At 40.4% G+C, this 144,179-nt stretch overlaps 2 protein-coding genes across 5 annotated transcripts; one reads left to right on the top strand and one right to left on the bottom strand.

Annotated features, from left to right (window-relative positions):
* Positions 1-34,451: 34,451 nt before the first annotated feature.
* CCDC170 (coiled-coil domain containing 170) lies at positions 34,452-129,341 on the bottom strand. Of its 4 annotated transcripts, none has more exons than XM_061428326.1 (11): positions 129,168-129,341; positions 99,951-100,079; positions 97,232-97,488; positions 93,337-93,478; positions 88,017-88,202; positions 69,767-70,084; positions 59,184-59,384; positions 53,031-53,204; positions 49,937-50,179; positions 39,374-39,610; positions 34,452-37,235 (listed from the first exon to the last, which is right to left on the bottom strand). In XM_061428326.1, exons 1-11 carry the CDS (start codon positions 129,240-129,242, stop codon positions 37,035-37,037), a joined length of 2,163 nt encoding a protein of 720 aa, XP_061284310.1. In that variant the 5' UTR covers positions 129,243-129,341; the 3' UTR covers positions 34,452-37,034. The 4 variants fall into 4 exon arrangements, with proteins under 4 accessions (XP_061284310.1, XP_061284311.1, XP_061284314.1 ...); XM_061428327.1 differs by having other exon boundaries at positions 53,031-53,183; XM_061428330.1 differs by lacking the exon at positions 129,168-129,341 and adding an exon at positions 97,977-98,684 and having other exon boundaries at positions 99,951-100,040.
* LOC133254376 (putative transmembrane protein INAFM2) lies at positions 129,241-131,022 on the top strand. Its single transcript, XM_061428650.1, has 3 exons — positions 129,241-129,246; positions 129,279-129,560; positions 130,575-131,022. The coding sequence occupies exons 1-3, from the start codon at positions 129,241-129,243 to the stop codon at positions 130,662-130,664; spliced, it is 378 nt and encodes a 125-aa protein (XP_061284634.1). The 3' UTR covers positions 130,665-131,022.
* The last annotated feature ends 13,157 nt before the right edge of the window (positions 131,023-144,179 follow it).

Here is a 144,179-nt window from a genome sequence, read left to right as displayed (position 1 = left end):
ACTAAATGTATTGAGGGAAAGTGCTGACATTTAGACTGTAGTCCAGAAATCTCACTTAGACGCAGCGGAAGAATAGGTCTCAAAATAAAAGTGTTGAGTAGAATATTATAAATGAGATTTTGAAGTACCCAACCCACTGGGAGGTCTACAGGCCCAAGTTCATTTCTAAACCAACTCCTTCCTGCAATAGAGACACAGTCTCAGACACCATGGATCCCAGGTGCTGTACAAAGCATGCCGCATGTAACTGAATAATCACCAAATAATCATCAAAAAGGAAACTGAGGCTCAAACAGGTGAGAAAATGTCTCCAAAAGCATGCAGCCAAAAATCCACCTTACCAGTGGAGTAGCCCAAACCATCTGTTAAGCAGTGAGCGTCATGACCCTCAGGTAGTTTTAGAGACTTACCCACCATTACATTGGGTTCAGGGCCAAGCCATTCCTAGACCCAGGTCTCCTGAGTCACGCTTGAGGCATGCTTTCCTTTATAGAATAAACAATGACTTAATTTACTAGCTGCACAAAAATTTAACAAGAATTTTCCAGAGAAGCATGGAACAACACTCCACATATTTTTTCTTATAAACAAACCCCTTCATCTTCCAAATAACACACTAAAAACTTTTAAAACTCTTCTTTGCAACTGATGTTGAACAGAAACTGAGACGCGGTGGACTTGGGACTCCTTTGGACCCTGGGGTTGAGAGCTGCCTCACAGAAGAGGAAGCAGAACCTCCAAACACTTCCTCGTGGCCCGTGCCCTCTGGTTGGTGCCACTTGCTCACTTGTGGTCTTCTCTGCTCTTCAAGTCACCACCCACGGATTTGCTGACACAAAAGTCAGGGATGAGGAGATGGAGAGAATTGGTAGCAGCAGTCCTGGGCAATATGGCACAGATGTCAAGCTCAGCCCAAGACCCAGACAGACTTGGGTTCAGATCCTGCTTCTTTCATTTCCCAACCATTGATGGAGGACAGTTTATTAACCTCTGTTTCCTTGTCTTTCACCATGGTGCTTATCCCCAAGGTTGATATGAAAAGGAGATGAAAATCAGTTCTCAAAACATATTAGCCATTATTATTTCCTAGAGCCAGAAGTAAAACTGTGTTGTTGCCCATAAACTGTATGCTGGCAGCTAAAGAAATGGAGTTTTTCACTGTGACTGAATTCCTACCGGATACATTCTAATGAGACTTCCTACTTTTAACTCAAATTTATATTTTGAAGCATTTTACATGCGTTTTTCATTTAATCCTCAAAATAATCCCATAAATGAGGTTTGGAAGATGAGGAAATACACACTTAAAAGGGCAAAGAGTTTGACCAGAGTCATGTCCTAACAGTGACAGCTGTGTCTTCAGAACGTAGGTCTGTTCATCTCAAAGTTTAGCTACTGATCTATACTGACCAACCATTATACTGAACTTGCCACGGAATCATAAAAAATGTGGGAAATGAAGTCATGGGATAACCAGGTTGAGAGTATAAGAATGACACATATTTATACTAATCATCCTTAGCTATGCAATGGTCACTGAAGTTGCCAGAGCAAGTCATAAAGTCCTTTGAAGAAATTATAGGGAATTATATACATTTTTGGAGAAGGCAATGGCGACCCACTCCAGTACTCTTGCCTGGAAAATCCCATGGATGGAGGAACCTGGTAGGCTGCAGTCCATGGGGTCGCTAAGAGTCGGACACGACTGAGCGACTTCACTTTCATTTTTCACTTTCATGCATTGGAGAAGGAAATGGCAACCCACTCCAGTGTTCTTGCCTGGAGAATCCCAGGGACGGAGGAGCCTGGTGGGCTGCCGTCTATGGGGTCACACAGAGTCGGACACAACTGAAGTGACTTAGCAGCAGCATATACATTTTATATACATTTTTCACATTATATACATTCATTGCACCTAGACTTGATGCTTTTGAACTGTGGTGTTGGAGAAGACTCTTGAGAGTCCGTTGGACTGCAAGGAGATCCAACCAGTCCATTCTAAAGGAGATCAGTCCTGAGTGTTCATTGGAGGGACTGATGTTGAAGCTGAAACTCCAATACTTTGGCCACCTCATGCGGAGAGCTGACTCATTTGAAAAGACCCTGATGCTGGGAAAGATTGAGGGCAGGAGGAGAAGGGGACGACATAGGATGAGATGATTGGATGGCATCACCGACACAATGGACATGGGTTTGGGTGAACTCCAAGAGTTGGTGATGGACAGAGAGGCCTGGCGTGCTGTGGTTCATGGGGTCACAAAGAGTCCAACACGACTAAGCAACTGAACTGAACTGAACTAGTTAAATATACAAAACTGATGTTCCATTCTGATTTCTTTGAAAGTATTGAACTCCAAAGTGCTGAACTTATGAGTATGCAGACACATCTATTATAAAATGGACATATTGCACATAGATACATGCTAGTAATTCTCTTATTCTTTTCACCATCATAAATAAAGATGCCTTTCCCACAAACAACTGTCAGTATAAATGTGTTATTTTTCAAGACAAACTATGCTGAATAGTTTCTTATGTTTCCATACCTGTTACCACCTTAATTTGGCTTTAATGATCAGCCAAAATCTTCTATAAATTTTAGGGGTAAACATTATAAATTGACATGTATATCACACATGTTCTTTTTCTGTTCTTTGTTTTTTAGCTTAGTTGAGATTCACACTGTTAACTGTTACTTTGAAGAGAAAGCTCTTGGTGAGGTTGGAGTGTTGGCAAGGAAGACTCTGGCCTTGATGACTTACCCCTATCAAGGGTCCAATCCCTAGACTTTGCCAACAACCAGGGCATGGAGCTTTTTTTCAGAGGCTGGCTCACAGAGTCCTATAGCTCAGCCTGGATACCACCAGTTTATTCCTTAGTCATAAGATCTCGATGGTAAAAAGGGCTGGGACACTCACATCACTGGCCAAACCATTTTATGAATGGAAGTTTGCAGGATAAACAAAGGAACCAGAAAAGGAGAGAGTTGCTGGCTGATTCTATAGAGGAAAGACTTCCCCCTGGGGCTGAATGAGTCTGGGGTTCCAGTCACCCCCTCTGCCAGTCAGTGCTTTGCCATTGCCTTCACGTCTTGGAACAGACTCCTGGGGCTTTCTTTTGGGAGCCAGATGGGCTGTTTTCAGGAAACCTTTTCTAGTAGACTTATGCGCATATGTACTCTGGCATTTAAAACCTGGATTTAGACCCAGGCTGGGCTGCTTTCCTAGCTCTGCAGTCTTAGACATAAATTCTCTAAGCCTGAGTTTCCTTATCTGTAAAGTGAGAATGATATTCCTTTCTCTCAGGATTATGTAGGGATTAAATGAGATAAGGTTTTCCCTAGTGGCTCAGACAGTAAAGCGTCTGTCTGCAATCCAGGAGACTCGGGTTCGATCCCTGAGTTGGGAAGATCCCCTGGAGAAGGAAATGGCAGCCCACTCCAGTATTCTTGCCTGGAAAATCCCATGGACCCAGAGACTGGTAGGCTACAGTCCATGGGGTCACAAAGAGTCGGACATGACTGAGCGACTTCACTTCACTTCACTAAATGAGATAATAACTTTAATGCACTAAGAACAGTGCCTACCACATAGGAGGTGCTTATTATATGACATCAATCACCATTTTAAATAAAAATGTTATAAGCACATATTATTTATAAACACATATTTAATATTGGCATCTGAATTTTGCATGGAAGGAAAAACAGTGCGAGGTTGCTGACACATTGAAATTAGTGGTCTTTAGTGCTTTGTGCATGCTGGGAATCAACTATTTTTATTAGATAAGCAGTGTCAATAAGCATGATTTTAATAAAATTAGCAAGTAACAGCACTAACTGTGTTTGTATCTAAAGATTATGAAATCTTTGTTAAATTCAGAGTTCAAAAATTTAGTGGCTTATTGTTACCAAAAGGGAAATGTGGGGGTGGGGATAAATTAAGAATTGGGGAATAACATACACTTACAACTATAAAATAGTGTACACTATTATTTTATGTACACTGTACTTTATATATATTATATATAAAACAGATAACCATTAGGGACCTACAGTACAGCACAGGGACCTATACTCAATACTTTGTAATAACCGGTATGGGAAAAGAATCTGAATAGATTTATATAGCTGAATCACTTTGCTATATACCTGAAACTAACAAAGTATCATAAATCAATTAAACTTCAATTTAAAATTAATTAATTCCTAAAAAAATTGTAGAAGGGTAAAAGGATTTCATAATCAATAAGTGCTTATGTGGGTCATTTCATCTCCATGGAAGGAAATGTTTAGAGAAACCAAAAAGGTCAAACTAACCTGAAGCACAATTTTGTTGACAAGAGTTTAAGTTACCTTTAGCATATTTCATTACACTGTAATCAGAACCATCAACAAATATTTACCAAAGTGCCTACCACACTCAAGCCACTGTAGCGTGGGTTGCATTCATGGCTAACTGATATGAAAAATTACTAAGAAGTGTACAATAAGGTACCTTTCTTGGATGATTAAAATCTAATTGAGCAGACAGAAGGTAGCATAAACATAAATCTATAAAAAAACAAGTGACAAAAACTAGCCTACAAAATTTTCCACTTTTTTGGGAATGTGGCCAGATTACTCTAATACTGAAAAATATTTTAAAACACAAAGCTTATGATAAGGGAAGACAGTAAAGAATTCTCTAATTATCAGAAAATGTTGGTCAATAACCTTAAAAAGAAAGATTTAGATCAAATGATATGAAAATGTCAATATTCAACCATTTTTTAACATGCATAACCACAAATTATTTATGGTTTAATTTCAGTGAGCCATTCTTTAAACTCATATATATATATATATATATATATATTGGCCAGTGTGTAACCCATAAATTTTACCCACTCTAAACTCCTGCTTATTTCTTCTGGGGCTTTTTCATATTCAAAGTAAATTTGGGGAGAAAAAAATTACATGATATTTAAACTCAGGGGTTGGAAGAACTAGCATAAAAAGTTGATTAGTGGTGCAGTTGAAGTTTCACTCAATACATTTCATAAAGGGAAAAGTGCTAATGTGCTTGGTAGAGTCTCTCCAGTAACTCCAGTTATTGACACAGTACAATGCAGTGAAATTAACTAACAATCAGATTTCAGAATAATTTTCCCCAATGAAAGACTTGCTTTGCTTAGAAGATTGTGCAGATTACAAACACTTGTGGGCTACACTTTCTACCCAAAATATTTAACTTCACAATAGATTGTAAATAATTTCAATGTAATATAATGGAGAAAATTTTATTTTTAAAGTTTTATGTCTTCAGAGGCTGTCCAGTTTAACTAAAGTCCCTTTTGTCATGATACAGTGGATCCCAAAATTTTAAATGCATCTATATTTTGCCATGTATTTTCAAAATAAGTTTTAATTCCTACACAACATTAAACTTACTTATAACCATACATTTAAAATCCAAGTTTTTAAGAAGATGTGATAACCTGATCTGAATAGACAAAGAAAGATTTAAAAAAAACAATCAAAATGTGCTCCCTGTAAATAAGAGATAGACCAACGTAGTTGAAGAGTTACTTTATCATTTGCTGATAAACTAAAAACTCTCCTAATGTGAAAGGTTGTCATCGTAATTTAGGAGCTCTGAAAATCTAATAACCTTGCATTTTCAAGCACTTGAAGACACCAAACACACAGCCCACATCCATGTCTTGGCATCACTTTACAAGAACCAAATTCTTTCTGTCTTGTATGATTGTAACCCATAATGTGAGGTCTTGATCCGATTATACCTTTTCCTAGTATATTAGATTATTGAAGATTATTATTTCATCAAGTAGAAAAATTAAAACTTAACCATTTTTGAGAGCTAGAGAATATAATTCCCAATCAAATGAATTGGTATCAGATTCTGAAGACATTTGAAGCTAGACATTCATTTATCTTACCGATCAGAAATTTAGATCTACCAAAATAAAATCTATTAACCAAAATTTTTTTGGACAAAGCTCACAAAAAGGTTGTTTAGGCATTGATAGTATGTCTGGCTGAGTCACTTCTGCTTTCAGATAAATTTGTTTACTGAAAGAAAACTCAAAACAACTGTCTCAAAAGCCTTCAGTAATTTTTCCAAAATCTGGCAAATATTTGCAGTAAAGGGAATACTGACTGTCACTGGTGTTCATGATCAATACATCACTGCTGCTGCTGCTGCTAAGTCGCTTCAGTCGTGTCCGACTCTGTGCGACCCCATAGACGGCAGCCCACCAGGCTCCCCCGTCCCTGGGATTCTCCAGGCAAGAACACTGGAGTGGGTTGCCATTTCCTTCTCCAATGCATGAAAGTGAAAAGTGAAAGTGAAGTCGCTCAGTCGTGTCCGACTCTTAGCGACCCCATGGACTGCAGCCTACCAGGCTCCTCCATCTATGGGATTTTCCAGGCAAGAGTACTGGAGTGGGGTGCCAATACATCACTAGTTACTGAAAAAGTGCTATAGCAAATAACCAGCTTGCATTCCGAGCCTTAGCTAAAAACTAAAACCAAAAACAAATGCATTTAGAAAAGAGATCCTGTAAAGGATTGAGCTGGCCTAAATGTTTGTTCAAGTTTTTCCATAATGTGACAGGAAATCCAAATGAACTTTTTGGCAAAACCAATACTAATTATAATAAACCCTGGGTTAATATTCATAACATATAAAGAGCTCTTTAAAACTCTACTCAAATCTCCATAACGGCCTATGTGGGAAAAGAACCTAAAAAAGCAAGGATATGTGTACATGTATAACAGATTCACTTTGCTATACACCTGAAACTAACACAACATTGTAAATCAACTGTACTCCAATAAAAATTCATTTTCTAAAATCTATTTTTTAAATGAAACATGTGAACAGGAAAACTAACTAAAGATTTACAAAAGACAAAATACTAAAGGCCAATAAATATAATTTTTTAAGCTCTACCTCATCAGTAATCAAAGACTTACAAATTTTTAAAACCCTTTGCTACCAGCTTTGAAATACTATTTATAGTCCTGATGATGCAGGAAATAGGCCCTATGGGACAGAGCTGGGGGCAGAATAAATTGTTACAATCTTCCTCAACAACAATTTAAGTTCAAAATCTCAAAGCAATCAAGAAAGAGAAAACCTTTCTGATTGTCTCATCTACAATTCAGAAAAAATAATTGAAAAAATATCCCACTCATGAAAACAAACAAACAAAAATCTTTATATTTTCCCTGGTGGCTCAGACAATAAAGAATCTGCCTTCAGTGCAGGAGACTGGGATTCAATCCCTGGGTGGAAAAGATCCTCTGGAGTAGGGAATGGCTACTCAATCCGGGATTCTTCCCTGGAGAATAAAAGATCTTAAAGTATCCATTATGTTATAGAGTCAGAAACTTTATATTGCAAATGTAATCTTATTTCCAAAATCAGTCTCTGCATTGAGGTCTTCTGGAAGAATAAACACCTAAGAGTAGCCTAGATATATCTCAAAGAAGAAAGGAGAAAAGTTAACCTGCACATGTTACTAAGTATTATTTTAAAACTCATATTGATTTAGTATGAAACAGTTCATTAATACACCAAATTACAAGTCTCAAACAGTACTGCTGTGTCAGGCTCTGTCATGCAATGGGTAGCCCACTGGACTTCTTTTTTTTTTTTTAATCACTTTTTTTTTTTTTTTAATTTATTTATTTTAATTGGAGGCTAATTACTTTATAATATTATAGTGGTTTTGCCATACATTGACAGCAAAAGAGAAAAAGATGTATAGAACAGTCTTTTGGACCCACTGGACTTCTAAAACAGCACTTGTATGAGATGAACTGTGTCTCTCCGCCCCCACAAAATTCTTATCTACCCAGTACTTCAGAATGTGATTGTATTTGGAGATCACGTCTTTAAATAAGCAATTAAATTAAAATGACATCATTAGGGTGGGCCCTAATCCAAGATGACTGGTACTCTTATAAGAAAAGGAAATTTAGACACACATACACACACACACAAAACAATGCCAAGACACAGGGAGGCCAAGGAGAAAGACCTCAAGCAGAAACAAACCCTGCTGACAACTTGTTCTTGGTCTACTAGCCTCCAGAATTGTGAGAAAATAAATTTCTGTGGCCTGTTGATGGCATTTGTTATAGCAGCCCCAGCAAACTGAAATACAAAAATGAAGGATATTTAATAATTTAGTACATGATGAAAATGGCCTTTCAACTCAGTGAGGAAAGAAGAGAATATAGGCAAAACATTTTCAGACATAAATTGTAGCAGTATTTTCTTGGGCCAGCCTTCCAAGACAACATAAATAAAATCAAATGGGACCTAATCAACTCAGTGAGGAAAGGATCAGTTCAACAAATTATTTTGGAATAATATTGGCTTCCCTTTGGCTCAGTTCGTAAAGAATATGCCTGCAAGGCGGGAGACCTGGGTTCAATCATGGGTTGGGAAGATCCCCTAGAGAAAGGAAAGGCTACCCTCTCCAATAATCTGGCCTGGAGAATTCCACGGACTGTTTAGTCCATCAGGTCGCAAAGAGTCGGACACAACTGAGCTACTTTCACTTTCACTTTTCACATACTGGGAGAAAATGAATTATTTTGAGTTCATAATTTGTAGCTGTATTGTAAAGCATAAACTAAAACACCTTGGTTGGTCTTCATTTTCAATGGAAAAGCATTTTTATAGTACTAGAAGAAAAATAAATATAACCTTGAGGGAAGGGAGAGTTTTCTAAGCAGTAAAATATCATTTAATGTATCATCTTATATGTCTCATTTACCAAACTTTAATTCATGTGTAGTTCTGTTTATTAAATTCTATATAACAAAAAATACAAAAAGCAAAACTAAATGTAAAGCCACAAGTGAAGGAAAATATTTACTACATATACAGCAGACAAAGAATTTTTTAATGTAAAGAGTTCTTATTAATGAATGAGAAACAAATATCACAGTCAAAAAATAGCCATGGATTGACAAAAGAAGAAATAAAAATGGCCACAGGACATGAAATAGATTCAATTTCACAGCAGTAATGGAAATATAAATGAATGAATGAGATACAGTTTGTACTCATCAAACTAGCAAAGAGTTTCTTAAAATAATAACGATGAGAATCTTTTCTTTCATATTTAGCACTTTTTTTTTAAAAAAGATATTGTTCCCTACCAAAAGTTCAATATACAGTCACGAAATTTTCTGCAAAAAAATTAAACTTTGTTTTTTGACATTTAAGCCCTTGAGACGTCTGGAGTTGGCTTTTGTATGTGGTATGACACACAGGGCTTCCCTGGTGGCTCAGACTGTAAAGAATCTGCCTGCAGTGCAGGAGACTCAAGTTCGATCCCTAGGTTGGGATGATCCCCTGAAGAAGGGAATGGCTACCCAGTCCAGTATTCTTGCCTGGAGAAGTCCATGGACAGGGGAGCCTGGTGGGCTACAGTCCATGGAGTTGCCAAGAGTCAGACATAGACTGAGCCACTTTCACTTTCATGACACTGGAATTCAATTTTCAGTTTTATCTTTTCCTATTATATTTAACCATTTTTACCCAGTAGAGTAATCCATCCTTGCCCCAATAATCCAGCATACCACCTCTGTTATATGGCAAACTTCAGTTCATGGGCTGTCAAGCATATTAATATTTTGTTTATCAATTTGCTTATTTCTATGTCTTTTTTAATGATAGGTTCAGAATAAATCCTAATATCTAATAGGGCAAGACTCTCTTTTTATTTTTCTTCTTTAAAATGTTCTAGTTATTCTTAGCTCTTTACTTTTTCACAAAAATTTATCCATTAATTTATCACATATCATGAAAAACCTTGTTGGGACTTTTATTGGACTTTCATTGAAATTATAGATCAATTTGAGAATTGACATTCTCAAAATAGTATCTTCTCATGGATGAATATGATAGGAACCTTCTTAGTCTTTTTAATATCTCAATGAAGTTTTATGACTTTTTCTTTCTCAAAGAACTTTTAACATTTTATACTGTTCTCAGATTCTTGATATTCTCTAATGTCAGAGTCTTTATTTCCTGTCAAATTTGCTAGTACATTGAAATGATAGTAACTTTTGTATATTCAGCCATATTATGGTCTCTCCTACTGTTGTAGTAATTTTCCGAAGGTTCTTTTTTGCTACGTAAATAAGATATAATTTGAAAATGATAGACTTCTTTCTTTCTTTGCAAACCTTATGCTTAAATCTATAGTTCTCACATGTTTTGCTTCATATATTTTGAGGTGGTTAATTGGGTGTATATGTGTTTAGAATTTACTACATCTTCCTGGTGAGTTGAAAGTTATTTCTTTTCTCTATTATTAATAAAGATTTTTGTCAAAAAATGAGTTTTGTCTGATGTTAATGTAGCTCTACCCGCTTTCCTTTGGTTAATATTTGTTCATTTCCTCCATCCTCTTATTTTCTGGTTTTGGGTGTATTTATGCTCCAGCTATAGTCATATGAAAAACATAGGCCTGGCATATTTATAATCTGAAAGTTCCTTTGAGCTGGTAAATTCAATCCGTTTGTAGTTATCGTAATTAGTGATATATTTATATACCTTTCTATCATCTTATTTTACTCTTTCAATTTGATTCTGTTTTCTCTTTCTTTTTTTAACCCTTTCTTATTTTTTTCTTCTTCCAACAAGTTAAGAATTGAGCATAATCTGATATCCCTTATCTTTCCCTACGTCTTCATCAGTTCCCTTTATGTTGATCTAGCATTTTAAGCCTGGGAAATCATGAGTAAAGTTTCCCATTTTGTATTCTTTGCTACTGATTATATCTTTAAGTTAACAAACTTTACTGAGATGCTTGATCATCTTTATTTCACACATCTCTTGTGTGCATGTGACAGTGAAGAGTCTGGTACCAGAAATTACAGTCATTTCCTGCCCCACCAAACACCTCCTCGTGTCAGCGTTTCATCCTCAGCTACCTATGGGCAGGCAGCACTAAGATGAGGCAGCCTTAAATTACAGCCCACCACCTCCTCTTTCCCTCAACCTCCTGCTCTCCCAGGACGCTTCCTCACTGCCCGGACTTTGCTTCTGATACACACGGCAGCAGTCTGAGCCACAGCCGTGGGGGCAGACACTGAATGCTCCAGGCTAAAGCAGAACTCCGAAATCTCATCTGCTATTTAATCATCCCACAGACACACCTGGCTGCAGTCACCACCCCTAACACACACACACACACACACACACACACACACCAGTTCAAAGCAATCTTCTTGGTTCTTTTTCTAAATCTTAATATTTTCCTTCTATAATTTGTCCAGATGCAGAACCAGTAATCTCTACTAGTTCAGCATTGTATAAGAACTCAAATCTCAGGAAATTTTATGTACAGAAACGTCCATCACAGGGACTTCTGTGGTGGTCCAGCGGCTAAGACTCTGCACTCCCAGTGCACAGGGTCCGAGCTCAATCCCCGGTCAGGGAACTTGATTCCACATCCACAAGTAAGAGTCACATGACACAGTTAAAAATCCTGCATGGTACAACTAAGACTGACCATTGCACATGCCACAACGAAGACCCAGTGCAGATGAATAAATATTAAAAAAAAAGAAAGACTTGTCCATCACAGGATCTTTATAACACTGAAAGCTTTTTTAGCCCATAGTAAATTTTTAAATAAATAGATTCAATGTATCTATAACATAGAACACAATGTAGCCATTAAATTGTATTGTAGAAAAAACATCAAATGGTGTGGGAAAGCAGCTTTAATAGTTGATAAAATTTTTAAAACCAGTTTACAAAACTAGCCTGCAATATGATTTGAATTCTGTCTCTCTCTTTGTCTCTCTGTCTGTTGTCTCTCTCCATGTGTATATATATATACATGTATATATATATATAAACATATATGTATGTATACACACATAAAATATATACACACATATGTATACAAACACATGTTCATATACAAATAGGAATAGCAGGATGCATGTAAATATTGACAAAACCAGAATAAGTCTGCAGCTCATTTGATAGTATTTTACCAGTGTCAATTTCCTTATTTTAATAATGGTTATATGAGATGTTATCATTGAGGGAAGCTAGGCAATGGCACCCCACTCCAGTACTCTTGCCTGGAAAATCCCATGGATGGAGGAGCCTGGTGGGCTGAAGTCGGGCAGCCCACCTAAGAGTCGGGCACGACGGAGTGACTTCACTTTCACTTTTCACTTTCATGCATTGGAGAAGGAAATGGCAACCCGCTCGAGTATGCTCGCCTGGAGAATCCCAGGGACAGAGGAGCCTAGTGGGTTGCCGTCTCTGGGGTCGCACAGAGTCGGACACGACTGAAGCGACTTAGCAGCAGCAGCAGCAGGTGAAGTTTACATGGGATTCTGTATTGTGTTTGTAACTTCTTATGAGTCTAAACTTATTTTAAAGTACACATTGCAACAGAATTTTGGGGGCGGGAAGGGTGGTAATCCTGCTTAGCAGCCATTTCTCCTTTCTGAGATCACTTCATTTCCCTTTGGAGAATAAAAGTGTAAATATTCCCCCACCGTGCACAGTCTTGATGGAGTTCTAATCTAGGAGACTTGAATTTCCAAGCCAAATTCATCCACAAGATCCATCACAGATGACTCCAGCAAGAAAATTCCTCTCATAGCCAAGGCCTAGGGACACCACCCAAGCTGGTCTCATCAGACCCTCTCTCGAGGGACTTTTCTTCTGACCAGAGTGACTCAAGAAAGGAAGATGGTTGGAGACTCTTCATTCCCAAGTGCCCAAATAACTCTTGTCCTGGTCCAGTGATTTTACTCTATGATCTACCTGGCACCGAACCAATACAATCCTTTTGTGTTTGAGTTTACTGAAGCCAATAAACAAAGAACTATAACTCAATAAATGCTGTCTCCTCCATGTCCATTTTAAACAAACTCAAGTGAATGTGTCCTCTGTGAACTCACTCCAAATTAGGGGCTAGTGTTCACAGATTCTTGTTTCTTTGAATAATAGCTCTAATTAAAATCTTTCCCAACTCTGCCAAAATTTTATAGGTTTTCCGTATCTCTGTCTCTGGTCTCCAGACTGATACTTTCACAGCGCATTTTGTCTACCAGATCAATTTTTCGGCCAGACAGTCTTAAGATAGTTGGTTTCACCTCCGGGAAATTCTCTGTCAAAACTAAAAGACTTGTGCTCGCAATTCTCTGGAACATTATTTAGACAAAGGACATCAAGAAATTGATTGTATGTAAGACTATACACTTTGGAATCAAGCTGAGCTGACTGGAAGCTTGTCTCCATTGTGTGCTGGTGGTTCAGAGCTTGGGCGACTTAGCTGACCTCTTTGAATTTCCGTTTTCTCCTTCAAAAATGAAAGATTATATCACTGCCTTGTGGATCATTTGGAGAATTAAGTAACAGTTTCTGTACTGCACCTGGAATTGTGTCAGGCACGAAGCGAGAGAGTCATTAAGCCTTCGGCTGTGCATCAAACAACGCAAGGAAGAATAAAACGAAAAAGAGGGTGAAGAAGAGAAAAATAAAAGGAGGAATGAAGGGGGGAACATTGTGCTCCTTCCTCTACCGTAAAGACAACAGAATGGAGACGGCATTATGTTTTTGTGTAACTTTATATACTTCATCTCCTTGTATCCTCACAGCAGATTGACGAAATCGACAAAGCGCGTATTCTTTTCCCTGCTGTGATGAGTGGAGACTGAGGCATTGTGCTTGAGGTAGGGGAAGGTGCCAGGCCCAACAACTACAATTCTGACCCAGGCCCTGTGACTTCCTCTTCCTGATCCACTTTTTCTTATAACATTTATAGATGCCACCTGGAGAAAGCAATGGCACCCCACTCCAGTACTCTTGCCTGGAAAATCCCATGGATGGAGGAGCCTGGTGGGCTGTAGTCCACGGGGTCGCTGAGAGTCAGACATGACTGAGCGACTTCACTTTCACTTTTCACTTTAATGCACTGGAGAAGGAAATGGCAACCCACTCTAGTATTCTTGCATGGAGAATCCCAGGGACGGGGGAGCCTGGTGGGCTGCCATCTATGGGGTCGCACAGAGTCGGACACGACTGAAGCGACTTGGCAGCAGCAGCAGCATAGATGCCACCAACAATTGCCTGGTTCAGAATCGTCTCCCTCCCATGCCAAAAATCAAGACTGTCACTGGGGTTCTATCCTGAACAATCATTTAGGCTAGGTGTGCAAAGGAAAAGTACTATATGTGCAGAAAAGTAACAGATATGAGAATTGTCCCCTAAATCAAGTCACAAAATCAGGACAGCTATCTGCAAAATGGTTCAGACTATGTCACCTAATGGACTGCAGTGGTTCTCAACTGGCACTTGACCATGGGACAGTGTCAGGCCAGGACAAAATAACGTAAGTATTTTATGACGTCTCATTATGAGCTGCAACAGCTTTCAAATCAACACAGACATTTGACTATGAGACGGTATCATGACAGGACAAAATCTGACTTACTCTTTCTCTCTGTTAGAGAAAACACGATCTTGTTAAAAAAAAAAAAAAAACCTCTCACCATATTTTGTATTTTATGATTCTGACAATATCCTATATAGGGTAGAGAAAGCAAATAATTCTATCAAATGTATCACTGCAATAAGCTATAACAATGAATGGAAACACATTCTACCATAGACTAACAGCTGGCTCTCATCACAATTTCAATAATAGAATTAAGAGTCCATAGTGAACTTATCAAAATGTTTAATCTGTAAGTGAAGGTTTTAATACAAATCAAGGTAGACTCCTAAAATGTTTGGTGAGGAAACTTTAGAAATGATTACCTCAACCGCTGTCCCCTTTATCCATTTTTAGGTCATGAATCTGAAGGTCAGGGAGATGAACAGGATTTCCAAGCCAATGAAGACACAGCAAATAGGATGGTAGAAAGCTTTCAAGATTTGGAATATGAATTTTGTCTCTACATTATGCCGTTTCTATCACCTTTCTTGTATCATTTAGTAATCTATACAATTAATGGGAACCTACTCTATAGTACAGGGAGCTCTTTTCGATGCTCTGGTGACATAAATGGGGAGAAAATCCAAAAAAGAGGGAATATATGTATACGTATAACTGGTTCACTTTGCTGTGCGGTGGACACTAACACAATATTGCAAAGCAACTATATGCCAATAAGTTATTTTAAAAATAAATGAAAATACAAATATAAAAATTGTCTATATATAAGCTATAATAATTCATATTTTGGTATTTGGGGAAAAAATAGTCCAACTATTTCCTCATAGTAAAATGGTGTAGTTATAAAAAAAATATGTGTAGCTGATTCACTTTGCTGTACAGCAGAAAGCAACACAACATTGTAAAGCAACTATACTCCAATTTTTTAAAAAATTACCAAAACAGACTCCAGGGAATGAAACCATTCAGAGTAAAACTTTTACAAGTACAGTTGTGGAACAAAGTGAGCACATAATCACCTAGGGCTAATAACACACTGACAATAAGTAGCACTTACTGGTACCAGATATGCTTCTAAATTCTCTACATGCATTAACTCTTTCATTTGTCACAGCATTGCACGGCAGGTACGATTATGAACTCCATTATACAAACATGGAGTTTGAACTCCATTGTACAAATATTATGAAGTCCATTATACAAAAATTAGGCTTCCCTGGTGGCTCAGATGGTGAAGAATCTGCCTGCAATGCAGGAGACCGGGATTCAATCCCTGGGTTGGGAAGTTTCCCTAAGAGGGAAAAGGCAACTCACTCCAACATTTTTGCCTGAAGAATCCCATGGACAGAGGAGCCTGGCAGGCTATAGTCTATGAGGTCGCACAGAGTCAGATGCAACTGAGCAACTAACACTATACAAATAAGAAGCTGGGGCAGAACAGTTTCTTTTCTCTTGTTCACAATTCTCATCAATGGTGGAGGACTTGGACACATACATTCTAACTCCAGAATCTATGCTCTTAGCCACTCTAATTTTTCTTTAATACATGAATCTGGCTGGCAACAGGATACCTTGACTCAGTAAATGATTTTATTTATGGATGGCTTTTAAAAAGAAAAGAATGAACAAATCTGGCTAGATTGATAAGATGTCATCATAACTGGCTATTGCTCTTCCTTATCTACAGAACAATCATGATTTAGACAAATAATTGATATCACCTTGCGTTCTATACAGTTATTTTAATTCTATTTATTTGTACTAAGGGCTTTTTAAAAATTTCATGTAGCTTATGCAAAATAAAACATCAATTTTTAAAATACGGAATTTAAAATGTGATACAGAAATTTTGAAAAGTAAGGGCAAACTAGGTAAAAATGGGTAGTAAGAAAAGTGAAATCTACAAAATATGTCTGATCTTCTAAAAACTATGAATTATCAATATTGGTACAAGAGTAAATGAACTTAACTATACCAGTAACCATAGAGTAAATTAGAAAGTTAGTCAAAGTCTTTCTCCTAAGAAAAGCACTGGGTCTGAATATCTTTACAGGAAAATTTTAGAATCCGCTCAAGAAACAGATCTATATAAAAGTCACCTCATAGACCAGGAGTCAGGAAACCACAGCATAGGTCGCCCTGTCACCTGCTTTTGCAAATAAAGTTGTACTGGAACACATGCCTGTCATTCGCATATAGGCTATATGCTCACATGATCATTCGGAAGAAATACTTGAAATATATACAGTAACACAAGTATAATGTGTTTCATTGCAATGCTGTTTACAATTGTGAACAATTGAGAATATCCAACAGCATGATTAAATAAATTATGAAATATCCATGTTATGAAATACCACACAAGATATCATGAGAGGGAAGATAAATCTATACGTATTGAAAGATCTTTAGACATCCTAATAAGTGATAAAAGCAAGATCTAGAATACTGCATACCATGTAATACCATTTATGTTTAAAACTCCCAATAGCTTTTCTCTCTCCCATTATATCTCCATATACACACATACAGACACACACAGACACACGCACACATACATCTATTTATAAACTGATTATCAACTGATTGTATTTGAATTCAGTTCAGTTCAGTTGCTCAGTCGTATCCAACTCTTTGCAACCCCGTGAACTGCAGCACCCCAGGCCTCCCTGTCCATCACCAACTCTTGGAGTTTACCCAAACTCATGTCCATGAGTCAGTGATGCCATCCAACCATCTCATCCTCTGTCATCCCCTTCTCCTCCTGACCTCAATTTTTCCCAGCATCAGGGTCTTTTCAGATGAGTCAGCTCTTTGTATCAGGTGGTCAAAGTATCGGAGTTACAGCTTCAACATCAGTCCTTCCAATGAACACCCAGGACTTATCTCCTTTAGAATGGACTGGTTGGATCTCCTTGCAGTCCAAGGGACTCTCAAGAGTCTTCTCGAACACCACAGTTCAAAAGCATCAATTCTTCAGCACTCAGCTTTCTTTATAGTCCAACTCTCACATCCATACATGACCACTGGAAAAACCATAACCTTGACTAAACTGACCTTTGTTGACAAAGTCGTCTCTGCTTTTTAATATGCTGTCTAGGTTGGTCATAACTTTCCTTCCAAGGAGTAAGCGTCTTTTAATTTCATGGCTGCAGTCACCATCTGTGGTGATTTTGGAGCCCCCCAAAATAAAGTCAGCCACTGTTTCCATTGTTTCCCCATCTATTTGCCATGAAGTGACAGGACCGGATGCCATAATCTTAGTTTTCTGAATGTTGAGCTGTAAGTGAACTTTTTCACTCTCCTTTTTCACTTTCATCAAGAGGCTCTTTAGTTCCTCTTCACTTTCTGCCGTAAGGGTGGTGTCATCTGAGGTCATTGATATTTCTCCCAGCAATCTTGATTCCAGCTTGTGCTTCATCCAGCCCAGCATTTCTCATGATGTACTCTGCATATAAGTTAAATAAATAAACAGGGTGACAATATACAGCTTTGACATACTCCTTTTCCTATTTGGAACCAGTCTGTTGTTCCATGTCCAGTTCTAACTGTTGCTTCCTGACCTGCATACAGGTTTCTCAAGAGGCAGGTCAGGTGGTCTGGTATTCCCATCTCTTGAAGAATTTTCCACAGTTTGTGGTGATCCACACAGTCAAAGGCTTTGGCATAGTCAATAAACCAGAAATAGGTATTTCCTGGAACTCTCTTGCTTTTTCGATAATTCAGCAGATGTTGGCAATTTGATCTCTGGTTCCTCTGCCTTCTTCTTATTTGGATGGAAGAATGCAATTAGGAGTGGTGAAAGAAATTTTAGCTTTACCTGGTTTTTTATTAATACCCATGAAAATAATCTATTCATATATTTTTTCATGGAAAATGTATATTTTTAAAAATCCAAATCATAGCAACAGTTCTTTTTTTCCCCCTCCTTATGGCCCACAGAGGAATACCTGAGGCTCCCTAAACATTGCATATATTGGCATGTGTTACATAGGTAGGATCTAGAAACTCCTCCAAAGGTTAAGGTTACAAAGAAATGACATTATCTGGGGGTTTTGTTTCTGCTAATTCCACAGAAAAGCATCGCATGATTATCAGAGAAGAGTCCATGAAACACTGCTTCCAGTAAACTTTCTAACAGATAAGACAGAACTCATTCATGATAGGTGGATAGCTTGATCAATGATGATAGATAGACAAGAAGAAATAAACATACATATGTTCAATAATTGCCTAGATGTATCAAAATATACATCACACTACTGTTTGCTGTTTGCAGTCAATGTGACTAAGCATCAAGGAGAAAAATCTGCTGTGTTTTCTGAGAAGGTTTTACAAAGGAACTGACAGATTACAAAGAGCTCTAAGAACCATCTTCCTTTGAACCTGGGGACTACTTCTGTCCTCAAGACTCAGAACTAGATAAAACATTTTGTGAAGACCAAGCCTGGAACCAAAGACCCTCACCCAGGCCAAGAGCCTGTTCTTTTTCCACTTAGCCTCACTTTTGTAGGAACTGTTTACCAAAGATGGGATAGTTTATTTATCCACCCACCCACAGTTATCCATCTGCTCCTAATATCTCTCCAGTGAAACCTTTTAATACTACATGAGCTAGACATCAATTCCTAAGAGCAGCCAGAGCTCATGTTTTCGCTTTCCCTTCAAGAACAACAGTAACTCTCCTCATTAAGTTCTTGTCACCCTTAGAGCCCTCTTCCATGTTAGCCCTTGGAGTAAACCATGGAGCAGGATTTAGTAATCATGTAAGCAACTATGTTTTCTTAGTGCTTGGGGTTTTATGGTTGTTGATAGCAAACCAAGAGACCACCGGTTGTTATTAATCAATCTGAATCCTAGGACTGGGGACCTTGTGGAGGGTCTGTAAGGACTAGCAGATTGCTACAGGCTGGCCATCTAGACGTGAAGTCAGTCCTGAATCTTATCTTTACCCACTCGTGACCTGTCTACAGTCTGAATGTGACTGTAAGGTTCCATAAATGTAAGTGTCCTTGGCCTAGACCAACCACAATATAGAGAAAGGATATCAACAGAGAGACACTGTAGCCCAGAGAAGCCTGTGCTAAAGCAAGGCTCACTCTTGCCTCCTAGCACCACCTCCTTAATCTAGCGGTGCTTCTGGATTCCAAGGGTTCCCTGTCTCTACCAGCAGGACTTGGCATTCCTCCCTTTGCTGTTCAAACACAATCTTATTTGTGCATCACGTAGTTTATTTAACATAAGCATGACTAACATCTCCTGAGTCCCATTGCTATGCCAGGCACTTTCCAGACATGTTCTTATTTAATCTTCACAACCACCCCATGAGACAGGCATTACATTTTGTCCCATTTTACTCAGGATAATAGCAATACATTGTCCAAGATCACACAGCTTTAAAGTGGTGAATCAGCATTCAGCTCCGATCTTTCTGATTTCATATCCCAAGCTCTCAACCACTGTGTAATAAGATTTCCAATGTCTTAGTGCCACAAGATGGTCATCAAATGACATTTAAGATTGTTTCTGACAAATCCAATTACATGGAAACCTTAGAATATTAAGTCTGTTTACATTCATTCAAATATTCATTCATCAAAGAAACATTTACTTAAGCTCTGCTATGTCTCATTTCAGCTGCAATAAAGATTCACATATCAGGAAGATACTATCCCAGCAGCTCATAGTCAAGCAGAAGAGACAGACACATAAATAATTACAGTACGGTAGACAGAAGTGACAGAGTGGAAAGACACTGGCAGTTCCCTCTTCTCTACAAACATTTCCTATTTCTCAGCCTTAATTAGATCTCCTATTCTTTCATAATTTTCATAACTACATTGTTGCACAAAGATTTTTACTATAATACCTCCTGCACATAAAATTATCAGACTCATTAAAGAACTAACAATCTACTAATCTTTCGCCCAAAATTTGATCATGATAGCTAATGTATTTTTATTTGTTCTTAAATTTTGTAATTTGATAATACAATGCTAAGATTAACTTAAATCTCCCAAAGATTATTTACCTTAAAAATTGTTATGAAAAAAATTTGTAAAAAACATACCTGATTAAGCACTATTACCCAAAACATACAAAGAACTCTTAAAAATCAACAGTAAGAAAACAAACAGCCCAATTTAAAAAAGAGCAAAAGATCTGAAGAGACACTTACCAAAGAAGATATACAGATGGCCAACAAACATGTGAAAAGATGCACCTCATTATTTGTCATTAAGAGACTGTATTTAAAACCACAATGAGATACCACTATACCCCAGTAGAATGGCCAAAATCTGGACCACCACCAACAACAAATGCTGACAAGGGTTTGGAGCAACAGGAGATCTCATGTATTGCTGGTGGGAATGCAAAACAATAAAGCTTCTTTGGAAGACAGGCAGTTTCCTACAAAATTAAGCAACATTCTCTTACCATGTGGTCTAACAATCATGCTCCTTGGTATTTACCCACGTGAGCTGAAAATGTATGTCCACACAAAAACCTATACACAGATGTTTGTAGCCTAACTTGCCAAAACTTGGAAGCAACCAAAATGTCCTACAAGTAGGCGAACCAATCAATAAATTTTGGTGCATCCAGATAATAGGATATTGTTCAGAACTAAAAAAGAAATGAGTTGTCAAGCCACCAAAAGACATGTAGGAAACTTAAACGCAGACAACTAAGTGAAAGAATCCAATCTGAAAAGACTACATACTGTGTGATTCCAACTATATGACATTCTGGAGAGAGCAAAACTATGGAGACAGTAACAAGATCAGTGATTTTCAGAGGTAGGAGGTTTGCATAGGCAGAGCACGGAGGATTTTTAGGTCACTGAAATTACTGTGTATCATACTATGCTGATGGATACGTGTCATTATGCATTTGTCAAAACCCACAGAATGTACAACACCAGGAGTTGTAAAGCTCACGGGGCTTTGGGTGATGCAGGCTCATCAGTTATAACAAATGGACCTCTCTGATAGAAAATGTTGACAGTGGTGAGGCGAGGCATGTAGAAAGCAGAGGTTCTGTGGGAAATCTCTGTACCTTTCCCTTAGTTTTGCTATGAACCTAAAGCAGCTCTTAAAAATAATTTTCTTTTAATGTCCATTCAAAATTAATTCTGTTTTATCTATTCCATCCTAGTCGTGGATTAAATGTATTTTCCCCTGAAGATGTATCATCCTCTTCAATGTCCAAACCACTCAATTCATTTCATCTAAATGAAAAGAATAAAAAGAGGTCCAGGAAGGGAAGCTGAGTCACTGAAACACAGCAGCGTCTGTGTGTACATTTCGGTTGGCCCACGTAGAAAGAATAAGTCGCATGTCACGTCTATTCGGCAGCCACGGTACAAACAGGCTCCCATCCCTTCAAATACAGTAACATTCAATATTATTTAGTCAGCTTCTTAGAGCTCTCTAAAATAACCCAAGTCCTCACTCCACTCTCCTTACTAACCACATGTTTTGGAAAAACACCATTAGGGTGCAACTGGCACTGACATTTTCCAAATAAAACATGCATTTCTGAAAATATAAATTGTCTTATTTTTCTGTTGTAAACACTGGTTTTGTTGGCAAATGGAAATGTGACTAGCAGTTATTGTGGTGAAGCAGTTGGAGTGCCTGTGGAGTTTTTTCATATTTCCACAGGCCCAAGGCCACAGTGATAGCTTTCCCATCAGGCCCATGTCCTGGCAACTCCCTGGGCAACTCCTGATGGACTTCTCGGCAACAGGACATAGGAGGTGCTGCTCTGAGTTCTTTCCCCACAGCTGTTCACTTGTCACTGGGATTATAGTATTCACGCTGCATTCTTATCACCATAGGTTTCATGAAAGGTAAGGCCTCACAGTTTTATGCAGTCGTGACAGAGGATAAGCCAATCATCTATTTCTCCATCACAGATCAACCCCCAAAAGATCAGTGGCCGGGCTTCCCTGGTGGCTCAGCGGTAAAGAATCCACCTGCCAACGCAGGAGACACGGGTTCTATCCCTGATCCAGGAAGATCCCACGTGCCTCGGCACAACTGAGCCCGTGCCACAACTATTGGGGGTGTGCTCTAGAGCCCAGGGGCTGCAACTACTGAACCCACGTGCTTAAGAGCCCAAGCTTTGCCACAAGAGCAGCCACCATCACGAGAAGCCCAGGCATCGCAACTAGAGGGTAGCCCCCACTTCCCTCAACTAGATAAAGGCCCACGCAGCAATGAAGACCTGGCACAGCCAAAAATAAAATCAATTAATTAAGCTATTTTTAAAACATTCAGTAACCTAAAACAATACTGATTTATTAATCCCCGGATTCTGTGGGTTCTGTTCACCACTGGGGTCCCCTGGGTAGTTGCACTCAGCTGAAAATGGACTCAGGGTTGGGCTCACTCAGAACACTGGGATGGCTGGGCCTCTCTCCCCACAGGTTCTGAGGATATATCTCCAAGAAGACTAGCAGGGTCTGGTCTTTCTGGCATGGCAACTAGGTTTCAAGACGGTGGGTCCCAATATGCCAGTGTGTATCAAACACACACACACACAAAAAATCTGGTTATATTACCCCTGCTGACGTCCCAGCTGTCCAAAGCAAGTCACATAACCAATACCACACTCATCGTGGAGCGTGAATATTGTGGCATCGGTATCAGGAGGCATGATTCATGGGTGGCCATCCATGTAACATCACCCAGAGGGAGGGAAAAAAACAGTCTTTGATGATAGTGATTTAATCTAGGAACAAAAGTATTAAATATGAAAACATGATAACTGGGCATAGTAAGGGTTTAATATTAACAATAATTTAATTAATATAACTAATAAATATACAGACAATTATGCTATACCAGGCATTGGACTAAACAGTTTGCATTGTTATTTAACTAGATTTTCATAGCAACTGCAGAACATTTGGTGCCATTGTGATTCCTCATTTTACAGAGGAGAGAACTGATGCCTGAGTATGGAGGCAAACAGTCAAAGGTAGAGTTCAGTTGAAAGTCCAGTGAGTACAACTCCAAGGTCCATGCTATTACTCCCCAAGTTACCAGACTTCTGAACCAATGGTCCAGAGGTCCCCATGACTACCATGTAGTATGTAGCATGTTTTTTTTTAACATCTAAGTATTTAAATTTTATGCAAGGCTAGGCAGATTATACTTAATAAAACTGAGTTTTTGTTATAATTTAGGAAGTAAACATGGATCTAATTCCATAGGATTTTCTATCTTAATGTGTGAGAAAGGAGTCTTTGGGGATTTCTTTCACTGTTCTCCCAAAATGTACTCAGAGTAGCCCTTAGCTCTTACAATTCAAATACAGTGAAAGGGAAAAAGGAGAAGGCAATGACAGAGGACAAGATGGTTGGATGGCATCACTGACTCTATGGATATGAATCTGAGCAAACTCCAGGAGATGGTGATGGACAGGGAAGCCTGGCATGCTGCAGTCCACAGGGTTGCAAAGAGTTGCACACAACTTAGCAACTGAACAGCAACAATGGGGCATAACTGTCAGAGTAGCCTGTCTTTCAAAACTAACGTTTAACATTCAGTTGAAGTCAGTGGTCCCAACTCCCTAACCGGTGAGTCCACGTCAGCTCCTGTCCACACAAAGATTGCTGCTGAGCATATCCCTTCTTCCTTGTCCGCTCCTCTAGGCTAATCCACCTAGAGGATTCTCTGGCTAATCCACCTTCAAGACGCTCCCACTCTCACTCTCTTTTAGGTCAGGGCACAACCGGCCAGGTCCCCACCTTCAGGACTGGCAAGAGGTTTCTCCATGGAGAAGTGCAAGAGGGATAGCACTGCTTAGAACACCCAGCGCCCAGCAGGGTCACTTGACCCTAGTCCCTTGAGGTGCTTTAGACCGTTTCTTCAGCTTTAAAGTGAAGCTAGTAACAGTGTCTGCCTCGGAGAGTTTAGGGGAAGATTAAATTAGATAAAGCTTACACAGCACTCTCTGATACATAAACAAATGGTTACCACTGGTGTTGAGATTAAGCGCTTTTCACAGGGAACTCTGCCCAATGTTATGTGGTAGCCTGGATGGGAGGGGCGTCTGGGGGAGAATGGGTACATATATGAGTATGGCTGAGTCCCTTTGCTGTCCACCTGAAACTATCACAACATTCACTGTTAGTCAGCTATCAGTTCAATTATTCAATCATGTCCTACTGTTTGCGACCCCATGGGCTACAGCATGCCAGGCTTCCCTGTCCATCACCAATTCACGGACCTTGCTCAAACTCATGACCGTTGAGCCAGTGATGCCATCCAACCATCTCATCCTCTGTCATCCCCTTCTCCTCTTGCCTTCAATCACTCATAGCATCAGGGTTTTTTCCAATGAGTCCATTCTTCACATCAAGTATTGGAGTTTCAGCTTCAACTTCAGTCCTTCCAATGAATATTTGGGACCGATTTCCTTTAGGATGGACTGCTTTTATCTTCTTGCAGTCCAAGGGACTCTCGAGAGTCTTCTCCAACACCACAGTTCCAAAGCATCAGTTCTTCAGTGCTCAACTTTCTTTATGGTCCAACTCTCACATCCATACATGACTACTGGACAAACCATAGCTTTGACTAGACAGACCTTTGTCAGCAAAGTAATGTCTCTGCATTTTAATATGCTGTCTAGGTTTGCCATATTTTTTCTTCCAAGGAGCAAGCACCTTTTAATTTCATGGCTACAGTCACCATCTACAGTGGTTTTGGAAGCCAAAAAAAAAAATAAAATCTGTCACTGTTTCCATTGTTTCCCAATTTATTTGCCATGAAGTGAGGGGACCGGATACCATGATCTTGTTTTTTGAATGTTGAGTTTTAAGCCAGCTTTTTCACTCTTCTCTTTCACTTTCATCAAAAGGCTCTTTAGTTCTTCTTTGCTTTCTGCCATAAGGAGTGTGTCATTTGCATACCTGAGGTTATTAATATTTCTCCCAGCAATCTTGATTCCAGCTTGTGCTTCATCCAGCCTAGGATTTCACATGATGTACTCTGCATATAAGTTAAATAAGTAGGGTGACAATATACAGCCTTGACATAATCCTTTACCAATTTGGAACCAGTATGTTGTTCCATGTCCAGTTCTAACTTTTTGACCTGCATACAGATTTCTCAAGGAGGCAGGTAAGGTGGTCTGGTATTCCCATCTCTTGAAGAATTTCCACAGTTTGTTGCAATCCACACAGTCAAAGGCTTTAGTGTAGTCAGTGCAGCAGAAGTAGATATTTTTCTGGAACTCTCTTGCTTTTTCTATGATTCAGTGGATGTTGGCAGTTTGATTTCTGGTTCCTCTGCCTTTTCTAAATCAAGCTTGAACATCTGGAAGTTCTTGGTTCATGTACTGTTGAAGCCTCACTTGGAGAGTTTTGAGCATTACGTTGCTAGCGTGTGAGATGAGTGCAATTGTGCAGTAGTTTGAGCATTCTTTGGCATTGCCTTTCTTTGGGATTGGAATGAAAACTGGCCTTTTCCAGTCCTGTGGCCACTGCTGAGTCTTCCAATTTGCTGGCATATTGAGTGCAATACTTTCACAACATCATCTTTTAGGATTTGAAATAGTTCAACTGGAATTCCATCACCTCCACTAGCTTTGTTCCTGGTGATGCTTCCTAAGGCCCACTTGACTTCATATTTGAGGATGTCTGATTCTAGGTCAGTGATCACACCATCATGATTATCTGGGTCGTGAAGATCTTTTTGTACAGTTCTGTGTATTCTTCCACCTCTTCTTAATATCTTCTGCATCTGTTAGGTCCATACAATTTCTGTCCTTTATTGAGTCCATCTTTGCATGAAATGTTCCCTTGGTATCTCTAATTTTCTTGAAGAGATCTCCAGTCTTTCCCATTCTATTGTTTTCCTCTATTTCTTTGCACTGATCACTGAAGAAGGCTTTCTTATCTCTCCTTGTTATTTTTTGGAACTCTGGATTCAGATGGGTATATCTTTCCTTTTCTCCCTTGCTTTTCACTTCTCTTCTTGTCACAGCTATTTGTAAGGACTCTTCAAACAGCCATTTTTCTTTTTTTGCATTTCTTTTTCTTGGGGATGGTCTTGATACTGATTTCCTATACTATGTCACAAACTTCCATACATAGTTTTTCAGGCACTCTATCAGATCTAATCCCTATATTAATCAGCTATACTCCAATATAAAATAAAAAATTTAATAACAAAAATAATTTTTAATAAAAAAAGTTTTTTTAAAAGATTAAGTGTTCTTCAGAACTTCTTTACAACTTATCATGTATTCTGATGAGAGCACCCAAGAGGCTTTATCACCTCTGTGGAGGACCTCCTCAGAAGTAACAGCATTGGCTTACTTATTAGAAATAATCAAAGAAAAATTTAAATAAGACACTTAGCTGGGGGGGGGGAATAGCAATGTGATTCTTGAAAGCATGTGAATCACATGTCCCAAAGCCATGTATTATATATCCTGTTGGTTTATATGCTCAACCTCTGTACTGAGGGTAATAAAAATTAAATTGCACTGATGAAGAATCACATTGAAATGTGCTCTTTTTAACCAAATATTTTACTTAATTTTATGTATTTTAGCTAAAACAGGAAAAATTCAAAAACAAACACTGAGTTAAGATGTTTAAAGAGGCCTAAAGACTTTGTGGATGCTTTTCCCAAGTTTTACAAGCTTGGCATTCCTCACTCTGCTACAACCAGACACAACTAAGTCCCATATGCATGATACGCCACTGTGTTAAGTCTACAAAATGGAGATTCCTAGGGAAATCTTTTAGGTTACTTACAAACTCTTCCCTGGTGGCTCAGACAGTAAAGAATCCACCTGCATTGTGGGAGACGTGGGATCAATCCCTGGGTTGGGAAAATCACTGGAGGAGGGCATGGCAACCCAGGCCAGTATCCTTGCCTGGAGAATCCCATGGACAGAATAGGCTGGCGGACTACAGGCCATAGAGTAGCAAAGAGTGATTAAGCACACACGATAAATTCTCCCAGTTAGTTTCTTTAAACACTATCACAAACACAAGGAAACCATAGGATGCTAAAATAATGCCTGCAAATAATCTTCACAATTCCCAGTTACTTTTGGACATCAATGCCCTGGAAAGAGCAAAGTATGTCTTAGAAAGCTTTGGATAAAATGGGCAGATTAAGTACCCATTAGAATGTCTCTTTTTCTAAAACATGAAAGCTCAGTCTGCCTGATAAAATCTGTTTTGAGCATTTTTCACTTATACTCACCTTGAACAAACAATGAAAGCAATGGAGACATTCTGGTACAGTAAGAAAAGCAAGAGCTATACCTCAGCCAGAACTGAGTGCAAACTCCACATTCTTTCCCTTGCCAGTTTAAGGACCTTGAATGAGCCCCTCTTAATCACTTTAACCTTTTTTCTCTTCATATGCAAAAATGAGAATCATAATTCCTCCTTTAAAGATTATTGCAAGGATTATAAGAGTTATTGCAAATGAAATGTTTGGCACACTGTTTGGCACAGAATAGGCATTTGTTAAATGTTTATTTATTCTGTCTTCTCAATAGGCTTTTTTTTTCTTAAAATCGATTACCTTCCAACCTACACTGAATTAGGGGAAAAATCCTTCTTGAAAGCCTCAGTCACTGGCAAATAGGAGCTTTTACTTAAAAGCTCTACATTAAGGGATTAAATTCTTTACATACCTTAACAATGAAATTAACAATCACCTTCAAACATGCGACAGGTCAACTAATCTTACACTTCACATTCAATACACATCATCATACTCTTAGAATAAATCATTAGATTTTACACCTACATGTATAACCAGGAACTTAATTAAAGCCAAACAACATTTTTTAGGAGTACAACAACTGATCCACAAGTGTGTTTGCCATCAAAATTGCCTTGTGAGCTTAATCCAACTTCTACTGAAAAATTACAAGGTACCAATCACTCTTTTTCTCTGTTTTCCCAGACAAGTGTCAATCAGGTTATTAAGCACACAGAGCTATTGCAAAGTACAAATTTACAAAAGGAGAAATTGCTGCCCCAAAGACTAGAACCTGCTCTCCTGATTCTCAACCCACTGTACTCTGTATCAGATTACTAAATCCATTCTGTGAGCAGCCTTAAATCCTTTCTGTTAATTCAGAGGCAAGGGAGGGAACAGTAGAGTAGAGTAGATACTGTGGACTGGCACTCAACATCCATTTGTCCCTTCTTAAGGTGTAGTATTTTTCAAACTACCAGTTGCCATCCATTAGTCCGTCACGAAATCAACTTGGTGGGTCAAGACCAGCATTTCTTAATGGAGTGGAGTAGCCTAGATCAGCATAGACTTGCACAGCAGAGATTAGAATAAAAGCCACTGGGGGCATCGAATTGTCTTGTGAATCTTTTATTTCAGTTAGACATGAATGTGATTTTGTATATGTGTGGATCAAATAAATTTTACAGCAGAGTATGTCCGAAATGTGAAAAACGTTGTCCTGACATGTCTTCCTATACCTCCAACATTGGGAAGTTAAGTACTCTGTGTTCAGAAATAAAAGATTTCGGGTATAATTTGGGTTTGGTTGATCAGATGCCCAAGGGTGAGATGTGGAAGATGGCAGTGGTCGGAGCTCTACTGCCACATCTATCTCTCTTAGCAAGCATGTCATTGACACTTTGCATCTTCTGGGGCATCATTAGCAGAGGTCTCAGCACACGGTCACAAGATCCATGGGTAGCAAGAGGAAGGACACAAGGCACCCCAGATGGCTGCAGGGGAATGAGGTTCTGGAGTTAACAGCAGTGGGGGAGGCACTCTGCAAACCTGAAAATGGCGGCTTCCAGAGTTTGGAGACGGCAACGGGATTCTGCCTCCACTGACTTTCTGGTCGTAGCAGTAGCGGCAGCTCTCTTGGTGGTTTAGTTCTGTGATGGGCCTTTGGGAATTGCTATGGAGATTCAACCTCAAGTCTATTCCTTCAGCCTCCGCATGATTCTACAAGCGACTCAACATCTTGTAATAAATCCCTTCTTGCTTAAGCTACTTGGAAAAATGTCTGTTCCATACCCTATTGAGACTGATTGTTGTTGTTCAGTCCTCGTGTCCGATTCTTTGCGACCCCATGGACTGCAGCATGCCAGCCGTTCTTTTCCCTTCAGGAGGCAGCATGGCTGAAAGTGAACACTGTGGATTTAGAAATAAGATTAGTGTAGCTTTCAATTCCAGCTGAGGTGGCTACAACCTTCACTTCTCTGAGTCTTCGTGTTCTTTTGTCCATGAAAGGAGATGTAACCATAAGGATTATTGTAATTAAGTGCTGGTAGAGTTATCCACAAGATACCATGGAAACCCATAGGCAGATGAGCTAATTCTCTGGTGGGGGTATCAGAGACCCTAAGAATAAGCAGGAATCTGTCAAGTGAGGGAAGACAAGACAATTCCAAAGGTCAGCAGTTGCAAAGCCCTAGAGGGGAAAGAGCACTGTGGGGACTGCAAACATGGTTTTATAGAAAGTATGGCATTCATAGAGGAGAAGGGGAGGAAGAGAGCCCTGTGTGCTGAGTTAGGAAGGCTGGCCTCCATCCAAAGCGCAGTGAGAACAATTGACGGGCATAAAGCAAGAAGTCATAGGATGCTATCTGTACTTTTTAAGAGATCCCTCAGACTACAATGGAGAAGGGAGGGGACCATGTCTCATCCCAGGAACATTAAAGCAGAGACTGAGTAAGAGATAATGATGTGTAAACAACCGTGGTGTTAATGGTGTATAACAGGTAGATGAGGGAGAAGGTAAGCGGTGGAACAGACAGGATTTAATCACATTCATTGAGCTCTTGTAACACCCATGTTCCAAGCTATGTACCTTACATATGTCAATTCATTGTACTGGTATAAGGACTCTATGAGGAAACTACTCTTGCTAATCCTATTATAATCCTGAAGCACTATAGTGCTCAGAGTTTAATCAAGTAGCTCAAGTCACTCAGGAGAGCCTGTATTTGAATCCAAGTCTATTTTGCTCAAATCCTGTATGTATCCCCTTCACACCACTCAGCTGCCTAGGTCAGTGTGAAAATCAGGACAAAGTCCTTATCTAGAGAGACAAAAGCTGGCATCCTCATCACATAAATGATCATTAAAGCCATGAGAATTGGAGGAACTGCTTAGTGATATTCACATGCATTGAGTATTCCCCACGTTCCAGAATATTTTGTAAAGACTTTCTATTATTTATTCCTTACAGCAATCTTAGAGTGTATTAGTTTCCTCAGGCTTCATTAACAAAATTCCACAAACTGGGTGGCTTAAACAACAGGATTCACTGATTCACAGTTCTGGAGGCCAGAAGTGTGGAACCAAGGTGTTGGCAGGGTGGTTTCTTCTGAGGGTTGTGAGAACCACCTGCGGCATGTTTCTCTCCCAGCTTCTTGTGTTGTGCTGGCCACGTCTGGCATTCTTCAGTTGGTGGTTACATCACCCCAATCTCTGCCTTCATCCTCACCGGGTGTTCTCCCTGTGTGCGTGTCTTTCTGTGTCCAAATTTCCCCTTTTTATAGACACCAGTCATATTGGATTAAGGTCCACCCTGATCACCTCATCTTAACTTGTTCATCTGCAAAGACTCCATTTCCAAATGAGATGTCATTCACAGTACCTGAGAGTTACGACTTTAATATCTTTGGCAGGGGGAGCACAAGTCGACCCATAACAGAGAGGTATTTTACATCCATTTTACAGATGAGGAAGTTGAAGCACAGGGAGACCAGGACTGAGGGAACACTTACATCCAAGAGACAGACAAGGAGACCCCACTTTCGTGACCACAGTACACAGACCAGAAATGGGGGCCTGATCTGAGGGGGAACCGGTTTACAGGCTTGTCCCTGCGTAAACGTGCTGCTCATACTGAAAAGTGACTGACTACACCAACCAAGCTCTCCCTAGGAAGAGAATCAGAGAGAGACAGAATGAGGGGAGTTGATGGTGGGAGCCAAGGTGGGAAGATATGCAGAAAAGCCAGGAAGTACTGGAAAACAGAGACAAGGGGAAGCCCTGAAGATGCAGAAATGGATGCTAAAGGCTGAGGGGAACAGAGAGCGGATGGCGGTATGGGCGGAAGCAGCAGGAGAGGTTGAGTCATTGTGGCATCAAAGGACACCAGCACTCATGCGACAAGGATCCAGCCATGGCGGCCGCACGGTACCCAGAAACTGGCACTCCAGTGCCTGGATTAACAACTTGTTCCAGCTGATGGGATGCATGACGACTCCACTGAGTTATGACTGTGAGGTCAAGATTCCCATTCACAGTTATATCCACACTTATCCTTACACGAATCTCTCATTTCGTGTCTGATAACCTTAAAATAATCTAACTCAAGTGCCCAGAGAGGCAGAAAGAAAGGGAGTTGAATGTCACAGTATGGGAGTTAATGGAAGAGAATGTTTCAAGAAGGAAATGGTCAATTACATCAAATGTTTCAGAAAGATCAAGTGAGACAACACTTTAAAAGAAACAGATTTCTTAACCAAAAAATGGAAGAGCTGGGTGTGGGGAGACAGAGGCCAGGTTGCCAAGGACGATGGCATGAATGGGACATAAGACCAGAAAAAGACAACAGCACAAACCACACTTTCAACTGGTTCAACTGTGAAGAGAGAGAAAACCAAGGTTCTAAGTTGTGGAGTAGAAGCAGTGACATTGTTTAAGACAAAAGAGATTTGAATATATTCAAATGCTGATGGAAAGAAGGTACTAATGGTGAGGTTGGAAACAGTTGAGAGAGGAAAACAACTAATAGGGCTAAGTTGCTGAAGATATAAGAGGCCAGGTAGAGGGAATAACCCAAGGCAGGAGGAGAGAAGGAGGCACAGATGGGTGGGCACATGTACTGGGCTATGTTCGGATCAGATATGAAAGGTATTTCCTGTAATGACTTCTATTTTCTGGGTGAAGTAGGAAACGAGATTATTGGCTGACAGTGAAGAAGGAGGACACAAGGGAAGAGCCTTGAGGGAATGGAGACCATTTCCAACAGTCATTTTGGAAAATGGCAGTGAGATCTAACCAGGAATATGGTGAAGGATTACCAATTGGTGCAAAGGGCTCAAGTGAGATCAAAGGCCATGGATCCGGCATAACACTTAGCCGTGCCTTCATGTGATTTCCAGTCTCATTCAGTGAGGCAGGAAAAGCAGCAAAAACATTGCTAGTTGGGATTAATTCCAAGTTAAGGGAAGAAGGGCAAGGGAACAAGAAGTTTAAGGTATTAGGAAAAGAATGATTGAGGAAATATCTTGGCTGGCTCCAGATGAAGACTACCAAGTCTAGTAGGGAGAAAAATATGAGGACCAAGGGATCGCAAAGAACAGCTATTTGGGAGTAAAAGATGGAGTTCTGGGATATAAGAGGTTCTGGAGAATTTAAGATTTCAGAAGTGGAGAAGTTCTAGGTGACTAGAAGATCCTCAATTTGGCCATGTGCAATAGATTGTGCTGTCTGTCCTTCCAGCTTCTCCTTCTCTGGGGAGCTTTCTATTTTTACACGTGGTTCTTGTTGAACAGATTATCCTGGAGCTTCACCCCACCCTCACTGCAGGGGCTGGCACGGGTGCAAGTCAGTGAGCTCACCCTTCTGGCTACAGTGATTGACTCAGGGGTGGGTATATGACTAAGAAGAGATTATCAGACCATTCCCTGAGATTTCTTCCATGAATGTTAGAGGCAAATCTCTCTTTCTCAGCTGTTTCTAACTTATGAGGATCTTGTAACTGCTTATGAGCATCTTCCTTGGCAGCCTAGAGAAACCATCTCCAGAAGGAGCAAGTGAGTCCAAGGTACAAAGACAAACAAATCAAGCATAGACACAAGATGGATAAAAGCAAAAAGAATCAGAAAACAATGTTCAATCCCTGGATCTAGCCATGCTGAAGCTAGTCTAACCCTGGATCTTTCCACAGGGCTCCCCCAAATCTCTCTGCTTAAGGTGCCATGCCACGCTAAGTCACTTAAGTAGAGTCTGACTCTTTGCGACCCTATGGACTGTAGCCCTCCAGGCTCCTCTGTGCATGGGATTCTCCAGGCAAGAATACTGAAGTGGGTTGCCGTGCCCTCCTCCAGGGGATCTTCTCAACCCAGGGATAGAACCACGTCTCCTGTGGCTTCTGCCTTGTATATTCTTTACCACTGGGCTGCTGGGGAAGCCCCTGTCCAAGGTAGTCTACATTAAAAATAACACTGTGCTCAGTTGCTTCAGTCGTGTCCAACTCCTTGTGACCCTATGGACTGTAGCCCCCCAGGCTCCTCTGTCCATGGGATTTCCCAGGCAAGAATACTGCAGTTGGTTGCCATTTCTTTCTCCAGAGAAGGTCTTCCCAAGCCAGGGATCAAACCAGTGTCTCCTGCAGTTCCTGCATCACAGGAGGAATCTTTATCACTGCTGTAATCTTCAGTCTAGGAAGTAAGTGGATGAAACAAAGGAGGTAAAGATATGACAGCTGAGATGGCTGAGAAACTAAAGATAGAATGTTGCGTCGGTTTGCTTTACAGGCTTGAAAGTCACCTAAGACAAAGACAGTACTTGATGGGAGTGGAAAAGACACCTCTGAACCATTTTGACAGTCTTAGGTAGGAAGAATAGAAAAGATGTTAGTAGGTAGCTGCTATAAGGATAGAAAGTTACATGTTAGCAGGAGCCTCAAAAGAATGATGCTTTTTATACAAAAGCGAAAGAAGAATAGGGTGGAGGTTGCAGAGGGGAAAGGGAAACATCCAGACCCCACTTGCTGAAGAGAAGTCAATGGGGTGTGTGATAATGGAGATAAGATCGCTGCGGGTGGAGCCTTCTCAGTCAAAGGTTATGTAACCATGAGGTGCTTCCCCAGTGAAACTTAGGCTCCATGTCTAAGTCCTAAATATGACTACAATATCAATAACGTAGACATTCTTTAACAACTTTTCCACCTACCACTCTTTGTCCTTGAATCACTCACTGTTCATCTGAAAGACAAAGTAAAACTGGAAATTTAGATGGATCAGGTTTAAATTTATTTTTCCTAATTGAGATATTCTATGCATACATTCAAATGCCTCAGACAATGATCAGAATAACAACCTCAGTAGCAATTATCACTCAAGTGATTCAGTAGAATAGTTAATGTTAAATATTTTAACACTCTATTTAGAAAATCACATCACACTAATGCATTTTATTGGACAACATAAAATATACATGGATATTACAGAAGAACAAAATCTAACACAAAATTTTATGAAGCTGGCCTGCCAACTCTGGAATGAAGCCACAGAGGGAAGGACGACACCCAGCTGGCACTTCAGCAGGGAGGGTAATAGCTTTACTAAAGGGTTGTCGATGTGTCCAAATGACACACACTTACTGGGCATGTGGACATAGGTACACAGACAGAGTTTATTTTCCTTATCCCATGTAGACATAGTCTTTCCACCAGAAATTCCTAAAGATTATATTCAAAGATTTTAAATATTTCTATGTGTATTAAAGATGATTGTATCTGTGCTTGAGTTATATATTGGAAATATTATATAAATGTCTATTTGGATAAATGGAATGTAATTCTGTATGATAAAGAGAAAGTACAGTACTAACCACTCCAGACCCTTTTTAATCTCTTATACGAGTATAGAAATAGAATTAATGAATAGAATTAATAAATCAAAATGGAAAAATAATATTATGACAGTTTATGTTTTTAAAGTGATGTTGTTAAAAGTACCTTTGAAGAGTATAGAAAGGAAATGTACAGAGAAAATAAACGAAGTTCATCAAAGAGTGTATTTGGAAAATAATACCAGAGTGAATGTACAAACACTGATCTCCCCCTGCCCTGGACCTGCCCCTCATACCCGGCAGTAGACTGTGTTCTGTGGCCTGGTTGGAGCAGAACCACCCAGCACTTCCATCCCCCAGGAACCCAAGAGTGAAGTCGCCTTCTCCACGGAGGTGAGTGTGGTCCAGAGCAGCAGCCACTGCACCTTTGGAGACGTGAAGGCTCTCCAGAGACCTCAGACCTTCCCCTGGAGGGATACACAGCTGCCTCCCCCACTGTGCAGAGCTGGTCCATGTCCTCAGTCAGGGCTGTGCAACAGCAGAATGCATGTGGTGGGAAAGGCCAGGCAGAGATGACCCGCCCCCCAGCAGAGCCCCTTGGTCACACTCCCTCCATGTCAGCTGTCATCCAAACGGTGTGAAACTCATTTCCTTTCTTCTAGAGTCTTCATTTTCTCTTAATGTTTGGGTAGAGTCTATTTTCTTCCTTCTCCTTTAATTAGATACTCATGCTTTGTTAAGGGATTGTAAAAAAAAAAAAAAAAAAAAAACTTTTTTGGAGGAAAGAAATAAGAATATTGCCCAAAGAGAACATGTTTTTCTTGGGAAGATAAGAATATGGTCTCCTGGAAGATATTTGTAAAACAGAAATTTAAAAGGAAGACATAAAATAATAGAAATGCACTATATAATCTCCATCTTGAAAAAGTTATCCCTGTTGTCAGTACATTTGATATAAAGTGAAAGTCATTCAGTTGTGTCCAACTCTTTCTGACCCCACGGACTGCAGCCCGCCAGGCTCCTCTGTCCATGGGATTCTCTAGGCAAGAATACTGGAGTGGGTTGCCATGCCCTCCTCCAGGGGATCTTCCCCACCCAGGGATCGAAACTGGGTCTCCTGCATAGTAGGCAGATTCTTTACCATCTGAACCACCAGCAAAGCCCCTTACATTTGATATATTGGTGAATAAACAGTGTAGATTTTCTTTATCTTATAGGTATTTTATGTTAAAGTTTTTATTTTTCAAGTACAGAGCTCAGCTCTGTTCAAACATTAAAGATTACCACCATATGTGATATGGTTGCAACATTTAAAAGAGGTACTTTTTTTTTTTACAGGACCTCAGACTTACGTGTGTTTCAGTCAAATAATTAGGTGTATGGCTTTTTAAAGAAATCATATGGGTCACACTTATAAATCTCAGTCACTTTTGGGCTTCAATCCTTGATTGTAAGGATGTTTTCCTTCCTTTGTGGTACAGGTAATTTTCACCAGAATCACAGGAATTCAAGAGAAACAGAAAGACTGAAATAACAGAGAAGGTGTGGCCTTTGATACATAGCCAGTGTAGTATTCATTCTGGTTCTGTCAGTAATTAACTGCAATCATAGGTAGGTAACCAAGATCACTTCTCTGAGCCTCAGAGAGGTTATAAAATAAAAACATTACAGTTTCTCCACATTATTATTACGAGAATTAAAGTGGGTAGTAGAATCCCTGACTCATAATAGAGACCACATAAATGTTCATTCCCTACCATCATTTCCAGTTCTAGATAATCTAGTAAAATTTTTCTTGAGTCCCAAAGTGCTAGCAAATAAAATAATAGTTGTTTATAGTGCCAAACACCTAAGGATGGCACTCTTAAGATACTTTTTTGTCCATGAAGGATTCTTGTAGTATCATCAGAGAATGCAATATTCACACCCTGATCAAATTTCAAAGGATTGGGAAATTTATGAAATTGAGGATTGCATCCTATCTCTCATCATCTCCATCTCCCTCAAGAGACACGGTGTTCAGTGGAGAAGTTGTACGTGGCCTTGTGGGGGCCTGTCCTGCTTTGCAGTCTCATCTTTGAGGCAGGCACAGGGGACAAAGCGATGCTGGTGTGCATGGATCAGTCTTTCCAGACACTTGATGATTTCATAGTCAGGAAGAGCAAGACTCATCATGTTCAAGCCCAGCATCTGAGAAACCACCTCCCTGAAGTCCATCAGCTGCAATAGCAAACAGAACCACATGAATCGAGAGAACAGATTGCAGCAACACTGCCAGATCAAAGGCAATCCAAACACCTGTGGAAAACCCAGGTCTGCATGAGCTAGCCTAATTACTTAGTCTCCTTACTCTTCAGGTAATTCTCTCATTTATAAAAAGATAAAGAAGAAGAAGGAAGGGGAGTATGGAGGAGGCTAGCCTACAAAATTACCTCTAAAGTCCTTTCAAACACCAACTTTCAGCAATTTAATAACCACTTTGCTTTTTATTTACTTTTAATTGGAGGATGATTGCTTTACAATATTGTGCTGGCCTCCACCATACATCAACATGAATCAGCCATAGATATAAGTATGTCCCCTCCCTCCTGAGCCTTCCATCCACCTCCCACCTCCCACTCCATCCTACCCTCTAGATAACCACTTTTATGATGAGACAATTAATGTGGTAGTAGTAGTAAAGTCACTCACTTCTGTCTGACTCTTTGACACCCCGTGGACTGTAGCCCATCAGGCTCTTCTATCCATGGGATTCTCCAGGCAAGAATGCTGGAGTGGATAGCCATTTCCTTCTCCAGGGATCTCCCCGACCCAAGGATCAAACCTGGGTCACCTGCATTGCAGGCAGATTCCTTACCGTCTGAACTACCAATTAATGTGGTATTGGCTACCAAATCAAGAAACCCAGTTCGGCAACTATAAAGGAGACTCTGGCCTTGATAAGATTTCATTTTCTCACTTCCAGGGTTAATGAGCAACCTCCCTCCCTCCCTCCCATGCCTGTTCTGAAGTTAAGATCAAATGAAACGATAGTTGACTGTGTATGTGTTCTGCACACTAAGAAATGCTTTACAATTGTTGGTGTGGTTGAGTCTGTCACATGATAAATGCTTATGCCCTGGGGCGTTAACTGGGCAATGAACCTCTTCAACTAAAGGAAGAACCAATGGCAGAAGAAGTATGAGCTGATGAATATGGAGGACTTCTAAGTGTTGATCAAATCACATCACACGGATTGCCATTTCACAGCACAATGGACTCTCTGGGACAATTATTTGTCCATCACAAAAGGAAAAATGGGAGTTTGGGGCCAGAGAAGATGGACAACATGTGACTTATACCCCTTCAATTCTCACAGACTGGTTGCTGTGATTCTAGCCAAAAGCAGTAGTAGATCAACTAGAGATGGCCAGGCGACCCCTTCCATTTCAGAAAAGGTGTGAACCCATCCGAAGACAGATGTTCCTCCAGGAGAAGTGCCGTCCAAACATCACCTCCGTGTGCTCATTAACTTCTCAAGCCCTTTCCTATGCCGAGTCCAACATGGGAAAGCAAATGCTCTCTCCAGCCTAATCTCCCCAGTGAAAAAGCTTTCCTCAAACTTTTCCCCCCTTCCGAATATGGCCAAAGCTATTAAATGCTGAGAAGTTCCCACTGAGACCACTCACTCTTGGACTTTGGCCTTCCTCAGTTCTGCCTGACACATGAGCCAAAGCAGAGGCTGCTAAAGAGAAAAAATATCCTGGGATCAGAGTCCTCACTGTGCCCTTCTGGGCTGCAGAGAGCGAGTGAGATGAAAGCCAAAAGCAGGGGTCAGGCTGCCCACGACATGTTTCTTTCTGCCTGACCTCCTGATGGGCTCACCAGATAGCACCCCGCCTTGCACCCAGCGGGCGCACAAGTTCTGTTTTATGGTTTACATCTGGGCTCGGCCGGCCATTGGGTCTGGGTGCCACTGTTTGTGATGTGGGACCGTTTCCTGCAACTGATCTCTGCTGGAGATAAAATTTCCCTCCTGAGGCTGAAGCCCTGGATAACGTTAGATCTGGGATAACTCGAACTTCAGAGACAATCAGCAAACATAATAAAAAAAAAAAAAACTCTCCATAGCCAGGACCTGGCTTTTCACAGGCTTTCCATGGCTTTGCAAGCCATTAAAAGGTGAATTGCTTTTCTTAGTGGAGTAAAGTCATAATGGTTGTTTTGATGCCAAAAAGATGGGAGGGGCAGATATAGATATGTTGGAATGATGTAGAAAGCCTGATTAAATAGTTATAAAGATACACATGAATAATTATCACACTTTTGAATTGTCTTATCTTTCCAAAATAAGGTTTCACCACCAGATTTCTACCCACCTGCCTTTCTCTCTTTCCTGCTTCTTCCAGAGATTTTTTTAGTGTCTTCATTTCACTGGTTACAACTTCTAGCATGTTCCTGGCCCTCTCTTTATTCTCCTTAGCCTCATGCTCTGTAGTCTCCAGTTCTGATTTGACAGACAGCAGCTTTTTCTCAGCTTTCTCCTTCATTTTTTCCAGTTTGTCTCTGGATTTATTTAGGTCTTCAATGGCTCTGGTCTGTTCCAAAGTTTTAATCTAAGAAGTCAAAGAGAATGCTAATAATTTCATCTACATTTATTTAGGAAAGCTGTATAAACAAGACAAACCAGAAATCAATGAAATTCACTTAACAACTTTTTTTAATAAACAAATAATGGAATGAAAAATGATGTAACTGCTGTGAATAACAGTTGGGCCATTTTCAAACTGTAAACACAGAGTTGACCTATGACCCAGCAGTTTCACTCCAAGGTACATAAATCCAAGAGAACTAAAGACTTATGTCCACACAAAATCTGTGCATGAATGTTTCTAGTAGCACTATTCATAATCACCAAAGTGTGAAAATAGCCTGAATATCCATTAATGGATGAGTAGATAAAGATGTGGTATATCCATACAACAGAGTATTATACAGTGGCAAAAAGGAACAATGTACTGATACATATTACAATACGGATAAGCCTTGAAAACATTATGCTAAGAGAAAAAAGTCAGTCACAAAAGACCACTTATTGTATGATTCCATTTATAGGAAGGATCCAGAAAAGGCCAGGGGCTGGTGGGAGTAGAGAATGAAGAGTAACTGCTGACAGATACAGGGTTTCTTTTTTGGGGTGATGAAAATATTCTGAAATTAGATAGCAGTGATGTTTACACAATTCTGTGAATATACTAAAAACCACTGAATTGTACACTTTTAAAAGAGTGAGATTTATGGAATGTAAATTGCATCTTGATAAAACTGAGATCAGAAAGCATATTTACAAAGAAGCCTCTAAAAAGGATCAAAAGGAATTCCTTTGAAATAAATTAAGAAGTGCGTACAGGATGGACAAAGCAGAAAGACTAGCAGAGCTCTGAATTTAGTTCTGAGCCTCCTAACAGTTCAAACAAGGCCTATGGTCATAGTCTCCAAGAAAAAGCAAGAATTTGTGTTTCAATTTTATTGAAAAATCATTTAAAGGTAACATCTGAAAGTAATAAAAATTAAAGATACCAAATAATGAGTGTGTGCTGTCTCCTCCCTCCCCCTTTCATTACATCCCTTCTTTCCTGAGAAGGAAGGATAATTTCTTGTTGCATCTACTCCCATCCTGTGGTTCCCAGGGTGAAGCTGAATAATGAGGAGAGTGTCAGGGAAGAAGAAAGTCTGAAAGACTAAATTGATCTACTGAGAGAGAAATGGAAAGAGTCTCTGTTAAGTAGGCTGCAAAAAATACTCTTGGAAGAAACTTGGGAGGATGGAAGAGGGACTTGTGAGGAGATGTAGGATGCCATGTAGGGAGGAAACTAAAAAGAGAGAAATGGATAAAAGATGCTTTAAAATATTGCCACTCTTGAATGAAATCCTTCTTTGGTTTTCTTTTTTTCTTCCTTTTTTTTTTTTGAATAACAATAATAAAGCAACCACTATCGTTTAATTTGTCAGACAGCTGATTGTTTATTGCTGAGGGATTTTGAGATTGTTGTGATTTCCCTAGACTACATTTGGACGCTACCGTCAGAGATTAAAATCTTGACCGAGTCTTGGGGTTAGAGCGCATCTTCACAGAGACTGAGTTCCAGAATTATGGCGTAAGGAGCACAAGCTGACCTGACCTAAACCCTGAAGAGTCCTCCAACACTTCTGGAAAGTCAGAGGAATGGTAGAAGCTATTCTCAGATTGGATTATGACACGCTATGGAAGAAAAGTGCCTGCTTGGGATACTGATGTCCAGATGGAAAATCATCAGATTTATATTGTCTGGGTGACGTCATTAAACTGAGAAAGCTTGAGTCAAATGCCTAAACTGGAAACTTGTTTTTACCTACCATCACACACACACACACACACACACACACAACTTCTTAAGAAACTAAATTCCTTTCCAGGCAGAGAGGAAGTTGATGGCAGACATGCTCGCACAAGTTCACCAATTTTTTTACTGGTTCCATAAAGGAGAGAGGAAATCCCTGGGAAACTGACAGCTGCTGTGGGACTTGCGATTGAGAAGGTGTGAGAACAACTGCTATAGCTTGGGAAACATGGAGGAAATAAAAGCAACAGCGAGGGGAAGGGGTTCTGAGTCAGCTTTCTAGTCAATGAAATAGCAGCAGTAGAGCAAGCATTCGCAACAAGGAAATGGGGGCTGACCTTGGAGATCATTCAGGAACTCCAAGTTATCGAAACCGTATTTGAATATAGATGGTAAATCAGTACCAGTATATTACAATAGTATCTCAGTGTTGATTCCTGGGTGCAGCTATTTTACTATGGTCACACAGAAGAATTCTCTTGTTCTTAAGAGATACCTGGGAAGTATTTAGGCATGAAGTGTCGTGATGTACTCTCAAATGATTCCTCTCTCTGTCTTTGTCTCTCTCTCATTATGCAAAATATAACAATCAGTAAAATGTTAACAATCTACATGAACAGTAGAATGTCTGTTATGCTATTCTTGAAACTGTTCTATTTGAAATTTTTCAAAATAAAAACTTGAGAAGGGAGCTTTCCCATGCATGATTGAGGCATGTGAGTATCCAATAAGTAAAAAGTTTTGAATAGATATGTACATTTATTTATAAATTATATAAACAAGAATTCTAAAAATACATTCTGTATTTTTTCAAATATTTTACAAATAGGGGACGTTAGAGGGGCAAAATCAGTATCAACCTTAAAACAAAGTGATCTCCCTTTCACAGAGATACCCTTCATGGGCCAACAATCTCAGGGCTGCAGAGAAAATATGGGGTAAAGAGAGAAGTTTCTGGGATTGCTGCATGGAATTAAAAATGTTGTATTAACAGAAGAGGAGATATATTCAGCCTTTCTGCTCAGCTTGGAAAAAACATTTACAGTGGGCCGTCTACCAAAAGAGATGGAACACAGCTTGGAGAGTTAGAAGCACATAAATCAAGTCCTAATGAGAAGAATTTATAGCCAAGAATTTCTCAAAAATATGAGACTTTATCACAGTCCTGAGGGCTGCCTGAATTCCTGTTGTCGGGGAGCAAGTTACAGAGTCCAAGCCAAACCACCAGGACAGAACTGGGAGCCAACTTTGGGAAGGCGTTCTCAGCCTCCTAAGTCAAACAGGATTGCTGGGAGGGGAGCAGGGCAAATGGGTTTCTTAATCCAACTAAGGGAGCTTCTCAGAGCCAGCCCAGAGTTCAGTGAGAGTCTGTGTCCCTCAGTTTTCCCAGTGGGTCTGAGATGGTCATAAACAGGACCGATGCACCATGCAGACCCCAGCCAGGATGGATCACATTCTGAGAGTTTCCCTTCTGGTGAATAACGTATCTGGCATCTGCCTCCTGGAGGAAAAGCATTTCAAATCTGGCGAACGATTCTCTCTTGTGTTATAAGGGCCAAGGGCTCTGAAAGATAAGGTGATTAAATTTAACATCTGATCTGTTGAATCTGCAAGTGGATCTACAATCTTCACCTGGAGGGTTTTCTGGAGCTTGTACAGAAAATAGGACCCTAAGGTTACAGCCACTATGGAGAACAATATAAAAGATCCTTAAAAAACTAAAAATAGATCTACCATATGACCCTGCAATCCCACTCCTGGGTATATATCTGGAGAAAAACATGATCCAAAAGGATACATGCACCCCAACATTCATCGCAGCACAGTTTACAATAGCCAAGAAATGTCCATCAACAGAAGAATAGATAAAGATGCGGTACAGGTATACAATGGAATATTACTCAGTTATAAAAAAGAAAGAAGGAATGCTATTTGCCACAACATGGATAGACCTGGAGATTATCATACTGAGTGAAGTAAGTCAAACAGGGAAGAAATATTGTATGACATCCCTTACATGTGGAATCAAAAAAGAAACGATACAAATGAACTTACAAGACAGAAAAGAGACTCACAGGCAGAGAACAAACTTAGGATTGCCAGGAGGGAAGGGATAATTAGGGACTTTGGGAAGGTCATGTACACACTTGTTATATATAAAATGGATAACCAACAAGAACCTACTGTATAGCACATGGAACTCTGCTCAGTGTTATGTGTTAGCCTGGATGGAAGGAAAGTTTGCAAGAGAGTGGATATATGCATATGTATGACTTAGTCCCTTTGCTGTTCACCTGAAACTATCACAACATTGTTAATCGGCTATACTCCAACACAAAATAAAAAGTTTAAACAAACAAAAAAACAGGACTCTGCAGAAGCCCTGAATTGTACAGGCACTCTCTAAAGAGGGTGGGACAGAAGAGGAGAAGGGTTGCCCAGGAAAGCTGCATTCCTCCACAAAGAACCCCAGAGATTTTGCTAGGAGCGAACTATAGCAGAAACCATAGGAAGCTGTTCTACTTTGCAGGCTGAGTTCACCTCCACTCCCCTACCTCACCCAAGAGGTCCTTTCTCACAGGTTTGCTTGATGCACACATTCAAAGCTGGGTGAGTCCAGGGCAATTCAAGGTCAATGAGTCAACATAATCAGAGCTCAGTTCATGATTGGTAGGTTAGGGGAAAAAATATAAACTAAAGTCACACGGGCTGGATTGGAGAGCATTCTGAAGTGTGGGAGGAGCATGGGAAGCAGAGTCAGTAAGCAGATGAGAGCTTTGCTGGTGGCTGAAGATTCTTATTCCTTTTGAGTGTGTCCTTGAGAGACTACAAGAAAGATAATGGTTGTTTTCCACTAGTTTCTGGTCATCTGACTACCGATTTTTGGCCACAGCTCCCTACTAAGATTGTGTCCTGTAGTACAGTCTGAAAGTGCTCTATTGAATATCTGGTCTTCCTTTTTTTATTACTTCCCAGAATAAAGATCCATCTAAGTGAGCTCCAGGGACTAAGCTCCAGCCAGTGAAGACTAAGAAGTGTTGTACTGTTCCTGGAAAGCGGCGTACTGGGTGTCCTTCCACCTTGCTTCCTGCCTCATGCCTGGAATGAGGCAGAGCCCAGGTAGCTGGCTTGCCCTAAGAGGTGGTCTTGAGGAGGAGTTATTGCCAGGACAGTAAAGCAGAGAGAACAAGCCAGGATTAATGATGACCGTGAAGCTATCCTCCTAAACATGGAATGACTACGCCCATGCTTTCTTTCAGTGAGAAAGCAGCAAACATCTCTCCTGACCAAGCCACTGTTTTGCGTTTCAGCCTTTTCAGCTGAAACTAATCATAACTCACACCAGCTATGAAGCAACTGGCATTTCATGAGTTATGCAAAGAGCTGGAGTCCTGCCACCTGTTTCAGTCCCTGCGTTTGCATTTGTGCATAAGGCTAAGCTTCTGCAAATTAGTAACACACCTTTAATTATCTTAGGTTAATGAAGAAAGAGCAAAGGTAGAGTTAATACATAAATAATGTGTTCATGCCAAGTGGAGGCCATGCTGTGTCATGATATATGTACAAACAAAGCATCTGCAGCAGCAACATAAAGGCACATAGTAGAATAATTAACTCTGTGAATTAATAATTCACTCTTGCTGCTGCTGCTGCTGCTGCTACGTCGCTTCAGTCGTGTTCGACTCTGTGCGACCCCATAGACAGCCTCCTACCAGGCTCCTCTGTCTCTGGGATTCTTCAGGCAAGAACACTGGAATTGGTTGCATTTCCTTCTCCAATGCAGGAAAGTGAAAAGTGAAAGCGAAGTCGCTCAGTCATGTCCGACTCTTAGCAACCTCATGGACTGCAGCCTACCAGGCTCCTCCGTCCATGGAATTTCACTCTTAGACAACATAAACTGTCCACATGTCAGAACCAAAAGAGCCCATACCACACACAAGCAATTGGTACTATGCGTTCTTGGTAATGGTGATTTCAGTGAAATAAAATCTAGCATAGTGAATTAATATTGCCCATCTTTGCTGCTAAGTCACTTCAGTCGTGTCCGACTCTGTGCGACCCCATAGACGGTAGCCCACCAGGCTCCGCCGTCCCTGGGATTCTCCAGGCAAGAGCACTGGAGTGGGGTGCCATTGCCTTCTCCGATTGCCCATCTTTAAATATGTATTTATTTCTTTGGCTGCACCAGGTCTTAGCTGTGGTACTCGGGATCTTTAGCTGTGCCATGTGGGATCTAGTTATCCGACCAGGGATCGAATAAGGATCAACCAGGATCTGACAGGCCCCTGAATGGGGAGAGCAGAGTCTTAGCCACTGGACCACAAGGGAAGTCCCCAATATTGCCAATTTTTAAATTCTAGTTTTACACTTTGTTTTGATTTCTAAATTGATTTGGATTTTATAGTGGTAAAAATGTAATGAGATTAAGAGATTTCTATATAGTATTAAGTTTGTACATATGCAAGCAATATTAAAATAAAATTACTCTGGCTCAACACAGGAAGGGGAAATACAGACAATACTTTTTCTTTCAAAAGCAAATTTCTGCAATACTTATGTTTGCCTGCTAAACTAAAATTTAGTAATTTATCTGGAAAGGTCTGCTTTTCCCTGGTCTAGAATTCAGGAAGAAATTTAATACATGGGTCTTTAAAAGAAAGGTTTGAGTAAGCTAGGAGTCAAAGTCTTTGACAATGTTTTGCAATACACATAGAAACACATTAAAAAAAAAAAACTGGCATGCAAATTTTCAAAACAGACTTATTCATCATAAACAAAAAAAAAATGGAAATAATCCAAATGCCCATCAGATACTGAATAAACAAAACACAGTATGCCCATACAATGGAATATTATCCAGCCATTAAAAAGAAATGCGATGGTTAAGTTTATGTGTCAGTTTGACTGGGCCACAAGGTCCAGATATTTGGTCAAGCATTATCATGAATTTTCTGTGAGGTTGTTTCAGCATAAGATTAACATTTCCCTTCCGTAATGTGGGTGGACTTCAACCAATCAGTTGAAGGCCTGAATAGAAAAAAGACAGACTTCCCCTGAAGCAAGAGAAGAACTCATCCAGCAGACAGGCTTTGGACTGGCTCTTCCTGGATTTCCAGCCTGCTGGCTCATCCTGCAGATTCTGAACTTGCCAGCTTCCATAATTATGTAGGTCACTTCCTTAAAATAAATCTGTGTGTGTGTACACACATCCAATTAGTTCTGTTTCTCTGGAGAACTCTGATTAATACAGGAATGAAGTACTGATCACAATATGGGTGAACCTCGAAAACACAGAAAGTGAAAGAAGCCAGAGGCAAAAGGCTCCCTACTGCATGGTTCTATTTATATGCAATGTCCAGAATGGGCAAATCCACAGAGACAGCAGCTCAATCATTAAAGAATCTGCCTGCAGTGCAGGGGACCTGGGTTCAATCTCTGGGTCAGGAAGATCCCCTGGAGAAGGAAATGGCAGCACACTTCAGTACTCTTGCCTGGAAAAGCCCATGGACAGAGGAGCCTGGCAGGCTACGGTATGTGCGGTCTCAAGAGTCCGACACGACTTAGCAACTAAATCATCATAGAGATAGAAAGTAGATTATTGATTTACAGAGATTGAGGAAAGGATGAATATGGAGTATTGTCTCTTGGGGTTTTTTTTTTTTTTTTTTTTTTTGCAGGGGTGGATAATGGACAAATTCTAGAATTAGGGAATGGGGATAGTTGTACAACCTTGTCAATATATTACACCAAAAACCACTGAACTTTGTACTTTCAAAGAGTGGATTTTATAGCATGTAATTTCAATCTCAATTTTTAAAATAAAACACATAGAAATGTAGTCCAAATGATTATTTTGGATTGACCATCTATAAATGGTGTAATTAATTCTTAATTGAATAAGAGTGTCCCCCCACCCATGCAAAAAATACATATACCAGAACCTCAGATTGTCATCTTATTTGTAATAAGGGCCTTTGCAAGTGTAATTAAGAAGCTCAAGGTGAAATCATCCTGGATTTGGGTGGGTCCCAGATCCACTGGTGGGCTTCTCCAGTGGCTCAGACTGTAAAGAACCCTCTGCAATGCAGAGACCTGGGTCTGATCCCTGGGGTGGGAAGATCTCCTGGAGGAGGGCATGGTAACCCACTCCAGTATTCTTGCCTGGAGAATCCCCATGCCCAGAGGAGGCTGGTGGCTACAGTTCATGGGGTCACGAACAGTCAGACACAACTGAACAATTAAGCACAGCACAGCAGATCCACTGGAGCTGGTACTCAGCACTGAGTATAACGCTTATTGTTTAAAACGTAGACCAGAACAGGTTATAGGACATAATTACCTCTAATTAAGATTTTCTCCTTGATGGTCAAAGAATTGAAAGCAAAGTTAAAGGGAACTCATTTTTCACTTAAGGATGGAACATTATATAATACCCCATCCTGTACTACCTAGAAGCACTGTGCACACACCAGTGGTGTGTGCTCCACATTTGAAAACGTTGCTTACACTGTTGATACTGGAATTGGAAATTCTCAAGCCAGCCACAGTGACCAGAAACACAACTTGTATAATCACATCATCCAGAAAGCAAAACTTCATTATAAGAATCAGGCTTTCTTGTGAAAAGGTTAAGTGGAAAGACGCTTGTAAATAATTAAAAATAACACAGTGAAAAAATGATGAAGACCTAAGATCTAAGTCGCTGAGACCAAAGGGGAACAAACTACAGACACAGCCCTCAGTTCGCACTTGCTGCTTCCTGCTTCCGCTCTCTCTTCCTGCTTCCGCTCTGTCTTCCTGCTTCCGCTCTCTCTTCCTGCTTCTGCTCTCTCTTCCTGCTTCTGCTCTCTGCTACCACTAGGGTGACTCCTCTTAACCCAACACTTCTGGTTCACAGGGTTGTCTTGGGCCAGGAGTCTTATAGCCACTCTCACTACCCTTAGCCAGGATCACGACTTAGAACATCTGCCCCAGAGTCTCTGATGGTGGGTCACTGTGTCTGTCATTTGAGAGGGTCACCCCCGCCTGCTCCCACAGCATGCTGTCCCTCTCGAATCTTTAGCCACCTTCCATATTCCCCATGAGGAGAAGGCAATGGCACCCCACTCCAGTACTCTTGCCTGGAAAATCCCATGGACGGAGGAGCCTGGTAGGCTGCAGTCCATGGGGTCGCTAAGAGTCGGACACGACTGAGCGACTTCACTTTCTCTTTTCACTTTCATGCATTGGAGTAGGAAACGGCAACCCACTCCAGTGTTCTTGCCTGGAGAATCCCAGGGACGGGGGAACCTGGTGGGCTGCCATCTGTGGGGTCGCACAGAGTCGGACACGACTGAAGCAACTTAGCATAGCATAGCATATTCCCCATGGGCGCAAATGGAACCTCAGGCTCTGGAAGGGTGCAGTCTAGGCCCCCTGCCCCAGCACTCTTGCAGCCCCCGCCAGTCAGGGTGGAACCAACTGCATGCTGACGTCAGGGATTTTCCCCATACCCACCAGACACACACCCTAAAGGTCAATTTCAAGGTGTGAGCAGGGTGTCCAGGATACTTACCTCCAACACTTTCTCCTCACCCAGGGACCCCATCAGATGCTTTCCCTAGCTTCTCCTTCCTTTACATGCAAATGTGTCCCTTCCCCTGGGCTATGTCTGCCCTTCCCTTCTCTAGGGAAGCCAACCTCTGTTTAGCTACCTTGTTCTGATGCCAGAAGGGCTTAGAAGAGGGAGGGGGGAAGAGCTAATGACTCAGAAGAGAAAATCAAGTGGGAACTATGCCCTAAGATATGGTTCTGCTACACAGATTCAACTGCTGGCTTTATTCCAGATTCCTTTTCCCAAATGATCTGTCTCCAGACTCAGAAACATTCCATTTCAAAGCCCTCATCTGCAGAAAGGAAGGACATCACTGTTGCCAGTAGGAACGACAGGTGTACCTGCCAGGGATGCCAGTGTATATGAAGTTAACATATTATTGTCAGGGGCATACACACGTGACATTTGAATATTTTTATTAAATCCTAAGTTTTTATTTCATTCTTCTCTATACTCATTAGAAGCCAAAGACCTCGAATCCAGGAAGCACATGGCCCCAGCCTGTCTGCCCTCTTCCCTGCTTGGTGTGACAATATCCCAAAGCATAACACACATCCTACTGCCATCTGATCCTTCTCAGCGGACACTTGTGTGTATCCATTTCCTCATCTTCTCTAAGCAAATGCCAACGCAAAAAAAAAAAAAAAGTCTATATGATTCCTAATATCATAGTCACCCACACTTTGAAGAAATGTTTTTATTTTCTGTACATCACATCACCCCTTTTTGACTTGATTTTTCATTCAGCAACTATGGATGGCTTCATTTCAGATATTGAAGAGACATGAAGTTGATCTACCCTGCTGATTTGTGAAATTTGTTGCATTTTCTCACAGCTCTAGAAAATCAGAGAAAGTTTTCAGCTTTTTTTTTTTTTTCCTAGTGTGGCCCTTATAAGGCTGTCACTCTTTTGCATACATTTTTATGGAAACACAATCAGTGACAAGGAAACACAGCTGAGCACTTGCCTTAAGTTCACTGGTGTCAGCCAGTTTGGCTTTGAGCTCGGTGTTCAGCTCTTGACACACACTCAGCTCTTTCTGCAGCCTCTCCACCTTCTTCTGCAGCTTCCTGATGGTGACATTGGCCTCATCCCGCTCCACCATCACAGCCGAGCGCACCTGCTTTTCCTGCTCCAGGTGGGCTATTTTCTGCCGGAGGAAGTTCATGTGTAGCTCTTTGCTCTCCAGTCTTTCCTTCTGAGTCTTTAGCTGGTTTGATACAAAAAAAGGATTTTTTTTTTAGCTGTGAAATTCCATTCATTTATTTTTTAGGTTTTTTAAATGTATTTAATTTTAATTGCAGGATAATTGCTTTACAATATTGTGTTGGTTTCTGCCAAACATCAACATGAATCAGTCATAGGTATACATATGTTCCCTCCCTCTTGAGCCTCCCTTCCACCTCCCTCCCCAAGGGATTTTTTAAAATAATCATTGAATAGTCCGTAAATATAAATGAATTCCTCAGATAATATTGATCTTTATCTATACTTCAATAAGACTAATTTGTAAACCATCAAAAAAAGGCTACAGGATTTCTTTTCCTGATTGCATTTTTTTATCCCTATTTTTCCAAGAATTAATTTGGTAGCTGCAAAGTATGAGACAAAAGAGCCACAGAAAATGAACCAAGGAGTAGGCTTTCAATGTCTCATTCCCTCCAACATGACGTGCATCGTAATAAAAATGTAAAATTACTTTTAAAACTACTAAAATGAGCTTATCAAGAGCGGAACATAATAAGACAGACAAAATCCTCTCCAACACCCCATGGCAACTATGCTCACACTGGTCTTTTCTGAAAGAAGATACAGTGCAAATTAGCACCAAATACCCAGACTGACTAATTTCAACCATTTAGAAACAGGTTCAGTGGCACCAAACATGGGATTTGATATGTTTTTAAAATAAGCTACATGAAGGAAATTTTGAGGAAAGCTTTATTTATATATTGAAGATTTTAGAAATAGATGTTAATTCACCTTCAAGAAGGTGTTATTTCATTAGTGTCTTTATTACGCACCAGACCTAAACCATCCTCAAACCAAGCTGAACAAGGTCTTCACTTGGCACTTAGCATTGACAGTCAAACTTAATGAAAGAAATTGAAATGTTTTTTAGAAAAAGATTACAGACTCTAAAAGGAGAAAAAAATCCTCTTGGTCTTCACATGTCACAATTAGTGAGTGGAATATTAAGTATAGGAACCTCATTCATCTATTACAGACACTGAAACTTGGAATCGTGTAGAAATATAGAATCTTAGAGCTAAAAAAAATCCCATTTTCTCCAATTATATAATCTGCATTAGGAAAGTGTGAAGAACTTGGTGAAACACGGGCTTAAATATCTTGCCAAACAGTGACAAGCAATGTCCGTGCCCATATCCTTTTTTAACAAGGCTCTTTTAGTATTTCTGTAACTAACCTCCCTTCCCTGAGCTTCTTCATGTCAAGTTCCACTCTTTTGCAAATTTACCCTGGTAAATTCTGTACACTGGTCATTTTAATAATTATACAACACTTAAGAAAGAATAGTATTGGATATTGAGGGAAAATCAATTATCTGAGAACTTCAGAAAGAACCTCAGCTCAGTTTCATGTCTCTGATGGGAATAGGGGTTGTCTGCTTTCTTTTAGAAAATATTCCTTAAGACACCATAAATGGAAGTCATATATGAATAGAGCATCTTCTATGAACCAAGAGTTCAAAAATGCTGTTTTTAAAAAATTAACATCACAAGATAGGTATCATTCCCATCTTAAATACAAGGAAATGAAGACAGAAAGGTATATAATTTTGCCCAATGTCATACAGCTTGGTGGAGCCAAATTGAGAACCCAGATGTGAATCATTAAGCAGCCTATACATGATAATTCTACCACAGAATTTTCTCCTAAGAACTATTCTAAGGATACATCTGTGTTTTCCTCTTTCTTTCCCCAACGCCAATAATTATATAACTAATAATTATGTTTTTATCCATTTCACCCATTCATTCATTTATGTAGTCTAAACTGTTTCTAAGTCTTCCTTTTAGTTAGTGGAAAGTAAGCGCTTCTCCCCTCTACTTTCTACTGCAAGAGAGCTTATGTAAAGGCATAAGCTTTTACTCTCCTCTTCTCCCACAGTCATAGAAATAGTGATTTTTTTCAGTTAGACAAATGGCTACAGAGTAAAGACTACAGTTTCTAGCCTCCCTTGCAGCTAGGTTTAACCATCAGAACACGTTCTAGCTGTGGGAGATAAACACAAGTTCATGTAGAAAACTCTGGGAGCCTCCTTTAAAAGATAGTTCATGCATGCTGTTTTGCATTTCTCTTCTTCATCCCTTTCTTTTTTTAAACTTCTGCCTGGTCCTAGGTACTTCTGTGAACCACAGTCATAAGGACCACCCTAGGGATGGGAACAGAGAAGCAATGGCACCCCACTCCAGCACTCTTGCCTGGAAAATCCCATGGACGGAGGAGCCTGGAAGGCTGCAGTCCATGGGGTCGCTAAGAGTCGGACACGACTGAGCGACTTCACTTTCACTTTTCACTTTCATGCATTGGAGAAGGAAATGGCAACCCACTCCAGTGTTCTTGCCTGGAGAATCCGAGGGACGGGGGAGCCTCCTGGGCTGCCGTCTATGGGGTCGCACAGAGTCAGACACGACTGAAGCAACTTAGCAGCAGCAGCAGCAGGGATGAGAAACTGCTAACTGAAAAGAACCTAGGTCCTTGGAAACTTTACAGAGCAAAGATGTCACATTCACCCTAACCTGCTACCTCCAGAAATGTATGTTAGAAAAAAAAAAAACCAAAATAAAAAAAGCAAAACAACAACAAAACTACTTCTAATTGCTTGAGTCTGCAACTTTGGGCCTCTATTACTCATAGTTAAACATAACCTTGGATAATACATTTACTTTCCCTTCAGGCTTGAAATCAAGACTCAGCTTCTGAACACATATTTGTATGTTTCCTATCCACATTGGCAAATATGGTAGAAGTACATTATTTTTCAAGATTTAAGTTTCTCAGAATTTCCTTCTCACAACACCCACAACATTCCCTACCTTTCTCTGTAAATTGTGGGCGATCGTCTTGTTTTCAATGACTGCATTGCTCTCAAGGCGGACCAGCTGCTCTGTGCGAGCTAAAACTACATCCAGACGCATATCAAAGCCAAGTTCAGCAGCCATCTGGTCCAACTTCATTTTCTCTGAAAGCTGATCCAGAAATTTAAGATACTAAACTCAAGAACAAAAATAAAAATTGGACACAAAAGTACAGTTAATAAGCCATCTCACAGAATCTTTCTCTTTCTCCCAAGCTTACAGGTAGTTCTTATTAAACCCAGTACAGAGCCCAGCCCCTGACTCCAGTGCTTGGTGATGAATTCTTGAACTGCCCTGCAAGCTCCATGTTCTGTTCCTTGTCCAAATTTTCTTGACTCCTCTGGTCAGTGGCCTTGATGTTTAGTCTAACATCACACAGTCTTCTTAACCCTGTGTTGTTGTTTAGTCACTAAGTCGTGTCCGACTCTTTTGTGACCCCATGGACTATAGCCCCCAGACTCCTCTGTCCATGGGATTTCCTAGGCAGTAATACTGGAGTGGGTTGCCATTTCCTTCCCCAACTCAGAGGATCTTCCCAACTCAGGGATCGAACCAGGTCTCTTGCATTGGCAGACAGAAAATTTGCACTGAGCCACCTGGGAAGCCCTGCCATCTGACAAATGAGGCATGTCCCCGACTACATCTACATCTCTCTGCTTTGACTAGATGCTGCTGCTACCATGACCCTCCCAGCCCCTGGGATCTACTGGTTAATCCAGCCTCTGTAGACCAATCATCTACATACCTTCCATGGCAATTTTGTCCACCCAAGTGAGCCCTGGCCTCCAAGGTAGAAACTGACCACTTAGCCAACCACTTTACTCTTCCTGGGTTGTGGTTCTACAAACCACGCTAAAACCAGAGCTCTCCATACAAACAAACGTGGACAATGTTTTTGTTTAAATTAAAATTCTTTAGAAAATGTCTTTAAAAGGTTTTAAGTATCAAGGATAAAGGAACAACTTTTTTTTTTTAAGTCTTTATTGAATTTGTTATAGTATTGCTTCTGTTTCGTGTTTTGGTTTTTTGGCTGGGAGGCATGTGGGATCTTAGCATCCAGGAATCGAACCCATACCCCCTGCATTGAAGGCAAAGTCTTAACCACTGGACCACCAGGGAAGTCCCAACATTCTAAAATAGAGCTGTATCAGAAAAGTCAAAATTCATAGTTTAGTCGGTAAAAGTCACAAAACTAGCCTAGGATCCTCCTCCACTTGATCTCTGGGGCTTATCTGGTCACATCAGACATTAAATGCTTACTGAGTTCTTGACAGATGAATAAATCAACCAATGGGCTTTCTGTAACAGAATTCCATGATTTGGGTTCTATCTTTGAAACTTCTTCTCATTGCAATAGCTCTTCATCCAACAGGCATTTTTAGGCAATTATATGTTGAAACAAGTATCATTTTCTGATGACTGAAGCATGCCAGCTTAAAGTCCTGAACTACCTATATTTCAGTCATCAGGATGAAAGTATTTGTAAGTGTATATCTTCTAATTTTGTTGAAAAGCATACATAAAACTTCATCTTTCCTATATAAGTCACAGTCATCACAGGCATCGTGGTTGTATCAAGTGACAAAACCACAGGCTGTTTCTGTCTCTGCATCATCAGTTTGTAACTTCTAAATGCTCTGTCAGCCCCCCACCCCACTCCCAGCATGGACTATTTCATTTTTAATCTATGCAAATGAAAGTGAAATAACTGCTATTGCTTGTATTTTAAATAAAATAGAGTTGGTAACTTTTCTGGGAAGGTATAAAAGCTTCATTTTCTATTTCTATTGGCCCATCCACTCAGCAGACAAAGATCTACCTCAGGCCAAAGGGGATTAAGATAAGAGGGAGCCAAGACCCAAAAGAGGAAGCGCCTTTTCAAGAATCTTGGCCAAGCCTCAGAAAGTTAAAGTTGCTGAAAGGATTCCTGTACATTTTGTTCATTTGAATCACAATGAATCACAACTTAGCATGAATATATTCTATGCTGTGTAAGTTTCAATTACCTGTATTTAAATTTAATTTCTGTACACCTTTGCTTTTCAATCTTATATTATTTTATTGAACTTCTATGCAGAGTACATCATTGATATCACTTTGCTGACAAATATACTCAAAGCTATGGCTTTTCCAGTAGTCATGTATAGATGTGATGGCCATAAACGAAGGACTGCTGCCTGCTGACTTCAAATACTTTCCCTGACTGGCCGACACCACTGCACGAGGCCCAAGCAATCACCATGGTGCAACGAACCAGTACAGGCAACTTGCTTTCATAACTGAGAGCTATTTTGATATGAAAGTGTGAAAGTGTTAGTTGCTCAGTTGTGTTCAACTCTTTGCGATCCCATGGACTGTAGCCCACCAGGCTCCTCTGTCCATGGGATTTCCCAGGCAAGAATACTGGAGTGGGTTGCCATTTCCTTCTCCAGAGGATCTTCCAAACCCAGGGACTGAACCCAGGTCTTCCACATTGTAGGCAGACGCTTTACTGTCTGAGCTATTCCCTTCTCTAGGGGATCTTCCCAACCCCAGGCCTCCTGTATTGCAGGCAGATTCTTTACCTATGAGCCACCAGGAAAGCCTATATTTTGATATAACCTCTATTCAAATTAATGACATCATAATGAAGGATGGAAGACACAATGATCTACCTAAAAGTCTTGCCTTTGATGTGCTTCTTCTATTACTTAAATAATATTTATTGATTCTTGCTCTAAGTCCTGGAAAAACTCCAGAAAAAAAGATTTTCCTGGGCCTCAAGAAATTCAGAGTGGATTGGAAAAGTCGAGTTAAAACATGGATACAAAAGGGGTGGTGAGTGCCATGACAGAGCCACATACACGTTGCACGAAGAACTAAGCCTCTAAGGAAAGGTTTCTAGAAGAAATGACAATGGAACTGGATCCGAAGGGACAGCTAATGGGACAGTAGGGCAGTTTATCTCCAGGAGAAGAAGATGAGGAGAACACTTTTCAGAGAGACCAGCAATGTGCAATTTGGGTTGCCGAGGGGGCCTTCTTACCTTAGACCACAGGACAAATTTGAATGTGGATGTGTTTGGACTCTGACCACTCATTGCACCCAACCAGTACCCCGATGGTCCCTTGAGGCTTCTGACTTTGCAACCACTGCCCTGAGAGATTGCAGGTGAGAGAAGAGCCTGGACTGATGAACTGGCCCGGTCACAGCCATATAAAGAAGGAATCAAGACCTAATCCTGAGGGAGGCCCATACAGAGCCCTTGACCAGATGGAGGAAGATAAGATTAGACACGCATTTTATTAAGACCATGCTGGGAATGGTGGAGCGATCAGTGAGAAGGTTGTTTCCACAGTCTATGCAAATGATCGTAATGCTCCAAACTACAGCACTGCTTCTAAATTAGAGATGGGGAGGGGATATCTGAGATCCATTGGGGATATAATGCTTTAGGATTTACAGTGCTTAGGAATCGACTGAAAAGAGGGAGGCCTTCAGGATGACCCTCAGGATTCTGGCTTGAGCAACTGGAGGCAGATTACATCATCACTGAGAAGGACAGAGACAAATTTGAGAAGGGAGTCATTTTTCTTTTGAATATTTAGTGCAAGGTATTGGTGGAACCCATGGGAGTCGATGTCCGGCAATCAGATTTCTTCCAATTGAACACGTCAGACTCAGGTGCTAGATTTCCTATCAAGCTCAAAATGTCAACCAACACACCTTTTTGAGACATCTGTTTGAGAAATTCCTTTCACTGCTTGATCCAAACCCTTATTATCTTCTCATCAAAACTATTCTAAGAACAGTTTTATTCTAGAACCCAAAGGGCTCCTCCTTTTAGCCTCTAGATTCTCAGAGTCACCCTGCCTTCAGAGAAACCTTTCTTTTAGTCAAAACCCCTCTACGGCTTTCCATCGCCCACAGGATAAAGCCTCGCAAGACCAGCCTGCCCTGGCGCACTGGGCATCACGGTCCAGGCTCCCTGTCACCCTCCAGTCCTTCATCAGTCCTGCCGTCCCCTACCCCAAATCCCTTCCCCACCTCTTCTACCTAACAAGCTCCTACTCATTTTTTCCTGGCCGCTCTCCAGTGTTATCTCCAGGTGAATGTGGCTCATTCCTCACACAATGAGATAGGAAAGAAGTAATTACTCCTTTATCTGAATTCCTGTTGAATTGTGTACTTTTCTCACAGCACTAACTGTACTGTGTCCTGATTTGCCCATCTCATCTATGACACTGGGATTCCCCATAGGCATCTCTTAAGTATCTTTACATGTCCAACCCTCAGTATAGGCAGGATGCTTCCTCAGTTTTTTTTTTAAGTGCAGAGAATGAATGCATGAGTGTCCAGAGTACAGATTTTTCAACTGAAGAGTATTTTTCGTGCCAAATTCTATGCCTATGATGCATGCTAAGTTGTTTCAGTCATGTCCGACTCTTTGTGACCCGATGGACTGTACCCCACCAGGCTCCTCTGTCCATGGGATGCTCCAGGTAAGAATACTGGAGTGGGTTGCCATGCCCTCCTCCAGGGGATCTTCCTGACCCAGGGATCGAACATGCATCTCTTTCAACTCCTGCACTGCAGGCAGATTCTTTACCACTGAGCCACTGAGCCCTGAGGCTATGCATGAACCTATGTATCCCTATAGATGTCCATGATAAGGTACAAACATGTATCTTGTGATTCTGTTCAACAAAACCTTTCTTTGATCCTGCTTTTCATAGCTTCATGCCTGTTTTCTCTTTGGTCACCAGACTTCATTGTCATCTAAGTCTCTAGATTTTCCCATAGTAGTCTCCCCTCGTCCTAATGCAAACTGACTTCTGTTCTCCACCATTCTGCTGAAACTTTTGCTCAGACATCACCAATGGTCTTCATAGGGTCAAATCCTAAGCATAGACCCCTTCTCTTCTCATTCTACTTTCCTTATCTCCCTCTGGGTTATCAGACACTATCATTTCTGAGTCTCTCCTGAGTCGGCAATCTCAGCTGCCCGGTGACACGATCTTTCTAAAACACTGTGATGTTCAAAAATTGCTTATTGCACTTCAGAGTCTTCAGAATAAAGAAAGCTCAGTCTTCACAACCCAAGGCATTCCAATCTGCTCTCCCACCACAGCCCCACCAAGAATGCCAGGTTCCAGCCATATGGGAATAGCCACTCTGACACCCTCCAGTACTCTTGCCTGGAAAATCCCATGGATGGAGGAGGCTGGAAGGCTGCAGTCCATGGGGTAGCTGAGGGTCAGATACAATTGAGTGACTTCACTTTCACTTTTCACTTTCATGCATTGGAGAAGGAAATGGCAAACCATTCCAGTGTTCTTGCCTGGAGAATCCCAGGGACAGGGGAGCCTGGTGGGCTGCCGTCTATGGGGTCGTACAGAGTCAGACACGACTGAAGCAACTTAGCACCAGCAGCAGTAGCAGCAGCAGCCCTGTGAAAATACTTGAAACCTTCCAGACTTTTGTTCACTATTTCCCCTCTTTCTCTTCTTTCTCTCCACTAAAATCCAATTTATCCTTCAAAGATGAACTTGATTGTCTCCTTTCCTGTAAAATCTCCACTTTATCCAGAATTTATCATTCCCTTCACTGGGCTCCTAAAGCACTCTATTGGTCAATATACCTATTATAATACTTACAGCCTTATAGTACAGTACAGCACATTATTTGAACATCTGTCTCCTCTATTGAATCATGAGCTTTTATGATCAAGAACCGTGTGTTAGGACTTTTCTGGCAATCCCGTGGTTAAGACTCTGTGCTCCCAATGCAAGAGGCACAGGTTCGATCCCTGGTTGGGGAAGATCTCAATGCCCCACGGAAAAGTCAAGAAAAAAAGAACTGTGTGTTATTCATACCTTACCCCCAACCCATCAGAGTCTCATATATAATAGACATTCAATAAATACCTGTTGAATTTAAGTGAATTAATTTGGATCAAGGAAGCTCCAAAAATAGGAAGAAACCCCAAAACAATATCCATTGCTCCCTGAAATTTACTCATGACTCAGAAGTTCACCAAGATACCAAAGTACTGTAAAATTCAAAATATTTACATAAAATCTTATATTGCAACAGAGGTTTCCACCCATGAGCCGGCCCTCGTGTTATTACTTTTTGCTTCTCGAAATGCAAGTCATCTTGCAGAACACCTCCAGAGACCAGCTCTTCCTCCAGGTGTGTCAGCCGGCCCTGAAGAGCCTCCAACTGGTTTTCTGCTTTCTGGGCTCTCTGCAGGGCTTTCTGGTGAAACTGGGACTCGTTTCCCAACTGTTCAACAAGCTTAGAGATTTGGGCTTCAAGCTGGGAGACCATCTGGAAACAAAGACACAGAACAAGGATAAGCCTTGTTTCAGATGCAACAAAGTGTTAAAATCTAGTGCTCAACCCCAAAGATACAACTATTTATAACTCCAACGTTCAGATTCTTTGTAACAATTAAATTTAAAAAACAGGTAATTGATAGCTGTTATTTGCCTCTGCTTGAAATAAATCTACATTCATTATCTAGCAAAATATTTTTGATTGGTATTTTTAATTTTTACATCATTCCTTAAACAAGTTCTTTGGGAAATCTTGAGGGAAAACCTTTACTTACCCCTCTCTAGTCAAGGCTATGGTTTTTCCCGTGGTCATGTATGGATGTGAGAGTTGGACTGTGAAGAAAGCTGAGCACTGAAGAATTGATGCTTTTGAACTGTTGTGTTGGAGAAGACTTTTGAGAGTCCCTTGGACTGCAAGGAAATCCAACCAGTCCATTCTAAAGGAGATCAGTCCTGAGTGTTCATTGGAAGGACTGATGCTAAAGCTGAAACTCCAGTACTTTGGCCATCTCATACGAAGAGCTGACTCTTTGGAAAAGACCCTGATGCTGGGAGGGATTGGGGGCAAGAGGAGAAGGGGACGACAGAGGATGAGATGGCTGCATGGCATCACTGACTCGATGGACATGAGTTTGAGTGAACTCTGGGAGTTGGTGATGGACAGGGAAGCCCGGTGTGCTGCGATTCATGGGGTCACAAAGAGTCGGACACGACTGAGCGACTGAACTGAACTGAAAACTACCTTGGCAACATGGCATATGGGATCTTAGTTCCCTGACCAGGGAGCAAATCCACACCCTTTTCATTGGAAGCTCAAAATCTTAACCACTGGACTGCCGTGGAAGTCCCATTATTAACTTAGGAGTTTCAAAGCTCAGTTGGAAAGAGAGAAAAGCAAATATTGTATATTAACACATATATGTGGAATCTAGAAAAACAGTACAGGTGAACCTATTTACAGGGCAGGAATAGAGCCAGAAATGTAGAGAATGGACTTGTGGTCACATCAGGGGAAGGAGAGGGTGGGACAAGTCAGGAGATTAGGATTGACATACATTACCATGTCTAAAATAGACAGCAGCTAGTGGGAAGCTGCTGTCCAGCACAGGGAGCTCAACTCTGTGCTTTTTGATGACCTACTAACAAATGGGTGGGATGAGAGTGGTTCAAGAGAAAGGGGATATATGTATACATATAGCTGCTTCACGTCATTGTACAGCAAAACTAAAACAACAATGTAATGCAATTATACTCCAATAAAAAAGAAAAAAGCTTAACCGGAAAAAAGACTTCAGACATAAAGTACTTTGAAAAACTATAACCTTTTTCTAGAGAAACTCTACTGCCACATATAGCACATTCAGATTACACAGGAAGTTAAACTTGATAGATAACCTTGGGCTGTAATTGGGAATTTAAGTGCAGAAATGTATTTTTCCAAGCTTTATTTAGGACTTTGTATTGAGTATTGGTTACTCATGCACTAAACTGCAGAGGTACTGTGTCTGTGCTGCACAGTTAAGGAGCAAAGTCATCTGTTAGCATTCGAAAGGTCAAAATGCCTTCAATTCAGTGAGTCAGAATAGGGTCAACAGCAGAGCAGAAGAAGGCAGGGGAATCTAGCTACCACCTCCTCTTTGAGCATAAAGTCACTGTTCCTCTGTTAAAGGACCCCAAACTCCCCCCAATCCCCTACCTTACCCAGTGCTTCCATCCTTTCCAGGAGTTTCTCTTCTTGTCCTGACCTTCCCTTAAACCAAGAACTTAAATTTACCAAACACCTCGGGTACACCTAGAGAATATTCAAACTGATTCCGCCAAATCCCATTTTCAGAAAATGTTGAATTAAATTTAAAAAAAAGTAAGTTTAAGGTCATAAGTTTATTTGGTTTTGATGGTTTCTTTTTTTTTAAATTCCCACCCACCCATCTGCAAACAACGAAACCTAAAGACAAGAAGACAATCAAGCTGTGTTCAAATATTTTTAATTAATTAATTAATTTTAATTGGAGGCCAATTATAATATTATGTTCAAATATTTTAAAAGGCTACTATACAGAAGAACAATGAGATTTGTTCTGAGTTGTGCCTTCAGAGTTCAAGTTGAGGACCAACAGGTATATATCAAATATTCCTATTTCTATGTAAATAATTTTCCTCCTTCCCCATAATTTCAAAGTAATACATACTCATTGTAAAAAATGCATTACGGACAAAAACAAACATGTAACTACGCAAAACCTAATTCCCATGATCTTACCAGAGGCAACAACGATTACTCTTTTAAAATAATGTATTTGCATGTATTGCTAAACTATAGTTGAGACATCACATGTGCAGTTTTGAGGTTTGTTTTGCCTCATGCTTTAAGCGTCTTCTTATCTCCAGTAGTGAAGTGCCAGTCCCTGGAGGTGGCTAGGATTTGGCCAACCATTTGTTAATAATGTTACCCGGGGGACTGAAGTGCTACAGTCAGGAAGGTTCAACTACTTGATCTCTAATTTTGTGCTTCTAAGACTTTCAAGTTCCCATGTCTATAATTCAATTAATTCTATACTCCTGAATGTGCTTGAAATCAGATATTTGATGGCAAGCTGCTTAGTGCCATATCCAAAGAATGACATTTCTGAAGGAAATTTCTACTTTCATTATATACTATGAGGCTCTCAGAACCCCTCTTTCATATTTTCTACCCTTTGTTGTTGTTGAGGCACTAAGTCATGTCCGACTCTTTGCGACACCATGGGCTAGAGCACACCAGACTCCTCTGTCCTCTGCTATCTCCCAGAGTTTGCTTCAACTCACGCCATTGAACTGGTGATGCCATATAACCATCTCATTCTCTGCTTCCCCCTTCACCTCTTGCCTTCAATCTTTCCCAGCATCAGGATATTTTCCAATGAGTTGGATCTTCATATCAGGTGGCCAAAATATTGTAGCTTCAGCATCAGTCCTTCCAATGAATATGCCCTTAGTACTTACTAATAGCAGATCTGATCTTAACGCAAAAAATGCATCAAGTACAATACACGAAGTAACCTACAAAACTCTAGTGATAGTATGTTGTACGAGAGATGGCACATGTTTCTGTGCCACTGAAAATGTGGTTTCATATTGGACTCTAAGTCAAAAGTAAGTCTTTCTACCTGAAGGTTCTTTGATGCTTCTATCCCATAGTTGACATGGCAAAGAGAATGAAGCCAAAAAGAAAACAAATGCAGAAAATCTCAGTTGGAAAGATGGGAAACTTGTGATCGCTCAGCCACAGTCAGCATGCTGCACACCTTACCAGAGGAGAGCCAAGTCTTCCACAGAAATCAGTAAAGACAACGAGTGAGTGCAGTAACTGACTCAGGGAGTGATAATGATCCTGAAGGAAGAGGCAGACACCTGATGTAGACCAGACTGTGGCACAGGGACTTCAGAGTCACACAGTCCTGATTTCAAGCCCTCACCCTTCCCCTGACCAGTGTGTTAACTGAAGCAAGAAATTAACCGCACTGAAACTCATACTTTGTTCTTATGAGTAGATGAGCTAAATTAATGATCATTTGATTAGCACAGAATCTCATACCCAATTGAAGTTCAACACATTGCACCCACTTTTATCATCAGTATTACTCCTCCAGTATGTGGGTTCATCCAATCCTAGTCTTTTGTCATAAGGAGTCTGAGGAGTTTTTCAGGAATTGTCCTCTATCATGTTTCTTAAGGGCTTCCCAGGTGGCTCAGTGGATAAAGAATCCACCTGCAGTACAGGAGACGCAGGTTCGATCCCTGAGTTGGGAAGATCCCCTGAAGGAGAGCATGGCAACCCACTCCAGTATTCTTGCCTGGAAAATCCCACAGACAGAGGAGCCTGGTGGGCTACAGTTCATAGGGTCGCAAAGTGTCAGACACGACTGAAGCGACTGAGCACGCATGCACATATTTCTCAAACTGTTTTCAGATCATAGAAGCTGTTTTTCAACTAGAAATCTTTCTGGGAAAGAAAAAATAAGGAACAAATGTGTTGAATTGGAGGTGAGAGGGTCCCTCTTTCATCTTTATCCTGTGTGATCCTGAGAGTGATCCATGGAAACTATAATTCAGCAGAGTATGACTTTTACAAACACCAGTGTGGCTGACCTGGGCAGAATCTCCCCAGCCATCCTGCAAAGATTCTGGTGTCCAGAGGGCAGCAAACAACTGTGAACTTCCCAATATTCTACGCACCATAGAACTTTGCTTCGTATGCTTACCTAGATCTCCATGCATATGACACCACCAGGTCTTTTTAAAGTTAAATTTACATATTTTAATTCAAATTAGTTAATATTCCAATCTGACTCAGTTCTTGGGAACATCAAACACCAGTGACCAGGTAAATGTTTCCCATCAAAACTGCAAAATTGTGTTGTGCTTTTCACACCGACAAATCTAAAGAATCAGTAAGACTTTTTTCCTTTTTTTTTTTCCCTCTCCTTTTTCTTAGTATAATCTGTTAACATATCCCTGATACTCTGTGGGACAAAATGTGCTAGGAATTTCAACACTAGAGATGTGGGACTTCCCTGGTCGTCCAGAAGCTAAGACTCTGAGCTCCCAATGCAGGGGACCCAGGTTCCATCCCTGGTCAGGGAGCTAGATCCCACATGCTGCAACCGAAGATGCCTCATGCAGCAACTAAGACCCAGCACAGCATATAAATGTTTTAAAAAGTGTTGCCTACTGATGTTGTTCTGATTAAACCCTTAATTTCTATTTCTGTAAAAAACAAACCACTAGAGATGCCTGGAATGGGCAGGGAAGGAGGGTGGCTTGTACTAAAGAATACATATCAATGGACATGAGTTTGAGCAAGCTCTGGGAGATGATGAAGGACAGGAAAGCCTGGAGTGCTGCAGTCCATGGGGTCGCAAAGAGTCAGACACAACTGAGCAACTGAAAAACAACATCGCAATTTTTAAAAACAAAAAAAAGGCACTGAAATAAACTATAATACTCCAAAACCAAGCAGCTTGGATTCTGGAAGTGAAATAATAATGCCCTAAGGAACTAATTTACTTTCCAAGGACAAGAAGCTGTTGATTTCACCCGAGAGGCACTTCTGCTCTAAGATTAAATCCAATGGAAGCACAAGAGCTCTAAGCTGAAGAAAAAGCCACTTGGGTCACTTAAGGACCAGTGCCTTCTGGACAGAAACAAGTCTTCTCTGATTATTCAAGCTAGATTTTCACTTAAGAAATATATAAAATGAGCTACCAGGAACCAATCAAATTATCCTTCCTTCTTGTCATATGTATGGCCAACACTATTGACTGGGCTGACCCTACACCACCACCAATGTGTATGTCAACTTCTGTTATGGTTTGAATTGGGTCCCCTCAAAAGAGTTGTGATGAAGTCCCCTGGTGCTTCAGAATATGACCTTATTAGAATCTTTACAGAGATAAGTTAAAATGAGGTAATGAGGATGGGTCCTAATCCAATATGACCGGTGTCCTTATTAAAAGGGGAATTTTGGACAAAGAGACACACACAAGTGGAGGGAAAATTATATGAAGACCCAGAATGTGATCCATAAACCAAAGAGTGTCTGAGGCTATCAGAAGCTAGGTGATAGGTTTGAAACAGATTTTCCCTCTAGGCACTCAGAAGACACCAATCCTACTAACACTTTGACTTTGGACTTCAAGCCTCCATTGCGAGACAACAAATTTTTGTTGTCTAAGCCACCTTAGGTAGTGGTACTTCGTCATGGCCATTCTAGGAAATTAATACACTTCAGAGGCTGGGAGAGCTGAAACCTCTATCCTTGGACTTGCCCAGATGCCCTTGGAGCCAGGAGTGACTATGTAACATAATACTGGATGATGAAATGTCAGTGCAAGCGTATCTGAAGCTTCTGGGTAAATGTTTGGTTTAGAATATTGGAGGATTAAGAACAGAGCAGAGTTAAGAGATCAGAAAGGGGGAGTAGGGGAGTTGTAGAAATATCTCAGGTTGTTTACGGTATCACATTGAGTCCCCAGAGCTCTCACACTGGACTAAAAAAACTCCACTGGAGGAAATATAGCCTTGTGTGTGCTCTAAAGCAGAACAGAAGAAATGCCTAGAAAAATGTTTGTGAGCCTGTACTAATTTGTTTGCAATTAAGGAGGCAATGTGGGACTCACTCATGGTCAATTCTCAGCCAGATAATTATCCAGCTAGGAAATATCTAAAAGTTCAAAACAAATAAACAAAGGCTCGCCTCAATACTCTGAAATCTGAAAATATCATAGTTTCCTGTCATTGTGCAAGAAATCATTATTTCAAAAACACCTGTTACAAGTGTGCCGAAATTTCAAGGCTACATAACTGAAATACTCATTTAGAATTCCTGGGAACTCCACAGTAGAACATTCCTCTAAGAGAGAGGTTTTCAATTAGGGGCAGTTTCACTTCTCAGGGTCATTTGGCAATGTCTAGAGACACCACGGGGCTTCCCCGGTGGCTCAGACGATAAAGAATCTGCCTGCAAAGCAGGAGATCTAGGTTTGATCCCTGGGTCAGGAAGATCCCCTGGAGAAGGGAATGGCAACCCACTCCAGTGTTCTTGCCTGGAGAATCCCATGGACGGAGAGCCTAGTGGGCTACAGTCCATAGGGTCGAAAAGAGTCAGACACAGTTGAGTCATTAACACTACAGAAATCACTAGGGCTTCCCAGGTGGCTCTAGTGGTAAAGAAGCCACCTGATAATGAAGGAGACATGAGAGACTCAGGTTTGACCCCTGAGCTGGGAAGATCCCCTGGAGGAGGGCATGGCAACCCACTCCAATATTCTCGTCTGGAGAATCCCATGGACAGAGGAACCTGGTGAGCTACAGTCCATAGGATTGCAGAGTCGGATACAACTGAAGCGACTGAGCACGCACGCACAGAGACACCACTGGTTGTCACCAATCAGGGAGAAGAGGCGGTACTATCAGTATCTAGTGGGTAGAAGCTGGAGAGGTTGCTAAACATCCAGCAAGGCACAGAACCGCTTTTACAACAAAGGATATTCCAGCCCCACATGTCAACAGCTGAGAAATCCTGCTCTAAAGTATAGTAAAGTACTTAAAAAGAAAATTAGGTTTTGCTATAATCAGAAGAGCATGGAACAAGTAGAAAGCACTTACTGAAAAACGTGTGGGTGGTGTCCTGAGTTCTACCTAGAATTGCAAATCCAGGAGAGTGAAAATGAATAGCAAAGAGGTAAACAAGAAAAGCAACGTTCAGTGAGTCGGAGTCACGGTGAAGGGGAGGATTTGCCAGGCCCAGGGCACATGGGTGTTACTCAGCTGGGGACTGTGTGTTTACCCCCGACAGCTGGCAGGGGGTGCACCCTCTGCAGCAGATTCATCAATCTGTAAAGCTCCCATTCTTCACAAACAGTTCTAAGACAATATATAAAATCCGTTTTCTCCTGATTTTACTTGACAATGAGTCACACAAGATGCTAGCTACAGGCTTGATTTCGGGCTTTTAAAGAGTGAGGGCAGCTATTGAAAAAAAATTACAGGCTAGGAATGGCAGACAAAGGCACTAAAAAGGCTCTGACTCATTCTCATTTTTACGAGAGGGGGAGGGCATAGCCAGCTTAACCAATTTACATCATTTTGCTTTAGAAAATAAACATATACATCATGCTGACAACTTTATGCCATGTTTCACATGCTGGAATTAAAATAGTTTGAGGAAAACATTTGGAAAAATAGAAGAGGGAAGCAATAAAATGTAATGGCAAAGATCCATTGGCTATTGAAGTACGTCTATTACTATTCAAGGTAACTCACTTAATGAAGCTTTTCTCAGTCCTTTTCTGAGTCCTGTAAACTCAGTCCTGGGTTTCTCCTCCAACCCAGGACCTATATGTGTACTGAATCACAAGATAGACTGAGTGACCATCAGAGACCCACGTATGTTACCTGCGAATTAGCCACTCAATCGTGACCGACTCTTTGTGACCTCATGGGCTCTAGCCCGCCAGGCTCCTCTGTCCATGGGATTCTCTGGGCAAGAATACTGGAGTGGGTTGCCATTTTCTTCTCAAGGGGATCTTCCCGACCCAGGGACTGCACCCGGGTCTCCTGCATTGCAGGCGGATTCTTTACTGTCTGAGTTACCAGGGAAGCCCCACACATGTTATGGGATGAACATTTTCTATCCACAAAGAGAATCCTACACTTGGACAAAGGAGTCACTGGAGCTGCTGCTGGAGCACAAGTGAATTTTGCAGAGTTTTCAAAGGGAATTTAAATTGTCTTAGCGTTAAAGGAAATTTACAAAGGTAACCCTGAGCTGTGTGTTAGTGTTCACTCTGAGTTTTTGAGGAACGTTAAAAGATAAAAAAGTTCATTTTCTCCTTTTGAGCAAAGAATGAACTCAGGAGAAGAAACAGTTCCTAATGGAATTAAAGGATTATATTAATGAATATCATAGAATTTGGATGTTATTTAGTTAAAACCCTCATTAAGTAGGACTTTAAAATCTGGATTTAATGACAATTTAAATAGAGTCTGGGCTGAACTTGACATGGCTAAGCAAAGCTTTATGGGAAAGGAGAACTGTTAATAATAGAAATAAGATAACAAAATTAAGCAAGCTTCAGTCATATGTGTGATGTAAACCACTTTTAAATCCACTTGTTAAACAGGTCCCCTAAGAGACTGTTTCAGGTATATCAGGAAAAGAAGAGAAGGAGAGAGGAGGTGAGACAGGAGGTAGGACCAGGGCACCAATAGTTAATATTTATCATTGCTATTGGCCAGACAGTGTGTTAAAGACTTCATAATAATTTTTTTTTTTAATTTAAGGTTTACAACAAACAATAACCTTAAGAGGCAGATCCAGTTACAGGCCTAGCAACTCTTATCTGCAATTCCAAAATCCCAAAGGATCTGAAAGCTGACGGTTTTTTTTTTTTTTTTTTCCAAAACTCATTGGCTGGCAAAGCTTGACCTGACGGGATCTGGCAACAAACCCTGACCTGAAGTGGCTGCGGCTCTTCACAGTCCTGGTGGATCCCACGAAGCCGAGCTGCTTGTAGCTTTCGCCGCAGAAGATGAACGTGGTTGATTACGGAATGCTAACCAGAACCCACTGAGGAGCAGCGTGTCAAGGTCCTTTCTCCACTACTTTCCTGGGGACTATGTGACCTTTCTAAATGCTGAAAAATTCTGAATTCAAAAACTGCAGCAGAAAAATGGTACAGATGAATCTGTCTGCAGCACAGGAACAGTGACACAAATGTAGAAAACAGACAGATGGACGCAGGGTGAGAAGGGGAGGGTGGGATGAACTAAGAGAGTACACTGACATATACATGCTTTGTTGTTGTTCAGTCCCTAAGTCATGTCTGACTCTGTGACCCCATGGACTGCAGCACGCCAGGCTTCCCTGTCCTTCACTATCTCCCGGAGCCTGCTCAAACTCATAGCCGCTGAGTCGGTAATGCCATCCAGCCATCTCATCCTCTGATGTCCCCTTCTCCTCCTACCCTCAATCTTTCCCAGGATACACACTATCATGTGTAAAATAGATAGCTAGTGGAAAGCTGCTGTATAGCACAGGGAACTCAGCTCAGTGTTCTCTGATGACAGAGGGGTGGGATGGGGGTGAGTTGGGAGGGAGGTCCAAGAGGGAGGGGATATATCTATACATATGGCTGATGCACGCAGTCATATAGCAGAAACTAACACAACACTGCAAAGCAATTACACTCCAATTAAAACAAGAAAAGAAAAAAGCCCACAGCAGGCCTCAAGGGTTTCAGATAGGGGTGTGGACCCTGGACTGTCCCTCTACGGTAGGCCAGGGGAAAAAAAAATCTCAGAGGGCTGTCCTCACAAGAACCTCACATCTGGAGCAAGTGAGCATGCAGTAGAGACAAGATTCAGCATGGGTAGCTCTGCGTGCAGAACCCGCATCATTCACAGCGAGATGTGACTTCAAAAATATAATATATAATTGAAAGTAGGATTCTTTACCACTGAGCCACCTGGGAATCCCTGAAAGTAGTACAACCACATTTAAATGCTACTTTTAACTAACTTGGGCTTCCCTGGTGGCTCAGATGATAAAGAATCTGCCTGCAATGCAGGAGACCCAGGTTTGATCCCTGGGCTAGGAAGGTCCTCCGGAGAAGGGAATGGCAATCCACTCCAGTATTCTTGCCTGGAGAATTCCACAGACCAAGGAGCCTGGCGGGCTAGGGTCCACAGGGTTGTAAAGAGTTGGACACGACTGAGTGACTGATGCTTTGGGAAGAAACACTTTGACTAATTCAGACAACTCACTCACTGAATATGCTAACTGAAGGAGCTGACTGTCCTTAAGAAGCTTGTAAGCCCCCAACCCCCACTCACCTGTTTCCCGCTCTCTTCCTGGCTGCCCATTTCTCGAATCCTCTCCAGAATGGCATCCTCCGAGGGCCTAAGTGTGCCCGAGCTGCCCCTCAGGAGGGCTGCTATCTTCTCCCTAAATGAGGAGAGCTCGGTCTGGGAGGCTGCAGTTGCCTCCAGACTGGCCTTCAGACTCTTCTCCAGCTCCAAAGAGCTCCTCTTCAAGAGGCTCAGCTCCTGCTTTGAGGCATCCCAGACCCGCTGACCAGCAAGCAGCCTTTCTTGGAAGACCTTAACTTCCCTTTCAAGAGCTTCTTTGGCCTCCATGGCACCGAGCAAGTCCTAAAATAATTATGGAAAGTGAAGACAATAGCATTAGTAGCCAACGAGGGGAGGCTGCATTTGCTTCTCATTTATCTTGCTTACTGATGACTTCAAGGAGTTAGGGTTAAATGCTCATTCCATTCTTCATTCTAAGTGCCCTATCCTCTCTTCATAAAGACATTAAATTGTAAAGCTATGTTAGGTGAATTTAAGTGTCTGAAAAAGAGAAGGGATATAAAATCAGGGCTAGAGAACCAAACTGTGGACAGTTTGGGGAAGGAAAATGTGGGACAAACTGAGAGTAGCATGGAAACATAAACACTATTGTGAAATAGAGAGCCAGTGGGAAGGTGCTGTATGACTCAGGGAGCTCAAACCGGGGCTCTGTGACAACCCAGAAAGGCGGGATAGGGTAGAAGGTGGGAGGAAGGCTCAAGAGGGAAGGGGCATATGTATACCTGTGGTGATTCATGTTGATATATGGCAGAAACCAACATGATATTGTACAGCAATTATCCTTCAATTAACAATAAATACATTTGTTTAAAAGTAAGTGGAAAAAAATAAGGCCTAGGGATGAAAAAAAGGAAACTGACATATAGGACTTTTCTATAGGGACCTCTGGAGAGATTTAATGAAAATACATCACTGGCTAACATACTAGTAGATTCGATCCATAGGTAGAATATGTTTACAGGGCTATGTGTTCTCAAGCTTGGTATAGATGGAAATTGATGTTGAGGAAACAGTCAACTCTCAGAGTCCTAATTAGCCACTAAAAATTATTTGAATGAAGATAAATAACAGAGTAGAATTATCATAAAACATCATTGTATAAAAGAGAGTAAGATCTTTTTTCCAATATTCATTGACTGTGTATCTCCCTCGGAGAAGGCAATGGCAACCCACTCCAGTACTCTTGCCAGAAAAATCCCATGGATGGAGGAGCCTGGTGGGCTACAGTCCATGGGGTCGTTAGGAGTCAGACATGACTAAGCGACTTCACTTTCACTTTTCACTTTCATGCATTGGAGAAGGAAATGGCAACCCACTCCAGTGTTCTTGCCTGGAGAATCCCAGGGATGGGGGAGCTTGGTGGGCTGCCGTCTATGGGGTCGCACAGAGTTGGACATGACTGAAGCGACTTAGCAGCAGCAGTGTATCTCCCTGTCTGATAAAGACAATACTGATACTGGTAGGCCCTGAAGAAAGGAAATAGGAAGGAGTAGTCAATTTTGGGGTGGGAGGATTAAAAATGGAGAGACAGAACCATACTGAGAAGAATAACTTTAAAGAATATGTATGTTTAGGTTTGTAAAAATAAAGGGCACCAAGAAAGTTACCAGTGTACCTACTTCTATTTCCTACATCTAGAATGGTCCAAAGAGACATCAAAAGGATATCTTTAAAATTCATTAAAAAAAAAGTTTGTTGACATCAAGTTCCAAATTAAATTAATTCACATCAAAAAAGATTATGGAAATTAGTTCATGAAATGCTTTGCTGTTCTGGCTCCTGGTGACTGTTCCATTTCTCCACTCCCTTTCCAACCCAGTTCTTTTTGCAGAGAAGCCCCATTACCACCGAGAATTAAATAGTATGAAGAGTCAAGGACACTTTATCACAAATACAATACTTTAAGAATTTACAATACTTTAATACTTCACAGATTTATTTTTAGATAGTAATACAATATCTGTTCAGTTAGACTAACATTCTAATATAGCATCAGCACTGGTGACAATAAATTGGAATTTATCATCCTGTATTAACTTAGAAATTGCAATCTAATGTGTGGTTAGAAAACTGAGTCCTGGGGCCTTGCCCAGTGGCCCAATGGCTAAGACTCCGAACTCCCAGTGCAGGGGGCCAGGGTGCAATCCCTGGTGAGTGAACCAGATTCCGCACACCACAACTAAAGATCCCGGATGCTGCAACTCAGCCTTGGTGCAGCCAAATAAATTTTTTTTTAAAAAAGAAAGAAAACTGAGGTCCTAAATTTGATGACACAGTGGATGAAAGTTAATCCTAATCCCCTCAGAGTCCTAAAACCCAGTAGAAAATTATATATCAACTTTTACACTGAAAGAAAGTCTCTAATGCAAAAGAGGAGCCTTTCCATGACCAATGGATACTTTTAACCAAGAATTTACAAAAGTTCCTACAAATACACAGAAAACATATCCGACACTTGAGTACTATAGACGTACTGTCAGTTTGGAATAAACTAATCAATTGGCAGCTTACACCAAGAGACCAATAAACACAATTAAAATATTTCAGCTATGAGAAATTTTTTCCACTCTGATATCAGACTGTTGTCTCACTGCCTTAGAGACCATGGCCAAAACAGTTCTCTTTAACAAATCTGGAACACTAATGCTTATGTCTAATTTGGCAAAACTAATACAATTATGTAAAGTTTAAAAATAAAATAAAATTTTTAAAAAAAATCAGAAAATTCCTTCATGGTCATAGAATATAGTGGCACATGGCAGCAGCTCAGATTTTTTTTTTTCTGGACACATTTCAGCCCAGTTAACTATATACTGTTTCTCATATGAAATGCAGGAATGTGGGAGCCAGCGACCAGGCCTCGGGGACCTACTCCTCCAGCGCTCTGATTAAGTGCTTCAGAATTCAGGGGGCACAGGGCTGAATGGCTGGAAACAGATGGCCTCGGACAGCAAATGCAATTACTGATAGAGCTTTAAGCAGGAGACAGCAGCTGGAGTGGGTCTGGTTGCATGGCTACCTCAAGGATACACTGAAGTAATGTGACATCGGTGTCACCGGCCGGCATCCGGGAATGCTGTCAGACCGCACTGACTCACAGAACAAGAAACAACTAGCCCCCTCGGAGCAAAATCAGGACAGACTTCCAAGAGGGAACTGCATGGGCAAATGAGGACAGGCGCTATGGAAATAGTGATGGGAATCACTTAAACAAAAATTTTTTCCTAATTTATTTACTTTTGGTTGAAGGATAATTGCTTTACAATATTGTATTGGTTTCTGCCATACATCAACATGAATCAGCCATAGGTGTACATATGTCCCCTCCTTTTAGAGTCTCCTGCCCATCTCCTACCTCAACCTACCCCTCTAGGTTGTCACAGACCCCTAGTTTGAGTCGCCTGAGTCATACAGCACATTCCCATTGGCTATCTATTTTATGTATGTTAGTGTATATGTAACAAATCTTTAGCTTCAGATCTAGTAATGCAACCAATGTATAATGATCCTTTCATGACTACTTGTAGCAAAAACATTTATAAATCATATGATCAAGGCATTTATTTTAACTTCCCAATTAAATGCATGAAATAATGAAATGATTCAAAGGTTTGTGTTTTTAAAATATATTAATTCCTATTATGATATTTCTAACCATCCTATGGCTTTGGATATGTCTGAGATCAAACTGCCTCTCAGAACTAAAATGACTGATTATCATCAGGGTAGAGAACCTCTGGCTTGAGCTTAATTCATCCAACCCTAGACAATTTTCATAAAACTAAAAATTAGTTGGTTATTTCTACCTACTGCAGTTAATACTAACAAACAAACTCAGAAATTCCCCCAAACATGCCTCTCATGCATTGCTGGTGATAGTGTGAATAGGTATAATTTTGGCATAAATACCTAAAAAATGTAATATGCACAATATCCTTTGGTCCTGTAGTTCCATGATCTGTTAGAGAAGAAGCTATAGGGTAACATTTTACTTCAAAATGAGGAAGGCCTTTCCTAAATCTGAGCTGTCCCAGTGGCATCATCAACCTTGGAAAATAACAAGAATTCAGTTTAAATTTGAAATTCTCATTATTGACAAACTCAAGTTAACAATGAATTAAACTGTCCACGAGGCCAGTGTGTTCCTGGGCTTCACTTCGGTACTGCAAAACACTCTGCCCTGAACTGGTCAGACTGTGCCTGGAGGACCATGGACAGTTCCCAGCTGAAATGTAAAGGGGGACATTGTAAAAATGGCTTGGGTTCTGCCTCACATGCTAGGATTAGATCCATAATAAAAATATTTACATAACCATGTTATTTTTAACTCTGTTTCAATTTATTGTAAACGTGTTGAATGAACCTAAAGACAAAGCACTGAAGACTTATAGTTACAGAACAGAATGTAAGTATTATATAACTTGACAAGGTAAATATAATGATATAATAAAAACTGTGAAATGAATAAGGGGAGAAAAAAGTAGGAGGCATTACATTCATCTTATTTCATAGCAGAACATCCAAAAAAGTACTATTTCAGGTTGTCAGGTATAGTATTGCTTTAAAGTCTTAATGGTAATAATTAGAAGTTAAAATGAGAGTGTCAACTGTGGCTAGAAGTGGAAGGAGAGATGATTCTTAATTTTATTTTGGGGTCTTATGAACATTTTAAATTTTTTATAGTATGAGCAGATATTATTTTAGTGTTCATTTACATTTTAATGCCTCACCATTTTAGAATCTTCCCTCTAGCTTATTAGCACCAGGTTGCAGACCCATCCATCATCCCATTGGCATCAGGACTGGGACGTCTCAGGCCAAGTAGCTAGCTGCGCAGGGATATAGCACCACCAGTAGGCTAGCTGCCTTACGACCCCGTGATTCCCTAACCCACCCATCAGAGTGCCCAGGACCACCCCCCACCCCCCAGTGCACCTCACTAGCCCTGGGACCCCTGGGACCTTACTTGGCTGCAGGAACCAGCCCCACTCACCAGCAGACAGGCACCAGACCCAGGACCACTGTAACCCAGGAGTCTGCCATAGCAGGACCCGGCCCCCCACATGAAGGAGCCAACACCAGCTCTGGGACACCTTGCACCACTTGGCCAGCTCAAATTCCTAGAAACACACAATCTTCCCAGACTGGGTAAGGAAGAAATAGAAAATATGAACAGACTAAACACCAGTAATAAAATTGAATCAGTAATTTTAAAACTTCTCATAAACAAAAATTAAGGATCAGATGGCTTCATAGGTGAATTCTACCAAACATTTAGAGAAGAGTTAACATCTATCCTTCTCAAATTCTTTCAAAAAAAAAAAAATATTGCAAAGGAAGGAACACATCCAAACTTGTTTTCAAGGCCAGCATTATCCTGATACCAAAACCAGACAAAAACATCACTAAAAAGAAAATCACAAGCCAGTATTACTGATAAACATACATGTAAAAAAACCTCAACAAAATACTAGCAAAATCAATTTTAACAATACATTAAGAAGATCATACATTATGATCAATTGGGATTTATCCCATGGATGCAAGAATGATTCAATGTGATACAGTACATTAATAAATTGAAAAATAAATATCATATAATTATCTCAATACATGCAAAAAAGATTTTGACAGAATTCAACACCCACTTAAGATAAAAACTCTCCAGAAAGTGGGCATAGATGAAACATACCTCAATGTAAAGAAGGCCATATATGTCAGCTAACATCCTATTCAATGGTGAAAATGTGAAAGCATTTCTTTTAAGTTTAGGAACAGATAAAGGTGCTCACTCTAGTTACTTTTTCTCAATGTAGTACTGGAGATCTTAGCCACAGCAATCAGACAAGAAAAAGATATAAAAAAAAATCTAAAGTGGAAATAAACAGGTAAAACTATCATGTTTGCAGATGACATAATACTAATACATAGAAAATTCTAAAGATGTCACCAAAAAACTACTGGGACTCATTAATGAGTTCAGGAAAGTTGCAGGATAGAAAATTAATATGAAAAATCTGTTACATTTCTACACACTAACAACTATCAGGAAGAGAAATCAAGAAAACTATCTCATTTACAATTGGCTCAGAAAGAATAAATACCTAGACATAAATCTAAGGAGGTAAAAGACCTGTATTCAGAAGACTATAACACACTGGTGAAGAAACTAAAGGTAATAGAAACAGATAGAAAAATATACCATGCTCATGGATTGAAATAATTAAAACAACCATACCACCCAAGGCAATCTACAAATTCAATGCAATTTCTATCAAAGTACCAAAGGTATTTTTCACAGAACTAGAACAAATGATTCTAAAATTTGTAGGGGAATACAGAAGACCTCAGACAGTCACAATAATCCTGAGAAAAAAGAACAAAGCTGGAGGTATCATGCTCCCTGATTTCAAAGTATTACTGCAAAGTGACAGTAATCAAAAACGTATGGTACTGGCACAAAACAGATACATGGATCAATAGAATAAAATAGAGACCCCAGAAATAAACTCACGTTTATATGGGAAATTAATCTACAACAAAGGAGGAAAGAATATAATGTGGGGAAAACACAGCCTCTTGTAATAAATGTTGCTGGGTAAAGTGCACATCTACGTGCAAAAGAATCAAACTGGAGTACTTCCTCAAACCCCGAACAAGAATAAATTCAAAATGGATTAAAGACTTAAATGTCTTTAATCTGAAGACATGAAACCACATGTCTTCATGTCATTTCTGAAGATCTGAAACCACAAAACTTCTAGAAGAAAATATAGGCAGTATGCTCTTTGACATTAGTCTTAGTAGGCAAAGGAAACAAACTCAAAAATAAATAAATGGAATCTCCATACTGTTCTCCATAATGGCTGTATCAGTTTACATTCCCACCAACAGTGTAGGAGGGTTCCCTTTTCTCCACATCCTCCTTATTATTTACTGTTTGTAGATTTTTTTGTTTTTTGATGATAGCCACTCTAACTGGTGTGAGGTGATACCTCATTGTAGTTTTGATTTGCATTTCTCTAATAATTAGTGATGCTGAGCATCTTTTCATGTGTTTTTTGGCCATCTGTATGTCTTCTTTGGAGAAATATCTGCTCAGACCTTCTAAGAAAAATGATATTGATGAACCTACTTGCAGAGAAGAAATGGAGCTCCAAGGATGGAGAGAATGGACCTGTGGACACGGTGGGAGAGGGCAAGAGTGGGACGAATGGAGAAAGTAGCATTGACACATGTATACTATCAAGTGTAAGATAGACAGCTGGTGAGAAGTTGCTATGCAGAGCAGGGAGCCCAGTCTGATGCTCTGTATGACCTAGAGGGATGGGATGGCAGGAGGGAAGGGAGGCTAGGGAGGGAGAGAATGTATATGTAACTACGGCTGGTTTGTGTTGTTGTATGGCAGAAACCAACAATGTAAAAACATGTTTTTAATATAAATAAATAAATGGGATTACATGAAACTAAAAAGCTGTTGCACAGCAAACCATCAACAAAATGAAATGCAGCCTAGTGAACGGAAGATATTTGCAAACAATAAATCTTATGGCAGGTTAATATCCAAAATACCCAAAGAACTGATATGACTCAACATCAGGGAAAAAAAAAAACTCAGATTGAAAAATGGACAGAGAATTTGAATAGATATTCTTCCCAAGGGACAGACAGATGACCAACAGACACACAAAAATATGCTCAACATCATTAATCATCAGAAAAATGAAAATCAAAATCACAAAGAGATATTATCTCACACCTGTCAGCACAGTTGTTATCAATGAACAACAAAGAGCAACAAATGGTGAGGACGTGAAGTAAAGGAAACCCTTGGTCAAGGTTGGTGGAATGTAAACTGGGGCAGCTGCTGTGGAAAGCAGTATAGAGATGCCTTAAAATTTTTAAATTGAACAACCATATGGCCTAGCAATTCTACTCCTGGATATTTATCCAAAGAAAATTAAAATACTAATTATAAAAGATATGTGCACCCCTATATTCTTTGCAGCATTTTTTATAATACGGAAGCAACCTGAGAGCCTACATATAGATGAATAGATAAAAGAAAAAGATATATAAACAAAGAGATATACATATATACATGCATATACATACAACTCAGGTATAAAAAAATGAAATTTTGCCATTTGCAACAACATGGCTGGACCTATGGGGTATTATTCTGAGTGAAATAAGTCAGACAGAGAAAGACAAATAGTTTATGATTTCACTTATATGTGCAATCTGAAAAACAGAACAAATGAACAACCATAATGAAACAGAGTCAGAGATACAAAGAACAAGCAGGTGGTTGCCAAGGGTAAGTGGATGAGGGAAGGAAAAAAGTAGGTAAGGGAGATTAAGAGGTAGAGACTTCCAGTTGCAAAATAAATGAATCATAGGTACGAAATATACAGTGTGGGGAATACAGTCAATAATTAAGTAATATATTAGAGAAGGAAATGGAAACCCACTCCAGTATTCTTGCCTGGGGAGTCCCATGGACAGGGAAGCCTAGCAGGCTACAGTCTATGGGGTTGCAAGAAGCAGGTATGACTGAGCGACTAAGCACAGGTAATATATCTTTTCATCGTGATAGTAACTAGACTTATCCTGATGATCATTTTGAAATGTACAGGAATACCAAATCACTAGGTTGCATAACGGGAACTAACATAGTGTTGTAGGACAAATATATCTCAAAAACAAACAAATGAAGTCGTAGAAAAGGAGATCAGATTTGTGGCTACCAGGGGTGGGACACAGGGGAAGGGGAAATTGGAGGAAGGCATTCAAAAGGTACAAACTTCCACTTAAAACATAACCAGGTATTAGGAATGCAATGGACAACATGATAAGCACAAATAACACTGCTGTATGTAACACATAACAGTTGCTAGGAGAAAATCCTGAGAGTTCTCATCACAAGGAAAAAGCCTTTTTCTATTTAATTTTGTTTATTAAAGAAATAGAATTCTTCTATTTCTTTAATAGGATGATGAATGTTCACTAAAGTTACTGTATAATTGTTTCATGATGTAAGTCATACCATTATGCTATACATCTTAAACGTATACAGTGCCATATATCAATTATATCTCAATAAAACTGAGAGAAAAAAGATAGAGCCAGGATGACAACATGAATTACAGGGATTCTGATCCTGACTTGCTACAATGAAAAAGTGTCAAACAGTTAGAACTTCACAGAGAAGGTGGACCCCCTTGTATAGAAATGAGTTCCCTGACTCTTAAGGAGCTCAAGGGAAGGCTGGATGCTAACTATAGAGGGACACTTTAAAGATGATTCTTATTTCACATAGAGAGTTAGATAAGCTAGATTCTAAAAGGTCTTAAGGTCACCTCCAACACTGTGATTCTAGGACTGTAAAGAGATCTTTAATTTCTTTAGTAATTTACCTGTCTAATAATTTCTCACTTCCAGGAACCCTTTCCATATGTCTGTACTCTTAAAATAACCATATGTTTATTTTAATCCCTAGATAAAAGTATTGATTAAAATAAACATACAGTTATTTATTATTATTATTATTCCTCATTATTTAATGAGGAAAAGAAAATTAAAACACTGAGCATCAATTATATGCTGGGCTTGTTTTGAGTACCTTATGTATATTACATCATTCAATCCTAACAATAATTGTAAGAGATAGACCTTTAAATTATTTTCCAGTTTCACATACAAAGAAATTGAAGTTCAAAGAGGTAAAGTCATATGCCTTAGATCACACAGTCAAACAATTCTGGAGCCTAGAAAAAAACCCAAGAGCCTGGCCTCTTAGCCACTCGGCTCGGTGTGTCTGTCTTATCCTCTTCCTTCTTACAAACACTCTGCTGCGGGACAACAAACCAAGAGAGCAGAAGGAACATCCTTCCAAACCAAGCTTGCTGACTCCAAAACCAATATGCTTTCCTAGCTTCAATTCTGGCCACTAGAGTTAAAGAAAATGTGAACAGTGTGAAGGAAAATAAGCAGTTTTAAATCCATTATGTAAGTTTAATTCCTGATTCATTGATTGAAACATCTAGTCTATAGCAAATGTACATGGTTAATGTAGATAAAATGACTCCTTTTCTCAGCTTTAGATTACTTCAAGACAACAAAAAGGTGCCAAACTTCAATACTTTTTTAAATGTACTGCAATTTTTAACTGTTAAAGATTTTCAAATAATATATCTTCCATACACATAACAAACTACCTGGGTTTTTACTTGGGAAATTTTCATAAAGTAACAAAAAATTATTAATAAAATAAGAAAAGCTGAGTTTGGTAGAAACAGCAACCCAGCCCTTCAGAAACTTCTTTCTCTGCAGTCATTCAGGACTTTACTAGTAAAGTAAGTTTCCTACCCCAAAAACAGAGCTTTAGAAAGCATTATGAAGGTTCTCTCTGAGACCGTTAATGTGTCAGTAAAACCACTTGACAGTGTTTTTCAGTAGTAAATCTCTGGAGTCACAATCCCATGAATGAGCACTTTATTAAAGACCTCAAGCTTTTTATTGCCCATATTTTTTATAACTTTTATTATTTTGGCAGGAACTTGATCCCAAAGTGAATGTGTTTCACAAGTCTGAACAACATTGCATCACCGGTCATTTACAAGGGTAAAGACACTTACATAAGAAGAGGAATAAATTCTATACTTCTTAATGTGCTCTTACAACATATTGCCATTTCCTATTGCTCATCTCCAAAAATGCATTTTATAGACAAACTCAATTCTTCATAATTTTCTAGGCTTGAAAAGTTAGTAATTACTATCTATAATCAAATTAACGTCATTCATTCACTGAGGAAATTTGCACAGCTATTCATCTTTACTGTTCCCCTGACAAATAATTTTTGGCACCAGACTTGTATGTAGGAAGCAGCCGTGAATCTATATATAAAGGGGATTACTGTTAAAAGTAAGACAACATCATGACCAGGGTTCAAATCATTTGCCACTTAATAGCTGTGCATACTGAGCACAGTACATAACCTCTCTGAGCACCTAGCAAAATGACTATGCTAATGGCAAGTGATTGGCATTGTTGTTGTTCAGTCACTCAGTCGTGTCCGACTCTATGCGACTCCATGGACTGCAGCACGCCAGGCTTCCCTGTCCAACACCATCTCCCAGAGTTTGCTCAAACTCATCGTGTTCACTGAGTTGGTAAGACCATCCAACCATCCTGTCCTCTGTCATCCCCTTCTCCTGTCTTCAATTGTTCCCAGTATCTGGGTCTTTTCTAATGAGTCAGCTCTTCACATCAGGTGGTCAAAGTGCTGGAGCTTCAACTTCAGCATCAGTCCTTCCAATGAATATTCAGGGTTGATTTCCTTTAGGATTGACTGGTTTTATCTCCTGGCAGTCCAAGGGACTCTCAAGAGTCTTCTCCAACAACACAGTTCAAAAGCATCAGTTCTTCAGTGCTCAGCCTCCTTTATGGTTCAACACTCACATCCATACATGTACTACTGGAAAAACCATACCTCTGACTAGATGAACCTTTGTCAGCAAAGTAATGTCTCTGCTTTTTAATATGCTGTCTATATTTGTCATAGCTTTTCTTCCAAGGAGTAAAAGTCTTTTAATTTCATGTCTTTTAATTTCACCATCTGCAGTGATTTTGGGGCCCAGAAAAGTAAAGTTTCTCAGTGTTTCCATTGTTTCCCCATCTACTTGCCATGAAGTGATGGGACTGGATGCCATGATCTTAGTATTTTTAATATTGAGTTTTAAGCCAGCTTTTTCACTCTCCTCTTTCACCTTCATCAACAGGCTCTTCAGTTCTTCTTCACTTTCTGCCATAAGGGTGGTGTCATCTGCATATCTGAGGTTACTGATATTTCTCCCAGCAAACTTGATTCCAGCTTGTGCTTCATCCAGCCAAGTGTTTCTCATGATGTACTCTGCATAGAAGTCAAATAAGCAAGGTGACAATATATAGCCTTGACGTACTCCTTTTCCAATTTTGAACCAGCCCGTTGTTCCATGTCCAGTTCTAACTGTTGCTTCTTGACCTGAATACAGATTTCTCAGGAGGCAGGTAAGGTGGTCTGGCATTCCCATCCCTTGCAGAGTTTTCCAGTTTGTTGTGATCTACACAGTCAAGGGTTTTACCGTAGTCAATGAGGCAGAAGTAGATGTTTTTCTGGAATTCTCTTGCTTTTTCAATGATCCAACGGATGCTGGCAATTTGATCTCTGGCTCCTCTGCCTTTTCTAAATCCAGCTTGAACATCTGGAAGTTCTCACTTCATGTACTGTTGAAGCCTAGCTTGGAGAATTTTGAGCATTACTTTGCTAGCATGTGAAATGAGTACAATTGTGCAGTAGTTTGAACATTCTTTGGCATTGCCCTTCTTTGGGATTGGAATGAAAACTGACCTTTTCCAGTCCTGTGGCCGGCCACTGCTGAGTTTTCCAAATTTCCAAGTGATTGGTAAATTGTGACTATTATACTCATGATTGCTGACAGTACTAAAGTAAAAACTCTGAGAGTCATAAGTTTCACTAAGAAAGTTTACTTATAGGTAAAATACTGAAAGTGTCATTTTTAAATAATCTTATTTATATTTATTTATAAGACATATATATATATATTTATAAGACAAAGCAAATGAGTAAATATTATTATTAGGATCCAAAAGATAACTCATATAAAGTAAAAGGATATTAAGAAAACTCTAAAATATTACTTTTAATTTAAAATGTGAGAATTACACAGCACTATCCTCAATGTGATGTGGCAGCCTGGATGCGAGGGGCTTTGAAGGAGAACAGACACATGTATATGTATGGCTGAATCCCTTCACTGTTCATCTGAAACTATCACAGTATTGTTAATCAGCTATACTCCAATATCAAATAAAAAGTTCCCAAAAGTATCAGCATTAATTCATTTCTAAAAAAGCATTTCTAGCTTTATCCACTAAAAGCAATGACATCCCAATAGCAATGAGCATACCTAAAGCCTGAATCTTGGTTGCTAAGCACTCTTCCCCAGTAAAAGGAGCCAAAATTCCATAGAGAACAGGCTGATTTTAGTTCTGTGGTCTGAAAATTGTAAGTGAGCCTAAGATATCTTCTGTTTAAAAGCACAGAAGCATTGAAAGACTAAAGGAGTCAAGTTATAAGGTCACAGAGACAATCTTGCAGGGACTCCTTCTGGCCAAACATGGAGGATTTGGAAAGCCAAAAGGAGAATAATTGATTATTAATAGTAAGTAAATAAAATTCCATGTGTCCATAGATTTGAAAATAATAAGAAAGAAAATAAAAAGCTTTTCTTTAGGAAGAATGTTGACTAATAAGTAGAAGGAATGATGAAATTTGAATATTACCACTTTGCCACCCCTGATATAAATTAATCCAGGCAAGAACCAATAGATGAAAACATCACTAGGTAACTCAAGGGGGAACAGAAATAAATAATCTGCCAACTCTCACCCTACAGATACCTTCAGATCAGATCAGATCAGATCAGTCACTCAGTCGTGTCCGACTCTTTGCGACCCCATGAATTGCAGCACGCCAGGCCTCCCTGTCCATCACCAACTCCCGGAGTTCACCCAGGCTCACGTCCATCGAGTCAGTGATGTCATCCAGCCATCTCATTCTCTGTCGTCCCCTTCTCCTCTTGCCCCAATCCCTCCCAGCATCAGAGTCTTTTCCAATGAGTCAACTCTTCGCATGAGGTGGCCAAAGTACTGGAGTTTCAGCTTTAGCATCATTCCTTCCAAAGAAATCCCCGGGCTGATCTCCTTCAGAATGGACTGGTTGGATCTCCTTGCAGTCCAAGGGACTCTCAAGAGTCTTCTCCAACACCACAGTTCAAAAGCATCAATTCTTCGGTGCTCAGCCTTCTTCACAGTCCAACTCTCACATCCATACATGACCACAGGAAAAACCACAGCCTTGACTAGACGAACCTTTATTGGCAAAGTAATGTCTCTGCTTTTCAATATGCTATCTAGGTTGGTCATAACTTTCCTTCCAAGGAGTAAGCATCTTTTAATTTCATGGCTGCAGTCACCATCTGCAGTGATTTTGGAGCCCAGAAAAATAAAGTCTGACACTGTTTCCCCATCTATTTCCCATGAAGTGATGGGACCAGATGCCATGATCTTCATTTTCTGAATGTTGAGCTTTAAGCCAACTTTTTCACTCTCCTCTTTCACTTTCATCAAGAGGCTTTTGAGTTCCTCTTCACTTTCTGCCATAAGGGTGGTGTCATCTGCATATCTGAGGTTATTGATATTTCTCCCTGCAATCTTGATTCCAGCTTGTGTTTCTTCTAGTCCAGCATTTCTCATGATGTACTCTACATATAAGTAAATAAGCAGGGTGACAATATACAGCCTTGACGGACTCCTTTTCCTATTTGGAACCAGTCTGTTGTTCCATGTCCAGTTCTAACTCTTGCTTCCTGACTTGCATACAGGTTTCTCAAGAGGCAGGTCAGGTGGTCTGGTATTCCCATCTCTTTCAGAATTTTCCAGTTTATTGTGATCCACATAGTCAAAGGCTTTGGCATAGTCAATAAAGCAGAAATAGATGTTTTTCTGGAACTCTCTTGCTTTTTCCATGATCCAGCAGATGTTGGCAATTTGATCTCTGGCTCCTCTGCCTTTTCTAAAACCAGCTTGAACATCAGGAAGTTCACGGTTCACATATTGGTGAAGCCTGGCTTGGAGAATTTTGAGCATTACTTTACTAGTGTGTGAGATGAGTGCAACTGTGCGGTAGTTTGAGCATTCTTTGGCATTGCCTTTCTTTGGGATTGGAATGAAAACTGACCTTTTCCAGTCCTGTGGCCACTGCTGAGTTTTCCAAATTTGCTGTCATATTGAGTGCAGCACTTTCACAGCATCATCTTTCAGGATTTGGAATAGCTCAACTGGAATTCTATCAACTCCACTCGCTTTGTTCATAGTGATGCTTTCTAAGGCCCACTTGAGTTCACATTCCAGGATGTCTGGCTCTAGATCAGTGATCACACCATCCTGATTATCTGGGTCGTGAAGATCTTTTTTGTACAGTTCTTCTGTGTACTCTTGCCATCTTTTCTTAATATCTTCTGTTTCTGTTAGGTCCATACCATTTCTGTCCTTTATCAAGCCCATCTTTGCATGAAATGTTCCCTTGGTATCTCTGATTTTCTTGAAGAGATCTCTAGTCTTTCCCATTCTGTTGTTTTCCTCTATTTCTTTGCATTGATTGCTGAAGAAGGCTTTCTTATCTCTTCTTGCTATTCTTTGGAACTCTGCATTCAGATGTTTATATCCTTCCTTTTCTCCTTACTTGGCTTCAGAAAATAAAATGTACCTTTTCACTGAAGATATGGGCAATCAAACAGTTTCAGCAACAATGGAACAATCTAACACTATTTGCTTCTAATGCAATTCAATATGAAGTTTACAACTTTATCTTTGAAATATTCCTGCCAAAAAGGTTTAACCTGAATCCAATACTGCCTCTAAATCCAACTTTACCTGTATAGGGTATAGTTAAGCAAGTTAAATACATCTTGAAGAAACAATCAGGCCACCGCTTTGTACTCTGTATGAGAAGTCAATAACATCTTTTTTAATGCTATTAAAAAAAAACTATAAAAGCCTAAAAATAACCAAAAAATGCAATGGATGAACCTAGAACGTACTGCAATTTGGGGAAAAAAACAGCTATAAAAGACATTCTTGTAGAAAATGATTACATTTGAAAGTCAATATTAGATGTTTATTATCTATTGCTGTGTAAAAAATTAGCCCAAACTTAATGGCTTAACACAACAAACATCTATTATCTCACAGCTCTATGAGCCAGAAATCTGGGACCAACTTAGCTGGATGTTTCTGATTCAAGGTCTCTCATAAGGCTATAATCAAACTGTTGACCAGGGCTACTATCATCTCAAGATTCAGCTGAACGAGGATTCACTTCCAGTCTCACTCATATGGTAGGTGATAGGCCTCAGTTCCTGGGCTCCTGGGCCATGCAACTTCTACCTGAGTGCCCCCCATGTAACACCTGGCTTCCTTCAAAAGCAGTGACTCAAGAGAATTCAAGAGAGTGTATCTAAGACAAAAGCCACAGTGTTTTTATAACCCAATCTCCAAAGTGAGATTTGACCACCACTTCTGACATATTCCGGTCACAGGAAGTGAGCCACTTCATCCAGCCCACAAGGGGAGGGAGATTAAACTTCACCTTTCAAGAGTACAAAAAAGGAGGCTTGGAAACCTCCATGAGTAATCGATACTGTGGCATCACTGTTGACTTTTAGATGTGATAATGATATTGTGGTCATGTAGGATAATGTCCTTATTCTTAAGCTTCAGTGGTCAGAAACAATACATATAACGTCTAAACCTATTTTCAAGTGATTCTGCAAATATGTGTACATGTGTACCAGGTAATAAAGCAAATACAGAAAAATGGTAACAATTGTTGCATTTGGATGTATAATAAATGGATGCTCACTGTATTCCTTCACCCTTTCTATATGTGTTTGACATTTTTCTTAAGAAAAAGCTGGAAAAAAAATAATTATTTGAATGGTATCCCCTCAAAATTCAAATGCTGAAGCCCTAACATCCAGTATGATGGTGTTTGGAGATGGGGCCATTGAGGGATAATTATCTTCAGATGGAGCCATGGGGGTGGGGTCCTCGTGTTGGGATTAGTGGCTTATAAAAGACACGAGGGATCTTGCTAATTCAGTCTGCCATGTGAAGATACGGCAAGACAGTGGGTGTCTGCAAGCCAGGAAGAGAACTCTTACCCCCTTGATCTTGGACTTCCCCACCTCTGGAAATATGAGAAATAAATGTCTGCTTTTCAAGCCACCCAGTGTATGGCATTTTGTTATGAGAGCTGAAGCAGACTAAGACAAGCTGTTGAAATGATTGGAGTGACTTGGTAATGGTGGTAAAAATCTTTTCTCCTTTCACACGGTTAATGTGACAGAAGAAGAAATCTAGTGGTCAGAAGGGCTCTTTGATGCAGGGAATTGGAGAGAAATAGAAATTATTATCATTACTGGATCACTTTCACATTCCAACTTCCCATGTCACCTCACCTTGGCAGTGATGTCACCATAGACATGGAAGACCTCAGGATTTCCCACGAAGATAGCTCCTTCACTGAGTCCTGCCAATTCCAGAACCCCCTTCACAGCCGGTGGGACACACTGAAACTTCACCCCTCATGGAGCCTCTTTTTCTCAGCATTAGTCAGTCTTTCATTTTAAACTCCATCTCCTTTACTCTTCAATTTTCTCCTACATATTTTACTAACTGATGGCACTAGCTTACTTTTGGTTTTGGAAATTAACCCCTATCATTAATCCCACAATTAGTTTCTTTGACAGAAAATTTTAAAAAGGATTATATAGTGTTTAAAAAAACATACAGTATTAATTCCCATGCTCAAACAGGTTCTCACTCATTTGGAAAGATCAAGCAACTAATTATACAAATAAAAGTTCAGAGGTAAGAGTCACTTCCCTTGGGCAATGTCTCTCAAAATTAAAACCCCTGTATCCTTTCAGCCAGCAAGTTTACTTTTGGGATTTTTGTCTTGCTGACAGAGTCTCACATATGAAAAATGATGGATTATTCCTAGCGGCCTTGTATATAATACTGTGTAGTACCTTACCAATTTTTCAAAATAAACAGAGAAACATTGAGTGTGCAAAGTTGTTGCCATGTGTGTTAAACAATAAATAAAAAGAATAAATATATGCATATAGAGTATTTGTAGAAAGGTATATAAGAAATTATTAACAGAGGTTGCCTCTAGAGAGAGCAACTGGGTGGTTGGGGGGAAGGGATTGGGGGACACTTCTCACCACATTCTCCTGTGTCCACTTAGAATTTTGCATCTTGTGAATGCATTGCCTCTTTGTTTAAAAGATAATAATAAGTTAAAAAAATTTTTTACTCCTTATAATTCAACCAAATAAGACACTTTAGTACACATGTTTTACTTATTAAGTGTTTTGCATTTCTTTTTTTCTAATTAGAAAAAAGCTGTATCCAGAGGCCTGATCAGGTCACAGAGTCCCATGTGCCCCCCAGCCCTTCTGCCGAGAGGAGCTTTTGGGAATTGTGGTCGGTGACACCAGTATGCTCATCCACACCTGATTTTGAGTCTCTGCCTCATAAACATGATCACAGATGCACACACGTGCTCCACATACTGTACCTGGCTCAGCTGGCCTTTCTCTTCAATGTAGGAGGCAGCTTTTTTCTGCTCTCTGTTTACTTCTGAAGCCAGCCTCATGATTGTCTCTCTGCTAGCTTTTGCCTCCATCTCATGGACATTTATAGTCTCTTCAAGAGCAACAATTTGTCCCTTCACAAATGCATTTTCCTTGCACAGCTCTCCAAGCTGAAGAGAAAGCAATTACAGCTGTCCTGTAAAAATTGGTAATTTCATACTACTCTCTCTAAGCAACTCTGATCTATGTACCCCAGTGATCACATTATCACATGAAAATAGTAAAGGCACTGTTCCTCCATCCACTCAAAACATAACATTTTCAAAGGCAGCCTCTAAACTCTCTTGTTATGGGCAGACAGGATAGGCAAATTGAAATTAATCAAAAGGTAGCTACAAGGCAACAATGATGAGCATTCAGCCAAAAGCTTTCAGACAGAACAGGCATTGGCAAGCCCCTGGCTGCTAAACACTCCAGGGATGGTGATGTTTCTACAGAGTTACAGCAGGCAAGCAAGGAAGTTCAATTCAGTCCACGTCCGCTGGCACCAACTGATTATAAGGCGTCACCTGGCACAGAGGAGGAATACAGAGAAGAAGGCAGGACTTTCTTTATTTCAAAAGAAAGTCCTTCTAATTAATATAAGCATAGAAAAAGTCCTGAATAACATGCACAAACCATGGTTATCATTGGGACTAGCTGGGCTTTTCACTCTCCATGTTGTGCATTTGAGGGGCTAGCTGGGAACATTAATAAGATCTGTATGATTTAGAAGGAGGGAAAATAAAACCAACCAGGCTCCTGGCCCCAGGGAAACAGCCATGCAGACAGCACAAGGATGCCTGTAGGAAGACCTGAAACTCCACAAGACATGGCCAGCATGTGTGTTAGGACAATCTGGGGAAGCAACACATCTTTAGCCTCAACAATTTGCCAACATGGTGCCCTGCTCCTGAATCAGGGTTGTTCCCTCTCTCTTGAACACTTTTCCTTTCCAACATCCTTTTATTAAAAAAAAAAAAGAAAAGAAAGAAAATTTTTAATTTTATATTGGAGTATAGTTGATTAACAGTGTTGTGATAGTTTCCAGTGGACAGCAGAGGGATTCAGCCATACATACGCATGTATCCAATCTCTCCCTAAACTCCCCTCCCATCCAGGCACATAACATTGAGCAGAGTTCCCCGTGCTATACAGTGGTTTCAATATCCCTTAAAAGTCCCCATTCCAGAGGGCAGACTTTAGCCAGTCTACCTAAACTAGCATTCCATGCCTCTAACATGCTTTATGGTCTTTCCCCCGAACCTGATTTGTACTTCTTCACTGCACCTTTTACTCGGGGGGGTAATATTGTATACTTATTTGTTTATTGCCTCTGCATCTTGACCCACAACAGTGGAAGCTCTTAGGTGGGCACAGACTTCATCTTGTCTCATTCACTACTCTATCCCAACACCCAGAATACTGTCTATCACATTGTAACCACTCACTCAATATTTGGGAAGTGGATGGATGGATGTCAAATAAGTTCTTAGAAACCCTTCTTTTCTACCATCTTTCTTTCCTTCAGTTCAGTTCAGTTGCTCAGTTGTATCTGACTCTGTGACCCCATGGACTGCAGCACACTAGGCCTCCCTGTCCATCACCAACTCCCGGAGTTTACTCAAACTCATGTCCATTGAGTCGGTGATGCCATTCAACTATCTCATCCTCTGTCATCCCCTTCTTCTCCTGCCTTCAATCTTTCCCAGCATCAGGGTCTTTTCCAATGAGTCAGCTCTTTGCATGAGGTGGCCAAATTATTGGAGTTTCAGTTTCAACATCAGTCCTTCCAATGAATATTCAGGACTGATTTCCTTTAGGATGGACTGGTTGGAAATCCTTACAGTCCAAGGGACTCTCAAGAGTCTTCTCCAACACCACAGTTCAAAAGCATCAATTCTTCAGCCCTCAGCCTTCTTTATAGTCCAACTCTCACATCCATACATGACTACTGGAAAAACCATAGCCTTGACTAGATGGACTGTTGTTGGCAAAGTAATGTCTCTGCTTTTTAACATGCTGTCTAGGTTGGTCATAACTTTTCTTCCAAGGAGTAAGCGTCTTTTAATTTCATGGCTGCAGTCACCATCTGAAGTGATTTTGGAGCCCAAAGAAAATAAAGTCTGCCACTGTTTCCCACAGTTTCCCTATTTACCATGAAGTGATGTTAAGCCAACTTTTTCACTTTCTTCTTTCACTTTCATCAAGAGGCTCTTTAGTTCTTCTTCACTTTCTGCCATAAGGATGGTGTCATTTGCATTTCTGAGGCTATTGATATTTCTCCTGGCAATCTTGATTCCAGTTTGTGCTTCATCCAGCCCAGCGTTTCTCATGATGTACTCTCCATACAAGTTAACTAAGCAGGGTGACAATATACAGCCTTGACGTACTCCTTTTCCTATTTGGAACCAGTCTGTTATTCCATGTCCAGTTCTAACTGTTGCTCCCTGACCTGCTTACAGATTTCTCAAGAGGCAGGTTTCCTTAGAGGGTGTGTATACATGTATTTATGAGGTGAAGAGAATAAGGGAATGGTTTGGAAACTGGAGAGGTTTTGGTAACCTCAGGGAACACCTGGTGAGTGTTGAAGACAGCAGGCTTTTTACTCTTGACCAGTGATTTCTATGTAAGATGGGGAGCAGGAGTTCCCTGATGATCCAGGGGTTAAGAACCGGCCTTCCAAAGCATGGGACATGGATTAGATCCCTTGTCAGGAAGCATGCCTCAGGGCAACCAAGCTCATGCACCGCAACTAGAGAAGCCGTCATGCACTGCAACGAAGACCCAGTGCAGCCAAAATAAAGAAATAAGGTGAGGAGTTGCTAGGTGATTGAGATGCTAAAGCTCTAGGGTCCCAGTATCTGTTTAAAAATATAGGTTATATTATCATTCAGGTACAGTGAGGCCAACAAATCAGGAGAGACTGAAAGAGTTTGCTGTTCTCAGCTCCTGAGAGAAGGGGGCACACCATGCCATGTAGGGCCACCCAGGGAGCACCAGGGCTGGGCAGGAGACAGAGGGAGCCAGGGTGAAAACATGTTTTCCACAGGAAGAAAGAGGTGAGGCAGGGTGGGCAGGCTTAGGGTTGCCTAGTTTGAAGAATTTCAGTGGGTTCTGGAGTGTGGGAGCCATCTCTAGTTATCCGGCACCTGGCTCTGGGGTGATTGGTTGGATAGTGGCCCAGAGTGTAAAAATCCGCTAGAAGAAGTGGTTGGGGTGTGGGCTGCTCTGAGTTCGGCGGTTTGCATAGGAAAGCTGTGCACCCAGGAGAGTCATTTACTAGGAACTGGCTCACCCTGGAACTCAAGGTCAGCAAGGCCCCAGATGTCAAGGCATTAGAAGAAAATAAAAAGGCGAGGTTAATATGGTTTCAACACAGGTTAGTACTTGGAGATTGCCTGTGAGGTGGGAAAGGGTGTCTTAAGGAAGAAGCATTTTAATTGTCTTCTCTTTTCCCCACCACTTGCTTTAAAGATAAGCTTCCAAACTACAGTGCAAAGTAGACTTTTACAGCCAGCCTTCCTGGTCACATGTGAGCAACAGAGAGGAGGAGAAAGAGCTGAATCTAGCACCTTGAGGGAATTAGATGGACCTGGGATGGAGCAACCAAAATTCATCAGTGAGGTGGAACTTCCTGAAGTAAAATGAAATCATTTCACAGCTCTCCCAGGGTACACACGGGATGTTTACTAATAAACCACTGAGGGGAGGCCTTTGAGAATGGCCATATCCCCAGTGTTCAGGGCAGGACTATTCACAACAGCCAAGACATGGAAGCAACCTAAATGTCCATCAGCAGAGGAATGGATAAAGAAGATGTGGTACATATATATAAGGAATATTATTCAGCCATAAAAAAGGATGAAATAATGCCATTTGCAGCAACATTGACGGACCTAGAGATTTTCACCCCTAGAATCTGGGATTAACATAAACACACCACTGTATATAAAACTAGGATCTACTGTATAGCACAGAAAACCATACTCAATATTTTATAATGTCTGGGATTAACATAAACACACTACTGTATATAAAACTAGGATCTACTGTATAGCACAGAAAATCATACTCAATATTTTATAATGTCTGGGATTAACATAAACACACTACTGTATATAAAACTAGGATCTACTGTATAGCACAGAAAACTATACTCAATATTTTATAATGTCTGGGATTAACATAAACACACCACTGTATATAAAACTAGGATCTACTGTATAGCACAGAAAATCATACTCAATATTTTATAGTAACTTGTAAGGGAAAAGAATCTGAAAAAGAATATATATATACACACACACACCCGTATATGTAACTGAATTATAGGTATATGAATCACTTCACTGTATACCTGAAACTAATACAACATTGTAAATCAAGTATACTTCAATTTTAAAGAATAAACAAATAAAACACTGTTTTAAAAAAGAATGGCTGCATGGAAAGCCATTCAGAAGCAAGGGTAGGTACAGAGATACGGTGCCCATTCAAATACCTTCAGGTTCCCTAATGAATCACTGCAAGCCAAGTGAATTATTCAGTTGATATCATTAATTTCCATCTCAATGGCAACCTACCATCATAGCAGGATTTTTATTTTTTGGCTTAAGCATAAAATTAAAAAGTACTATAGAGCTAATCTTAGCCTGACACACAAGTATCCCCAAAATGACACGCAGCTGGTTCTGGTTTTTAGTTGTGTGTATGTGTTTCTGACTGTACCTAAAACAAACAAAAATCTTCCTAAAATATATCATTTAAATGAATAATTGCTTTTATTTGACAATCTAAATATATTTTAAGCAAAAAATCAATCCCTTCTGGAGATTAAGTAAGTAAGTATTGGTCACTCAGTCATTTTCAACTCTTTGTGACCCCATGGACTGTAGCCCACCAGGCTCTTCTATCCATGGCATTCTCCAGGCAAGAACACTGGAGTGGGTTGCCATTGTCTCCTCCAGGGGATCTTCCCAACCCAGAGATTGAACCTGGGTCTCCTGCACTGCAGGCAGATTATTTACCATCTGAGCCAGAGAGAACTTCTGGAGAAAAATTAATCCCAAATAATGCTAGAAAGAATCTTGGAATTGAGGCTCAGAGAGGTGGTATGGTTTTTCCCAGATCACACAGTTGGTTAATGCTGTACTGGCTCCTGTCCTGTTCTCCTGCACCCCGAGACTTAACCTCAGCTCCTCTTCATGGCACACATCAGAACAACTATTCAATGCATAGTCATTTTAGTCTTCATACAAGCACCTTAAGAATTAAATCTTCATCTGATGCTTTTTCATTCTTCTCTGGATCTAAGCAGTCACGAAGTTGAGCCAGAAATTCCTCATGTTTCCTGCAATTCTGTGAGACTTGATTCTTATTCTCCTCGTTTTCCTTTAAACATTTTCTATTGGTCAAATAAGAAGTAAGTTTTAACACCAAAGAAGATAACATTCATCAAAGTTCAGTACTTGAGCCCTCTGTTGGGAAATAACCAATCATCATTTTCAACACAACATAGTTTCCCAGATACAGAGTACATAATTGTTTTAAAAGCCTAGTTAAAGAAGGAGAAAAGTGGAAGCAACTCTGGAGCACCTATACTTTGCAAAAATGTAGGGAGATCTTCATGTCATCTTAGCAAGGAAGACAGGTTATCTGCCTCCTGTCCTTGACCTTTTAGGATCTGCAGAAGGGGCAGGTGGTCCTCTAGATCAGGGGTCCCCAACCTCTGGGTCATAGACCAGTACCTGCTGTCAGATCAGTGGCAGCATTAGATGAGAAATGAAGTGCACAATAAATTCAACGTGCTTGAATCATCCTGAAACCACCCCCACCACTCCCAATCCATGGAAAATCTATCTTTCGTGAGATAGGTCTCTGGTGCCAAAAAGGTTGGAGTCTGTTGCTCTAGATCAAACACAGATCCATGACTCAGTTGAGGCTTCATGGGGGAAGAAAGAAAGTAATGCTACAGTGGGCTTATAGACCAAGCTTTGGTCACTATACAATGATCCATAAGGGTTACTTAGAGCATTCCTTGATTCACGGCCAAGGGTGAAGTGAAGTCGCTCAGTTGTGTCCAACTCTTTTCGACCCCATGGACTGTAGCCTACCACACTCCTCTGTCCATGGGATTTTCCAAGCAAGAATACTGGAGTGGGTTGCCATTTCCTTCTCCAGAGGATCTTCCCAACCCAGGGATCGATCCCAGGTCTCCTGCATTGTAGGCAAACACTTTACCATCTGAGCCACCAGGGAAGTCGATTAAATATAATTAAAAAATACATCAGAAGCAGAGGATGTGCCCACCTCTAGAGAAGAGAGGTGTTCAGTCATCAGCAAAGATCACAACTAGTTTTTGCACATCTAGAATTGTTAAAGAGTACTGAAATGAGCCAATCAAGGAAAATCAGTCAATTTATGCCCTGCTGTGAATATTTTATTTCGAATCTCAGATAGGTTTGCTGAAATAGCATGGTCTATTTCTAATGCTTTAAATGCTAAAAACTAAGAGAACATTAAAAAACAGACATATTTTAAAGGCAAATTAGAATCATTTCAATAATTTGGCATCATTTTTAGTACCCTAGATAATGAACATGATTATTGCTTTCTCTTTTTACCATTTTAAGTGTTTATAACAACACTCAAATGTTACTGCAAATTCTTTCACACAATTCAAAGATTAACAAAGTATGTAATTGCATATACTCAAAATCATGCCATATTTCTATTTAGAAAAATGTATAACAATAAAAGACCAACATCAATATTCTGAGTTCTAATTTTTAACATATGAAAAGTAGTATGTATTCAGTGTCTCTAACTCATGAAAGTCATAGTAAATGCCATGGCTCTGATTAATTTATGTATGTGATTCAATACATTTACTCCAAGATTTCAATATTACTTCTCTATTCCAGGAACTTCTAAACTATTACCACTTTTATTTGCATTTCACTTTGACCTAACAAAGTTCCAGGCATCCACCATAATGACATAATCATATAAATGTGAAAATATGAACATATATGGATCCTCATTGCATTTTGGTTTACAATAATTTTTTGAGTGGAACTAACCTAAGTGTCTAAAGGAAACAACAAAAAGAACCGGTTAAGTAAATTATGATTTTAACATGCAATGGAATATTACTGGCCATTAAAAAATGATATAATGAAAGAATTTTTTAGTATCTATAACATATTATTCAGGAAAAATATTTCACTACATGATGCCATTTAAGTACAACTGTCTGAATATCTGTTCAACAAACTGTGAACTATAGTTTTTCTGGAATCATAAGGTTTTGAGTAATTTTCTTTTTGACATTTGTGGGAATATATATATCCCACAAATGAATATATCATTTGTTTAATAAATATTTGTTGTGCACTTACTATGCATCAGGCTCTGTAAAAGGTGCAAAAGATACAGTAGTAAACGAAACAGATTAACATCCTTGCCCTCATGGGACTTAGGTCCTAATTGGGAAGATGGACAATAATCAAAAAATAAATGTATGAAAAATGCATAGTATATTATAGGGCTGAAGGAAAAGATTAAGCAGAAAAGGGAGTAAGAAACATTTAGGGGGAGTGGGGTAAAATTGGAGATGCAGACTAGGTTAGTGGCAATGTACAGTAGTAAAAATTTAGATTTATTTTGATGATAGAGATAAATGATGAGATTTACTGAAGCATCTAGGAAAGGAAAGCAAGGATGATCCAAGATTTTTGCCCTGAACAACTAGAGGAATGGAATTATCATTCAGTGAGATTAGGAAAACCACAGGACAAATTTGTGGAAATACTAATTTGGACATGTTAATTTGAGATGCCTGTTGGACATCCACGTGAAGATGCCCAGTAAGTCATAAGATATGCAGGTCTTAGGAAGAAACGTGGGAGTCATGAGCATTTAGGTCATACTTTAAGTCATGAGACTGGATGAGAGCACTAAAAGAGTGGATTTGGATAGAAACAAGAAGAGAGTTCCCTGATGGCTCAGTTGGTAAAGAATCCGCCTGCAAGGCAGGAGACCCTGGTTCAATCCCTGGATCGGGAAGATCCCCTGGAAAAGGGATAGGCTACCCACTCCAGTATTCTTGGGTTTCCCTTGTGGCTCAGCTGGTAAAGAATTCACCCGCAACGCGGGAGACCTGGGTTCGATCCCTGGGTTGGGAAGATCCCTTGGAAAAGGGAAAGGCTACCCACTCCAGTATTCTGGCCTGGAGAAGTCTTGGGGTCACAAAGAGTCGGACACGACTGAGCGAGTTTCACTTTCAAGGAGAGAATCAAGGACTGAGCCCTGGGGCCCACCAATACTTGGAAGTCAAGGAGATGAGGCAGATAAAGCCAGAGATCATGACAGAGCAGCTAGAAAGGCAAGATCAAAAGCAGGCGTGCGCAGTGCCCTGGAAGCTAAAAGAAGAAAGTGGTTCAGGGGGAAAAGCCAACTGTTGACTGACGTACTGGAAGATCAGATAAGACTGATCATTTAATTTGCAGTGTGCAGTCACTGGTCACCTTAATGAGTGGCTTCAGCGGAGTAGATCTGAGAGAGGAGACAAATTGGCACAGTGAGTACATACAAACATGTTTAAGGAATTTTGCCCTGAATGGAAGGAGAGAAAGAGGACAGGAGCTGGAAGCACTGGGTTTTTGTTTTTAATCTTTTTAAGATGAAATAAGTAAAATAAATACCAAGTGTTTTATTAGTAAAGGGATTTAAGTTATTATACACAGAATTATAAAGTATATTTTAAGAACAGTTAGCTCCCAATTTTATCTCAATAATCACCTTTTGGCAGAACTACATGTAGAAAACCTAGATTTCCTGAGTTCTCTGCATAAACCGGCAATAAAACTTAATGAGGAGTGTTAAGGGTGGTCTGGTGTGTTCTGGGCTTCTGAGGTACTTTTACAACTAGCTTCTGAATAAACCCCTCGCTCTGTGTACTATTCCACAACCTCCAGTTAAAACTCTACTTAGAGGAAATCTTCTAAACTATATATATACATATGATTTTTTTTCCCTAAGTGGAGTTTCAGGGCCAAATAATGCAAAACCCCAGTACCTTCAAAGGCATATCCTGCTGTCAGGAGTTAGTGTTTTAACACTAACTCCATTGAAAAATATATTGAAATATCCTTACTGTAATTTTTCGTCTAGTTCTACCACTTTCTTCTTTAACTCTTGGTTCTCCTTGATTGCAGACTGAGCTGTGATTTCAGTTCTAATTTTAGAAGTGGAGAGAGCCGCTGATTCTTCCTCTAGTTCCTGAACTCTGTCCCTCAGAGAGATGAGCAGAGACGATTTTCTGGCATTATTTTCTTTGTAGCTCTCCATCTCAGCTTTTAACTCTTGATAGGAAACTTCTTTAGAAAGCATCTTGGATCGCAGTTCTCGAAGCTGACATGGGAAAGAAGTAAAAAGAGGGAAAAGATTTCAAGGATATAAGTTTGAAGTACCTTGAAAAAAAACCAAAATCATAATTTAAAATTTCAATTTTTTATTCATGACTTAATCCAACTTTACTTTCTTTTTTCATATTTGTTTCTGTATTACTAGATGGGAAATTATGCCTAAATAGTGGGCCCTCTTATTCTTTTTCAAAAAACTATTGAGCAATGGTTTTTCTTTCTTAATTAGAGGATGATTACTTTACAATATTGTGATGGTTTTTGCCATACATCGACATGAATGAGTCACCAGCGCACATGTGTCCCCCCATCCTGAACCCCCGCTCCCACCTTCCTCCCCACACCATCCCTCTGGGTTGTCCCAGAGCACCAGCTTTGAGTGTCTTGCTTTATGCATCAAACTTGGGCTGGTCATCTATTTTACATATGGTAATATACATGTTTCAATGCTATTCTCTCAAATCATCCCACCCTCACCTTCTCCCACAGAGTTCAAAAGTCTGTTCTTTACATCTATGTCTCTTTTGCTGCCTTGTACATAGGATTGTCGTTACCATCTTTCCAAACTCGATATATATCTATTAATATACTGTATTGGTGTTTCTCTTTCTGACTTACTTCACTCTGTATAACACACTCCAGGTTCATCCACCTCATTAGAACTGACTCAAATGTGTTCTTTTTATAGTTGAGTAATCGTCCATTGCGTATATGCACCACAATTTCCTTATCCATTCGTCTGCCGATGAACACCTAGGTTGCTTCCATGTCCTAGCCACTGTAAACAGTGCTGCAATGAACACTGGGGTACATATGTCTCTTTAAATTCTGGTTTCCTCAGTGTGTACATTCAGCAGTGAGACTGCTGGGTCTTATGGCAGTTCTATTTCCAGTCAAAAAACTATTGAGCAATGTCCTGTGATGAATGAATCTCACTCAAGAGACAGGTGTGGTGTGTTTTGCAAAAAGGAATAAAATATTCTGCAATGGAAACTCATTTTCTAAATCTGTATTACTGCTATTGCTGCTGCTGCTGAAACGAGGAAGCTACAGGTAGGCCATTTGTAATTTCACGGCCACGACCCTTTCATAAGTCAATACAGACTATTCAATATATTACAGAATTTCTTCCCCAGCCTTCTGGACCCTTATTGCAGGAGATAAAGAAAAATAATATTCGGATGTCTGGAAAAAATATAGGAGAAAAAGAAAATCATTATAGGATTTATACAAAGGAAACACATTAACTTTTCTCTCACGCTAAAATGCTGAACACAGTATGTGCCTTATAAGATATCAGATCCGTCCCATTAGAAAATTTCATGAATACATATACTTTTTGAAGGGCTTTCCTGGTGGCTCAGATGGTAAAGAATGTGCCTGCAGTGCAGATTGGGTTCAATCCCTGGACTGAGAAGATCTCCCAGAGAAGCAAACAGCTACTCACTCCAGTATCCTTGCCTGGAGAATCCCATGGACAGAGGAGCCTGGCGGACTACAGTCCATGGAGTTGCAGAGTCTGACACGACTGAGAGACTCTCACTATACTACACTACTACTACTACTATACTTTTTGGAACTATGACCATGCATGCCTACATTTATTCACATACACATACACACACATTATCAACTCATCTTTCAATGGGAGCCTGACAGTCTAGTGAGACTGTCACTTACCTCACAGGCAAGCCTAGGATTCCTGGGGGCCACTAGTCTATAAGGGCAGTGAGTCTAGCAAGAATCTCCCAGAAACTCCACAATAGACTGGATCCAGCCCCAAGGGTAGATGGATCTTGGTCACCTTCCTAGAATCTCCCCCAGGCGAGCAGAACCACCACAAAAAAGGGAGGCAGATTTCTACCCCTAGAACTGCAGATTGCAAGCAATCCACCTTAAAGAAAGCTTCTCCCAGGATGCTGAGCCCTCCAATGCCCACATTGCCCCCCAAGTCCCCAGGTGCCCTTGATGCTCTCGGGAAGGACAGCTCCCCCGAGAGCCAGAATCCAGCCCAGCTCACCTCACCTCCCAGCCCAGCAAATGCACAGTCTTTCAGGAATTCTCCCAACCAGAGGGCACTAGCAGTTGCTACAGTCACTGCCAACTCTGTGCGACCCCACAGACTGTAGCCCACCAGGCTCCTCTGTCCATGGGATTCTCCAGGAAAGAATACTGGAGTGGGTTGCCATTTCCTTTTCCAGTGACTCTTCCTGACTTTGGAATCAAACCCGAGTCTCTTACATCTCCTGCACTGGCAGGCAGATTCTTTACCACAGAGCCACCAGGGAAGCCAACAGAGGTTTGAGGCACAATAAGAGAAAAAGAGAATAAAATTTACCGAGAAGTTTAAACCCGCCTCCCTTCATCCTGTTTCTAATCACCTCTATACTCTGTTTCGCTCCACGGGAAGCTAACAAGGCCCATTTGTGAGTAACGAAGACAGATTCTCACCTCAGACTGAGCAGATTCAAATTTGACCAGCGTTGCTGCAAGTTCACTCCGGGCAGCCTCGGCCACATTCCGATAGTGGTTTAACTGCTCCCGAGTGACCGGGACTTCCAAGAGATGATCATAAGCTTTCTGATAGGGTTCCCCAAAAGACAAAATATACAGAAGAGAGTTAAACAATATTTTCCGTGCAGCTGTGCAACGCAAGATTAGTACAGACGCATTCTTTGTTATCCAAATATGTTGGAAAGGCTGCTCAGAGAAGGGTTTGGTTCAGATTATTTCATTCTCATTCTCAAAATTCTACGTGAAGGAGGATGCAGCCCGAGAACCAATGATAGGGTCCCCCAGGAATGAATGACAGCTCTCCCCAGATGGTAGCTGGGGTTGGCATTTAAGAGTTGGCCTTTGCCAGGATTTCCCTGGTGGTCCAGTGGTCAAGACTCTGCTTTCCCTGCAGGGGCACAAGTTCGATCCCTAGTTGGGGACCTAAGATCCCACAAGCTGTGTGAAGAGTTGGCCTTTGCCATTTTACAGAGTTTTCCTTCCACCCTACTCCAGTGCTATTTGACCTCTGACCAGAACAGACAGAACTGACAAAGAACCACCAGATGTTAACCTTGAGGCAGTTTTCATAGTTCTGTTTCCAGACTACAAAGATTATCAACTCATCTCTGGGCTGTTGAATAAAGTGTTTATCAAAAAGACCATGTGATTTAAGAGTAGAAGTCTGTCTCCTTCATAATCACCCACAATGCCATCTACTCTCAATCTCATCGCCTGTCTTGGGGTTATGAAGCTGACTCAAATGAATGCCTGAGGCCAGAGACAGTGGTGGTGCCTGGAGTTCTTCTCCACCCAGAAGGGAAGAGCTCCCAGCCCCACTCATGGCTGCCAATGCAAAAATAGGGATCCCAACCTGGCCAGATTATTCTAATTTTTCAAGACAAGTCCTACATCCAGACTTTTTAAAAATTGTATTTATTTATTGTTGGCTGTGCTGGGTCTTCGTTGTTTCGCACGCTGTTCTCTAGTTGCAGCGAGCAGGGCCTACTCTCTGGTTGCAGTGCCCAGGTTTCTTATTGCAGTGGCTTCTCTTGTTGCAGACCAAGGGTTCTAAGGCACGGGGGCTGCAGTTGTCGCGCTTCCCAGGCTCTAGAGCACAGGCTCAATAGGTGTGGCGCACAGGCCTAGCTGCTTCGCAGCACGTGGGATCTTCTAGGACCAGGGATCAAATCTGTGTCTCCTGCATCAGCAGGCAGATTCTTTACCACTGAGTCACTGGGGAAGTCCTAACCAGACTTTCTGAAGTAAAAAAAAGTCCCAGATTTTTCAACTGCGTAACTAATTTAAATTTTTTTTTTTTTTTTAACACGATCCCAATAAACACATCTGCAGAAGAGATTTGATGAGTTTGGACTATAGGTCTGCATCTGTAATTTCTGGTTCTGTTTCTGTCCTGCTGGTGCCATAACATCTGCCTCCTGCAAGAATTATTCCCAAGTTTGGACAGATACCCACTTCTATGAAGTTTCCAGGGCTTGTGGTCTTTGTGAAAGACATACAGGAAAGCCATTCATTTTTGAAGGAATATGAAAGAGGTCATATAAAGGAGGGTTTCCCTGGAATATCTAGTGTCCTCAGGGGCCACATCAGTAAAACCTGTTAATGACTCTGCCTGGCTACGGAACTGCTAAAGACTACTGTTTGGAAATACTCATGAACGCAAAAGTCATCTTAAAGCCCTGAATTTCATAACAAGCGTTGTCATGACTAGTGTGTTTCAACGCACAAGATGCCAAACAAAACCTTCAGTGCACTTAGTAACAGGCAGTGTTTGCCAATGACAACACATTCAAGAAGACGGTAGGTATGTACTCCTGGGGTAAAGGCACAAAGCGTTTAAGTGCATCTATGAAGAGAACCACATCCTGTCAACCTCACTCAGTATTCAGATGGAATTTCTCCACGCCAACCACTCCAGCCATGTTTCCAAAACAGGCCATGTGAGGACCTAGGTCACTCACAAGATGTTTGAACTATAGCATGCCTGGCACACATTTTCTAAAATTCCTTAGGGAAATAAGTTTCTCAATCACTATGATTATTTCTTTCATTGACAAACATGATTTTTTTAGGACATGACATAGTCATTCTTCAATTTTATATCTCTTTCATATGAAAAATATTGTGTCCGTTGGCCATAATAGTAAGAGCCTCTGAGACAGTTCAGAAGTGGGCCTTTATTTGAGGAGATTACAATGAAACACGGAGTACCACCAGAAGCATTAGCATCTTCACACGCTCATGGGCAAAAGAAACTGCACATTAAGATACTACTGCCTCTAACACTGGAACAGGGCCTACAGGAGAAAGACTCTTTTGGTTACTAAGTTTAGAAGACGGTTGCCCTTTAGTTGCTAAGTTGTGTCTGACTCTTGTGACCCCATGGATTGTAACCTGCCAAGCTCCTCTGTCCATGGGATTTTCCAGACAAGAATACTGGAGTGGGTTGCCATTTCCTCCTCTAGGGGATCTTCCCAACCCAGAGATCGAACTTGCAGATCCTGTATTGGCAGGCGGGTTCTGTATCACTGAGCCACCTGGGAAGCCCTTAGAAGACAGTTGCTAGGGTCTAAATCACCTTTCAAAGTCCAGCAGACTCGAGACTGTTTATCAGCAAATGTTTATGAAAAGTGTATTCTGGGTCAGACACTGAGCTTACCTATGGAGTATACCACAGAAATCATTCCCTCAAGACACTCTGAGGTAGCTTGAAATGAGAAGAAATGCACAGAAGCATGAGAGGATTACAAGGATAAGAAAAAACAATACAAAAACTGAAAGAACACATGAATTTATTTATGCCTACTCATTTCCTCTTAGCCCTTCCTTCTCTGTCTCACAGACCCTTACGTAGTGTTCTTTGTGTTTAGCCTGAGTTTCTCCTTTTTTTAATTTTTTTTTTACTGAAGGATAACTGTTTTGCAGAATTTTGTTGTTTTCTGTCAAACCTCAACATGAATCAGCCATAGGTATATATATATATATATATGTCCCCTCCCTTTTGAACTTCCCTCCCATTTCCCTCCCTATCCCAACCCTCTAGGCTGATACAGAGTCCTTGTTTGAGTTTCCTGAGTCATACAGCAAATTCCCATTGGCTATCTATTTTACATATGGTAATGTAAGTTTCCCGGGAGAAGGCAGTGGCACCCCACTCCAGTACTCTTGCCTGGAAAATCTCAGGGACGGAGGAGCCTGGTAGGCTGCCGTCTATGCGGTCGCAGTCGGACACGACTGAGCGACTTCACTTTCACTTTTCACTTTCATGCATTGGAGAAGGAAATGGCAACCCACCCCAGTGTTCTTGCCTGGAGAATCCCAGGGACAGGGGAGCCTGGTGGGCTGCCATCTATGGGGTCGCACAGAGTCGGACACGACTGAAGCGACTTAGCAGCGGCAGCAGCAGCAATGTAAGTTTCCAGCGGATGTTGGCAATTTGATCTCTGGTTCCTCTGGTTCTCTAAAACCAGCTTGAATATCTGGAAGTTCACGGTTCACGTATTGCTGAAGCCTGGCTTGGAGAATTTTGAGCATTACTTTATTAGCGTGTGAGATGAGTGCAATTGTGTGGTAGTTTGAGCATTCTTTGGCATTGCCTTTCTTTGGGATTGGAATGAAAACTGACCTTTTCCAGTCCTGTGGCCACTGCTGAGTTTTCCAAATTTGCTGGCATATTGAGTGCAGCACTTTCACAGCATCATCTTCCAGGATTTGAAATAGCTCAACTGGAATTCCATCACTTCCACTAGCTTTGTTTGTAGTGATGCTTTCTAAGGCCCATTTGACTTCACATTCCAGGATGTCTGGCTCTAGGTCAGTGACATCGTGATTATCTGGGTCATGAAGATCTTTTTGTACAGTTCTTCTATGTATTCTTGCCACCTCTTCTTAATATCTTATGCTTCTGCTGGATCATCGAAAAAGCAAGAAAGTTCCAGAAAAACATCTATTTCTGCTTTATTGACTATGCCAAAGCCTTTGACTGTGTGGATCACAATAAACTGTGGAAAATTCTGAAAGAGATGGGAATACCAGACCACCTGACCTGCCTCTTGAGAAACCTGTATGCAGGTCAGGAAGCAACAGTTAGAACTGGACATGGAACAACAGACTGGTTCCAAATAGGAAAAGGCGTACGTCAAGGCTGTGTATTGTCACCCTGCTTATTTAACTTATATGCAGAGTACATCATGAGAAACGCTGGGCTGCAAGAAGCACAAGGTGGAATCAAGATTGCCAGGGGAAATATCAATAACCTCAGATATGCAAATGACCACCCTTATGGCAACCCAGGGATCAGACCCAGGTCTCCCACATTGCAGGCAGGTGCTTTAACCTCTGAGCCATCAGGGAAGCCCTGGCAGAAACTGAAGAGGAACTAAAAAGCCTCTTGATGAAAGTGAAAGTGGAGAGTGAAAAAGTTGGCTTAAAGCTCAACATTCAGAAAACAAAGATCATGGCATCTGATCCCATCATTTCATGGCAAATAGATGGGGAAACAGTGTCAGATTTTTATTTTGGGGGGCTCCAAAATCACTGCAGATGGTGACTGCAGCCATGAAATTAAAAGATGCTTACTCTTTGGAAGGAAAGTTATGATCAACCTAGATAGCATATTGAAAAGCAGAGACATTACTTTGCCAACAAAGGTCCATCCAGTCAAGGCTATGGTTTTTCCAGTAGTCATGTATGGATGTGAGAGTTGGACTGTGAAGAAAGCTGAGCACTGAAGAATTGATGCTTTTGAACTGTGGTGTTGGAGAAGACTCTTGAGAGTCCCTTGGACTGCAAGGAGATTCAACCAGTCCATCCTAAAGGAGATCAGTCCTGGGTGTTCATTGGAAGGACTGATACTGAAGCTGAAACTCCAATACTTTGGCCACCTCATGTGAAGAGTTGACTCATTGGAAAAGACCCTGATGCTGGGAGGGATTGGGGGCAGGAGGAGAAGGGGATGACATAGGATGAGATGGTTGGATGGCATCACCGACTCGATGGACATGAATCTGGGTAAACTCTGGAACTTGGTGATGGACAGGGAGGCCTGGCGTGCTCTGATTCATGGGGTCGCAAAGAGTCGGACATGACTGAGTGACTAAACTGAATTGAACTGAATGTAAGTTTACATGTTACTCTCCATACATCTCACCGTCTCCTCCCTTCTCCCTATGACCATAAGTCTGTTCTCTATGTCTGTTTCTCAATTGAGTGAGTGAGTGAGTGAGTGAAGTCGCTCAGTCGTGTCCAACTCTTTGTGACCCCATGGACTGTAGTCCACCAGGCTGCTCCATCCATAGAATTTTCTAGGCAAGAGTACTGGAGTGGGTTGTCATTTCCTTCTCCAAGGGATCTTCCTGACCCGGGGATCGAAACCGGGTCTCCCACATTGCAGGCAGACGCTTTACCTCATTACTGTCCTGTAAATAAATTCTTCAGAACCATTTTCCTAGATTCCATATATGTGCATTGCTGCTGCTGAGTCGCTTCAGTCGTGTCGGATTCTGTGCGACCCCATAGACGGCAGCCCACTAGGCTCCTCTGTCCCTGGGATTCTCCAGGCAAGAATACTGGAGTGGGTTGCCATTTCCTTCTCCAATATGTGCATTAGAGTATGATATTTATCTCTTTCTGACTCACTGCACTCTGTATTATAGGTTCTAGATTTATCCACCTCATCAGAACGGATTCAAATGCATTCTTTTTTATGGCTGAGTAATATTCTATTGTGTATATGTACCACAACTTCTTTATCCATTCATCTGTTGATTTGCATCTAGGTTGCTTCCATGTTCTACCTTGTAAATAGTGCTGCAATGAACAATGGGACACATGTGTCTTTTTCAAACCTGGTTTCCTCAGGGTATATGCCTAGGAGTGGGATTGCTGGGTCATATGGTGATTTTACTCTTAGTTTTTTAAGGAATCTTCATACCATCTTCCATAGTGGCTGTATCAATTTACATTCCCACCAACAGTGCAAAAGCGTCCCCTTTTCCCCACATCCTCTCCAGCATTTATTGTTTGTAGACTTTTTGATGAGGGCCATTCTGACCAGTGTGAGGTGATATCTCATTGTGGTTTTGATTTGCATTTCTCTAATAATGAGCGATGTTGAGCATCTTTACAAGTGTTTATTAGCCATCTGTATGTCTTCTTTGGAGAAACGTCTGTTTAGGTCTTTTTCCTACTTTTTGATTGGGCTGTTTGTTTCCCTTGTGTTGAGTTGTATGAGCTGCTGGTATATTTTGGAAATTAATCCTTTGTCAGTTGTTTCATTTGCTATTATTTTCTCCCATTCCAACGGTTGTCTTTTCACCTTGCTTATAGTTTCTATAGGAGAAGGCAATGGCACCCCACTCCAGTACTCTTGCCTGGAAAATCCTATGGACAGAGGAGCCTGGTAGGCTGCAGTCCATGGGGTCACTATGAGTCGGACACGACTGAGCAACTTCCCTTTCACTTTTAACTTTCATGCATTGGAGAAGGAAATGGCAACCCACTCCAGTGTTCTTGCCTGGAGGATCCCAGGGACAGAGGAGCCTGGTTGGCTGCCGTTTATGGGGTCACACAGAGTTGGACATGACTGAAGCGACTTAGCAGCAGCAGCACAGTTTCCTTTGCTGTGCACTGAGTTTGTCCTTTGACCTGAGTTGTTTTAAAGGCTTCATTGTGTTTGTGGCTTTCTGTTCTCAGAATTTATTAGGATGCCTGTTTTATCACACTGTGCTCAGACAACCCATCTTCATTCTGGGCTGACATTCACAGGTGTACACCAGTGGAGTGAACCAGTCTCCATTCAGAACTGGGTCCATTCAAACCAGAAGGCTGTCCTTATTAGACCAGTCATTACACATTTTCACCATCTTCCTGGTCTCTATTATTTCTACTTCAGGGAATTCATCAAGGTTTTTGTGAATGTTCAGTTTTATGAACATCCAATGGGTAGTTAAAAAGAAGATATAGGATTTCCCTGGTGGTCCAATGGTTAACACTCCACGTTTCCAATGCAGGACGCACGAGTTCAATCTCTCATTGGGGAAGTAAGATCCCACATGTTGTGGGACAGGGCCAAAATAAATGGATAAATAAAAATAAAAAGAAGGTATATTCTCATAGTTACAGATGGAGAAAACAAGCTTATGGTTACCGGGGGATAAGGTGTTGGGGGATAAATTGGGAGATTGGAATTGACATATACATACTACTATATACATGAAATAGACAACAACCTACTGTATTTCACAGGGAGGTCTACTCAATATTCTGTAATGATCTATATGAGCAAAGACTCTAAAAACAGTTGATACCTGTATACGTATAACTGATTCACTTTGCTGTACAGCAGAAATTAACACAACACTGTAAATCAATTACACTCTAATAAAAATTTTTCAAGTACTACAAAAAATAAAAAGAAGGTATAGTCTCTTTCTTTGGAGCTTCAAGTTCAATATGGATTAATTCATTCTACTTTGCTCATCATTTTAATTAGGCATTTCTAGTCTTATCTATTTCTATGCTTTAACTTGATCAGGGCTCGAGAAAGATCAGTTAGAGCCTCTGATTGCTACTGTAATTCTCTGTCACCTTGTAGCACTTGCATTCTTGCTTAATGGAAACTAGTACTGTTTGACTTGGTGCAAAGATTCAGAAATCGCATATAGTCGTAAATTATACCACGTAACACCATAATGTGCCATTATCTTTCTCACTTAACCATTTCTGCTCACAATTCAGCCCTTTCTGATACTGAGATCATGATCCCGAATTTCTTTTTGTTTGTATCTGACTACATATACCTCTGTTCCAGCTTTTAATTTTCAACCTTTCTGTATCACTTCATCTTAGATGTAAATAAAGCTGGTTAAGCCCTCTGGATACCTTCTCAATCACACTCTATTAAAATTTAAATGTAAGTACTATGACCCAGCAGTTCTACCTCTCAATTATTTCCCCTTGGAAAACAGTCATATATGTGAGTAACAGTAGGTCTTAGGATACTTATTACACCATTATCGGTAATAACAAAAAAGAGAGAAGGGGTGACACAATACAAATCCCCATCAACAAGGCAATTGCTGAAAAAGGCGCTCCTATACTATGAATACTGCCGATAAGCAGGAGGAGACTGCCCTGTATGTTTGGGCATAAGCAGATCTCCAAGATACACCACTGGACAAAAGTAACAAAGTATAGATCCATAGTTTGATACTTTTTTCCCCTTAAAGCACACATGAAGGGAAAGTACTGTGTCTTTTCTGCAAATATATTTAGAGAAGAAAAAAAGGTCTGAAGGAACACACATCAGCTGTATAACAATCCTTATCTCTGAGGCTGACAGGAGTACTGGAGCTGGGGAGGGGAATGGCTTTGGTTTCTTCTCAAGAAGGTATATTTATGCATTAATTACATAATTAAGCATAATTAAAAGAAAATTACTGGGAAGAAATGTTACTAAGGTAATCTTTTAGTTATAGAACTACATTTATTTTCTTCTTTATTACGTTTTTATATTTTCTAAATCTTTTACAGTGACTGTGCATTAATTTCATAATCAGAGTAAATATTTCCCCTTTAAATGAAAAAACAAAAAAGGAACAAGGACAAGAATCCACAAAAATCACAAATTCTGCCATGCAGCATCTTTAAGGAGGACACAGGGGCAAAGAAACACCACCAGTAGCATAGAGATTGAAATGTACGTGAGGCCAGACCTCTCAGGGTTTTGCTCTTTTAATTAAGCCTCCCTAGAGTTAATAAAAATTTTGGAAAGCTTTTCTATAAATATTAAATAATCTTCACTTTAACAAAAAACTAATTTTACCCTAATTTCAAAGTGGCAAGATTAAAACTCATCCATTTGTCCTCATATGAGGACACTCTAAGTTATTAGGTCTCCCAGCCAATCCATGAAGCAATTTCACATTAATTTTAGAAAGCCAACTACCTATGATTTGCTTCGGCTACTGATATTATGATAATGATTGAAATTGCCTTGCAGGGTGGCTCATAGGCTTTTCAGAATAAAGATGGTTTCAAAGCTCAAAGGCAAAAAGAAGAGATCAGCTTATTCATAACTTGGTACACAATGTGTCCAATTACCCAGCCTGAGGACAATGCCTTGGGCCAGTCTTGCTTCTATGGTGTTTAGCTGTCTTATTTTCCTATGGACAGGAAAAAAAAAAAGAAAGAGAGTGAAGAAAATCGCTGCCAACCTCTGACACACAAAAGTACCTAAATCCATTCCTGTCTTTCCATCTCATACCCAGTCTCCTCTTTGTTCCAGCATTATTCCATACCACACTGCACAACCGTGTCACTGAGGCACTTTCACAGGGGAAGGCGTCCTTTGGTCTCTCTTTTTCTTTCTATCACCTTCCCTCTCTCTCCCCTTCCCTCTTCAAGCCTCCAGGGCTGCCCCAGTGAGCAATCCTCGCTAAGACTCTCTCCCCTACTCTCTAACTTCTTCCCCTCACATAGTTTTTTCCCTAATTTATGGTGCATAACTTAAGTACTGCAACTGTATTTATGGGCTTCCCTGGTGGCTCAGCAGTAAAGAATACACTTGCCAATGCAGGAGACATGGGTTCGATCTCTGCGTCCAGAAGATCCCCTGCAGAAAGAAATGGCAACCCACTGCCCACTCTTCTTGCCTGGAAAATCCCATAGGCAGAGGAGCCTGGCAGTCTACAGTCCATGGGGTCACAAAAGAGTCAGACTCGACTGAGTGACTATACAACTTCAACAAAATGTATTTCTCCAACCAATGCCAATTTTGACTACTTATCAGTTCTTCTCCAGACTTTGAAGGACTTTCCTGCTTTTCTTTCTTACATCTGCATTTGGTTTCTGGGTTTTCCTAAGTGCTTGCCAGGGACAGTGTGATGGGTATGGAATTCAGGAAACAAATCGGTGTGTCATCATCTTAGTAGTTGTGGAGCAAATTTTGGAGGAAGATATTTCTGCATTAAATCAAGCTTTGTGAAAAAGCTGATGTATTATTTTGACACTGTTCTCTAATCACATTTTTCTTGGGTGTCATTTGAAACCCCTTCTATCTCAATATCTTTATTGAAAAGAATACAGTATTCCAAAATGTTCTTAATACTATGGCTCCACTAAAAGAAACCGAATTATTTTTTCATGGATGGGAAGGACCACAGTTAGAAAAACTTAAGATGCCAAACTTTCTGAGGGCTTGCTTCAAATACTAATCCCGATGTAACTCTAACAAATATTAAATATGTAATTATATGTACTAGATATGTATCATATACATATCTAATATTCACTGACCCAGGAACTATTCTAATTCAGTCTTCACAACAAACCTATGAGTAGAGACTGTTCTTATACCCTCATCTGAAAACGAGACAATTAAGGGCTAAAAAGGCAATTCCTTTTTCAAACAGCAAACAACTGGTAGTAGATCTGAAAGCAGTAATAGCTTTTCTGTGCTATCTAATTTAAAAGTTAGGCTTAAAGGACATTTAATGAATGTGCATATGAAATGTTCCTGACACTGCAGGAGGCACTTCAGCATATACCCCAGAACACACAATTCTACTTGTAATTCTACGTGAATGTTCGTGGTTCACAGTATCCATCAATATAGGAATTGGTCATCCATAAGAATAGTACATCCATGTACTATTATATAAGAATAGTCATCCATGGAATAGTACATCCATAAAATGGGAATCTAGAAAACAATTAATAGAACTGAACTAAATCTATTTAAAGCAGCATGGATAGATCTCAAAAACATACTGTTTTTCAAATACAGTAAATCAGAGAACAAAACTAATAGTATGATACCATTTATGTTTCAAAAATACATGTTATTTTAAATTAGCTTAAAGAATAAAAACCAATAAAAAGCAAAAAAAAAAGGAAAATTAAAAAAGTGTTAAACAAAATAAAATATTCTCTATAGGTATAAGTATGAACACAAAAAGTATTTTTAATGATCTGGCGGATACTCACCAAATGTATTTAATAATTACCTCTGGAGAATGAGGGAAGGGGATTAAGATTAGTGGTAGTTGACAAAAGATACTGCAGCTTAATGTGTAATGTTCTCATTTTTAAAGGAAAAGTGGCTGCAATTGTAATATTCAAATTAATTTTTTAATTAAGAGACAGCTGGAAACATGTTTAAAGAGTCCAATTCAGTATGTTCTCAATTTTAACATCCTAATCTTTAGATTTAAGAAGCTGAATACCATGTAAATTCTTCACCGGCTGCAGAGGCAGTGGGAAACCCTGAACTTGAACCTCGGCTTGCACAAGACCGCAGAGGTAGAAAGAATTACTGAATTTCCAGCAATGCTTGGAATGCATTTTTTATTCAACAAGAAAGTTTTGACTACTTCTTGGATAGGAAGTTCACCACAAAAATGAATGGAATAATACAATGTTATAGCCAAAATAGTATCTTCAAGGATTAAAACAAGAATTCAATGATTCTTAATGTTTTTATTAACTGTAAAAAGATCTCCAACAAAGGACAAATTAGAAACAGAAAACAACCTAAATAACATGTACGTTGCAACTACATCCCTGCTCTCTCTTCTGGGGTGACCCTTAACTCTGCCCAGAGAAAATTCAGCTAAATGATGCTACTTCATCATCCCTAGCAGCATTTCTTCTGTTAAAAGGAAGCCACGATTTCCAGCATACACACTTCTGAAAGCAACCAAGTCCCTCCAGAGACAAATTTTGTAAAAAATGAGAAGACAGTGGGACACGTTAGCAACAAGTAATCTCTCCAGGTTTCAGGTTAGGAAGAAACCAAATAATTTTTAACCTCCCTATAAGAATTCTCACAAGGGAACAAAGCAAGATCTACAGTAAGTTTTTAGAAGGAATTTTTCTCTCTTTTGTGTCCAGAATAAATCAGGTTATAGGCAGATTCCAAATCCGAAATTGTAGTGCTTAGCAACTCTCACTAGTTATCATGAAGACATGGATGTCCTCAGCCCGCTCTAGAAGACAGTCTACTAGAGTGGACAGACCCCTGTTTAGGAAGCCCTTCCTTTCTAAAGCTAGACCCCCTAATCTCACCCTCTCTCCTCCCCAAGACCTGCACCACACCATAAAGAGCTCTGCAGAAGGCAGGTTGGGGAGATCAAAGGAGGGGTGGAGACCACCAAGAAAATCAACTAATGGACAGTGTATTCACCCTCATAGCAGTCTTCTCACTCTTCTTATAGGTGTCATTTCAAAGTCAGTATTGCCTCAGCAAGTATTCAGAAGGACTTGACCAGTCAAAATTCCCACCTGACCACACCACTATCTTCCCACTATATAAAGACCCTGATGCTGGGAAAGACTGAAGGCAGGAGGAGAAGGGGACGACAGAGGATGAGATGGTTGTATGGCATCACCGACTCAATGGACATGAGTTTGAGTAAACTCCGGGAGTTGGTGATGGACAGGGAAGCCTGGCGTGCTGCAGTGCATGGGGTCACAAAGAGTCGGACATGACTGAGCAACTGAACTGAAACTGAACTGATTCTCTCATAGCAGCCTATGCTTCTCCTTCAGGTCACTTACAGAGTGGTAAGGAATACATGATATGTGTAATTAAGTATGTAAGGTCTCTCTCCCTTAAAACTCTGTGATAGGGCTTCCCTGATGGCTCAGTGGTAAAGAATCTGCTTGCTGATACAGGAAACACAAGTTCGAGTCCTGCTCCAGGAAGATTCCACACACCAAGGAGCAACTAAGCCCATTGCCCATAACTACTGAGCCTGTGCTCCGGAGCCCAGGAGCCGCAGCAACTGAGCCTACACTCCCTAAGCCCGTGTCCACAACAAGAGAAGTCACCGAAGTGAGAAACCCACACACCGCAAAGAAGAGTAAACCCCACTCACAGTAACTGCAGAAATGCCCAAGAAGCAACGAAGACCCAACACAGCCAAAAACAAACTTAAAAATTATTTTTTAAACAGTCTTTGATATCCACTAAGACATACCTAGCACCTAACCAGAACCTCACAATGTAAATGCTCGATAATTATCTGCAGAATAAAGGAATGGATGCTATATTGCTCTTCTTATTAATATCCCATCCTCCCGTGTGATTCACTCCCCAATCTCATCTGCTATGCCAAGTTCCACCAGCCTCTGGAGTTGGCTGACTTCTACTGCACCCCAAGCCCCAGGGATGATGGGCTGGTTTAGGAAGCACGCAGATTCTCCCACTCTGCAATATCAGAGCCTGTCCATCTATAGTAGCATTGTTGTTTTTGTTTAGTCCCTAAGTCCTGTCTGATTCTTTGTGACCCCCATGGACTATAACCTGTCAGGCTCCTCTGTCTGTGGGATTTCCCAGGCAAAAATACCAGAGTGGGTTGCAATTTGCTTCTCCAGGGGATCTTCCCAACCCAAGGATTGAACCCATGTCTCCTGCTTTGCAGGAGGATTCTTTACCTCTGAGCCACCAGGGAAGCCCAATAGTAGCATTGACATCCATCAAACCATGGATGTATCACGTAACTATGAGCCCTGACAAGAGAAACGTCTTGCTTTTGACTCCGTGGGTGTTCTGGAACGTACTTTGCAATCACTGAATTTTGTTACTGTTGTTCAGTCACTAAGTCGTGTCCAACTCTTTGCAACCCCATGGACTGCAGCACATCAGGCTTCCCTGTCCTTCAGTGTCTCCCAGAGTTTGCTCAAATTCATGTCCATTGAGTCAGAGATGCCATCCAACCATCTTGTCCTCTGTCGTCCCTTTCTCCTCCTACCTTCAATCTTTCCCAGAATCAGGGAGCTAATCACTGAATAGCTTCTCCTAAGCCATGGCAGGAGCATAAACTAAAGGCTAGTCCCAAATCCACTAGTGTTTCCTGTAATCTTTACAGTTTACCAGACGTCTAGATCTTAGAGAAAGGCTTTAACTTCCACCCAACGTCTCAAGTTTATTTTTTACCAGTGCCAAAACAAGAAAAACAAAAAAAGGAATTAAGAAAATGGCAGGAAAGAAAGGTTAAAAGAGAGAACAAATAAGAGGAAGCAAGTATCCTGGACGTACAATAAACCCTTTACATATGAACGAGTTTCATTTCGAAATCGTATTTGTTGAATCCAATTTATTCAAAAATCCAACAAAATTAGCCTAGGTACCTAACTAACACAATTGGCCATATAGTACTGTGAATAGGTTTACAATACTTTTCACACAAATAATACATTAAAAAAACAAACACAAAAAATAAAACACCTTTAATCTTACAGTACAGTACCTTGAAAAGTACAGTAGTACCAAGTACATCACTTCTGCCTGTGCACTTGCTTCAGACATCCTGGGCTTGAAACAAAGACACTGTAGTACTGTGCTCTTTAGAGTAGTGTGCAGTAAAAGTACAACCACTTGTAGAGGATGCACACACGTGACGATTATGTAAGTGAACTAACTTACATGACTGGACACGCAAATGCATGTTCACATCTTTGACAGTTCGTAACTTAAAGGTCTGGAGTAGGGGACTTACTGTACTGTTGGTACCGAGCACTTGTTAGGGATGGACCAGTTTACCTTGGCTCTTCCAAGTAGATCAACCTGAGTCACACGATCTACCAGGACCACGAGGTAAAGCAAACAAGTTGCTCACTACAGGAAATCACAAATTTCCAAACCCGTGGAACAACTGAACGGCATAACATCAAGCCTTTGTTCAGTAAAAGCACTTCAGTAGCAGGGTCAAAACAATAAAGTCCAATTAGCCATCTCGCTTGAGTTTTGACTTTTCAGGGATAATCTGAAGTAGAGCAGAGTATGAATGAATGCTGCTTCTTTAGTCAACCCTCTGAATGTCATCTGACAACATCAACTTAGTTAATATCAGAAACGCATTCCTGAGACCTCTTGTATTAAGACTCATCATCTGGACCCAGCCTCCAGCTGAGATCAGTGGAAGTATGTCCTGCTGGTGAGTTTAGGGACTACCCTGATGGCCCAGCTGGTAAAGAATCTGCCTGCAATGCGGGAGACCTGGGTTTGATCCCAAGGTTGGGAAGATCCCCTGGAGAAGGGAATGGCTACCCACTCCGGTATTCTGGCCTGGAGAATTCCATGGACTGTATAGTCCATGGGGTCGCAGAGTCAGACATGACTGAGAGACTTTCATTATTGCTAAACAATGGTCCTGTTGGAACAAATATAGGTGGAATTTCACTCATCTCTTGTAAAAATGGAAAATAGCAAGTCTCATATTTTTAAAATTAGTCATGCCAAGAGATCAACCTAGAATAGAAATAAGAGTTTCAGCAAAAACTAGGAGGGAGAGGAGAGAGTTGACCAAGATATACTGGGAAAGAAAAGCCAGGAATTACTTATTCATCCACATTTTGTCAGATGAGAATAAATGTTTAAAACATCTGAAAAAAATGCTTATCTTGAAGGAACAAAAATTATAACTTTCAATCATTGTTAGGGTGAAGGTCCTGCTGCTGCTGCTGCTAAGTCGCTTCAGTTGTGTCTGACTCTGTGTGACCCCAGAGACGGCAGCCCACCAGGCTCCACCGTCCCTGGGATTCTCCAGGCAAGAACACTGGAGTGGGTTGCCATTTCCTTCTCCAATGCAGGAAAGTGAAAAGTGAAAGTGAAGTCGCTCAGTCGTGTCCGACTCTTCGAGACCCCATGGACTGCAGCCCACCAGGCTCCTCTGTCCATGGGATTTTCCAGGCAAGAGTACTGGAGTGGGGTGCCATTGCCTTCTCCGCATCTCTAAAAAAAATTAGAAACGGGTGTCAGTAAAATCACAGAATGAAGGAAGGAAGGAATGAAATGGCACAGCCAGAATTCAAACCAAAGCCCATCTGACTCCAAAGCCCATACTGTTCATCACTATGTTATTGTCATATATAGATATGCAATCATTTCTCCCTAAATTGAATGCTCTTCTGAACTTCATTCAATATTGCTGTTCTGCAAGGCAAGTCAGGTTGTTGCAGTAAAGAGCTGCATTTCCAAAATTAATGATAAGTTCACAAAATTTAACTTTGATAAATTCATAAATCTCGTTCCAACCACTTTTTGGAAGATTCCTAGGAGGGAGGGATAAACTGGGAGATTGGGATTGACATATACACACTACTATATATAAAATAGATGACTAATAAGGACCTACTGCATAGGACAGGGAACTCTACTCAATACTCTGTAATGACCTATATGGGAAAAGTATAAAAAAAGAGTGGATATATGTATAATTAATTCACTTTGCTGAACAGTAGAAACTAACACCTTGTCAATCAACTATATTTCAATAAAAAATAAATTTAAGAAAGATTCCTTCTGCTTTCTACAAGTTCATATATGCTGTACAGGTTGGGTCTAGTCAATTTAGAAGCTTATATTTTCATTTAATATAAAGTCTTCTGTGGAAAATTCTTAAAGAGATGGGAATACCAGACCACGTGACTTGCCTCCTGAGAGGCAAGTGTATGCCTGTCAAGAGACAACAGTTAGAACTGGACGTGGAACAACAGACTGGTTCCAAATCGAGAAAGGAGTACGTCAAGGCTGTATATTGTCACCCTGCTTATTTAACTTCTATGCAGAGCACATCATGCAAAATGCTGGGCTGGATGAAGCCCGAGCTGGAATCAAGATTGCCAGGAGAAATATCAATAACCTCAGAGATGCAGATGACACCACTTCTTATGGCACCAAGTGAAGAAGAACTAAAGAGCCTCTTGATGAAAGTCAAAGAGGAGAGTGAAAAAGTTGGCTTAAAACTCAACATTCAGAAAACTAAGATTATGGCATCCAGTCCCACCACTTCACAGCAAATAGATGGGGAAACAATGGAAATCATGACAGACTTTACTTTTTTGGGCTCCAAAATCACTGCAGAGGGTGACTGCAGCCATGAAATTAAAAGACACTTGCTTCTTGGAAGAAAAGCTATGACCAACCTAGACAGCATATTAAAAGCATTACTTTGCCAACAAAGGTCCACATAGTCAAAGCTATGGTTTTTCCAGTAGTCATGTATGGATGTGAGAGTTGGACTATAAAGAAAGCTGAGCACTGAAGAATTGATGCTTTTGAACTGTGGTGCTAGAGAAGACTCTTGAGAGTCCCTTGGACTGCAAGGAGATCAAACCAGTCCATCCTAAAGGAGATAAGTCCTGAATATTCATTGGAAGGATTGATACTGAAGCTGAAACTCCAATATGTTGGCCACCTGATTCGAAGAACTGACCCACTGGAAAGGACCCTGATGCTGGGAAAGACTGAAGGCAGGAGGAGAAGGGGACGACAGAGGATGAGATGGTTGGATGGCATCACTGACTCAATGGACATGAGTTTGAGTAAACTCCGGGAGTCGGTGATGGACAGGGAAGCCTGGTGTGCTGCACCCCATGGGGTCACAAAGAGTTGGACATGACTGAGTGACTAAACTGAACTGAAAGTCCTTTGAATTTTTTTTTAATCTGTTCACTTTACCAAGATAACGTCTTAGTTAAGTAAGCCACAGGCAAATTAATTAATTTCAGGTCCTATTTTAAGTGACAACAATTTCTCAGCATTTGTATTGGATAGAGCTCCATGGGAGGTAGTGGGCGTAACTTTCAAGGCTCATAATGAATGCAGATTTGGGAACACTGTCACATGTCACATTGTCACATGTCACAAATAGCTTCTTTGAGTGGAATGGGGGAAATGAAAACCTCTGTTGACAAAGAGACGGGACATTTTATTCATCTGAATCCTACATATCTTTTCACATATTAATGATTCTAGACTTCTTCTCAAGTGGGGTTTTTTTCACTCCATCTATTATCAAACACTTGATAAATTATCTTAAAGTGAAAATTTTTCCAAAATGTAATATTTCAGTTCCTATGCTGAGTGGTATGCTTAAAACTTTTAACAAGTTGTCTATTCAAATTGACTCCTCAGGAATATTTCCCTTAGAAGGAATTTGAAATACAGTTTAACCAATTTTCCAAAAGAGCAATTCTCTAGTGCAATAAAACTGTCGTAGGGAGATTTAAATTTTGCTGGACTTCAGTTCAATATTCATCATTTTATGTCAACCTTTAAGAGAAGGAACAAGTAATTTTAAGATAAAATTTTCTAAGCATGATTTACAATTGCCAAGTCATGAAAGCACCTAAGTATCCATCAATGGATGAATGGATAAGGAAGAAAATGTGACATATTTATACCCATCTCTATCTCTAGATATACTTATAACTAGGGGGCTTCCCTGGAAGCTCAGCTGGTAAAGAATCCGCCTGCAATGCAGGAGACCCCCGTTTGACTCCTGGGTCAGGAAGGTCCTCTGGAGAAGGGATAGGCTACCTACTCCAATATTTTGGAGCTTCTCTGGTAGCTCAGATGGTAAAGAATCCTCTTGCAATGCGGGACACCTGGGTTCGATCCCTGGGTTGGGAAGATCCCTTGGAGAAGGGAACAGTTACCCACTCCAGCACTCTCGCTTGGAGAACTCCATGAACAGAGGAACCTGGCAGCCTACAATCCATGGGGTCACAAAGAGTCGACACGACTGAGCAATTTTCACTACACTGGGTTGGCCAAAAAGTTCCTTCAGGCTTTTCCTTAGATAGTACAGAAAACCAAACAAACTTTTTATATCTAAATATATCTATATCTAAAAATGGATACTACCCAACCACAGAAAAGAAGAAACTGCAACAACATAAATGGACCTTGAGGGCATTATACTAAGTGAAATAAGTCAGAGAAGAACAAACATTGTATGATCTCATATGTGGAATCTAAAACAAGCAAAAATCTCATTAAAGAGAGAGATCAGACTTACAGTTACCAGAGGCAGGGGGCAGGGGTTGTGTGGGGTGCAGGAACTGGATGAAGATAGTCAAAAAGTACAAACTTCCAGTTATAAGACAAATAAATACTGGGGCTATAATATGCAACATAATGACTATAGTTAACACTGGTATACGATATTTTGAAAAGTCCTAAAAGTTCTCATCACAAGGAAAGAAACATTCTTTTTTTTTCTTTTGTATCTGTATAAGATGATGAGTGTTAATTTAACTAAATTTATTGTGGTAATTACATCACAATATATTTAAGGCATTATGCTGTATGCCACAGTGCTGTATGTCAATCATATCAGTAAAATTGGGAAAAATATGTTCTATTATCTGTCTTACTATCACCTGTTCTGTTGCTTAACAATGCTCTCTAAACAATGCTTCTGCACAGTTTCCTCTCCCCACGTGACCCCATTAACTTTTGTGGGTCCTATGGGTTTCCCAGGTGGCCCACTGGTAAAGAAACTGCCTGCCAAAGCAGGACACGCAGGAATCATGGGTTTGATACTTGGGTCAAGAAGACCCCCTGGAGAAAGAAATAGCAACTCATTCCCGTATTATTGCCTGGGAAATCCCATGGACAGAGGAGCCTGGCAGACTACAGTCCATGGGGTCGCAGAGTGGGACACGACTTAGCGACTAAACAACAACTGTGCACTTTTATTAATACCTTCGTGGTCTCTTTCCTCCATACAGATATTAAAGCTATATTCTACAACCTACTGGCATGAAGATGAACATAACAAAATACTACACATTAAAATATTTTCTCAATTTAAAAGTTATTTTTTTCTCCCTCTCCTGATTTTAAAAGAATTTAAAACATGCTCATGGGTCCCTTAAAGGTGGTCCCAGGGGCTCTGATAGATAGGTTGATCCTGTCCTTCTAGGAAAATCAGGCAGGAGACATGACAAACTCTCCCCACTTTCCTGCTGCGGATCGCCAGCCTGTGTGTCTGTGTTGAGCACCTGTGGCCTTGCTGCACTGTCCTTTCTGATGGACTACAAACCCACTGGTTCTAACAACCTCCTCAAGCATGGTAGGACTAGTGAAGTTATCCTGTGTATTAGGGTCCTCCAGAGAAACAGAACTAGAAAAAAAAAAAATATATATATATAGATATAGATAGATATAGATATAGAGAGAGTTGTTAAGTCCCTAAGTTGTGTCTGACTCTTTGTGACCCCATGGACTGTAGCCCACCAGGTTCCTCTGCCCATGAGATTTCCCAGGCAAGGATACTGGAGTGGGTTGCCATTTCCTTCTCCAGGGGATCTTCCTGACCCAGGGATTGAACCCGCATTTCCTGCATGGGCAGGTGGACTATTTACCACTGAGTTACCAGGGAAGCCATATATAAATATATATACACATACTTGGCCCAAATGGCATGGTTTTTAAACCATGGACCAGAAATGGCCTTAAAATACTTAGCTAATTACTATCAGAAAGAAACATTTAATAATCAATGTGGACAAAACCATAATCATTGTTTTGGGCAGCTACTCCCCAAATTCTGTCAATTCTAAATAAACCCAGGGGAAGGGTGTTCCAATATATGGAAAAAGGAGAACTGGAGGGAGCCATGACCACCACTCTGCCAAGCAGCTTTCCTTTCTCTGCTCATCTGGCCCTCCTCTCCCAGTCCCTCCTGCAGCTCATCCTCCTTCATCCACTCGTTAACCTGCGACTCTCTGGACTTCATCATCAATCCTTCTTCTTCACCACATAAGACACCTTTACTGGTCTACTTCATGTTCTCCTGAGATTTCAACCATCTGCAATAATTGATGGCTCCCCAATCTGCATCTCTAGCTAGAGATTCATGATTCCAACTGCTACTGAACATCACCTACAGGTCCTGTTGGTACTCCAAAGACAATGTCATCTCCATACCACCACCATCATTGGCCCCAGTAACTTCAGCAAAGCATCCCCTCCCCCTGCTCTCCCCACCCCCATCTAGTAGAGCACCTCCCGTAACTGTTTGTTTGCCTTTCCTTCTAGATCCTTGCCTGACACCATATCTTTACTCCAGCCACACCTGCCTTCTTCCTTTTCCAAGCCTTTATTATCTCATTTATTATTTACTTAACTATACTGTGAGCTCGATAGTTAGAAAGAGCATTTTCTACTCAATATCCTAATTTGTTACAGGTACATAATTTCTTTAAAGCTTTATTTCAATCTTACAGAAAAGTTGCAAGAATAATAAAGTATATGCCACACTTAGATTCACCAACTGTGAGAACATTTCATCACATTTGATCTAGTCTTTTCTCTCTGTCCATTACAATCATGACAGCTGAGTCATTTGTGAGTAATTCGCAGACATCACAGCCTTCAACCCCTAAATACTTCAGCGTGTATTTCTAAGGACAAGGACTTTCCTTTGCATACGGCTGTGAAATTCAAGAAATTTAATAATGACACCATAGTACTCACCAGTTATCTCAATAACATTCCTTAGAGCAATTAAAAATACATTACATGTATTATCAGGTATCGTTAGTCTGTTGAATCCAGTTCTCAGCCTTTCTTTTTCTTTTATAACATCAACAATGAGATAAACTGACGTAAGGCTTCTGCCATAATGCACTGAGAACACACCATCTCTCATATAGGATCACCGATAAACGCCAAAAGTGATTAACTTGAATCTAAGGATAAGAAATCATGAGACACACCCAAACTGACGAACGTGCTACCAACTATATTCTTTTTTTAATTGAGGTATACTTGCTTTACAATATCATGTTAGTTTCTGTGTATGACAAAGTGAATCAGCCATACATATACACACATCCCCCCGAACCTTGGACCTCCCTCCCTTTCAGTTCACACAGAGAACTGAGCTGAGCTTCCTGTGTATACAGCAGGTTCCCGCTAGCTATCTATTTTACACATGGTAGTGTACTCTTTCTAAACACACTTCCCCTAGGGAAGCTGTTTCTAAAAACACTCCCTCCCAGCATCACCCCCAACTCAGCATACCTGTCATCTCCTTGGGGAGTCATCTGGGCCCACCCTATCCAAAGCAAACCCTCTACGCCAGTCAGTCTTGATCCTGTTATCCCACTTTAGTGTTAACCACACTTTGAAATTACCTTGTTTACCCATTTGTTTACTTTTGTTATCTATCTCCCCCACTAAAATGTAACTTTTATGAGAGTGGAACCTTATCTAAAACAGCATCTGTTTTAGAACTGACCCTGATTTTTTAACTGCTGAAGCAAAGAATTTGCCTATCTTTGGTGCCCTGAAACTCACCACAGGGTGACTCAATCAATGTATGATTCACCAAGCAGAGTTTTTCTGGTTCAGGTTCCTCCCACTTTCTCACTTTTGCTTACTCCAAATAGTTACAAAATTTCAACATTAAGACTTCCTTTTTGCTTCTCCACTCTACCCATTTCATTTACCCTGAAGCAGAAAAGACTTATGGGAAATGTGACAACTATAGTCGAGGGTTGACATCGTTCCCCTTTGCACTGACAATGAGATTAGATGATGATGACCTAGAAATGCTGAAAAATACATTTCAGTACAAAGCTAATGCGGAAGAGTCAGGAGGGACAGCATAAGAGTAAATTTAGTCAACAAAAAGGAAGTTATTTCAGTTACTCAGAAATAGAATTCATACATTTCCTTTTACTAGCAATATTTAAAATATTTTATTTAAGCACTATCTAACATGTAGAGATAGAAGCCACAATCAATAGCAGTGCTGTATCAATAAGAGAAAGAGTATAGGGCTGCTGGTCCACCTCAGCAATGCCTTTGAACTTCTCTGCCTTAGATCAAAGCCACCAAAGCACCAATTTCAAAGGAAAAAAATTGGAAGCGAAACAAAGAAAAAAGAAATCTTGGGAAAAGAACCTAGCATAAATAATTCCAAGTACAGCAAATGTTACTCCCTTTTTCAATTAAATTTTTAAATTGTCCTTGAACACAGAAAAAGTAAGTCTTTATAATTAGTCAACTTAATTCAAGTACAAACCAAGAAGCACTCACTATTGTTTCAAATATCCTGTACACCACATTTGGCAACTTAAAGTAAAGATTCACACCACCTTTTTGAAATACGAAGGGAAAATCAATCATGCTCTCTGCTTGGTGTTCAAAAAGTTCTTTTATTCACCTGTTATTTGAACATTTCCCCTCAGCCAGGTGGTCCAAGAATAATTAGATACGAAGAGAAACTAAGTGTTGCAGTTAAAAGTTGGATATACAAAGAATTAACTGCTTGTCACTCATTTTTTTAACTTTTTATTCTGAAGTTATTTTAGACCCAGAAAAAGGTTGCAAGATTAGAACAGAAAGATTCTGTGTACCATTTTTACCCAACTTCCCCTAATGTTAACTACCTACATATCCAAGGCATGTTAAAACAAGTAAATTAACATTGCTATAATACTATTAACTAAACATCAGATCTTATTCAAATTTCACGAGTTTTCTAATAATGTCCTTTTTCTGGTCCAGGGGTCAACCCAGACTCTCACATTGCTTTTAGTTGTCTTGTCTCCTTAGTCTCTGCCAATCGTGACCTTGACACTTTTGAAGAGTATTGGCCAATTATTTAACAGAAAATCCTTCAAGGTGGGTTTGTCTAACGTGAAAAAGCTGGCTTAAAACTCAACATTCAGAAAACTAAGATCGTGGCATCTGGTCCCATCACTTCATGGCAAATAGATGGGGAAACAGTGGAACCAGTGACAGACTTTATTTTGGGGGTGGGGGGGGGGGTCCAAAATCACTGAACATAGTGACTGCAGCCATGAAATTAAAAGGCACTTGCTGCTTTGAAGAAAAGTTATGACCAACCTACACAGCATATTAAAAAGCAGAGACATGTCTTTGCTGACAAAGATCAGGCTAGGCTAGGCTAGACTAAGCAAAGCTATGGTTTTTCCAGTAGTCATGTATGGATGTGAGAGTTGGATTATAAAGAAGGCTGAGTGCTGAAGAATTGATGCTTTTGAACTGTGGTGTTGGAGAAGACTCTTGAGAGTCCCTTGGACTGCAAGGAGATCCAACCAGTCAATCCCAAAGGAAATCAGTCCTGAATATTCATTGGAAGGACTGATGCCGAAGCTGAAATTCCAATACTTTGGCCACCTGATGCGAAGAACTGACTCAGTGGAAAAGACCCTGATGCTGGGCAAGATTGAAGACAGGAGGAGAAGGGGACAACAGAGGATGAGATGGGTGGATGGCATCACTGACTCAATGGACATGAGTTTGAGCAAGCTCCGGGGTGTGCTATTCAGTCCATGGGGTTGAAAAGAGTTGGACACAACTGAGCGACTGAACTGAACTGAACTCATGATCAGATTGTCATCAGTAATTTTTAATTGTATAAAGCTCTTTTTTATTTGAAACAAGGAAAAACATTTAATTACTTATCTAGTTTAATCTCTACCAATACACTTTCTAGGACTTTGTCCAGTTGATTGTTTCATAGTCTAAAGGTATTTATTCCCTTGAGCAAAGAAAAAAAGTCATCTGGTTAACTTCTACAGCCATATATAGCCCTAATATTTAATATCCTTTTCTTCTTCTTCTTCATGACTTAACCATTTTTGTATTTTTAGTTTTTTAATAGTTCCATTACCAAATTTTTGTCTGGTGGGTCTCTCAGATACATACAGAGGTATATTAAAACTGTTCTACTGTAGGTGAAGATTTACCTATGTCTCCTCAGAGGTTTTTGCTTCTATTTTGGATTTATATATTTTGAGGCCATTTTATTAGATGCATATACATTTAGAATTGTTGCAACTTTTTCTGATAAATAAGAATTTTTATTATTATGTGGCAGTGATATAATTTGTATCATCATTGTGAGTTTCTTTACCTCTAGTAATGCTTTTTTGCTTTAAAAGTACTGTATAATATTATCATATCCAATAAGGTTTCCTGTGCTTATTATGTATCTGGAAAATCTTTTCAAATATCTTGCTTTCAATCTTTTCATATTAAACACTTTTGTTTAAATATGTGTTTCATAAATAGCATATACCTGAATTTTTTTTAAAAAATTCAATCTGACAATTTTATTGGTTAACTGAGCATTTAATCCATTTATACTTATTGTAATTACTGATATATTCATATTTCTTTTCGTCATCCTTTTTTCTTTTACTTTGGTTTTTCTGTTTCTTTCTCTCTCACTTCTTACCTTTGTGGGAGGCTTCAGGTTATTTTCCTTTATACCTAGAATACCAAGGTTTCTGACTTAAGAAACATGAAGACATATGATTAGAGTCAGATCTTTTCTTAACTTGAGTTTGATTAAAAGGAAGAGAAAATAAAAAAAGAACAGAACAAATCAAAGAGAAAGGAGGTGGAATAAAGTGGAAATGGTTCCTACTTCATACCCATTAAGCTGACTATACGAAAAAAAAAAAGAAAAAGAGTGGGCAAAAGGAAGGAAGGAGGATGGGAGGGAAGGAAGGAGAGAATGAGGAAGTGAAAAAGGAAAGAAGGGAAAATACAAGCATGGACAAGGATGTAGAGAAATTGGAACATCTGTGCATTGCTGATAAGAATGTAAAATGGTGCAGTTACTATGGAAAACAGTAAGGCCGTTCCTCAAAAAAACTGAAAATTGGGGATTTTGGTGGTGGTCTAGTGGCTAAGACTCGCACTCCCAATGCAGAGGGCCCAGGTGCGATCCCTGGTCAGGGAACTAGATTCCAAGGCCACAACTAAGAGTTTGCATGCCACAACTAAAGATCCTGAAACGTACAACTGAGACCCAGTGCAGCCAAATAGATAAATATTTAAAAGAAAAAAAGTTATAAAAAATTGAAAATTGAAATGCTACATAATCCAGCAATTACAATTCTTATACCCAAAATAACTGAAAGCAAGATCCTGAAGATGTGTTGTGTACCCAGAGCATTATTCACAATAAAATAGTCCAAGTGTCTCTGTACAGATGAATGGATAAGCAAAACATGACATATACATGCAATGGAATATCATTCTGCCTTCAAACGGGAAGAAGTTCTAATGCACGTATTATTAATAATACAATGTGGATGAATGGATGAACGTCAAGGGTATTATGCTAAGTGAAACAAACCAGTCACAAAAGGATGAATACGGTATGATTCCACTTACGCAAGGTGCCCAGAGCAGTCAAATTCAGAAACAGAAGAAGAATGGTGGTTACCAGGAGCTGGGGAGAGGAGGGCACGGGGAGTTACTGCTGAGTGTGCACAGAATTTCAGTTCGAAAGATGAAAAGAGTTTCAGAGACAGACGGTGATGATAGTTGTACAATAAAACAACTGTCCTTAGGGCCACTGAACTGTACACTTAAATTTTGCTAAGACAGTTAATTTTATGTTATGTGTATTTTACCATAATTTTTTAAATGTTTGAAATGGTGGGGAAATAAAGAAAAACTGACTTTACTTCTTTCATAATTATACATGACCAGTTTAAGTCCTCTTTGCTTTGAAGAACTATAGCTGCTGATAGGCCGTGTTGCTATTTACCTTTGCTTCTCATAACAACTCCATCGGGCAGCTATTCTAACTAACTCTTGTTTCACCAAGAGGAAAGAAACTTGTTCAAATTCCCAACCGTGATGTATTCAGTCACTCCATTGGCAGCGTTCCATATATTGACAGTGAATCTCCAAACCACGCTATGTCATAAGCTTTATGATCCCATGTTGCAGATGAAGAAACTAAGTTCTGAGACACTGTCATTTTTTTGCTCAAAGTGTCACAGTTAAGTGGTGTAATCAGGACTGCCTGAACTCATAGCTAATACTTCCAGTCCCTGCAGTATTCTACTTCCTCAGACACTTGGTTATTATCCCCACTTAGTATTTTAATCTGTTTTTCAGTGCATAATGGTATGGCAGGAAAAGCACTAAACTTTCAAAAGAAAGGTATTTAAGTTCCTGTTCCATTATTTGCTAACTGAACAAGCTGTATCTTGTGTATAATGGGAAATTCCTGCCCTGCCTATCTGAGTTATAAGGTTGTCTCAGATAAGTATTTTGGAAGCTGAAAAAGTAATTACAGTAAATGCTAGCATTTTGCTTCTCAATAAAATTTAGGCCTTTTGGGTCAATTAAAGTCTTGGACTTGGGGGCTTCCCCAGTGGTCTTGTGGTTAAGAATCTGCCTTGCAATTCAGGGGACACCAGTTCAATCCCTAGTTCCGGAAGATCCCACATGCCACAGGCAACTAAGCCTGTGAGTCACAATTGCTGAGCTTGCTCTCCTAGAGCCCAGGAACCGCAACAAGAGGTCACCTCGATGAGAAGCCCATGCGCCAAGACTTGAAAGTAGTCTGGCTCTCCAAAACTACAGAAAGCCCGAGAACAACAATGAAGCCCCAGAGCAGCCAAAAATAATTTTTTAAAAAGTCTTGGTCTTGGTGGATATTTTCCTTTATGATAAGGTGGCAAAATTTACCCTAAAAATCTCAGTATTAATCAGTAGGATTATTCAATATGATCATTTATTTATTACTAAAACGTAATTATTTTTCCACCTTTACAGTAGAAAATGGGCAGATACCACCAATTAGGAACATCACCAATAGTGGGACAAACCGACATCATGAACCTCCTACTCTGATGAACTGAGACACATCACTTAGATAGTATTCCTACCAAAAATCTCATCATGAAGAACAATCTGATAAACCTATTTTACTGAACAAGATTCTGCAAAAATATCACTGAAGACAAAGAAAGACCGAGGAACTGTTCCAGGTTTACAGAGACTAAAGACACAGCTAAATTCAATGTGTGATCCTGAAATGAAAAAAAAAAAAAAATGCAGTAAATGGCATTATTGGGACAACTGGCAAAATAGCAGATAGTGGACGTTAGGTAATATTATAAGGATGTTAAACACACTGAATTTGATCATTGTGTTTTGGTTAGAAAATTCCCTTGTTCTTAGGAGATACACTGCTGCTACTGCTGCTAAGTCGCTTCAGTTGTGTCCGACTCTGTGCGACCCCATAGACGGCAGCCCACTAGGTTCCTCTGTCCCTGGGATTCTCCAGGCAAGAATACTAGAGTGGGTTGCCATTTCCTTCTCCAATGCAGGAAAGTGAAAAGTGAAAGTGAAGTCACTCAGTTGTGCCCCACTCGTAGCGACCCCATGGACTGCAGCCTACCAGGCTCCTCCGCCCATGGGATTTGCCAGGCAAGAGTACTGGAGTGGGGTGCCATTGCCTTCTCCATAGGAGACACACACCAGAGTATTTTTTTAGGGATGAAGGGCCATGAGGTCTGTCATTTACTTTCAATTTGTTCCCTCAAACAAATATAAGCAGTACAAAAACTCTACGTATTTATGCATGGGCTAATATTCTTAATGCACAAAGGATACAAGATAGGGACAAAATATGTAAATTTTCTAGTGGAAGAAAAACTAATTTTATTTGTACAAGATGGCACTAGTTTTCCACAAATACATCAAGAATCAAAAAAATCTAAATAGAAGGAAGGCACTATCCGGTCAGATGTAAAGGCAGCCATCAAAGCTGCTGAATGTTAGAATTCCCTACAACTTGTTGGAGAATCCAGCCCAAGTTTTGAATTAAGAGCGTGCCCCAGGGATTTTTGTGGTCAGCTGAGCTGAGTACACCTCTGGGGTCAGCAAGCAGTTCGACTGAACAGAGCTCCCCCCTCGTGGGGAACCTCTGACAAACGCTCTGCCTGGTGGGCCCCTGCGCGGGGTCCAGAAGGGGACACTTAACCCAGGCTGAGCCTGCAAGTCCGCGATGCCCAAGTACTACCTGGGAGTAGACGAGTAAATGGATCCGACAACGGAATGACCGTTTCTGAAATGATTAGCAACGAAAAGAGCAGCGACTTCCCTCAAGACTGTATGTATTATTTATTATTAACCTTACCACCTCAGGTTTTTGAAGAAACTGCTCTGAACCACGTCTCTCAGTAGCTAAGAAGTTTAAGATAAAAGCAAGAATTCTTGGCTCCAGGGGCGGGGGTTCGGGGAGGGTCTACAGGAGCCAGACACACCGCTTTGAGAATGTCACCCGAATCGATGACCAAGAGACGCGAACTGGTACAACCTCAAGTTCAGCCGCATTTCACAAACTCACGACCTGCCCCCTCACGTCCTCAAATTCGCCGGCCGCTGGCAATACCAAGTCCCTCTCCGACGCGGAGACGTTCCCACCACGATCCACCCGGACTACGGAGAGGAGAGTTCGCCGGCGAGGAGCGTCGCGCGCAGCCCGGGCCGAGCCTCCCCGGGGCTCTCCCGGGAGGGGACCGACCGCCGGCGCCGCCCCGGCGCGCGCCCGCGGGCTGCGACGGTACCTCGGGCGCGGGCGACGAGGCGCCGAAGACGGCGGGGCCAGTGGGCGGCGGGCGCCGCGGGCTGGAGGAGCTCATGGCGGCCGGGGTCCCGCGGCGCGCTCAAACCGGCAGTCGCGGGAGCCGGCGGGGCGCGCGGGCGCGTCTCCTCGGGCAACCGGTAAACACTGCGGCGGGCCAGCGGGGCCCTGGACGCTGGCGGCGCCCGCGGGACCCGGAGTCCTCGGCCGGGCTGCGAGGCGTCCGGGCCCCCGAGACGAGCCCGGGGGGCGCCGGGCAGACCCTGATCCTCCTGAAGTTGTCCCGGGGGGCGGTGCGGCGCGGCGGCCGAGCGGCCGCATCCCGCCAGGCGGAGGCTCGGCCGGGCCTGAGCGACTGGGGACGGCGGGGCCGGAGGTCGGTCCTCACCGCCGGGCTCCACCGCGGGCGCAGTTCCGGGTCTTGTCCTCGGGTCAGGGACAAGTGACAGCGAGGGGGGTCAGTGATAACCGTGGGTTGTCATGAAGGTGCATGAGCATTTATTTAGCGCCCACTGTGTGCCAGCGCTTCTGCTGCTTCCAGCGCCCAGCCGCCGCCAGCTGGGTGTGCAACCCGTGCAGTTGCACAGAAGGGCCCGAGGCTTGTTTTAACTCCACTCTTGAAATTCTTAGTGATTTTTGAACAGAGGGCCCTACATTTGCCTTTTGTACTGGGACCTGCAAATCATGTAGTCTGTCCTGGTGACCAGTTCTTTCATTTAACCTTCTCAACAACCCTGCAGGGAAATATAAATAATAGTAAGACTAGTGTTGGTAACAGCCACAGCTTCTAGTTATAAAACATTTACACGTGTTCTCTCAAGAGCTGTTCTAAGTGCTTTCCAACTATGATCTCATTAGTAAAAACAAGATTATGAAGTGGATATTAGAATAATCCATTTTTAAGCTGAGGAAACAATCACAGGGAAATGAAATAAATTGTCCAAGAGTGTATACAGCTGGTCAGTGGCGGAATGAAGATGAGACCCCAGACTTTAAAGCACAGAGAAGGGGAGTCACCTGCCTTAGGTCCCACTGTTTATAGCAGAACCTCAAACTGAAACCCACATTCATCCCACTTGAAGGCCCTTGGTAGAACTCCCTGTGTGCTCTTCTAAAATTAAATGAAATCAAAGATATGGCAACTCTTCTTGGATTCCATTCCACCATCCTACATGCATTCATTATTATCTCTGAGGACTTCTTGGCCTCAGATGATGTCTTTTGATTTTATAGTAATAATCGTCACCTGTCCAATCCAGAATGACCACAATGCTTTCACTGGAAGCAGCATTAAAAAAAAAAAAAAAAAAAATTCTTTAATGGAAACTAAAGCTGTCAGAAATCTCCTCTTAATGGAATAGTTTGTAATAAACATTCTTTTCAATTGCAGTTGTTCCTGGCAGTACAATTACTACACACGTGTCAAATTTTCAGTGAAATGACACTGCCCGAGGAAACACAAAAGCTGACACAACCTTAAGGCAACTGGAAGAGGAGCTGAGAAAGTCCCTTCTCTATTTACATCTAATTGTTGCAGAGTTCAATTTCATAAAGTCTATCTGGTCACTCTGGTCAAACTTGTAACTCTTCTTCATCACACCAGAAGATATGAATTTACACAGTCTTTAAAAATCAGTGTTGGTCACCAAGAACCAACTGTATAGCAGCACATAGAACTCTGCTCAATGTCATGTGGCAGCCTGGATGGGAGGGGGTGCTAGGGGAAGAATGGATACATGTATATATGTGGCTGAGTCCCTTGGCTGTTCACCAGAAACTACCACAACATTGTTCATCAGCTATGCCCCAATACAAAATAAATTTATTTTAAAAAATCAGTATTGGTGATGAATGTGTTAATTAGAAGGATGGGAGAAATCCTTTTACAACGTATACTTACATCAGGTCATCACTGTGCACACTTTATCTTACAGTTTTGTCAATTATATCTTGATGAAGCTGGGGGAAAATAAAGTAAAAATTTGAATCAGTGTTAAACAGATTTTTCTCCATGCGGAAAAAAATTTACTTTCATGGTAAGTGGGAGCAGAAAAGTGCCTGGCTTGACCCCCACCTGGATGCCTTCAAACTTCATGGGATGTCAAGACATGAACCAAGTGATTCTTCAAGGCAATACCTGATGATGGTCCTTTGAGAATTGAAAGAAGGACTCAAGACTGGATGTAGGTCTGAGCTGGACCCTGGAAGAGACTACAGTTTGGGACAAGCTGTTACTATGGTGATAGAAGACGCAGGCTGGCAGTGGGGGGAACTCTGGGTTTGATGATAGTTTAAGCAAGGGAGGGATGTAAAAAATATTCCTGCCCAGATTTCTCACAAAATTGCATGTGTGGGCAACATATTACAGTGTATAATGTCTTAGTACAGACTTCTGTTTTTCTTTATCATGACAACAGTGCAGGCAGCTGCCCCCAGTTTGAACTAGTCTACTTCATATAACTGCTTTTTTATAGAAAAGGGAAGTTCCTAATTAGATGCCAGGCTAGTGTATAGAAACCATTCCACTAGGGACCAAGTTTTTAGCAAGAGTTGATTTACAATGTATTAGTTTCTGGTGGACAACAAAGTGCTTCAGTTTTATATGTATACACTTTTTCAGTTTCTTTTCCATGAAGTTGATTACGTTTAGTTCCCTGTGCTATTTAGTAGGTCCTTAGTTACTTATCTATTTTGTATTCAGTTGTTTAGGTCAAGGACAATGTTAAGGCTGCAACCAAAGGGCAACTGTAGGTGGGATATGTAGGAGGATCTAGAGGGGAGTCGGGGAGGCCTACAGGAGGGGCTGTCACAGGCCAGGTGAGAGCTGAGACTGATGGGCTGGGAGTGGTGATGAGGGGTGGGGAGATTTGGAGGTGGAAGCCACTGGAATCTGAGGTTACCAGCCAGGCTGAAAGCCCAGTGAGGCCTGAAAGGCAGTGAGGAGATAAAGCAGAAGGAGGAGGAAAGAGAGTTCAGTTTAGGACATATTTAGCCTGAGGTGCTGATAGGGGTAGGCAAACAAATATTTTGCAGTTTGGGAACGGGAAGCCCTGGGCATGTCCAGCTTAAAGCAGAATTTCCACCTCATTCTTCTATCATGTTACTATCTTGAAATATGTTTAGAAACCTGGCATGCTGAGACAGACATTCAATAAACATGATATCTGAGACAAGATTGAAATGCCTCATCAGTAGCTCTGGGAAGACATTAAGATCTGTATCTCTGGCACTTGGGCTTTTATTTTGGAACTCTCTTGGGGTTTTGGAAGTTTATTTCTCTGGTTTCTTTTTATGTTTGTTTGCTTGTTTGTCTTGCAAATATACAAGCTTCTCATAGGAAAAATCTATAATAAGATGACTTTGGGGACTTTCAATGTGTTTAGAAACCTGTCCAGAAAACACTCCTATAACATTTTATTTGTCTAAAGATTTTTTTTCAAAGGATATGTTTGATTTAAATATTTTCCTCAACGGCTGAATGAAATGTTGCCAAATGCTGCAAACTGCTTTAGATATCCAATACAAGATAGATGCCTTGGTGAAAGACAGACCACCAAAATCTAATACGTTTATCCTTCAAGTGACCACATTTAAAGGTTTTTTCAACCATTCTCGGTCCTTTCTTAGACTTGTTTCAGTTGTTTTGCTGATTTCTATTTTATCTCTCTAATAATTAGTCCTTTTAAAAATTAATTTTTATTGGAGTATAATTGCTTTACAATGTGTTAATTTCTACTATACAGCAAAGTGAATCAGCTATATGTATACATATAATTAGTCCTTCTTTAGGAATGTTTATCATTTTACTAATTCATCCTGAAGCAAATCCCTGTCCCTTATTTGTTCTAGTCTGAAAACACTCTCTCACTGTCACTTCCAAAGATCTTTACAAAGTTTCATACCATTTATTTTTAAAGTCTGTTTTCTTTTCCTAATACTTAAAACTGTTTCCAACATATTTTTTACCTAAAATAAATGTGATCCATTTTATAACTTTATGATAGGCTAAGCTTAGAAACTACTGAGAGCTCACTTTATAAAAAACAACCAATTCAAGGACCTTTGGTTTCAGCATTAAAACCAATGACAGACTGCTCTTTTTAATAAAAAAGTAAAATCCTTATTCAAAACTTAAAGTGATTTAAAAAATATTTTAGCCAGGTAAAAAGAAGGTTCTGGAAAACACCAATGATAAATATATATTTTCCAGACTCACGTGATTTTCATTTGACGTTAAATTCAACATATTTTATTGATAATTCAATTTTAATCTGTAGTTTTTCAACTAATCAAAAAGATTCACTGTACATAATGCCATCCTCCAAGGCCTTACTGAAGCAATTTTTCAGTTGTAAAGTTGCAAGTTTAAAAGAGTTTAATATTTCAGGAAAAATTTGGAGGGATTAATCAGGCGATCAATGTTAATATTTTTCTACCCCAAGGGGAGAATGAACTTACTGGCAGATCGTCAGAAGAACCATCTCATCATGCGTCTCTTTATAGGAAAAGTGTCAACCAGTCAGAAGGATTTATGAAGTCTGAGATGAAGCAAGAGCCTAAGGCCCTCTTTTGCTCTCTCCTCCACATTCCCTTTGCAGCTATGGGTCTTTTCGTAAGGTCTTTCACCTTTGGCGTTAGTGTTTCAGAAAGAGTTAGGAGTCAGGATTCTTAAGAAAGTGGTTTACTTAGGAGGGCTCCTAGGACAAGGAGGCAAAGAAAACAGGATAGAAGAGAACAAGCTACTCAAGCACGTAGCTGAGCCTGGAAACTAACTTCCCACTTTGATGCCAGGGGACTGGCTCTTTGTACCTGTTACCTCCTCCCCCTGCCCTATCCCCAGATCCAGTCTCAAGTCAGCTATCCATTAGCAGGAGGTCAAGTCTCCAGCAAAATGGACAGGATTTCACAGCTGACAAAGCAACTGTTGGGGGGAAAGGGAGATCTCAGCTAAGAAAAGGGGTTCCAGAAAGGATCACATCTTCAACTGCACAATGCAGTTTTAGATATAACTCTTCAGTCTTTCTCCTTTCTCCTTTCTTGTTATCGATTGTCTTAGACTGGGTTTTAAGGAGCTTTTATTCTGGGGGGGGGGGTGGTGTTTTTTTTAATCTGGGCTTTTATACCAACCAGTCTGCTTCTAATCCATTTTCAAGCCAACACAAGAAATACTTTTTTTTTTTTTTTAACTGCAATCTGATGATTCCCTTGTTGTAAAACTTCAAGGAAATCCCACTGTTTACAGGACTCGAGGAAGAGTTCTTAACGTCCACCCAGTTCCCTTCGGTTTTTCATATTTAAATGTTTGATTTCTTTTTTTTTTATACTTTTTTTTTATACTTTTCATAGGTTTATTATTTTTCCTCCTCAAATCAACTTCTCTGGGTATTATTGTCCTCTTGTTACAGGTGTAGAAACTAAAGCTCAGAGACAGAGCTTGCTCACAACATAAATGTCAGTACAGAGCCTCCCTGGGGCTCAGTGGGAAAGAATCCACCTGCCAATGCAGGAGACATTGGTTCAATTCCTGAACCTACTACATGTGGTGGGCAGCAAAGCGTGTGCCCCACAGCTGTTGAGCCTGTGCTCTAGAATCCAGGAGCTGCAACTCCTGAGCCCACTTGCCCTAGAGCCTGTGCTCTGCAACAAGAGAAGCCACTGCAATCAGAAGCCAAAGCCCCGCAACTAGAGAGCAGCTCCTGCTTGCCGTAATTAGAGAAAAGCCCACAGGCAGCAACCAAGACCCAGCACAGCCAAATAAATAAATAAAAATTTTAAAATAAATGAATAAAATCGGCTTAAAAAATAATTGGCAGTACAGGTGTTTCAAGTGAGGTCTCTCTGTCTCCAAGTTTGCTACTCTTTGTAATAGATATTATCTAACAGCCAGCATTTCTCAAAAGTTGAACTCATCCACTCTGTCCACTGTGTTTCTCCTGTGCAACCTACCTACAGTTAAGGCTGCTGTATATGGTTGATCAGGCTGTACACTGCTCAAGGGCAACACATTTTAAGGGGTACTCTTCGAAGCAGAGACATTTATGCTATTTGGAAAGATCTTTGTATTTTTATCACACTTTAAAATTTTTTGAAGATGGGTGTTTTGTACATTTATTATGAGAGTTATTTCAACTGATAGAAGTAAAATGTCCTTTTAAAGGGTTAGATATGTACTAGCTACTTTGATCTATGAAGGAGAACTTTGATAAGTGAATAATACCTAAAACAGCTTGGGTTTCTAAATAAGAAGCTTGTTTTCTGACACACTGATCAGCTGTATATTTAAGTTTTACAAATACAGTCAGTCCTATTTGTAGATTCCATATCTGCAAATTCACCTATATACTGAAATTTATTCACAACCCAAAAATCAATACACATGGAGCTTTCTCAGTCATTGACAGACATGCACAGAGTGGTGAAATATTTGAATTAATGGTAAGGCTATGCTCTGTCTTCTTGTTTCAGCCCTCAGACTGTAAATAAGTGTTATTTTTGTGATCTATTTAGTTCCAGTTTTTTTTTGTTGTTGCATTTTTGTGCTTTGTGTACGTGTATATGTGTGACTTTGCTATTTTAAATGGCTTCCAGACATAGTGCTGAAGTGCTTTTTAGTGTTCTTAAGCCGATAAGGCTGTGACGTGCCTCACAGAGAAAACAGCATTTTAGATAAGCTTCATTTAGACATGAACTACAGAGTTACCCAAAGCTGTTGGCCATGAGTTCAATGTAATGATTCAACAATATATATTAAAGTGTCTCTAAGCAGAAATGCATGCAAAACAAGGTCATATATTGATCAGTTAATGAAAATGCTGTGACGAAATACTCATGGAAACCTAAGCCTATATTTTCCCTGGGAGCAGTGGATCAGTATTTGCTAATTCAATGTTTAAAATGACTTTATAGAATATAACTACTGTGAAAAACAAACTGAATTCCACTGAATTGATCACTGATTAAATTTGACACTCACACTGCAGTTTATATCATCTGCTGTTTGTTTTTGAATGGTATCTTGTAGTTTTTGATTAAAATCTACATTTTCATTATGACAACTGTCATTAAATAATTTATATTTAATAATGCAATAATTAAATAGGATAAGTCAAATGTACTTTCTGCCAATTCAGTTACATGACCATGTAATATGAATTTTTTAATAATATATTCTTGTTAAAAAATTATTCATCTGAAGTAAAAATAGATTTTCCATAATACTCTATAGGTATAAAGTTTTCAAAATTTATCACACATGATGACATGATGAAAAAAAAAACCTGTGAATCCTTGTTATTTTTTTCTCTCATATATTTTTTAGTCTACTTATATTTTAAACTCTTTGGGGATGAAAAAGTGAAACAAAGAATAAAAATGAGTTCAAATATTTGCAGCACTTATCACGTCTTCTAAAAAGCAGGCCAAATGTTGCTTCAAAAAATGATAACTTTTAAGTGCATTTGTTCTGCGTTTATTTGGTATGATTTTAAAAATAAAATGGGTGTTACCAATAAAATAATGCAGGGATAAAAATTTACTGTGCATGAAAGCATCAAAGAGATTATGAAATTCTTTGAAGCAAAAGCAATGGTGTTTATGAAAATATTTCTGGTAGTTACACAGCAATGTAATCTCTAAAAGAGAGATTTATGATGCTGAAAGAGTATCGCTGCTGTAATCACTTCAGTTAGATATATTGCTTTTAAAATTTGTTAGATATAGTGCTAAAAAATTTTTTAATCTACATACAGCTGGCAGATTTTTCTCAGATAAAAACAGCCCTCCTTCTTGGTAGCTGGAAGTAGCAGACTGATTACCCAGTGAAGCTCTGTAGGGTCAAGCATTTTTCTTGCTTTAACGAAATTGGCAATCAGTAGATACATCTTTGATTGAAATCAGATTATAAATGAGATCTAGTTCTTTTCATATATACGGGGAAGAAAGCACCAGTAAAGTATAAACTTGTGTGAGAAATCTTGTCCTTTTTTTAAAAAGTACCAAAAGTCCTTGAATTTATCTCTGGCCTTGGAGGCTTTCAAACAGGGGTGAATGGACAGACCCTGGAATAAATCTGCCTAGGATAAAATTCTGGCTCTGCCACTTCGAGCTTTGTTTTGAACTTGGGCAAATTCCTCTACCTCCTTGGGCTTACTTCCTCATCTGTATTATAGGGGTAATAATAAGTTCTTAATCCATGGAGTTGTTGCAAGGATTACATAAGTTAATACATGGTTAGATAACATGACCGATTCAATGGACATGAATTTGAGCAAACTCTGGGAGATAGTGATGGACAGGGAAGCCTGGTGTGCTGCAGTCCACGGGGTTGCAAAGAGTCCAACATGACTTAGCGAATGAACAACAAAGTACCTAGTATAGAACCTGGGACAAAGTACAAAATAACTGTTAGCTCTTAGCATTATTTTTCTAAAATACAGATAAGAACATTCCCCCACAAGCCACTGCAAAAAAGGACTGGAAAAGCAAAGGGTTTACACTTCCGCTAAATTACTCAGAACTTTGGAAGACCATAGGCTTAATTTTTTTTCCCACTACTCAGCATATAAGAATATATTCTTAAAGCATTTTCATTTCTTTTGGAAAATATGAATTTTAGAAAGGGGTTGTAGGTAGAAACAACAGAGGCACCTCATTTCTAAGAACTTAGAAATCAATTGACCTCAAGATATGGAAGCAATCAAAATGTCCATCAACAGATGAATGGATAAAGAAGATGTCATATATATAAAGTTTATATATGCTGCTGCTGCTGCTAAGTTGCTTCAGTCGTGTCTGACTCTGTGCAACCCCATAGACAGCAGCCCACCAGAGTCCCTGGGACTCTCCAGGCAAGAACACTGGAGTGGGTTGCCATTTCCTTCTCCAATGCATGAAAGTGAAAAGTGAAAGTGAAGTCGCTCAGTCGTGTTCGACTCTTAGCGACCCTGTGGACTGCAGCCTTCCAGGCTCCTCCATCCATGGGATTTTCCAGCAAGAGTACTGGAGTGGGGTGCCATTGCCTTCTCCAAGTTTATATATATGTGTGCATATAAATATATACAAATTTTGTATGTTTATATATATTTATTTATACAATGGAATACTACTCAATCATAAAAAAAAGACTGAAATTTTGCCATTTGTGGCAACATGGATGAACTTGGGGGCCATGATGCTACGTGAAATAAGTCAGAAAAAGACAAATACTATGTAATATCATTTATATGTGGAATCTAAAAAACACAACAAACTAGTGAATATAACAAAAAAAGAGGTAGACTCACAGATATAGGAAACAAATTAGTGGTTCCCAGTGGGGAGAGGGAAGTGGGAAGGGACAAAAGAAGGGTAGGAGATTAAGAGGCACAAGTTATTAGGTATAAAATAGGCTGCAAGGTTATAATTGTTCAACACAGGGAATTTAGCCAGACTTCAAGTGGACTGAAAGGTGAAGTGAAAGTGTTAGTCACTCCGTTGTATGCGACTCTTTGCGACCCCATCGACTGTCCCAGCCGGCCAGACTCCTCTGTCCATAGAATTCTCCAGGCGAGAATACTAGAACGGGTTACCATTTCCCATTCCAGAAAATCTTCCCAACCCAGGGATTGAACCAAGGTCTCTGGCATTGCAGGTGGAGTCTTTACCATCTGAGCCACCAGGGCTTCATAAATGGAGTCTAAGCTTTAAAAATTGTGACTCACTATATTGTACACCTGTAACTTATATAATGTTACTGCATACTAATTATAGTTCAATTTTTAAAAAATCAATTAGCCTCATGTGATTAAACCAAAGCAGAGATACGCAAAACCCCTTATAAGGACACTATTTTCCCAGCCAAGACAGACTGTAACTTAACTGAAAATAGTAACAGATATAAAGAACATGGTAACCACAAGAGAGGTTATTAATAATCCCACAGAAGCTCAGGGGAAGACAGTGAACCCCAAATGTCATGCCCATTTGATGGCTTTATTTCTCATCTAAATAAATAGGTTTTCAAGGTTTTAGAGTTCAAGAGTCTAACCTCCCTCACCACCTACAAACCTATGGACACCAAGTACCTCCCAGAGACCTGGCCTTCTCTCAGGACCATCATTCATCCATAGGACCTGTCGGGTGCTGAACACAACAGAACCCTGTTGTCACAGTTCTGTTTAGTCAGGGTCACTCTGAGGCTTCCCTCATAGGTCAGTTGTTAAAGAATCTGCCTGCAGTGCAGGAGACCCGAGTTCGATTCCCGGGTTGGGAAGATCCTCTGGAGAAGGAAATGGCAATCCACTCTAGTATTCTCGCCTGGAGAATTCCATGGACAGAGGAGCCTGGCGGGCTACAGTCTATGGGGTCCCAAGAGTTGGACATGACTGAGTGACTAAGGCTTACACACTCCAAGACAGCTATGAAAATATGAATGCAGTACTTTGGGAGTTTTTGCTCCCATGTGTTGAAGTTCTTGAAGCACCAATGTTAAATATTCCATCAAAAATTATGATAATTTACCAAACAAATGTTCCATGAAAAAAAAAATTGACCTTCAAAAGCAAATGTGGCTTCTAAATTAAGCAAAACCCCAGCTTCTTCTGGATCTTTAAAATGTCTTTATTATTTTGGAAAATCTTATGGCTTTGGGTGGGGGAGTGTGGGATTTTCCTGACCCCATTTTAGACATGCTTTGGGTTTCTTTTAAAATGATGCCAACTTTCTTTCAAAAAGCAACAAATAATTCTTGCTAATAAAAAGTTTATAAAAGTAGAGTGGGAAGGCTGTTCCTTTTACGCTCTGGGCCTTCAGTATCGATTCTAACTTCCTGCTGAGGTTTTCTCAAAAGTATTCAAAAACATTTCAATGATTTTTCTGATTCAGACCAGGCTAGATTTTATTACCAATTCGATTTAGCCAATCTTATGCATACATATAAAGTTATCATCTACTTTTCTCAACAACATCATAAAAATAAATGAGTCTAATTTTTGGAAAGAGATTATAATCTTCTGCTGATTCACAGATTTGACCTCAATTAAAATACCCTCTTTATAAGCTTGCATTGTGAGTCGTAAACTTCCTTGGTCTATAAAACCCCCTCTAATAGAAGAGAAAGAGAAGGAAGCAAGTTACAGGAAGTTGAGTCTTTGCCTAACCATTTTTTAAAGAAATGAACTCCTCAGCCTTTTCAAAGACAGATGTCTCTTGAGGTGGTTCTGCAATACTGATTTATGAGTTTAAACTGCCTTTATTTCATTTGGTAAATTAGCCACAATTACTTAATACCTGCTCTTGATACAGAGTGGTGATCAGACTATTCAGTGAATTCAAAAGAATAAAAAGTATGTAAGTCTAATCTTGAGGACTTTCTGGTTAACAAGGAACGATGAGTTGCAGAAAAGAGAAAAACCATAAAACACAAACCACAGTTAGTCACCAAGCAACACTGCAAACATGGTATGTCCTCACGGCTGGAGGCATAAACATATTTGATGGTAGGTTGGGAAAGACTTCCCTAGGCAGGTGAGTCTTCCCAGAACTCTGAAAGGTAAAGTGAGAAAAAGTCAGAATTATCCCAATTCCTTAGCACATCAGGCTTCAGCCATTTTGTAACATACGTGTGAGCAAAACTCTCTAAGTCAGTCCTCACACATCTCAGTGTTCACACACAGTCACAAACACTCAGACAATAAATTCAGGCTGATTTGTCCCAAGATGAAAACATAAACACAAGGCCCAGATTTATGTTTTCCAGTTTTTATATCGTGATCATGTATGTGTCCTGGACAGGCTAGCTGTTCACCAAACCTGGTTAGGTGTAACTTTGAATTTCTGGCCTTTGGGATGTGGGCATAAGTAAAGTATATCACTCTCAGGTTTGGTCCATTAAAACTTCCTGTGTGATGCTGTATGCTCTCTCTTCCTCTGTCTTCTGGCTAAATCCTGAAATCTGAATGAGCTCCAAAACCACAAATTGAACGAGGTAGAACCTCCATCAGCCTGGATCCCTGAATGTCTGCAGAGAGCAGATCACCCCATCACCTCCCCGCCACACATTCCAGCTAATTGGACTTCCCATTTGTTAAGCTGTTGAGCTTTGGGTATTTACCTGTTATAGCCAGCATAACCTTACCTATAAAATGTCTCATATTTGAAAACAAAAACAGATATGTAATCCTGATGAATTTTGATGGGAAGATTAGAAATTTATGAAAGAAGATGTATTATGAATTTATTTTCATTTTTAAAAGTACAAAATGAACCATTTGAATGGCAAATAAAAACTCTAAGTATAGATATAGTTAGAGGAAAACACGGAATGATACAATTATTTGAGGGGGAGAATTTTTTTATCTGGGTCAGATCTGTAACACAACTAGCTGTGCCCACCTGCTCCCCCCCTCCCCTGCCCCTCTCCCACCAATGCCCTGGGGCCAAAATAGTTTCTGTCTAAGCCTCTTTATTCACTAAATAAGTTTTGAGGGTAAGGTTTCCCACGCAGTAATCCTGCTCCTCTTCTTTTTCCTGTGTCACACCTCACTCCAGTGAAATTTTACAAGGAAGCAAATACATAAAACAGATCATCTTGGCACTGCTCTTGTTCAGCTGGCAGTTGAAAACACAGCTCCATGCCCAAACTGCTCCTGGTACTCCTGGAAACACCTTAACAAAGCCCCAGAGGCTTTTAGAAGTACAGTTTGAAAGCCATAGCTTACATTAATTCAACTGCAAAGTATTAGGTACAGTCAGACCAAGTATCCTTAGTTTCCAGAATTTATAATGCCCTCATTATTGGTCAGTTTATCTGTATTTTTAGAAATTATTTTCCAACCTATGTAAACTCTTAAGACAGTAAACTCCATTTTCCTCCAAAATATTTCTTTACATTCATCTTTCTTCCATTTTTCTCTATCATCAGCCCAGTTCCAGCCCACATTACGTGACTCCTTTGCTTCAGTTTCTCCCTGCTCTCCCACATCCCCACACACAGAGTGTATTCTCTGTCCATGAGTAAAGAAGAGTTTATCCTCTGTCCGTGGTTAAAGAAGGTCCAAGATCAGATCTGCCTGTTCAAATGGCTGTCCCTGACCACTCTGTATAAAATAGGCTCTTCTCCTTGATGTCAAAAATATATCACCTCCTGACATCAAACCACTCCTGGGCTTGCTTGTTTCCCCTCACTTGGATTGTAAACTCTGGGAGGATAAGGATTTTATTCTGTTCATTACTTCATCCCGACACCTAAAACAGTGCATAGCATGTATTTATGGCTCAGCAAATGATTCTCTGGGTGAACAAAGGAAGCAATCCCCTTAGAGAGTTTGCAGCACCTATGATTACTCTATTCGACTCAAAACCGTTCAACTCTGCTCAATATTATGTGCCAGCCTGGATGGGAGGAGGGCTTGAGGGACGAGAGGTCCATGTATATGTATGGCTGAGTCCCTTTGCTGTCCACCCGAAACCACCACAACGTTGTTAATTGGCTGTACCTCAGTACAAAATGTTTTTGGTGATAAAAAATATGAAAAGAAATAAAGTTTTGCTATAAGAAAAAAGACCCATTCAGATCCCAACATTATTAATGCACAGCTCCCTTTTGCTGCCTTATTTCCTGTCTCAGAATCTCCTGGATGACTCTCCAGGAATCACAATCTCCATGTTGACTCTCATAGCAACATGCATGAATCTCAAAGGCGTTATGTTGGGTGAAGAAGCCAACCTCGAAAGGTTTGTATTGTATGATCCCATCTATATGACATTCTCAAAAGGACAAAACTACAGGACAAAGAACAAGATCCGTGGTTCCAAGAGTTAGGAGTTGGAGTAAAGGTGAATATAGAGGAACAGCGCGAGGGAGTTCGGGGGAGATGGAATTGTTCTGTGTGTTGATTATGGTGGTGGTCATGGATCTATACATATCCTGAAATTCTTAGATTTGTACTTCAAAGGAGAGAAAGTTGGCTATAATTTTTAAAATAAATAAATATGCAAAAAATATTTAGTCCTTTGAACCCTAAGATCCAGAGAAACTGAGTTTTTGCTGTTCCTACATCTTGCTCTGACTTTCCTGTCCTCTCCCATCCTCTTGTGAAACCTCCCCTATTTCTATCACCTCCTTTCTGTCTCTCCCTACCCAGACTCTCCACATTGAAAATTTCCTACCACAAAACTGGGCTTCCCTGATAGATCAGTTGGTAAAGAATCTGCCTGTAATGCAGGAGACCTCAGTTAGATTCCTGGGTTGGGAAGATCCCCCTGGAGAAGGGACAGGCTACCCACTCCAGTATTCTTGGGTTTCCCTGGTGGCTCAGCTGGTAAAGAATCCTCCTGCAATGTGGGAGACCTGGGTTCGATCCCTGGGTTGGGAAGATTCCCTGGAGAAGGGAACTGCTACCTACTCCAGTATTCTGGCCTGGAGAATTCCATGGATTGTATAGTCCATGGGATCCCAAAGAGTTGGACACAACTGAATGACTTTCACTAACACTCACCACAAAACTGCCAGATTGATTTTTCTAACACATGCCTTTTCCCACTTCCCTCTTCAGAAACTCTCAATGGCTCCATATTGCCTATAGCAGTAGTTTCCAAGCCTCTTTCTCCTTTTTGCCAATGAATCTGTTCAATTGGAAACTTTTTCAGGAGTCCTGTGTGTAGAACAGACCAATTTGGGGATTTCCCTGGTTCACCTAGCTGACAAAGGGTGGGGTTCTAGAACCCTACTAAAGTGCCTCCCAGGACCTCCCTGGTGGTCAAGTGACTAAGACTTCACACTCCCAATGCAGGGAGCCTGGGTTCGATCCCTGGTCAGAGTCCTAAATCTCACATGCCACAAAGATCCAAAATTCTGCGTGTGCCAACTAAGATCCACCACAGCCAAATAAATAAATAATAAATATTGTAAAATAAGCAAAATAAAATCACAAGTCAATGCATTTATAGCATATAAAAAAGAGTGCCTCCCCATCGCTCCTTTCTTACACCCAAGCCCAAGTCCCAGAGTACCTCCCCA

The sequence above is a fragment of the Bos javanicus genome, chromosome 9 (assembly GCF_032452875.1).
Source record: "Bos javanicus breed banteng chromosome 9, ARS-OSU_banteng_1.0, whole genome shotgun sequence".
Lineage (NCBI taxonomy): Eukaryota > Metazoa > Chordata > Mammalia > Artiodactyla > Bovidae > Bos > Bos javanicus.
The sequence above is the reverse complement of the archived record's forward strand: the minus strand, read 5'-3'. Positions and strand labels throughout refer to the sequence as shown.

Excerpts from the sequence above, each read along its gene's own strand:
- LOC133254376 (XM_061428650.1), top strand. Across the intron at positions 129,561-130,574 it reads TGGGGACGGCGGGGCCGGAG|TTGTTCCTGGCAGTACAATT; the intron begins GTCGGTCCTCAC and ends TTTCAATTGCAG.
- CCDC170 (XM_061428326.1), bottom strand. The coding sequence starts at position 129,242 with ATGAGCTCCTCCAGCCCGCGGCGCCCGCCGCCCACTGGCCCCGCCGTC. Across the intron at positions 100,080-129,167 it reads CCTCGTCGCCCGCGCCCGAG|AAAGCTTATGATCATCTCTT; the intron begins GTACCGTCGCAG and ends GAACCCTATCAG. Across the intron at positions 59,385-69,766 it reads AGGAAGAGAGCGGGAAACAG|ATGGTCTCCCAGCTTGAAGC; the intron begins GTGAGTGGGGGT and ends CTTTGTTTCCAG.